Source organism: Euleptes europaea, chromosome 20, assembly GCF_029931775.1.
Source record: "Euleptes europaea isolate rEulEur1 chromosome 20, rEulEur1.hap1, whole genome shotgun sequence".
Lineage (NCBI taxonomy): Eukaryota > Metazoa > Chordata > Lepidosauria > Squamata > Sphaerodactylidae > Euleptes > Euleptes europaea.
The window spans coordinates 12,304,562-12,448,740 of record NC_079331.1 but is presented as its reverse complement, the minus strand read 5'-3'; the positions used below and the strand labels follow the sequence as shown (position 1 = coordinate 12,448,740).

The 144,179-nt window shown below is 47.2% G+C and overlaps 3 protein-coding genes across 3 annotated transcripts; 1 reads left to right on the top strand and 2 right to left on the bottom strand.

Annotated features, from left to right (window-relative positions):
- Positions 1-23,220: 23,220 nt before the first annotated feature.
- Positions 23,221-26,290, bottom strand: MEX3B (mex-3 RNA binding family member B). The gene is made up of 2 exons (XM_056866080.1): positions 26,032-26,290; positions 23,221-24,626 (listed from the first exon to the last, which is right to left on the bottom strand). Exons 1-2 carry the CDS (start codon positions 26,288-26,290, stop codon positions 23,221-23,223), a joined length of 1,665 nt encoding a protein of 554 aa, XP_056722058.1.
- Positions 26,291-65,646: 39,356 nt separating this feature from the next.
- On the bottom strand, positions 65,647-113,092 carry EFL1 (elongation factor like GTPase 1). Its single transcript, XM_056865728.1, has 19 exons — positions 112,992-113,092; positions 111,604-111,671; positions 111,432-111,516; positions 110,727-110,860; positions 110,070-110,207; positions 108,448-108,662; positions 106,719-106,842; positions 105,188-105,264; positions 103,925-104,061; positions 102,588-102,710; positions 102,129-102,228; positions 96,061-96,212; positions 93,891-94,069; positions 93,366-93,501; positions 77,754-77,885; positions 76,395-76,542; positions 71,944-72,944; positions 70,512-70,696; positions 65,647-65,898 (listed from the first exon to the last, which is right to left on the bottom strand). Exons 1-19 carry the CDS (start codon positions 113,080-113,082, stop codon positions 65,710-65,712), a joined length of 3,414 nt encoding a protein of 1,137 aa, XP_056721706.1. The 5' UTR covers positions 113,083-113,092; the 3' UTR covers positions 65,647-65,709.
- Positions 113,093-114,965: 1,873 nt separating this feature from the next.
- Positions 114,966-127,559, top strand: SAXO2 (stabilizer of axonemal microtubules 2). Its single transcript, XM_056865932.1, has 4 exons — positions 114,966-115,024; positions 122,964-123,143; positions 124,786-124,988; positions 126,568-127,559. Exons 1-4 carry the CDS (start codon positions 114,984-114,986, stop codon positions 127,557-127,559), a joined length of 1,416 nt encoding a protein of 471 aa, XP_056721910.1. The 5' UTR covers positions 114,966-114,983.
- The last annotated feature ends 16,620 nt before the right edge of the window (positions 127,560-144,179 follow it).

Below are 144,179 nucleotides of genomic sequence, written 5' to 3'. Positions count from 1 at the left end.
AAAATGTATGTAATAAATAAAATTAAAATTTGCCCCACATCTACTGTACCTTGCTTCTGGTTCTGTTCTTTACATACAAACCTCGTGAGCTTGCCATGTGCTACTGAACCTTATGACAGGTAAATATGCTTTATAGACGAACTTTATCTTTTATATTTTTATAGATTTGAGCAATTACTTTTAAACTCTGCTAGGAAGAATTTATAGGTCACTTCACAAAAACCAGCGGTAAATTTCCCATTAGGTCTTCGGAGGAAACCCTGCCTTAAGGCATTCTCAAGATTAATGATATGTTACGCCAAGAAGAAGGAAAGAAACATTTTTTTCTTTTTTCTTTTAAAGTAAGACTATAGAGGGAAGTAAGGACACTGCAAATTGGATACTGCATCGCTGAAAACTCATTTTAAAGGAAGAAAGCTCTAGGTGTATAGCTTTAAAAAGAGCCTGAGAATTTGTCCACCCCAATCAATAGCGAGATGGGGGGAAAATAGAGTGAAACAAAATTAAATATGATGTCTAATAAGAAATATTCTCAACCATATGAGATCACTGGGTTCAGAGAGACAAACAGAGAAGCAAGTTAACAGGTGCTATTGTCAAAGGAGAAGCCCAGCTATAGAATGATGATAATGATTATGAATCTCCGAAACGGAGGCAAAATAACAGTGAAGGAAGTCTTCCTTTTGAAGGATCGACCATGACAACTTTTTCTATCTACAGTGAAAGAATGTCGATACATTGCAGGAAGACTAATTCTGTGCTAGTTTAATACCATTCGGCTACTTCGTCTTTCAACCAAAAATGGAAGTTTTCCATCTCAGTTGTATCATATCGTTTATATATTTACATACACTTTAAAAAACTTTGCAATCATGTCCTGAGACCGGGGCATCTGAAGAACTCATAATACTAGAACGCGGGATCATATACGGAAGCTGGAGGGTGAAAGATTCAAAACAGATAAAAGGGGAGTATATCTTCGCACAACGCACAGTTCAATTGTGGAAGTCCCTGCCCCAGGATGTGGTGATGGCTGCCAACTTGGAAGGCTTGAAGAAGGGGGTGGACATGTTCATGGAGGAGAGGGCTATCCATGGCTACTAGTGAAAATGGATACTGGTCATGGCACATACCTATTCTCTCCAGGATCAGAAGAGCAGGCATATTATATTAGGTGCTGCAGTTGTCTTGTTTGTGGGCTTCCTAGAGGCACCTGGTTGGCCACTGTGTGAACAGACTGCTGGACTTGATGGGCCTTGGTCTGATCCAGCAGGGCCTTTCTTATGTTCTTATGAGCATACCTATTATATTAGGTACTGTGGAACACAAGCAGGATAAATGCTGCTGCAGTCGTCTTGTTTGGGGGCTTCCTAGAGGCACCTGGCTGGCCACTGTGTGAAAAGACTGCTGGACTTGGTGGGCCTGAGTCTGATCCAGCAGGGCCTTTCTTATGTTCTTATGTTAACTTTTAGCAGCAGCAGCTATCGTAGAGAGAACCCTTGCCAAGAGGCGGTGGTGCAACCCGGTGGCTGTGGGCCATGCAAGCAGCTACTGCAAAATGGCATTCTGCCGTGGCGCAGTGCAATTTGTGGGGGGAAAGCAGCACACATCCCACATGCAACACAAAATGTGTTGAAGATGTTGTGACTCTGCAACACACTCCAGCAAACTAAGATTCTGACAGTTCTAAAATTACCCCCATGAAGCTTATGAATGGTGATGTCTCCCAAGTTCCCACCCACCCTTTTTCGTTTTGTCATTTCATGCTCCTAACCTTCCCCACTCTTCATTCACCCTGCAAGTGGATCACATCAGTTCAGTGTATCAGTACAGGCCTCTGAGTAACAGCAGCATACTCCAGGTTTCCTAAAGAGCATTTTATCCATCTGGCTTATTTCTATAACAAACCGAAGAGGTTGAGCTGCAAAATGCTAAAATTACAAATATATAAATTTTTAATAAGGTGCACAGTCGAGTTAAAAACACAAGGCCTCTAGCACAGGCAAAACTTTCACATTCAATATATACAAACATAAACACCTGCAATGTACAATCTTACATCGACCAAAGTAGGATCCAAAAAGGACCAAACGCGTTTCGGCCTGAGAAGGCCTTCCTCAGTGGTCAGTCATAGGGTTATAATTTAGCACACATCCTAATAATATAATTGGGTCATACTAAACAGTAAAAAATGTATAAAAGCCCTTTTAGTATAGTGAAGCTCCCTGTAAGTTTATTTATTCCTAGTATACTAGAACGTGGCTTCCATGTCTCACCTTCTTTTACATGCCGGGCTCTTGAGGATGTGTATACATCAAGCAGTGTATTAGGTATATTTTTAATACCTGAGGAGGGCATGGTTTAGGAAGGAGGAGGAACGTCGATGGGGTATAATGCAATAGAGTCCACCTTTCAAAGTGGCCATTTTCTCCAGGTGAACTGATCTCTGTCCCCAAGAGATCAGCTGCAATAGCGGGAGATCTCCAGCCACTACCTGAAGATTGACAACCCTGAAACACCCCTTCAGATCTGGGAACCGAGGCACCTCCTCGCTTTTTAACCCCAGTATGAAGATATTTAGGGGTGCCAACCTCCAGGTACTAGCTGGGGATCTCCTGCTATTACAACTGATCTCCAGCCGATACAGATCAGTTCACCTAGAGAAAATATCTGCTTTGGCAATTGGACTCTTTGGCATTGAAGTCCCTCCCCTCCCCAAACCCCACCCTCCTCATGCTCCGCCCCCAAAACTTCCCGCCGGTGGCGAAGAGGGACCTGGCAACCCTAAAGATATTATATAATGCGAAAACCCATTCAAAAGGGATTTGGTTCAAATTCCCCCATCCCGCCCCTTATTTACAATGCACATTAAATTTAGCTTCCCCAATGAAAGGACATTCATTGTCATGGGGTTGAGGCTTCCGAAAACCCACTTTCTGATTAGAATAAAGGCGGCCTGCTTTTCGAGGCTTTGTATGCTCTTCCCCTGCTGACAGCTTTCCAGTGGCAGCGTATTATTTGGTCTGCGCGCTGTACAAAGCGTCTTAATTAAAGGTTGTCTAAAAATACAGAACTTTCCTCCCCCCCCCCCTCTCGGCAGCCACATCTGCCATTAACTCTTCTGACATTGTGGGGAAGCATTAAACGCTAGCAAAAAAGGGGGAAAAAAAGAAAAATTCTTCGCCATACAACAAAGAAGAATTCTGCTCTGCTCTCTCTTCAGGAGAAGTGGTTCAGAAACAAAATGACTGACGGGCTCCGCTCCGGGTGAGATAAGGGGAAAGGCAAACCGGCGCACGGAGGAGCCGTCTCCCAGGTGCTCAGATCAGTGAGCAACCCTGATCCAGGTGCTTGGATGGTTTTATTTGGTGAAACACCTGACTTGCCGTGGCCTAGGTGTGGCAGGTCCCCCCGGCCACCGGTGGGGGATGGGGGGCAGGGTTGCCAGATTTGGGTTGGGAAACTCCTGGAAATTTGGAAACGGGAAGGACAGGGACCTCAGTGGGGTACAATACCTCAGAGTTAGGATTGCTAGGTCTCCCCCTGGCCACTGGTGGGGGATGGAGGATAGGGTTGCCAGATCCAGGTTGGGAAACTCCTGGAGATTTGAGGATGGAACCTAGGAAGGGCACGGACCTCAGTGGGGTACAATGCCACAGAGTCATTGAGTTAGAAGGGACCACCAGGGTCATCAACCCCCTGCACAATGCAGGAAATTCACAATTACTTCCCCCACATACCCCCAGTGACCCCCCTACCCCATGCCCAGAAGATGGCCAAGATGCCCTCCCTCTCATCATCTGCTTAAGGTCATAGAACCACTGCTCTTAACCGCTACACCATGCTGGCTCTCCGAACTACAAGGATGGAGAAAAGTGGCCTTAGTGATACACATGCCATAGTGAGATGGGCATTGAGCGAAACAATGGGCGACAAGTTGATTTGTAAGTCTCCGGGAGGCACACTTAATGGCTTACTACTTCTCCTTAGCCGCAGACTGAATTTGCAAAAAGCAGATTTCCAGGAGCTGAGCAGTACAGCCGCAGAATTGTATTAGGGGAAACACTAATCACTGCGGGATTACTTTGCAGAAGTCAATAATGTGTGCCGTAGACCCACGTCTGACATGCAAGGAAGCCACTTATTTTTCTTCTGTTCCTTATAAGGTACAAAATAAGGCAAGGTGACCTGGAACAAAAATCCCTCTCTCCTCCTTCCTGGCATTGTAGGATCCTCAGCATGGGTTTAGCAGGTGCACAGGAAGGCAGAACGTGTTGGTTTTAATGGGGGGGTGTAGAATTTTGCTGAAGAGCCCCATGGCGCAGAGTGGTAAAGCTGCAATACTGCAGTCCAAACTCTGCTCCCGACCTGAGTTCGATCCCGACGGAAGTCGGTTTCAGGTCGCCGGCTCAAGGTCGACTCCGCCTTCCATCCTTCCGAGGCTGGTCAAATGAGGACCCAGCTTGCTGGGGGTAAAGGGAAAATGACTGGGGAAGGCACTGGCAAACCACCCCGTAAACAAAGTCTGCCTAGAAAACGTCGAGATGTGACATCACCCCATGGTGAATTTTACATGCTGAACCGTCATTCCGGAAGTGACTGTGAAGCCAGCGCAAACCTGCTTCCCATTACTAAAGAGCTCACTTAACACGATCTTTGGCGTTTGCAGCGAAGAATCCTCCTCAAAGAACCATGCAAAACAACAGCGGCGTGTTAGCTATGCACATGCTAATGACTATGCTAACAGGAACAAAGGACCAGGCGAGTGGTGGAATTTCTCCTTTTGCATCGGGACCGTGAATAGGCCTTTTTAAAGTTGCATTTTTTTTAAAAGTGCTTTGAGCGAGCATCAAAATTGACCATGAATAAATGGCCTAGGTCTCTGAGTCTGGCTAAATTAACCCCCTCCAACTACAGTTTTCCCTTTTAGGTAAAAACTTCACAAGCAAAAAAAAATTAATCAGTGCAAGATATGAAAAGTAATTTGCGTTCCCCCCGCCCGCTTTTTTTTTAAAGGAGTGCTTTTAGAACTAAAACAGGTTTACAACACAATAGGGAAAACAAATTTGCCTAATAGCTTTTTATGATAAAAGGAGAGGAGAGACCAGGTCTAAGAAGTTGAGAGATAGTTTTTCCCCCCCACTGAGAGAGAAAGCAGGAGCCACATAGACAGAACTTGATGGTGTCCATAAATCTTGCAAAGGGTAATAGTGAGGTAATAGTGACTGGTTTACGTACCCAAATGAGATTAAAGGGCTACATTTGGTTCTAATGCCGAGGTTCAGATTCAAACAGACCGCCAGCTTCCTGTTTAAATCCACTTATATCGAACGGAGGGGAGTTCAAATGCAATACCATTGTCTCTATCTGACATTTATCTTAATTGAAAACAACTGAGAAAATAGTAAGGAGTAAATGTTGCGGTTTGGCTAGCTTGCTTTTTTTTGTTTGTATATGAGGAAGGTTGAACACATGAAGCTGCCTTGTACTGAATCAGACCCTTGGCCCATCAAAGTCAGTCTTGTCTACTCAGACCGGCAGCGGCTCTCCGGGGTCTCAGGCAGAGGTCTTTCACATCATCTACTTGCCTAGTCCCTTTAACTGGAGATGCCGGGGATCGAACCTGGGGCCTCGTTGTTGCGAGGGAGTGATCCCCAAGAGGATTCACGGGTGTTGGTAAGGCTCTGTGCCTACTACCAAGAACATTGGTTGTTTGCTAGGGTTGCCAGGTCCTTTGCCACTAGCGGGAGGTTTTGGGGGCGGAGCCTGAGGAGGGCGGGGTTTGGGGAGGGGAGGGACTTCAATGCCATGGAGTCCAATTGCCAAAGTGGCCATTTTCTCCAGGTGATCTTATCTCTGTCGGCTGGAGATCAGTTGTAATAGCAGGAGATCTCCAGCTAGTACCTGGAGGTTGGCAACCCAGGAGGGCTGCCAGCTCCCCCAACACGCCCTTCGGTTCCAGCATATGTTGCTTGCTGCTGATCCTTTGAGAAAAGGAGCTGGGTGTGATTGTGGAGCCAGTAGCACACAGAGGGATAGGATGAGAGACAAGGATCTTAGCAAACACACTAAAAACCAATGTAGCTTGAAAAGACGCCCCTTATAACAGCTGCTACTACAAGAAGAGTTAATTAAAATGTAATTAGCTATTGAATTTTACTGGGGAAAATCAAACCAGCTTATTACAATCACTCTGGAATTCTTCGGGAGGAGGGGGTTACGTTCATACCTTGCTTGTGCCAATAAAAAGTGATTTTCCAGGAAAGGTTACAAAAATATTTTAATGCCACTTAGCATTTCCACTGCCGATGCATAAAATCCATGCCATTTTTGGCCATTTTTGGCCTTTCATGCAAAGACATTTCCCCACGGTCACCCCCGCCGACTGCTTCAGGGCTTCCTTTTGATGATGATGATGATGATGATGAAGAGTTGTTTTTCTAAATGCCAGCTTTCTCTACCACTTAAGGAAGAATCAAACCGGCTTACAGTCACCTCCCTTCCCCTCCCCACAACAGACACCCTGGGAGGTAGGAGGGTGTGAGAGAGCTCTAAGAGAGCTCAAGGTCCAAGGTCATGTGGAGCAGTGGGGAAACAAATCCAGTTCACCAGATTAGCATCTCCCGCTCATGTGGAGGACAAAGGAATCAAACCCGGTTTTCTAGTTCAGAGTCCACTGCTCCAAACCACCGCTTTTAACCACTACATCACGCTGATGCATGCCTTTTCCACCTGACAGAGGTCGCCTCGCTCTCCCTGCATGTTTCGCCCCCATTTTCCACATTCTGGCTAAAACAGCATCTGGAAAATATGGGCAAAACACATGGGGAGTGCGAGGCGACCTCCGACGGGTGGGGAAAGCATGCATAATCAAAAAGAAGCCCCGAAGCAGTCGTGGGGGGGGGGGTGGAGACCTCAGGGAAACGCCCCTGCATAAAAGGCCTTTAACTCTCATTTGCAAGTAATGTATTCCAATAAAGAGGTACTGAAATCCAGATTGAGCTGGTTTACAGCACACGTCTCCAGATTTTGTCACTAGGCCTCCCAACAATGGACAGTTCTCAGTTGAGACATATTGGGGGACAGACGGATGTTGTCCATATTTATCTGAAAGATTCTTATTTAGATATTTGTGCCCCGTTTTTCTGCCCATTGGGGAACCTAACGTGGCTTATGACATCATTATCCCTCTCTGTCATGAATCCTCCTGGGATGGACCTGGGAGCACAGTCCCCAGATGACAACCGGGAGGAGCCAGAGGCCGTTCTGAGGGGTGACCAGGAGGTTCAGGGGACACCTGACCCCTCCAGACTTCAACCCTCCTCAAGACCTAGTTATTACTCCCAAGAAAGTGCCCTTAGGACTGCAGACTCAGTGTGGCAAGATACACCAGGACTGGGCTCATAAGAACATAAGGAAAGCCCTGCTGGATCAGACCAAGGCCCATCAAGTCCAGCAGTCTGTTCCCACAGTGGCCAACCAGGTGCCTCTAGGAAGACCACAAACAAGACGTCTGCAGTAGCATTGCCCTGCCTGCGTTCCACAGCACCTAATAGAATAGACATGCTCCTCTGATCCTGGAGAGAATAGGTATGCATCATGTCTAACATCCATTTTGACTAGTAGCCATTGCTAGCCCCATCGTTCATAAGAACATAAGGAATGCCCTGTTGGATCAGACCAAAGCCTATCAAGTCCAGCCATCTGTTCCCACAGGGGCCAACCATGTGCCTCTAGGAAGCCCACAAACAAGATGACTGCAGCAGCACCATCCTGCCTGTGTCCCACAGCACCTAATAGAACAGGCATACTCCTCTGACACTGAATAGATATGCATCATGACTAGTATTCATTTTGACTAGTAGCCATGGATATCTCTCTCCTCCATGAACATGTCCACTCCCCTCTTAAAGCCTTCCAAGTTGGCAGCCGATTCACCACATCCTGGGGCAGGGAGTTCCACAACTGAACTATGCGTTGTGTGAAGAAATACTTCCTTTTAACTGTTTTGAATCTCTCGCCCTCCAGCTCAAACAGCAGCATTCTCTGCCTCACACCCATCCCAGACTTCTGCGATTCAGACCAAATATGCGTCTTCCGCAGGAGAAGTGCGGTTGCTTTGAGCGCATGAAAGCAGAAAGTCAAGGGGAAACCCGTCCAGCTATGCGCAAATGATGGCAGGGAAACTGTCCTATGCCCACATTTGTGCTTGACCCGTGGCTTCCAGCCTTGTTAAGCATGACAGTTGCGGCCCTTTCCCCTCGCTCAAGGCTTGCTGGTTACCATGCATGCGAGTCTGAAATGAGGGAGGGTTTCTGGTCGACTGGCTGCCGCTGTCACAAAAGGATGGCTGCTTTTGTTAAAAAAAAAAACCCAAGAAACACAGGGAAAGCAGTGCCGTTTCTCGACCCCGTTTGTAGGGGGCGGGGTAGGTTTTACGTTCCCCAAACACAGTCTGCCTTTTCACTTCTTTTCCCACCCACCCCCAGCTTTCAAACAATAGTTCTTGAACCAGGAAAGTGATTTAGGGCTGCTTCCACACAACAGTGATTCTCCATCTAGCACCCATACGGCATTCTTCTTTGCGCTGTCCTTGCTGCAACCCTATGCAGCTGATACTTCCTCCCCCCACCACCACCTCTGGAGGACTTTGGGGGGGGGAGAAATAATTGGCAATTGCAAGATCACTACAGCCTGTAATGATTCATCGCCGCGATCTGGTAGTCCCTCTAAATTCTCAGCTTCCGTTTTTAAAATGTCTCTCGCCCCTTTCTTGGGTGAAATAATGGTTCCCCCCCCCCTTTATGACCTGGATGTCCCAGGCTAGCCTGATATCGTCAGATCTCAGAAGCTAAGCAGGGTCGGCCCTGGTTAGCATTTGGATGGGAGACCACCAAGGAATACCAGGGTTGCTGTGCAGAGGAAGGCACTGGCAAACCACCTCTGTTAGTCTCATGCCATGAAAACCCCAAAAGGGGTTGCCATAAGTCGGTTGCGACTTGACGGCACTTTACACACACACACACCCCTTATGACAAAAGTAGAACCTGCAGAAAATGACAAGATGACAGAAAAGCAGCATGTTTGCGGCATGATTCCGGACCCCCTGGGGCTAGTCACAGCTCTCTCAAATACTGTAACAGAATAAATTGTGGAACTCCCTGCCCCAGGATGTGGTGATGGCTGCCAAGCTTGGAAGGCTTGAAGAGGGGAGTGGACACATTCATGGAGAGGAATATTCATGGCTACTAGTAAAAATGGATACTAGTCGTGATGCATATCTGTTCTCTCCAGGATCAGAGGAGCAGGCCCGTTATATTAGGTGCTGTGGAACACAGGCAGGATGCTGCTGCTGCAGTCATCTTGTTTGTAGGCTTCCCAGAGGCCCCTGGTTGGCCACTGTGTGAACAGACTGCTGGACTTGGTGGGCTTGGTCTGATCCAGCATGGCCTTTCTTATATTCTTATCACAAGTAGCTTTAAAGCAAAGAATCAAAGCCTTGGCCTATCTATTCATTTTATCCATCTTTTTCTCAAAGGAGCTCACAGAAGCATGCAATTGCCTGGATCTCTTCCTGTGAAGAAACAACTACCATGCTATGTGGGACGGATTGATATTTCTGTATAAAAATGGTAAATGTTCCCTATTTAGAAACTAGAATTACAAGGTTAAAATAATGAGGTTAAAAAGCTACAAAGTACTTGTGCCTCTTTTCACTTCTTTTCCCACCCACCCCCATGGTATACACCTCTGTCAAGGGGAGACATGATCGAGGTCTATAAAATTATGCATGATTTGGAGAGAGTGGACACGGAGAAGTTTCTCTCCCTCTCCCATAATACTAGAACACAGGGTTATCCGCTAAAGCTGGAGGGTGAGAAATTCAAAACAGATAAAAGGAAGTATTTTTTCACACAACGCATAGTTAAATTGTGGAACTCCCTGCCCCAGGATGTGGTGATGGCTGCCAACTTGGAAGGCTTGAAGAGGGGAGTGGACATGTTCATGGAGGAGAGGGCTATTCATGGCTATTAGTTAGAATGGATACTAGTCATGCTGCATGCCTATTCTCTCCAGGATCAGAGGAGCATGCCTATTATTTTGGATGCGGTGGAACACAGGCAGGATGGTGCTGCTGCAGTCGTCTTGTTTGTGGCTTCCTAGAGGCACCTGGTTGGCCACTGTGTGAACAGACTGCTGGACTTGGATGGGCCTTGGTCTGATCCAGCAGGGCCTTTCTTATGTTCTCTGAACTGCCAGAAAAGTTAGTTACCATAGCTGTAGTTTCCTTTCTCAGATTTTCAGCGACGTCTCTCTTGTTTACATGGGATGGAAAGATTCAAAGTTCATCACTACTGATCAGTCCACTCTATGACTGGTCAGTTAGTGGCTGATATAGCCATTTTCATGGGCCTTTTGCTTAGAAGTGATGAGGGCCTGAGGCACGGAGAATTTTAACTGGTTGAAGGGTCTAATGGGGGAGAATACAAAGCCAGTCAGAGGTGTGTATTTGGGGAGATTCACAGTTGCTCACAAAGGCAACAGAGAGCGCTAACGTAGATGACAGTGTAGAAAGAGCCGTCTGAATGATTTGGAGGCCTCTGATCTGGTGGAGAATGTGGAATAAGATGGAGGCTAGAGGAAGTCACATACACATGAAGCTGCCTTATTAATAAGACCCTGGGTCCATCAAAGTCAGTATTGTCTACTCAGACTGGCAGCGACTCTCCATGGCCTCAGGCAGGGGTCTTTCACATCACTTACTTGCCTCTAGTCCCTTTAACTGAAGATGCCGGGGATTGAACCTGGGACCTTCTGCATGCCAAGCAGATGCTCTACCACTGAGCCACGGCCCCTCCCCTTCAGCTCAGGAAGATGTGGGTTCTTCTGGCTACAGTACCTGGGTGACCTTATCCCAACATCTTCACTGAGCAGTGAGTTGCTAACTTCATACATTTGCCGGCATCTTTAAGATTCAACACAAGCTAAAGGAAGAGCCCAATCAGAAGGAAGGCATCAGAACTACAGAAGCAACACTCTATGCATTCTGGCTTAGGAGGAGGAGGAGGAGGAGAAGAAGAAGAAGCAGAGTTGGTTTTTATATGCCAACTTTCTCTACCACTTAAGGGAGAATCAAACCGGCTTACAATCCCCTCCCCCTCCCCACAACAGTCACCCTGTGAGGTAGGTGAGGCTGAGAGCGCTCTAAGAGAGCTGTGACTAGCCCAAAGTCACCCAGCTGGCTTCATGTGGAGGAGCGGGTTGGTTGAAACCAACCCAGTTCACCAGATTAGCCTCCGCCGCTCATGTGGAGGAGTGGGGAATCAAACCCGGTTCTCCAGATCAGAATCCACCAAACCACCACTCTTAACCACTACACCACATTGGCACCATGCCCCACAGAGACAACGTGTGGGTGATGGAATTCTAGTTGCCACCTGTCTTTGTGACAGTAACCCTGGAGAAGACAAGAAGGTGCATCTGCATAACAAGTCAAATGTTCACACGATCCAGCTCATTCACAAACATTTTAAAAATATATATATTTGGTTCTTGTTGACCCTTGGCTTCAATGTCTATCCTATACCTAATATTAACCAGTTGACCAGGGGCATAAATTAAACAGTGGGTTTAAGGGCATAAATGAAAGCAGTGGGAAACCAGGCAATTTCTAGAAATACTTAAGACACCAGTCTCTTCATAGTGGCTGCGTGGCGGGGAAAATAATCTCACCGCCTCTCCTCCAGCGGCCCTAACCTGTTTTATCGTAATAACCTGTAAAGAGGGTTAAAAATAAAAGATTTGTGAACCAACCCCCCCGCCCCATCTCCGAGTCCAACCAACTGCTAGAGCACACACACTCCCCGCTTGAAACAATACTCTTGGTTTTCCTTTCCAGTTCAGATCCACGGTTTAAAGTGTTTACCTTCCCCACTTTCTCCCACCGCCGAAATTTGGGTCATCGGCTCCTCAGGGCAATGACCTGGCTTTTGTTTGTTCTGTCAAGCGCCATGTACATGGATGTCACCGTCGCAGTAACGCCACAAAGATGTCGGGGAACGGAGGCGGAAAATCCCTGCCAAACGTTCATCAATAGCCTTCCATATTCCGGGCCTCCGGGAGCCCCGCACTCATCCCAAACATTTTTAGGTAGCCAATCCACACGGCACTGCAAAACCCCAGCTGCATTTTGAGAAGTCTGCAGCTCTAAATGTAGAATACAAAATATTTTTCCCCCCAGTGTTGTTCAAAGCGGTCACCTGCGTACTTGACAGCAGCGTCTAAAAATTAGCTTCAGGCTGCCAGGAGCTGGAAACACGGTCCATCTCTGCATGCACGGGCATACTCTTATCTAATAAGAAAGAAGTAAAGTGAAAGAAGTTGCAATAGTGGGGGCCAGCCAGCAGACTCAAAGCCAACATGGTGTAGTGGTTAAGGTCGGTGGTTAGGAGCGGTGGACTCCGATCTGGAGAAACGGGTTCGATTCCCCACTCCTCCACATGAGCGGCGGACTCTAACCTGGTGAACCGGGTTGGTTTCCCTGCTCCTGCACATGAAGCCAGCTGTGCTAGTCACAGTTTTCGTAGAGCTCTCTCAGCCCCACCTGCCTCGCAGGGTGTCTGTTTTGGAGAGGGGAAGGTGATTGTAAGCCGGTTTGATTCTTCCTTAAGTGGTAGAGAAAGTCGGCATATAAAAACCAACTTTTCTTCTTCATCATCTAGCCCTCAAAGCTGTTTAATTGTGCCCTCTTTGCAGCCCTACCCAGTTCTGGTCAAGATCCAACATGGAGTTTGTATCAGGCCCAGCTCCTAAGGAAAAACTGGTTTCAGCAGTTGTGTGGGGAGAAATTCGACGGAGTTACATCCGTTACTTCATTTATCCCCCTGCCTTTCTCCCCACTGGGAACCCAAAGTTGTTTACAACAACATTCTCCCCTACCCTGTGAGGTAGGCTAGGCTGAGTGTGTGAGACGGGCGTCATATGGGGCTCAGATAGCCATGAGGGAGGCTGGGTTGTGAAGCAAGATATGCTCCTAGCCCCAAGAACGGTGTCTGGAGGCCCCCCAGAGAACAAGGAAGTTGGCCATCCCCGGTGGCATATTAAGCCTTCCACACTCATTTTCAATACATAGCTCCTGATATCCATGGGAACAGATACATGTCACTGCTGGGGTAGCCAACAGGCCTGGCAAAGACACGTGGTAGAAGAAAAAAGAGGAGAATAAAACCCAACCTAGAAAACAGAAGCTGGGTACCCAAGGTTGGATAGAATGAATGAATGAATGAATGAATGAGTGTGTGTGTGTGTGTGTGTGTGTAAAGTGCCGTCAAGTCACAGCCAACTTACGGCGACCCCTTTTGGGGGTTTTCAAAGATAGGACATTTTGGAGGACTTTCATTCATAGGGTCACCATGAGTCAGAAGCGACTTGACGGCACTTAACACACACACACATATGGTTAGAGACATCAACCTCAGGAAACGCCATTGTGCCATTTTAATGTTTTTTAATAATTTTAATCTAGACATAGCGCTTTTAATAAATTATATTTTCATTAATTTTATAAAATTCTACCCAACCTTGGGTACCCAGCTTCTGGCAAAGACATGTCCTGGCCCTTTAATTTAATATAAATTTTGACGTCAAGTGAGCCTGTGTTCATGCCCCGTTCTGTTCTCCTGGGCTTCAGCAGATGGAAATCCGCACCATGGGACATGGGGCTGCCCAGGTAGGGCTGCTGACAGGAGAAACGCCCAAGCCTTTTATTTAGCAGCATCTTGTCATCAAGATAAAACGGGACACACAGCTTTTCACCAGCGGTAGAAAAGAGCAAGAGTCCAGTAGCGCCTTAAAGGCTAACACATTTTCTGGCAGGGTGTGAGCTTCCGTGAGCCACAGGTCACTTCTTCAGATACAGCTAGAATGTGAGTCCATCTATGCTTAAGTAGAGAAGAGTATAGATGGACTCACATTCTAGCTGTATCTGAAGAAGTGACCTGTGGCTCACGAAAGCTCATTACTCTGCCAGAAATATTGTTAGTCTTTAAGGTGCTACTGGATTCTTGCTCTTTTCTACTGCTAGTGACAAACACAGCTACCCATCGTGATCACTTTTCACCAGTCTGCTTGTTTGTTCAGATATTTATACCCTGTTTGTTTGTTCCAATATTTACTCCCTGGCTTGCCCTCCCAGTGGGGGATCCAAAGCTGCTTAAAACATCCTTCTCCCCGCTTCTATTTTAGCCTTATGACAATCCTGTGAGGAAGGTCAGGCTGAGAGAGACACATACTAGCGCAAGGCCACACATGAACGCATGAAGCTGCCTTCTACTGAATCAGACCCTTGGTCCATCAGAGTCAATATTGTCTACTCAGACCGGCAGCGGCTCTCCAGGGTCTCAGGCAGAGGTCTTTCACATCACCTCCTTGCTTAGTCCCTTTAACTGGAGATGCCAGGGATTCAACCTGGGACCTTCTGCACGCCAAGCAGATGCTCTACCACTGAGCCACAGCCCCTCCTCAGTGAGCTTCCATGGCAGGCTGTGGGTTCATATCTGGGTCTCCCAGATGCTAGTCCAATGCTCTAACCATTAGACCACACTGGCTCTAATGGAAATGAAATCACCGCTGTTACCAATTATCCTAGCTTTATTTAACGGGGCTTTTAAAATTTTGCCCTCATGCCACAGCCGACTTAAGGCTGGCTACCTTATAGGGTTTTCTGGGCAAGAGACGGTTAGAGGCAGCTTGCCTTTGCCTGCCTCCGTGTCACGCCCCCGGTGTTCCTTGGAGGTCTCCCATCCAAATACTGACCAAGGCTGACCCTGCTCAGCTTCCAGGATCTGAGATTGGGCTAACTTCAGTTCAGGGCACCCCTTTAATAAAGGCGTAATCTATGGAAATAGGCAGGGGGAACTATTCATGGAATATTGGTAAACGACGCCACCTCATGTCTATAAAGCAACATGAACAATATAACAACATGAACAATATATCGACTAGCACCCAACCTCTGATTTGTATCAAACGCTCACAGTAGTGTATTAGTGCTTTAATGGTTATATTGTTATACTGGCAGATAAAAACAGTATAAAAGGATCTGAGGAAGCTCAATGCATGTCGAAACATGTCCCTTTTAAGATCTGTTGCAGGCACAACACGGTAATAAATGATTGAGGATTACACGTGGCTTTGTAAAACTGAAAGATAAAAATATTTGATTTATTGTTTGTAATTTTGCTGGAAAGGATGTTCTGAGGAAGTCAGCCCGCACGGAAAAAGCGCAACCTAGGAGCTTGTTAACCGAAACGAGAAACTGAAACCTGCTACACGAAGGAGATAAATTTGCTATTTGTTATATGACAAGAAGCGTCACATAAAGGCGATTCAAACAAGAGAGTCTCCTTTTATTATGTGTTAGAAGGTGTTTATTTGTAAGAACGGCGTCACAAATGTAAAATAGATATTGATTTGCAACCATATCGTTGAATGTAAATTTATGTTTACACCAGTACATGTATAAATACACTACTGTGAGTGATTAATACAACTTTGTATCAGAGGTTGGGTACTAGTTGATCTATTGTTAGTACTACCAAAAGTACTAACAATATATTGACGAGTACCCAACCTCTGATATAAAGTTATATCAGGCGGTTACCGCACTTTGTATTCCTAGCGATGTATGAAGAGTTTGAAAATGTTATGAAAAACATCGCTTTAAAAGGGTTTTTGGATACCACGGCTTATAAATGGCTGGAAGACGTCTTCACAGCTAAAGGGGCCAAACAAAGCGCGAACAGTATTTTTTATAACGTTTTCAAACTCTTAATACACCAGTGGGAACTGGGAATACAAGTGCGGTAACAGCCTCAGTCACTCACAGTTTTAGTAATAGCCCTTTTTAAGTTCAGATAATGCAGAGGTTTGGATGATGAAATATGTTTCCCCTTTGTTCAAATCTGGGTCTCCCAGATGCTAGTCCAATGCTCTAACCACTTTTTCCTTTTTCTGCATCCCTTTCTACAAAAATTAAATAAATAAATAAATAAATGATATATTCTTAGTTCTACACATTGACTGCCTGACTCCTCCCGGAAACCATTATTTGGAATGCAACGCATTCATAACACGAACAACGTCCACTAATCTCATATCAACTGTTGAAAATACACACATGCACCCTGTTTTATTATTATTAAAAGGAAGAAAAAGAGAGAGGAGAAAGAGAGAAGAAAATGCAGGCCCTAAGGTGCAGGCTTTGGGTTAAAAGCCCATTTCAAGGCCCCAGTTAGTTAACGGCAGCTGTATAGCTCAGCATAACCTGGCCAAAGCCCCACATTGCATGAAAAACATATAAGCCACAGCAATACATTTTAGGACCCAACCCGACTTACCTCTGGCAAGCAGGCGACCAAAAGGAAAGGTGGGCAAAGCTCCTCCATAGCCCAAAGCTCTAGGGGGAAACTGAAAGCCCAGGTACCTGTTTCTCCTCTGCCTTGATTGAACGGCCACCACCTGCCGCCATTGTTCCATCTCCCTCAAACCCATTAAAGGCACCAGGGCCCTTTGGCTCTAGCGAGCCTGTGTACATGGCCCGGTTCTGTTCTCCTGGGCTTCAGCAGGGGGAAACCCGCACCCGGGACAAGCGGCTGCCTCGCTAGGGTTGCCAACAGACCAGGAGAAACGCCCGAGCCTTTTATTAGTAATAGTAAACATTTATTACGGCCCTAAACCAGAATGCTGTTATATACACAGAATTAAAAGTGTAACATCGGTTATAAATATCGTATCTTCAGTCAGACTCCATAGGATTGATAATCATTGGTCACCATTAAAATGTAGAATAAAATAATACTAGAACAAAGGAAAATGAGTAAAAGAAGATATATAATAATAACTGCTTATGGTCCTTCCTGAATCACTGTAGGCCAAGATTTCCTGATCTTTTAAGACCAGCCAGCTAAATTTTGCCACTTTAAAAGTCATCTCCTGATTCTTATCTGATAACATAGTATAAAGGTAAAAAACATTCTATTCTTCCCTGGAGAGCCCTTCATAGAATAGAGTTGGAAGGGACCACCAGGGTCATCTAGTCCAACCCCCTGCACAATGCAGGAAATTCGCAACTACCTCCCCCCCTGACACCCCCAGCGACCCCCTACTCCATGCCCAGAAGATGGCCAAGGTGCCCTCCCTCTCATAATCTGCTTAAGGACATAGAATCAATATTGCTGACAGATGGCCATCTAACCTCTTCTTAAAAACTCATTATAGGGACATTCAAAGCCTCCCGAATGTTTGTAGATTTTACAAACATTATTAGCATTTACTAGCAGCATCTTGTCAACCTGGACACACCACTTTTCACCAATCCGTTTAATTGTTTAGATATTTATACCCTTTGCAGTTATACTCACTCTCAATTGGGCTGGCCAGGCATGGGCCCGACCCGACCAAGTGACATTTATGTCATATTCGGCCCCATAACAATTGAGTTCGACACCCCTGCTCTAACCACTATACTATGCTGGCTCTCATTAAAATGAAATCACCACTACTACCAATTATTCTAGCTTTATTCAATGGGGCTTTTCGTTTGTCATCAAGTCACAGCCGACTTATGGCTACCCCATAGGGATTTCAAGGCAAGAGACATTCAGAAGTGGTTTGCCATTGCCTGCCTTGGAATTCCTTGGTGGTCTCCCATCCAAATGCTAACCAGGGCCAACCATGCTTAGCTTCTGAGATCAGATAAGATCAGGCTAGCATGGGCTATCCAGGTCAAAGGGGCTTACTCCCAGGAAAGTGTTCTTTGGATCGCAGCCTCAAGTTGCTGAACGCAGAGCTATTTATGGCATTCCTGTAAAGGAAAAAAAGCAAGAAAATAAATCATTTAAACAGTGTGACCACAACTCTTGAGGCAGACATGTCACGGAGGGAAACGTAACCCACCTTTTCTGGGGACACGGCTCACTCTCCTGGTTGTAGATACAGAAGAGTAAAGCTAACTTTAGTCTTTGCCATCCTTTAGTCGGCTGTGGCTAGCCAAGTCTGAAGGCAGCCAAACCCAGGAAACACTTAACAATCTCATCTGCTTTTTGTGTGAATCCTGAGAAGTCCACTGAAGTCAGTGCGCTTAGAATGATGTAACTGCCTACAGTCACACTGTTTTAAGATACAGAAGAAACCTGGCAGTACAGTCCTATGAGTGACTCTAGTTTAAGTCCATTGGAAATCAATGAGCGTATAGAGGGGAGTAACTCTGCATGCAAAGTTACTCCAGTCTCAGCCCATTCATTCCAATGGGCTGAGACTGGAATAACTCGGCACAGGATTGCACTCTTAGTGCAATCCTATGCAGAGTTACTTCAGCGTAAGTCCATTGAAATGAATGGACTGCAACTAAAGAAAAAGGGGGACAAAGAAACTCAACCTAAAAGTCAGGGAAAACCAAAGGGGTTGAGCTAAACACGAATATAAAAAGGTAAAGGTCCCCTGTGCAAGCACCGGATCACTCCTGACCCATGGGGTGACATTGCATCCCGACGTTTCCAAGGCAGACTTTGTTTACGGGGTGGTTTGCCAGTGCCTTCCCCAGTCATCTTCCCTTTACCCCCAGCAAGCTGGGTACTCATTTGACCGAGCTCGGAAGGATGGAAGGCTGAGTCAACCTCGAGCCGGCTACCTGAAACCGACTTCCGTCGGGATCGAACTCAGGTCGTGAGCAGAGCTTGGACTGCAGTACTGCAGCTTACCACTCTGCGCCACGGGGCTCTAAAAACACTAATATAGCAACCAATAAATCTATTTTAATTATATATTGGGCACAATTGCAGTTAAAAACACAGGGTCTTATATACAGGCTTCCTAAAAAGCACACTTACAAATATATATCTTTATTACATATCTTTATATAATAAAAATAAATTTATTGGTTGCTATGCTAGATAGTGTTTAGCTCAACCCCTTTGGTTTCCAATGAATGGATTGCACCTTAGGTGGTCTAACTTAGGTGATCTAACTCCTTAGGACTGCACCATAAGTGATCTAACTCTGAAATACAATTTATATTGAAGGCTGGATTGCAGTACATACCTGTCTCGACTGCACACACCTCCATACTGATCCAAAGGCTACCATTTGTGATCATCTGCTTGAGGGAGAAGTCCCAAACAAAGACACTGACCTCTTTTATAAGGTGTGAGTTTACAGGTCTCCAGTCTAGTGATGGCCCCCATGTAGACATCACGGTAAACCAGAAGCAGCCCAGAATCACAAAGGGAGCGTCCATCCAAGCACACAGATCCCCATCCAATTGGGGACGTGCACCCGTAAACCAGCAGTATCCTAGTTGCACCAGGGTGGAAAAGTATACATGAAACTGAATTGCAATACAATTACATTTCTATTCAGACAGACGACAGCTACTTGAGAGTCTAAGACCAAAAGATCTAGAATTTGAAAATGTCATCAGGCATCATCTGGGACATTTTAACTATTTCTTGCAAGGGGGTGTGTGTGTGTTAATATTTATTCTTTACAATGAATGGCAGCAGGCCATTTGGGGAGGGGCTGCAGCTCAGTGGTAGAGCATCTGCTTGGCATGCAGAAGGTCCTAGGTTCAGTCCCTGGCCTCTCCAGTTAAAGGGACCAGGCAAGTAGGTGATGTGAAAGACCCTCTGCCTGAGACCCTGGAGAGCCGCTGCCGGTCTGAGTAGACAATACTGACTTTGATGGACCGAGGGTCTGATTCAGTATAAGGCAGCTTCATGTGTTCACACTGGCGCAAACTGTGACCCGGCAAATGGAACGCAGTCTGTTCTGGCCTGCTTGGACGCTCAACACCCCACTGGTTCTGGAAGTCTAGGACAGGCAACAGAAGCAGATGCTCTAAGGAATTCCTGATGGATTGAACTTCATGGCTGACATGGAATGTCTGGCCTGGAAGGTCATATGCACAGCAGACCTATGGAAGACCTGCCCTGGAAGAATGTTTGGGAAACACACATTACATGTCATTGGGTGTACACAATAAGTTTTAAGTGTACATCTACAGTATATAGCAAGAATGCAACATAGGAATGTATTTGCAGACACGTGTCTTGTAAAAGAGCCTTGCCAGAGAGCTAGGATTGGTTGTGACTCCCTGGCAAGTTACCACCTCAGTTTGCCACTAGGGAATGTGTGAAACAGCTCTTACGCCTTTCAGAAAACAGCAACATCACAGTAAACTTGGCTTGCTGAATGCAAAAGAAGAGAGAGAAAAATAAAATGAACAATGAAATCTAATCACACCAGATACATTCTGTAATATTTTATTTTATTTATATAGAAATACTTAAAAAAACATGAAGTAGCACCATTACTTAAGTTTTACCTTTATTATGTAGAACTTTAAATGTCAGAAAAATAAAACTCTTGATACAATTTCAAATCTTGTCTCAGCAAATATAATATTAGTATTTGACCATGAGGTTAAAGGCCCTTTATCATAAAATAAAATATACTTTGTTTTTAAACTTTGCTCAGTAAAGTACATTTAAGATCAAGTAACATCACCTACATATACATAAACGTGGTAAACAAATGTATTAAAATAGAAATACTAAACTATAGTGGTGCAACAGAATTTTTTTTTGTAATTTCCACCGAATTCTATTTATACAAATGTTAGAAAGCATCAACAATTCCTTTTGACCGTATGCTTAAAACATTTCAATTTTTTGTAATAATATAGAATAAAATATGCTTTATATCACTGAATAGAAAATATGCTGGGTGAAGCAGATTTAAAAGATTTTTTTTCTTGAACCTATAAAAATCTCCATCCCAACAGAATACTGTTCAAAGTATTACACATTTTATGGTTTTGCAATTCCATTCACAATTTGTGTGATATTAAAATAATACAGTGTTCTTTGCCCATAAGGCCATACTAAAAAATAAAAAAGATTTAACCCAGCTACAAAAAAGTTCACTGAACTTAAATTAAAATACTTGTAAACATCTTTGCAATATGAAATATAATTTTTCAAGTCAAAAAAGAATAAAATACTTCAATCTGTATTAATGCAATTTATCTTTAAAACCTTTAAACGCTTTTTTAATATATATAAGAGATATGTTACAGTTTCCTTTTTTTCTTCTTTTTTTTCTTTGATAAAGCTGCAGTATCATAGTTTCTCATTATTATTATTATTATTTTTTCACAGGAGAAAAAACAAACAAAATTTTGCCCTTTCCAGAACATTCAAGAAAAGTTATCCATCCATAGATTTCCCGATAAGCAATCTAGCAACTACCAGCACTTTATACTAACGGTTCACACGGCATCATAATCCATATGCATGTCCTACCTTAATTTAGAAAAGAGAGAAGAGGAAGAGAGAGGAAGAGAGAGAGAGAGAGAGAGATTGTTTTTTTTGGAAGCTTGGCCTTAAAAGTGTAAAAACTAGTATAGTACTAGAATGACGTTCCTTAATATTTATAGCATGCATTTGATGTTACAAATATTCCCCCTTTAACCCACTCTATACTACAGTACACTCAATGCAAAAATAATATATTTTTATATATATATATTTATATATATACTTCTTTAAATTAAAAGGTAACCATCCTGCAAAGTCAGGTTCACCCCCCTTCCCCTTTTGTTATTTTATGTTTGTTTTTCTGGGGGGATGTGCGGATACTGCAGCTTTAATACTTATTGATCCCGAGAGAGAGATGCAAGTAGAAGACCTTCAGAGGAGGAGGAGGAAGGGTGTGTGCGTGTGTGAGGAAGAGGAGGCCGGTCTCTGTGGGTGTGTGAGGAAGAGGAGGCCGGTCTTCTCTGGGGGTGAGATGCAAGCAGAAGACCTACCAGGAAGAGGAGGGGTGTGCATGAGGAAGAAGAGGCCCAACTTCTCTGGGGGTGGGATGCAAGCAGACCTTCCCAGAAGAGGAGGAAGGGTGAGGAAGGGGAGGCCGGTCTTCTCTGGGGGTGGAATGCAAGCAGACCTTCCCAGAAGAGGAGGAAGGGCGAGGAAGAGGAGGCTGGTCTTCTCTGGGGGTGGGATGCAAGTAGACCTTCCAAGAAGAGGGTGAGGAAGAGGAGGCCAGCCTTCTCTGGGGGTGGGATGCCAGCAGACCTTGCAAGGAGGAAGAGGAGGCCGGTCTTCTCTGGGGGTGGGATGCAAGCAGACCTTCCAAGAAGAGGGTGAGGAAGAAGAGGCCGGTCTTCTCTGGGGGTGGGATGCAAGCAGACCTTCCAAGAAGAGGGTGAGGAAGAGGAGGCTGGTCTTCTCTGGGGGTGGGATGCTAGCAGATCTTGCAAGGAGGAAGAGGAGGCTGGCCTCCTCTGGGGGTGAGATGCAAGCAGAAGACCTACCAGGAAGAGGAGGGGTGTGCATGAGGAAGAGGAGGCCCGTCTTCTCTGGGGGTGGGATGCCAGCAGACCTTTCCAGAAGAGGAGGAAGAGGAAGAGTGAGGAAGAGGAGGCCGGTCTTCTCTGGGGGGTGGGATGCCAGCAGACCTTCCAAGAAGAGGGTGAGGAAGAGGAGGCCGGCCTTCTCTGGGGGTGGGATGCCAGCAGACCTTCCAAGAAGAGGGTGAGGAAGAGGAGGCCAGCCTTCTCTGGAGGTGGGATGCCAACAGACCTTCCAAGAAGAGGAAGAGTGAGGAAGAGGAGGCCGGTCTTCTCTGGGGGTGGGATGCCAGCAGACCTTGCAAGGAGGAAGAGGAGGCAGGCCTTCTCTGGGGGCGGGATGCCAGCAGACCTTTCCAGAAGAGGAAGAGTGAGGAAGAGGAGGCCGGTCTTCTCTGGGGGCGGGATGCCAGCAGACCTTCCAAGAAGAGGGCGAGGAAGAGGAGGCTGGCCATCTCTGGGGGCGGGGTGCCAGCAGACCTTGCAAGGAGGAAGAGGAGGCCGGCCTTCTCTGGGGGTGGGGTGCCAGCAGATCTTGCAAGGAGGAAGAGGGGGCAGGCCTTCTCTGGGGGCGGGATGCCAGCAGACCTTCCAAGAAGAGGGTGAGGAAGAGGAGGCCGGCCTTCTCTGGGGGCGGGATGCCAGCAGACCTTCCAAGAAGAGGGTGAGGAAGAGGAGGCCGGCCTTCTCTGCGGGCGGGATGCCAGCAGACCTTGCAAGGAGGAAGAGGAGGCCGGCCTTCTCTGGGGGCAGGGTGCCAGCAGACCTCCCCGGGCGGCCGGGGGCCTGCCCTCCCTCCCTGCCTCCCTCGCTCAGGAGAAGATGCGGATGGCCTGGGTGACGGCGCTGTGGCACACGGGGCACTGGGGCTGGCTCCGCTCGCAGATGCGGTTGGCGCACTCCATGCAGAAGAGGTTGTGGCCGCAGGGCACGAGGGCGGCGATCACCTCGCTCTCGAAGCACACCGAGCAGTCGCGCCCGCCGCCGCCGCCGCCGCCGCCCCTCCGCCGCGCCGACGACGAGCACGACGAGCTGGACGACGAGCTGGACGAGCTGGACGACGAGGCGGAGGAGGGCGAGGGCAGCAGGCCGGGCAGGGCGCCGCCGCCGCCGGCGTACAGCGGGAAGGAGGCGGCGGCGGCCACGGCGGCGGCGATCAGGCGGCCCCCGGGGTCGCTGCGCACGCGGCGCGCCAGCGGGTGGGGCTCGCCGGGCGGCGCCCCGCCCCCTCCCCCTCCCCCGCGCGGGGGCGGGGAGAGGCGCGCGCCTCGCCGCAGCAGGGCGCCGGGGGCCGCCGCCGGGAAGGCCCCGCCGCCGGGGGAGGGCGGGCCGCGCTCGAACTGGGGCCAGAGCAGCGGCGGCGGCTGCTGCGGCGGCGGCGGGGCCGGGGCCAGCTCGAAGCCCGGCGGGGAGTCGAAGGGGGGCAGCTCCGGGGAGGAGAGGCCCTCGTAGGCGGGGGGCGGGAAGGGCAGGGCCGGGCTGGGCGGGCTGTAGTCGCCCAGGCGGCCCTGGCCCCCTCCGAAGTAGGAGTCGGTGGAGGCGCTGCCCAGCGAGCTGGAGCTGTCGTGGCGGTAGCTGCTGCAGAAGGGCTTGCGGCCGGGCGTCGGGGGGACGCTGGGGGCGGGGGGCGGGGGCGGGGGCGGCGGGGGAGGGGGCGGCGGCGGGGGGGTGGGCTTGCTCCAGAGGCCGCCGGCGCCCCCGCCGCCGCCGCCGTGCAGCTCGAAGCCCACGTCGGTGCCGTTGGCGTGGAAGTCGTTGTCGTCGGTGAGCTCCACCACGCCGCCGCCGGTGCGCAGGGCGATGTGGGCCTCGATCTCGTCGCGGGCGCGGTCCACGTTCTCCGGCATGCCGGTCACCTCGAAGACGGGCTCCTTGTCGCGGCTGGGCGTGACGATGTAGGTGTGGGTCTGCTGCTGGATGCGCTTGATGGTGGCCCCCTTGGGCCCCACCACCAGCCCCACCACCCGGTAGGGCACCCGCACCTGGATGGTCGTCTGGCCCGGCAGGTGGGGCGGGCTGGGCGGGGCGCCGTTGAGCGCCGCGCTCTTGTGCCGCGAGGCGCGGATCAGCGAGAAGTGCTCGGCCGCCGAGATGATCTCCCGCCGGGCCATGGCCACGTCCTCCTTGCGCCCCGTCACCACGAACAGCGGCTCCTCCCCGCGCACCGGCGTCTTGATGTACGTGTTGGTCTTCGCCCGCAGCGCTTTGATTTTACAACCTGGAGGCGGGGGGGGGGGGAGAGGGAGATGGGGAGGAAAGGGGGGCAGCCGGTTACACCTCCGGATCGGGGGTCCCCCCCCCAACCGAGCGCTTAAGCCGTCGCCTCGCCTTCCCCCACCCCACTTAACGGTGGAGACCTGAAACGCGCGCGATCCAGGGCTGCGCTTTGCCAGGCGCTCCCATCCCGTGTGCCCCCTGGCCGGTACGCACGCCCTCCCCCCAAAAAACGTTATGTCCGCTGGCCAATACACGCCCTCCCCCCGAAATGGTATGCCCCCTGGCCGGTACGCACGCCCTCCTCCAAAAAAACGTTAGGCCCCCTGGCCGATACACGCCCTCCCCCCAAAATGTTATGCCCCCTGGCCAGTACGCACACCCTTCCCCCAAAAAACGTTATGTCCGCTGGCCAATACACACCCTCCCCCCAAAACGTTATGCCCCCTGGGCAGTACGCACACCCCCCCCAAAACGTTATGCCCCCTGGGCAGTACGCACACCCCCCCAAAACGTTATGCCCCCTGGCCAATACACACCCTCCCCCAAAAGCGTTATGCCCCCTGGCCAGTACGCACACCATTCCCCCCCCCAAAAAAACGTTACCATCCCCCCAAAAAGCGTTATGCCTACTGGCCAGTACGCACGCCCTCCCCCAAAACGTTATGCCTACTGGCCAATGCACGCATTCTCCCCCCCCCCCCCCAAAAAACCCCGTTATCTGCTGGGCAGAGACAAAGGAAAGCCCACCCCGGGCCGAGCCAACTTGCCACCGCTCAAGCCGTCTGCATCCCTCGCCGAGTGGGCGACCCGGCTGTGCAACGCCCCCTTTTCTGGGAGAGGGGGGGGGGACATAAATAAATAATAAATCAGTGCACACTCCCGCTCCACGCATTGTGGAGGGGGGGGGTGCGCGTGGGGCGGAGAGAAGGGCGAAAGAAGCCAACCGGAGGGGCATCTCCGGGAACAAAGGCAGCCGCAGAGCTCTGCCGAAAAGCCCCCCCTGCAAATGCGGATGCCGCGAAGCCCATTGTTCCCACCGTCCTCCCCAGGAAACACCCCTCGACGGTGAACCATCGATGGGTGGGTGGGGGGGAGAGGGAGGGTCGTGGGGTAAGCGATGACAACAAACTCACACTCCCGGTGTGTGTGTGTGTGTGTGTGTGTTTTGTTCTTGCAAGCGCCTTGTGTGCCTCCCACCCCCCCCCCCGCACCCCCGCCCCGGTTTCGTTGCACAGCCCAAAGCGGGGCGCAAAGGTCGGTGCGCAGAGGCAGGGCGCCGCCACATCTGGCCGGGCGGGGAGGGATGCAGAGGCCGAGAGGAGCCGCCCCCCCCCCACCCCTTTGTCTTAAGGCAGCCCGATTCCGACAAGCGCGCCCCGGAGACCCGCGAGGAGGCGTCCGCCCACCTTGCCTTCCCACGATCTCGGCGACGTGCTCGGAGCTGGGCACGGGGACGCACTCGGTCATGTTGACGCTCTTCTTGCGCGGCTCGCCGTCGTACAGCGAGCCCGGCTCGTCGCCGTCCAAGCCCAGCAGGGAGAGCTGGTCCAGGGCGATCTGCAGGGCGCGCTGGTCGTCCAGGGTCTCGCCCCCCCCGCCGCCGCCGCCGCCCCCCCCGCCGCCGCCCCCGTTCCTCTCCATGTCCGCGAAAAGCGAGCTGGGCATCGTCGGCGATGCGCGGGATCGCGCCCTCCTCCTCGCTCTCGGATCGGTGGCGGAGGGGAGGGGGCCCTGGGGGGTGCTGGTGGTGGGGGGGGAAGCCGAGCAGACACAAAGGAAGAAGCCGGCCGAGGGAGGAAACGGGAGACCAGCGCCGGTTCGGGACCCCCCCGCCCCGCCCCGGCAAGCAATCCCTGGATGCCGGTCGCAAAAACAAAGCCCCCCCCCCAAATAATCTTTTTGTAGTTTCCTTGCGCCTCGGGGGAGGGAAGAAGACGAAGAAGAAAAAATCCTCGCTTCGCGGTGCAATCCGGTTTGTAATGCGATTTCCGAGACGGCCCCCCCCTTTGCACGGCTGCCCCCCCCCAAGTTTTTCCCCCCCTCTCCGGGCCGGTGCTTGGGGGGGGAGGGCTGGCGGACCCGAGCGAGGCGCTGCCGCTGCCTGGCTTTCCTCTCCCCCCCTCGCGTTGCCTTTTTTTGGGGGGCTGGCCACAATGCCAGGCGTCGGCGGCGCGGCTTTAAGGAGCCCCTCCCAGCCTCCGCGGTGGGCGCGCCCCCCCTCCTCCTTCCCCCCTCCCCCCCTCTCCCCTCCTTTCTGTCTGCTGCAGCCAGACAGCGCCGGGGCAGGGGGCGGGCCCGGGGGGAGGGACCCCGGGGCCCGCCGCGCGAGCCCATTGGACGCAGCTCCGACCGGGTCGGGGGAGGGAGCTGCGCGGCCCCGCCCCCTCCCCTCCCCCCCCTCCCGAGCTCCTTTTTTCTTTGTTGTCCAATGCAGGACAATAAACCCGGATCCCGAGGAGCGGGAGGTTTCCCATTGGGTTCGCCCCTCTACCGATGCACATTTCCCCCCATCCGAATTCCCAGAACTCTACAATAAGGGGGCCTTATTGTAGGGTTTGGATGGGATCTCGAGAGCCGCAGATCCAGGGCAAAACCTCCCGTGCATAAAGGGCCCCAGAGGCAGAGGGGGCGAAAACGCGTGGGGAGGCTTTGCCTTGGGTTGGCCGCTCTCCAGGTGCACATTTCCCCCATCTGGATTGTCAGAAATAAGCCCCCCCCCCCGTGGGGACATGTGCATCTAGAGAGCGGCCAACCCAAGGCAAAACCTCCCATGCGTTTTCGCCCCAGGTAGAGAGACCCCCCACGAGCATCGAGGGCCGGGCAGCGATGCAAAGCAGCCCCCTCCCTTTAAAATCTCTTCCCTGTGTTTTTTTTAAAAAAAACCACAAACCTCCTCCCAAAAGCATCTTTCCACGCCCACCTCCAAGCCCAGCCTAGCTGGGGGTGGGGGGAGGATGCCAAGCGCCCCCCCCCAGGTGGGTTTTTACGCCTTGCCGAGAGGCGCGCAGGGACCCGCCGCCGCGGAAGCCGCCCAAAGGACCACAACAGAGGGAAAGGGGCGTGTCTGCGCGCGTGTCTGGGAGCTGGATCGGGGCCCCGGACGCATTCGGCGCCAAGCGGCCAACGCCAGCAGGGCGAGCCTTCCCCGGGAGAAAGCCCTGCCGAAAAGCCTGGAGAGCCGGACTGAGCGAACCGGCTTGGGGTTCCTCTCCGAGATTCTTTTGCCGATCTCCCCCCCGCCTAACTCCTGAGCATGTGCAGAGGGACGACGAGGCTTTCCTCGGCTGGGCAGCGCCGCTCGCCCTCCGCGCTCACGTTCGGGCACGGGCTGCCAGGTCAAAGAGCCGCGGCTTCCCCGGGCAGCTTGTTTGGGTGGGCGGGCATGACACGTTGGCTCTGCGAACCAAGCTGCAACGCATCTTTTTTTATTATTATTATTATTATTATTATTATTTTTAAATGCGCGTTCGTTCATGCCCACCGACCCACTCCCCCCAAACCCACGAGCTGGGCAAAACACGCCCCGAGCTAACGCGCGCCCTATGGAGTCTTTCCAAACGCGCATCGCGTCCTTGTTTCTTTGCAGCTCAAAGGCGGGGTGGAGATCTATTGCAAACCCGAGAAGCCCATCGATCCTCTCCCCGGCCGGCGACTCTTTGTTGTGAGCTAAGAAAGATCCCCAGATCTGCGGCGCCTGGAATCCAACCATTGCCGGCAAGGGGAGGGCTTGCGGGACTCTCCGTGCCTGGTTGGCCGAGCCGGCTTCTGCGCCTCGCCTTCCGCTGGGGAGGGGGGCTTTTCCGGGCATGCGCGTTGCACCCGCCCCTTCCACATAAATCGGGGACGGGCTGCGCGCCTCTCCCCATTGAGCAGCTTCGCCGGTTGCAGGAGCCCGGGGAAGAGGAGCAGGAGCGGCGCCGCCTTCGCGAGCCACGAGGATGGTGGATCATGGAGAGGAGCCCGTCTGAACGGGGCAAGGGGGAGGCGGGTTTGCAACCTCCGCAACCAAACGCGCACAAGCCTGGGAATGGGAGGAGAGACTAAGCGGAGTGGTTTTCCGAATGGATGAACACATGCGGCTGCCTTGTACTGAATCAGACCCTTGTCTACTCAGCCTTGTCTACTCAGACCGGCACGCTTTCTCGTCTGAATCCTGAACAGATTTGGAGCAACCCACCCGACGCGTGCTGCCGACAGCAGGGACTCGTGCAGGGATGCAACAGGCAGTCCCCCCTGCTAAGGCGGCAGGGACTCATGCAGGGATGCAACAGGCAGCTTCCGCTAAAGAGAATACAACACAGCAGCCTTGGAATCACATGAACACGTGGAGCTGCCTCCTGCTGAATCAGACCCTTGGTCCATCAAAGTCAGTATTGCCCACTCAGACCGGCAGCGGCTCTCCAGGGTCTCAGGCAGAGATCTTTCACATTGGCTACTTGCCTGGTCCCTTTAACTGGAGATGCCGGGGATTGAACCTGGGACCTTCTGCATGCCAAGCAGATGCTCTGCCACTGAGCCATGACCTATCCCCATGAAGCTGCCTCATACTGAATCAGACCCTTGATCCATCAAAGTCAGTATTGCCTACTGAGACCGGAAGCGGTTCTCCAGGATCTCAGACAGAGATTCTACTTGCCTAGTCCCTTTAATGGGAGATGCTGGGGATTGAACCTGGGACCTTCTGCACGCCAAGCAGTTGCTGAACACATGAAGGTGCCTTAGACTGAATCAGTCCCTTGGTCCATCGAAGTCAGTATTGTCTACTCAGACCAGCAGCGGCTCTCCAGGGTCTCAGGCTGAGGTCTTTCACCTCACCTACTTGCCTGGTCCCTTGAACTGGAGATGCCGGGGGTTGAACCTGGGACCTTCTGCATGCCAAGCAGATGCTCTACCACTGAGCCACGCTCCTTCCCATGGCTCTCCAGGGTATCAGGCAGGAGTCTTCCACATCACCTACTTGCCTTGTCCCTTTAACTGGAGATGCGGGGATTGAACCTGGGACCTTCTGCATGCCAAGCAGATGCTCTACCACTGAGCTACAGCCCTTCCCTCAACTAGATCATCCAAGTTCTCTGAAGTTAGAGATGCAGTGGAAATTAGTCTCTGACTGGAATGAGGCAAACCTAGTGACTCATGCAGAGATGCACCATAACTGCTTTCTCCAAGTGAAGGTTTTTCCTGCATCACTTTGCATTGGGGCTGACTCAGCCAGTTGTACCCGATGCAGAGATGTATTAGAATTACCCACCCATCCACCTCTAGCAGGGACTGACTTGAAAAAAGACATGGGCAGCGTAGTGACTCATACAGAGAAGCAGCAGGTAGATCCCTTCCGGGGCAGGTCATTCTGCTGACTGTATAATGAGAACAGACCTAACATGCTTAGAGGCGAATAAACTGGATTGAGGCATGGATAGAGCTGTGAAATGTGCAGCTTTCTTGGTGGGTGGGTACCTTTGGGGGTCTCACAGGAGCCAGTAATTGCTTAATTTAATTCTCTTTGCACACAAAGAGTTCTCACACAGCACACTACTGGGCCCTAGCTCAGTTTCAAAATTATTGGCCTTAGTCAACTACTTTTTAAAAAGTAGGTTTTTGTTTACTGTGTTCTGAACTAGAGGTCTCCAAAGTTGATAACACATATGAATGAAGCAATACAATTTTGTTTAAAATGCAACCAAAAGCCGCTCTTAAAATATGGTACGGCGCTCTCTCAAGCCAGCAGTCCAAAGCCTCATGGCAATGAAATGGTTCACTCCCCTGTCTTAAAATGTCAACAGACTGGATCCGCTCCCCCCACACACACAAGCAAGGGGCTACTACCCAAAGTAGCCCAGGGCTAGTGGATGCCCGTTTCTGATACATTATGCAGCGAGCCCCAGAGACCCCAATTCAAACTTCCTTGGTTGCTATAAAAAGCCCCTATTAGGAACACATCTGTAATGTGTGTGTGTGAAGTGCCTCCAAGTCGCTTCCGACTCATGGCAACCCTATGAATGAAAGTCCTCCAAAATGTCCTAACTTTGACAGCCTTGCTCAGATCTTGCAAATTGAGGGCCATGGCTTCCTTTATTGAGTCAACCCATCTCTTGTTGGGTCCTCCTCTTTTCCTGCTACCCTCAACGTTTCCTAGCACGACTGTCTTTTCCAGTGACTCTTGTCTTCTCATAATGCGACCAAAATATGACAGCCTCAGTTTAGTAATTTGAGCTTCTTGGGTCAGTTCAGGCTTGATTTGATCTAAACCCACTGATTTGGTTTTTTTTTTTTTTGGCTGTCCACGGTATCCATAACACTCTCCTCCAACACCACATTTCAAAAGAATCTACATCTGTAATACCAGGACAGTAATACAGGCCAACTTTGCAGGGGTGTTATGTTTATAAAGATCACTGTTTTCGCTTACTGTAGTAGCTCTCAATACTTTTTTTTTTTTTTTTTTTTAAGGTACAAGCTTGGAAAGATCTGAGCTCACACTTTCCAGAGCACAAACCTATCAAAAGCACAACACCTAAACCACTGAGCCACCTTGTCTCATAAAGGCCCCTACCAGTCATCTGGCATTCCAAAAGCAGTGCTAACTTATCCTACACATTTTGAAGACGGGTTGTTTTTTGAAGACAGCTTTTTAAAAAATTCTACACATTTTGAATACAGGGTTTTTTTGGTGTTTGTGGGGGTTGATTTTCACTAATCCCCTCCCACTGCAGAACCCCCCCCCCTTTGGTCCCTATGCTGATCTTAAGGTAAAGGTCCCCTGTGCAAGCACCGGGTCATTCCTGACCCATGGGGTGACGTCACATCCCGACGTTTCCTAGGCAGACTTTGTTTTACGGGGTGGTTTGCCAGTGCCTTCCCCAGTCATCTCTCCCTTTACCCCCAGCAAGCTGGGTACCCGTTTTACTGACCTCGGAAGGATGGAAGGCTGAAATGGGAATGCAAATTCCATTTCGCAGGTGCTTTATCACATTGCCAAGTGGAAATTCACAATTCGTACAAACGGACGGCTAGTAGCCAATCTTTGCACCGGGTTCCCATCTCAGGGATTTACCACTCTGATCACGGAGCCCCGCTGCATCATCTATGTTGGGCGTCTTCACTCTTATCTTCGATTTTCCCTCCAAGACTTGGGTAGATTGCCCTGTGAGCAGAGGATTCCACACCACAGTGTGGGTTACGATCCCAGGACTTTGTATGCACTTTCCAGGACTATTTGCATGTAACTGTATACCTTGTATATATTGTAGCCTTATTGTTTATTCCTTGTTTATTGCCTTTTGGCACCTTGTTCTCTTTTGATGTGATTATATTTCCAATTAGTCATCAGTGCTGTTTTCATCTTATTTTTCCACTACTTCCTCAGCACGAGGTATTTTTTTGATTACTTAATCACCTGGAGGTTGGAAACCCTGTTGCCAAAGGAGGCAGGGCCAGCCACAAAACGGTTGCCACAGTTTAAACTTCATGTAACATGCTGCAGATCCTTGTGCTGCGGTGGCAGCTGCCAAAGCAATATTTTTTAAAAAGCCGCACAGCCCATCAAATCTTCAATAGTCAATCAGAAGCCTTGCTGGGCAAAAGCCCCACCTGGCCCCACCCGCTTCCTAAAAACAATTGGCAGGTGCCAGGAAAAGTGCTGGTGGGTGCCCACAGACACCACACTGGGTGCTCCTGGCGTATACTGTTACAGCAGCACGCAGGCTTTAAAGTTACACTGTACTCTTCACCAGATCTCTCAGAACGGATGAAGATTATGATGTGACTCAAAAGATGGAATGCTTCTAAAACGACAACAAAAAGGTCGCGGGTAAAATATACTGCAGTCTGTTCATACACTCCCACCCCACCGAGTGTCAGTTCCTTTCGTCTGGCCCCTGCAGCCGAACCTTTTAAAGCAGTGGTTGTGCCATCGAAGGCACAAAAGTACGAAGTCCTGTTGTTCCCCCCACCCCACCCGACCAGTCAGTGACCTGATTTATATAGTGTAGATTTCCCCCAAATGTTCAACATTTGCTCCTCAGGAGATAAAGAAAAGTGAGACAGTCTAAAGTAATAGTATAATGGATGGATGGATGGATGGATGGATGGATGGATGGATGATAGACAGACAGACAGACAGATCCAGGTTTGATCCCCCGCTCCTCCACATGAGCGGCAGGGGCTAATCTAGTGAACTGGATTTGTTTCCCTGCTCCTACACACGAAGCCAGCTGGGTAACCTTGGGCTAGTCACAGCTCTCTTAGAGCTCTCTCAGCCCCACCTACCTCACAGGGTGTCTGTTGTGGGGCGGGGAAGGTGATTGTAAGCCGGTTTGAGTCTCCCTTAAGTGGTAGAAAAAGTCAGCATATAAAAACTCTTCTTCTGATAGACAGAAAGAATCCTCTGAACTTTATATTCACATTTGCCACAAATGTACAAACTACCCTTCCAAAAGCATATTCAGCCTTGCTCAGGGCTAGTAAAGAATGGCTTCCTTTCTTGGGTTTGAATCTCCATAACAAAACCTTTGTCTCTCTGCCTCTTCCTGCCATAGATATGGTGATCTTCGAGCAAAACCGGGTGGAACTTGTTAGCAGCCACAGAGATCAAAGCCAGAGTTGGCTGTGTCTTTTAAAAAGTTGCTGAACTTTTTTTAATATATTTCCATGTGGGTTTCCCTCCCAGTGCCTGAAGGAGGAATAGGGCAATGGAGTGTGTTGCTTCTGGTAGATTACCCTCGTCAAGTTCCAAGCTTGTTTTAATGCAATTTCCTGAAATTGACTTCTAAAGAAAACTAGCACATCCTTGCTATGCATTAAAAAACAGTTAGGTGATTTAAGGGGGTTAGTTAGCTCTTAAAAAAAATTACCTAGTTCAAGCCCACAGTCTTTCCCCCCCTAGCCCCACTGCAAGCACAATCCAGCCAAAATGAAGCATTTTAAAAACCTCATTGACTTCAGTGGAAGACTTTAACCTCATGCTATAGAAGCTAATGGAAGTCAGTGGGCCATCAAAGCCCTTAGTTTTGAATTAGGGAAAACATGAGAGAATCTTGTGGCACCTTAAGGCTAGCAGATTTCTTGGGGAAGGGCTGTGGGCCAGCGGTACTTTACATGCGGAAGGTGTATGGTTCAATCCCTGATATCTCCAAGTAGTGAACTTATACACACAAACACATAATGCTAGGAAAACTGGAAGGCAGTAGGAAAGGAGGAAGACCCAACAAGAGGTGGATTGACTCTATAAAGAAAGCCACGGCCTTCAATTTGCAAGACCTGAGCAAGGCAGTTAAGGATAGGATGTTTTGAAGGACATTGATTCATAGGGTCGCCATGAGTCGGAAGTGACTTAACAGTACTTAATACACTGGAAGAGTCACTAGAAAAGACAATAATGCGAGGAAAAGTGGAAGGCAGCAGGGAAAGAGGAAGACCCAACAAGAGATAGATCAACTCTACAAAGGAAGCCACGGCCCACAGTTTGCAAGACCTGAGCAAGGCTGTTAAGGATAGGATGTTCTGGAGGACATTGATTCATAGGGTCACCATGAGTCGGAAGTGACTTGACAGTACGTAACACACTGGAAGAGTCACTAGAAAAGACAATAATGCAAGGGAAAGTGGAAGGCAGCAGGGAAAGAGGAAGACCCAACAAGAGATGGATTGACTCTATAAAGGAAGCCATGGCCCTCAATTTGCAAGACCTGAACAAGGCTACGGATAGGACGTTTTGGAGGACACTGATTCAGAGGGTCACCATGAGTCAGAAGCAACTCGGCGACACTTGATACACACACACATCCAATCAAGCCTGAACTCTCCCTAGAAGCTGAAATGACTAAAGTGAGGCTATCGTAATTTGGCCACATCATGAGAAGACAAAGAATCACTGGGAAAGACAACAATGCTAGGAAAAGTTAAAGGCAGCAGGAAAAAAGGAAGAGCCAAGATGAGATGGATTGACTCAATAAAGCAAGCCAGGGCCCACAATTTGCAAGATCTGAACAAGGCTGTTAAGGATAGGACATTTTGGAGGACACTGATTCACAGGGTCACCATGAGTCGGAAGCACCTTGATGGCACTTAACACACACACACACACACTTAACACACACACATATATATATGGAACCTGCCTTTCTTATTGAGACTCAAGGCGGGTTACAACAGTGTAAGTCGACCCTACCAAGAGGATGAGACATCTAATAAAACTTAAGAGCAGGAGTCCCCTTGTTGAACCTGTGGCAGCTTTTGGAATTTCAAGAAATTGGTAGTGGGTGCCACCGCAAAATGGCTCCCGTCAACAGTGGGGTTGAATTGATCACAAAATGGGGCAATCCCCAAAATTTTGTGATGCTCCAACTCAAGTTGCCTAAATAGTTTGGGGCTGCTTTTCTTTGTACACATTCAGTGTGATCCTAAGCACGTCCCTCCCCAAACCCTGTTGCGTTCCAGGGAGATTCACTCCACAGGAAATGTGTTTAGGATGGTAGTCTTACTTTCTCCTTACATTTCTTAATCCTTTCCTAATTTAGATATCCTGTCTTCCACTTCGTACCCGAGACGTAGCTTGTTCAGATTTTATTTATAGCTCTTGGTTTTTTAAAATGTTTATAGTGTAAAGACTTAAACATTTGTAAATGCTTTAAGAAAAAGAACAATCATCTGAGAGCTGCTATCATTAAAAACACACAACATTAAAACAAATAATTAAAAACACACAACAAAAACAAATCCCAATAACCAAGCCTTGCTTTTGTGCCTTTTCAGCCACTCAAGGAGGAGGTGAAGCTTTTCCCGGCAGGGAGATTTCCGCGATGGAGAGGAAAAGTTTCATCCCACATCTTGGGCTGCTGCTCAAAGTACATGAATGGAGCCTTAAAGAAAAAGTAGCCACCTTCCTCTAGCAAGACGTTTTAAAGAGCGACTGCAGATGGGAAAGCCTTCGGATTCTGTTTATTTTGCAGAAGCAAACACAGCCGAATGCCAAAGCTATTGTGTCATTTCTCACGGCTTGGGCTATCATCTTCAGAGGCTGTGCCCACACCGTTTACAGCGAGAGGGGTTGTGATTCATGCCACAAAGCTGGAAACCGCTTGGTCACAAGTTACTCGGATGCAGAGCATACCATTCAGGCACTCCTGAGCAGTCTTTCGCTTCCCCTTGGTTGTTTACATGCAGCTCCGGCTGGGCCTGGGAAGCGTTCTTCGCTTACAAAGCTTCTGCGGTGTAATCTACTTGCAAACCCATTTGGTATAATCTACTTGGGTGTTTGGTGTAATCTACTTGCAAACCCGACGGGGGTGAAGGCGCGAAGGAGGAATGAAATCAAAAGCAGAGAGCACGTAGACACAGGAGAACAGAGGGGGGCTGCCAGTTTCTTCCCTCCCAATCGCAGACACAAAAAGGGGCGATAGGGGCAATGTGGAAGATGATAAATGTAGGCTCTAGTCTTTGAAAGCTCTGTTGTTCTTAGCTGCTGAGTGCTCCTTTCCCATTGGCTCAGCTGCTGGGAGGTTATGGAATATTTATGAACATCCCAACTACTCCGAAATGTTAAAAGGGTTGTCTGCCTCAGGATAGATGGAGCAGCAGCATGCTGCCAGTAGGAAAGGGTGCAGCCAAGAACGTTGCAGGTAGTATGATCATAATGTTGGTTGGCTATGCATGCGGATGGAATGCGTGGGAAAGGCGAATGGGTGTGTGCGAGAGAAAGAAGTAAAGGAAACAGACAAGGCCATTACATGAGAGAACCTCATTTGGGAACATGGTGTAGTGGTTAGTGTTGGATTGGGATCTAGGAAACCCAGGTTTGAATCCCCCCCTCTGCCATGGAAGCTCACTGGGTGATCTTAGGCCAGGCACACTCCCTTTCTGCCTAACCTACCTTACCAGGTGGTTGTTACAAGGATAAAATGGAGGCGGGGAGAACAGTATTGTGAGCTGCTTTGGCCCCTAATTAGAAGAAGATGAGGAAGAGTTGTTTTTAATATGCTGACTTTCTCTACCACTTAAGGAAGAATCAAACCGGCTTACCATCCCCTTCCCCTCCCCACAACAGACCCCCTGTGAGGTAGGTGGGACTGAGAGAGCTGTGACGAGCCCAAGGTCACCCAGCTGGCTTCATGTGTAGGAGTGGGGAAACAAATCCAGTTCACCAGATTAGCCTCGGCCGCTCATGTGTCAGAGTGGGGGAATCGAACCCAGTTCTCCAGATCAGACTCCACTGCTCTTAACCACAACACCATGCTGGCTCCCCAATTAGGAAGAAAAGCAGGGTATAAATGTCTAAATAAATGTAAACAAGAGGCTGTCAAGGGTCTAGCTTGTCTGCACAGCCAAACTGCCCACCTGCCTCAGGTGCAGAGCTAAGCTGGTGAGGGAGGCGGGGGAGGCTTTATTTATTTAATATGTTTATTGGCTGCTTCTCTGTTAAAAGTGGGCGCTCCATTTTCAGTTGCTGTTTTTCCCCTTTTCTTTCATGCTCTGTTTATATTCTATAAAAATAAATATAAAATGTTTTTAAAAAAGGCAGAAGTCATTCAATCTTACTAGGTTATGGCAAAAAGGAACTGAAAGAAGGAGGCTGGAATTCTACTATGCCCACCAAGGCTTGAAGGCTAAGGTTCCTTCGCCCAAAGAAAGTGGTTTTTCCTCCCAGCAGAAGAGCCAGAAATTGAAGGAAGGCCCTTCGCATTGGAGGAAGAGGAGGAAGAAGAGTTGGTTTTTATATGCCGACGTTCTCTACCACTTAAGGCAGAATCAAACCGGCTTACAATCACCTTCCCTTCCTCTCCCCACAACAAACATCTTGTGAGGCAGGTGGGGCTGAGAGAGTTTGGAGAGAACTGTGACTGGCCCAAGGTCATCCAGCTGGCTCCATGTGAAGGAGTAGGGAAACAAATCCAGTCCACCAGATTAGTCTCCGCTGCTCATGTGGGGGAGTGGGAATCAAACCCGGTTCTCCAGATCAGACTCCACCGGTCCAAACCACCGCTCTTTACTAAGCCATTTATTTATGCATGAGAGGGTTTGCCTTGGATTTGCTCTAGATGCACATGTTCCTCATCCGAATTCTCAAAACTCACAAACAAGCCCCCATGCAGAGTTCTGAGAATTCGGAAGGGGAAAATGTGCATCTAGAGCAATTCCAAGGCAAAACCTCTCATGCATAAATAAATGGCTTAGGAGTTTTGAAGCCTTCCTCCCGGCGTGGTGTAGTGGTTAAGAGCGGTGCAAACCCAAGGCAAAACCTCCCCTGTATAAATGGGGCTGAGCACCGAGGTCGGATCCATGCTGGGTAATGATGGGAAGGCTTGGAAAGTGGGGGGGGGGAGAGAGGATGGGGGGAGAGAGTGGCTGCTAAGTATGGATTCTCTAAACATTTACTTAATCTTTGTATAGTCAAAGGGTCAAGGGATAGGTAGCTTTTGCTCAGCCTGGGAGGGGGAAGGGTGCTTTGTTTGCCGTACTTACTCAGGAGGAGAACGGGGCACTCTTGCAAAACGTGGACTTGCCCTTTCGGAGGCAAGATCGCTCAGCTATGCTGGCGCTTAATGAGTAAGATTTATGATAGCCAATGAGGCTCAAGAGGGGTAGCTTAAAAAAAATACTAATAGAGATGTCATTTCTCAGCATTTGTTGTGTCAGTTGAAGCAGTCTGAATCATTAAAAAAAACCTTGAACAAACGCAAAAAGTCAGGAGTTACTCATTTTTTTTTTTAGCTACCTTGCCGTACATTGCAATTCAGAACTAGGAAAATTTCCAGGTTTCGTCCTCTGCAGAAAACAATGGAGGTATTCCTAGGAATCGGGTGGGTGGGCGTGATCACCGAGGGTAAGTCAACAGTGGTATCTGGAGCCCTGTTCACATGATCCGCGTTGGTATACTGTGGAGAAGCACGATGCTACCTACGAGCGTATATTCCCACTGGCTTGATGCCAAAGAGTGGGTGGACCCGTGGTGGTCAGGGCGGGGCCTGTTTTTGTGCCCCCCCACATTCACACTGGTCAGGACTTTTTACTCGCTTCTAGAATCCTGTGGACAGGGTGAAGCTTTTCTCCTCTTATAATACTAGAACGGCAGGGTCATCTGCTGAAGCTGGAGGGTGAGCGATACAAAGCAGATAAAAGGAAGTATTTCTTCACACAACGCATAGTTAAATTGTGGAATTCCCTGCCGCAGGATGTGGTGAAGGCTGCCAATTTGGAAGGCTCTAAGAGGGGAGTGGACATGTTCATGGAGGAGAGGGCTATCAATGGCTACTAGTAAAAATGGATACTAGTCATGATGCATACCTATTATCTCCAGGATCAGAGGAGCATGTCTATTACATTAGGTGCTGTGGAACACAGGCAGGATGGTGCTGCTGCAGTCGTCTTGTTTGGGAGCTTCCTAGAGGCACCTGGTTGGCCACTGTGTGAACAGACTCCTGGACTTCATGGACCTTGGTCTGATCCAGCATGACCTTTCTTATGATCTTATGACCTTTTACTATTATCATCATAATGATAATGTGTTTTTTTTAAGTGAGTGTTTGTGCTTTACTTTTTAAATGCTGGAAGCCTGCCAGCTTGGCTTTTTTATTTATTCAAAACCTTGCGTACCCCCTCCCACCTTTTTCACCGCCCAAAATTGACTCAAGGTGGCTTAGGAGCCAGCCCACCGGTCAACAAGAACACTGAATTTCTTTTGAACATTTTTGCCCCGCCAACTCCGCCTTGCCCAAGGTGGCTTACGAGGCAAACCATAAATACTACAAGTGGTTGAACACATGAAGCTGCCTTCTACTGAATCAGACCCTCGGTCCATCAAAGTTAGTACTGTCTAGTCAGACCGGCAGCGGCTCTCCAGGGTCTCAGGTGGAGGTCTTTCACATCTCCTACTTGCCTGGGACCTTTAACTGGAGAGGCCGGGGATTGAACCTGGGACCTTCTGCGTGCCAAGCAGAGGCTCTACCACTGAGCCACGGCCCTTCCCAACTGATTAAACCAATCAGTTGGTTAAGCCAACCAATGTGATTCCAAAATGCAACCAAAAATACAACTGAAAATGGAACAGCGGGATTTCTTCTCTCACTACAGAAGGGGGTTCCTGCACTGAAGCGTTCCACTTGTCCCCCTCAGCCCCCACCCCAAACCTGTTGCTAGTTTTGGGGCCTGTCACTTGAGATTGACCCTAACACGGCTCCGTTTTGGCCTCTGGCTGTCGCAGAAGCCTCCCTCGCCTTATCTAAACCCGCTTCCCCGCTTTAAGAGGCCTCTGGTTAATGAGCAGATTGCGGCCCATAACAGAACTGGTTTTTCTGGCAGTAGGTAAACCCACCTCCTTCTCCTTGTGGTTTGGAGCTTGCATAAAAATGATGCCCCATTTGCTGGGTGTGTGTGTGTGTGTGTGTGTGTGTGTGTGTGTGTGTGTGTGTGTGTTGGAGTCACAGAGCAGCAGAAAGATTTCTGGCGCAACAGCTACTTAAGATGAGATTCACTGGAAAAGACAATGCTAGGAAAAAGCGGAAAGAGCCCCGTGGCGCAGAGTGGTAAGCTGCAGTACTGCAGTGAAAACCTCTGAGTTCGATCCCCATGGAAGTCGGTTTCAGGTAGCCGGCTCAAGGTTGACTCAGCCTTCCATCCTTCCGAGGTCGGGGAAATTAGTACCCAGCTTGCTGGGGGTAAGGTGTAGACGACGGGGGGAAGGCACTGGCAAACCACCCCGTAAAACATACTCTGTTTTAGTAAACGTCGGGATGGCGGTTGTCAAATTTCTTTCCCAGACAATTAAGATTTAAAAAAAAAATAATTTTTTGATGGGCTAGTTAGATAGTTACTTTTTTCTTTTTTTCTTATTTTGATCTCAGCGTGACCTTGTTCAGGGCCGAATTGGCCATGTGAACAGCATCATTAAAGTAAGTAAACGTCGGGATGCAACGTCACCCCATAGGTCAGGAATGACCCGGTGCTTGCACAGGAGACTACCTTTACCTAGGAAAAGTGGAAGGCAAAAGCAAAAGAGGGAGATCCAACATGAGATGGATTGACTCAACCAAGGAAGCCACGGCTCTCTGTTTACAAGACTTGAGCAAGGCTGTTAATGTTAGGGCATTGGGGGCGGGGGTTGTTCATTCATGTGTGCATGTGCCGTCAAGTCACAGCTGCCTTATGGCAACCCACTAGGGGCTTCGAGGCAAGAGACGTTCGGAGGTGGATTCCCATTTCCTGCCTCCACCTGGGCAGAGAGAGTTCTCAGAGAACTGCGACTGGTCCAAGATCCCCCAGCAGGCTTTGTGCGGAGGTGTGGGGAATCAAACCCGGTTCTGCACTTTACAGACCACCGCTCTTAACCGCTACACCTCGCTGGATCTCGCATTAATTCACAGGGTCGCTGTAAGTTGGAAGCAACTTCGTGGTACATACACACACACGCCTCCTTCAAATTTCAGTATACGTTCTGCCGAATCCATCCCATCAGGGGAGTTAATGGGTCATTTAAATAGGGTACCGTACTGTGAGAGAAGGAGCCCCGTGGCGCAGAGTGGTAAAGCTGCAGCCCAAGCTCTGCTCACGACCTGAACTCGATCCCGACGGAAGTGGGGTTCAGGTAGCCGGCTCAAGGTTGACTCAGCCTTCCGTCCTTCCGAGGTTGGTAAAATGAGTCCCCAGCTTGCTGGGTGTGAAAGCTGGACAGTGAAGAAAGCTTATAGGAAGAAAATAGATTCCTTTGAAATGTGGTGTTGGAGGACAGTGTTATGGACTGCCCAAAAACAAATCAGTGCGTTATAGATCAAATCAAGCATGAACTGACCCTAGAAGCGAAAATGACTAAACTGAGGCTATCGTATTTTGGTCACGTCATGAGACGACAAGAGTCACTGGAAAAGACAGTCATGCTAGGAAAAGTTGAAGGCAGCAGGAAAAGAGGAAGACCCAACAAGAGATGGATTGACTCAATAAAGGAAGCCACAGCCTTCAATTTGCAAGATCTGAGCAGGGCTGTCAAAGGACATTTTGGAGGACTTTCATTCATAGGGTCGTCATAAGTCGGAAGCGACTTGACGGCACTTAACACACACACAGCTTGCTGGGGGTAAAGGGAAGATGCCTGGGGAAGGCACTGGCAAACCACCCCGTAAGAAAAAGTCTGCCTAGTAAACGTCGGGATGTGACATCACCCCATGGGTCAGGAATGACCCGGTGCTTGCACAGGGGACCTTTACCTTTACTGTGACAATGTCAATGTGGTTCTGACCAAATGGACACTCTTTAGCATTCCTTGTTTAGCTGTGACTTGCTCAACGGGGCTAGAGACAGATGGAGAAAGCGTTTTATTCAGGAATCCGTCTCTGAACTGGATATTCTGAGGGTTCTTTTAGCAGGGGTGGATTTTAATACTACATTGGCAGTTGCCAGATCTCTTTCCTGGTCAATTAAGATTAAAAAATACTAATTTCCTTATGGGTCGTTTTTTCTTTTTTTGGTCTCAGTGTGACACTGTTCAGGGCCGAATTGGCCACATGAACAGTATCATTAAAGTATTTTCTGCCGAAGCTGGAAATACCACTGGACATTAACACTAGAGAAGGCCAGTACAACAGCTAATACTATCTCCAGATATGGCGATCAGAAACGAGGACGCTATGTCCCCTCAGCACGGCCGTATTTTAGGCTAGAGTAACTCCCCAAGTAACTTATGGGGCGGAGGTATGGATTGAGGAAGTGAATGAAAAAACTGGCCGACCTCCAACTTGCTTTGTGAAAAGGATCACCAGGATCCTGTGTTTCCAGCACTGCTTCGAGGGAAGAAGAAGAAGAGTTGATTTTTATATGCCAAATTGCTCTACCACTTAAGGAAGAATGAAAGTGGCTTACAATCCTTCCCCTCTCCACAACAGACACCCTGTGAGGTAGGTGGGGCTGAGAGTGTGTGACTAGCCCAGGGTCACCCAGCGGGCTTCATGCGGAAGAGTGGGGAAACAGATCCAGTTCACCAGATTAGCGTCCGCTGCTTGTGTGGAGGATTGGGGAATCAAACCCGGTTCTCCAGCTCAGAGCCCACCACCGCTCTTAACCACTACACCACACTGGCTCTCCGGTTCATGTGGCCGAACAAAGGTATGGAAGCTTTACAAAAGCCACATTTTCTTTCTCATTAGCATGACTCTGGGGACTGGACCGGGGCGGGGGGCACACAAACATGAGAGAAATTGTCAAGAGAACAGCCTCGGTCTCCCAGTCGGTTTCTATTTGGCAAGCAAGAGCCTGCGTAATGCATGGGATCGTGCAAGAGATTCCCTTGCGTAATTTCTCTCCCCAGCCTACAGCTCTCGATTACCAAAACAGCTTCCTTTGCATATTCACGTCCCTTGAAGCCAGCTTTTGACTCCACCTCCCCTCTCCACTTCTGCCCCCCGTTTCCCACAGATCGGCGCAGGTCCAGACCCCAGCAGGAATTAACTCACTTGGGAGACGGGGGGGGGGGGGATTCTGATCAGCAGAGCCGAGAGAGGAAGCACAAGGCGAGTAAGGAGAATATGGCAACTGCTTCATCCAGCCTTAATCACCGCCTGAACTGAGTAAGCAGGACTATGAAAGATAACCACTGTCTTCGTTATGCCCAAGGCAATTCCTTGTATGGCCTTCGACGTTCCACTTCCTGTCCCTAGACGAACTGATAGCATTCCCCAGGCAACTCTCTTTTTCTCTGCATATACAATCTTTCCATAATTACACTTTTTAGAAAAACCCTCAATGTTATAATCATAGAATCATAGAGTTGGAAGGGACCACCAGGGTCATCTAGTCCAACCCCCTGCACAATGCAGGAAATTCACAACTACCTCCCCCACACACCCCCAGAGACCCCTACTCCATGCCCAGAAGATGGCCAAGATGCCCTCTCTCTCATGTTGTGCCTAAGGTCATGGAATCAGCATTGCTGACAGATGGCCATCGAGCCTCTGCTTAAAAACCTCCAGGGAAGGAGAGCTTACCACCTCCCGAGGTGTAGTGTAGTGGTTAGGAGCGGCAGACTCTAGTCTGGAGAACCGGGTTTGATTCTCCACGCCTCCTCGTGAATGGCGGACTCTAATCTGGAGAACCAGGTTGATTTCCCCACGCCTCTATATGCAGCCTGCTGGGTGACCTTGGGCTAGTCACACTCTCTCAGCCCCACCTACCTTACAAGGTGTCTGTTGCCAGCTTGGTGTAGTGGTTAAGAGCGGTGGTTGGAGCGGTGGTGTCTGATCTGGAGAACCAGGTTTGATTCCCCTCTCCTCCACATGAGCGGCGGATGCTAATCTGGTGAACTGGATTTGTTTCCCTGCTCCTACACACGAAGCCAGCTGGGTGTCCTTGGGCAAGTTTCAGCTCTCTTAGAGCTGTCTCAGTCCCACCTACCTCACAGGGTGTCTGTTGTGGGGAGGGGGAGGGAAGGTGATTGTAAGCCAGTTTGAGTCTCTCTTAAGTGGTAGAGGAAGTAGCATTAAAAACCGACTCTTCTTCTTCTTGTGGGGAGGGGAAGGGAAGGTGATGGTAAGCCGGTTTGATTCTTCCTTAAGAGATAGAGAAAGTCAGCATCACCTGGTGGAGTACGTCTCTCCTTACATTTGCTAACTTAATATACACTGCACAAGCCCTTTTAAACAAGATGTTATCATTTACACTGCACAAGCCCTTTTAAACAAGATGTTATCATTTACACTATATGAAAGAATAGTCACCTGCACCCCTGGCTAATTTATTAATTTGAATGTTCCTTTGGTTAATGAGGAATGTATGCCCTCTGCTGGCACATATCTGCACTATATCTTTATCATAAGCCTATCAAATAAAACCCTCTTACTGCTGCTGAAGTAAATCCTGAATCTTTTGAAGTAAACCCTCTTACTGCTACCATGAGATTCCAAGGGGTTCTTGCCATGGTAATCCTACAAAGATAGATATACCTTTCTTTAGATTTATCTGCCTTTTTTTTTTTTAAAGCACACATGCTACCTCTTGGCACTCGATTCCCAAGACAGCTCATGACAACATCATGAAGGGGAAAAAAAGACAGTGAAAACAACTACCATGAATGACAAAAATAACTCAGGCAACAGTGAAGATTCTCTATTTGAAAAACAACAACATGAAAACATGCTGGATAATAAAGTGGACGGGTGCGAGCAGACTTTACCTCTTGCCAAACGTTTGGGAGATATACATTTTTACCTGGCACCTAAAAAGTGAAGGTATTTGTGCAAGGAAATTGGTTTTAAAGGAAATGGGTGTGCCTCTACATCTGATCGTTTTGATGCGCAACCTGTACTCTGGATAAGAGGCCACAGTTAGAGCAGAATATGGAGAAACGGAATGGTTTCCAATGGGCAAAGGTGTCAGACAAGGATGTATTTTATCTCCCTATCTCTTCAATCTATATGCAGAACATATAATTAGGAAAGCTGGATTAGATTTAGATGAAGGTGGAGTGAAAATTGGAGGGAGGAACATTAATAATTTGAGATATGCCGATGACACTACATTATTGGCAGAAAATAGTGAAGATTTGAAACGACTACTGCTGAAACTTAAAAGAGAAAGTGCCAAAGCAGGACTACAGCTGAACATCAAGAAAACAAAAGTAATGACTACAGGAGAATTACACAACTTTAAAGTTGACAATGAGGAAATTGAAATTGTTCAAGACTTTCTATTCCTTGGCTCCACCATCAACCAAAAGGGAGACTACAGCCAAGAAATCAGAAGGAGATTGAGACTAGGAAGGGCAGCCATGAAGGAGCTAGAAAAGATTTTGAAGTGTAAAGATGTGTCACTGGCCACCAAGACTAGATTAATTCATGCCATCGTATTTCCTATTACTATGTATGGGTGTGAAAGCTGGACAGTGAAGAAAGCTAATAGGAAGAAAATAGATTCCTTTGAAATGTGGTGTTGGAGGTGTTACAGATACCGTGGACTGCCAAAAAAACAAATCAGTGCGTTATAGATCAAATCAAGCCTGAACTGACCCTAGAAGCTAAAATGACTAAACTGCGGCTATCGTATTTTGGTCATGTCATGAGACGACAAGAGTCACTGGAAAAGACAGTCATGCTAGGAAAAGGTGAGGGCAGCAGGAAAAGAGGAAGACCCAACAAGAGATGGATGGACTCAATAAAGGAAGCCACAGCCTTCAGTTTGCAAGATCTGAGCAAGGCTGTCAAAGACAGGCCATTTTGGAGGACTTTCATTCATAGGGTCGCCATGAGTCGGAAGCGACTTGACGGCACTTAACACACACACACATTTGAGAAAACTTACCTGTTCATTACAAGGTTTTCCTGGCTCTTGGAAACGGTTTGCAATTTAGCCCTTAATTCCCTTTCTCATTTAGCTTCGTGACATGCGTTTATGGAACGTAACAGTAGGAAGAACTTCCTAACAGTTAGAGCGGTTAGGGTTAGAACAGGCTTCCTCGGGGGTGGGGGTGAGCTCTCCTTCCCTTGAGGTTTTTAAGCAGAGGCTGGATGGTCATTTGTCAGCGATGCCGATTCTATGACCTTAGGCAGACCATGAGAGGGAGGGCATCGTGGCCATCTTCTGGGCATGGAGTAGGGGTCACTGGGGGGGAGGTAGTCGCGAATTTCCTGCATTGTGCAGGGGGTTGGACTAGATGACCCTGGTGGTCCCATCCAACTCTATGATTCTATGAATGTTCACAAACATTTAATGTTTTCTCAAGAATCCTTAAAATACACTTCTATATTCTCTCAGGGCCTCCTCATGTTTGAGTCTTAAATAAAATGGACTTGCAAGGAAAAGCGTACCCAGGCATAACTCTTATAACTGTAGTTCACAAACAGTAAAAAAAAAAAAAAAATAGAGAGGGAAACGGGGAAACAAACGAACAACAAAGAGTTTTCGGTTTCATCCCTTAATAAACAGCTGGGGAAATGCTAAAGCGGCAAAGCCCAGCATCCAACTGGAATTCCTGGATGGGCTTTTGCCGTGGGTGTCAGCAATTCAACACAGCCGAGCCGCCGCAGCCCGAGAGAAGACTGCCAAGGAGGGTTTAACCACAGCTTGCTGTAAAGGGCATTTGCCAAGAGAAAAAAAGCCCAATTTAGGATTCAGGGTTGGCTTTGGAAGGGTCCAGCTAGATGGGGCGATGCACGCAACTGGAGAGTCCTGGTCAGACCTTCCTCTGCCAGTCGGATCAGGGTAAAACGGGGACAGGGGAAAAAAAAACAAGACGAATTCTTCACACACATAAAATTACCGGGATTATCAGCAGTAAGAGGCAAACAGCAAGGGCAGCTGCAGCTACTGGCTGCAAATGCCTTGCAGTCAGTTTGGGTTTCCAAAATTTTCCGTTGATCTGTTCTCGCTCCTGCCACCCCCACCCCAGTTATTTGTGCCCCTCCTGGTTAGACTGAGCCAGAAGGCAATATTACAACTCTTGCACTGCGTCTTTGTTCTCACAGTGTGGTGTAGCGGTTAAGCGCGGCGGTTAGGAGCGGTGGACTCTAATCTGGAGAGCCAGGTTTGATTCCCCCTCTCCTCCACATGAGCGGTGGACTCTAATCTGGTGAACTGGGTTGGTTTCCCCACTCCAGCACATGAAGCCAGCTGGGTGACCTTGGCCTAGTCACAGCTCTCTTAGAGCTCTCTTAGCCCCACCTACCTTCACAAGGTGTCTGTTGTGGGGAGAGGAAGGGAAGGTGATTGTAAGCCGGTTTGATTCTCCCTTAAGCGGTAGAGAAAGTCAGCATGTTCTTATGAGCAGGCCTATTATTTTGGGTGCTGTGGAACACAGGCAGGATGGTGCTGCTGCAGTTGTCTTGCTTGTGGGCTTCCTAGAGGCACTATAGTTGGCCACTGTGTGAAACAGACCTCTGGACTTGATGGGCCTTGGTCTGATCCAGCATGGCCTTTCTTACGTTCTTATGGTTTTATTTGTGGACTGCCTGTGGGGGGCACATCCGATTGGCCAGTGGTAAGAGACAGAATGGGACCCTCGGTCAGAGCCAGGCTACGTTCCCAACTGGCGGTGCTGACGTACAGTCATATTAACCCCAACGCCTGCCCGACAGACGAGAGATCCTTATCACTTCAACTGTGATAAAAAGGCAGCTGGGCCACGCGTTCAAGTCTGGTTATTAGACGCCAGCGGCATTTCTCCGAGGGACCGACATGCCAGCTCTTCGCTGCAGGTGCGCTTGTGATGTGGCCCCAGGAGGAAAGTGGTAACCGACATCCTTTTGCTAGCTGGTTCGCGCTCAAGGAAGAGCGTTTGTGATTTCAAGAAGGGCAAGCCGATGAACGCCACGGCGGAGAGCTGCTTAGGTAAAAAGGATGTGTGGATAGGGAGAAAGCTCAAGGCACAGTTAAACCAGAAAGATTTATACATATTTTTTTTAAGAAACAGAAGCTTCTGAGCTTCCATCTTACATGTGCAGGGACTTGCTGTGAACTTGGGCAGATCTTGAGAGGGAGGGCATGAAGGGATCAGAGAAACATGCCCATTATCTTAGGTGCTGTGGAACACAGGCAGGATGGTGTTGCTGTAGTTGTCTTGTCTGTGGGCTTCCTAGAGGGACCTGGTTGGCCACTTTCTGAACAGACTGCTGGACTTGATGGGCCTTGGTCTGATCCAGCAGGGCCTTTCTTATGCTCTTAGGCAGGATAATGCTGCTGCAGTCGTCTTGTTTGTGGGCCGCCTAGAGGCACCTGGTTGGCCACTGTGTGGACAGACTGCTGGACTTGATGGGCCTCGGTCTGATCCAACAGGGTTTTTCTTATGTTTACAGATACTAGTCATGATGTATACCTATTCTCTCCAGGATCAGAGGAGCAGACCTATTATAGCAGGTGCTGTGGAACACAGGCAGTATAATGCTGCTGCAGTCGTCTTGCTTGTGGGATTCCTAGAGGCACCTGGTTGGCCCCTGTGTGAACAGACTGCTGAACTTGATGGGCCTTGGCCTGATCCAGCAGGGCTTTTCTTATGTTCTAAGGCTTTAATAGGGGAGTAGACATGTTCATGGAGGAGAGGGGTATTCCTGGCTACTAGTTAAAATGGATACTAGTCATGATGCATATCTATTATCTCGAGGATCAGAGGAGCATGCTGAATATATTAGGTGCTGTGGAACAAGTTGTCTTGTTTGGTGGCTTCCTAGAGGCCCGTTTGGCCACTGCGTGAACAGACTGCTGGACTTGATGGGCCTTGGTCTGATCCAGCAGGGCCTTTCTTATGTTCTTAACACAGGCAGGATAATGCTGCTGCAGTCGTCTTGTTTGTGGGTCACCTAGAGGCACCTGGTCGGCCACTGTGTGAACAGACTGCTGGACTTGATGGGCCTTGGTCTGATCCAGCAGGGCTTTCCTTATGTTCTTATGAGTCAGTGCTCGGCTCTTGTGGGCCCTTTCTTATATGTCCAAGGTAATGCCAATCACCACTGCACCATGCTGGCTCTCTTGCGGGGTATTAAAAAAACAACCACTCTTTTTCTTCAGCCCCTACCTGCAACCAGAGAGGGACTCTGCCCTACCCTGGGATATTAGAGTCCATCTCTCATTACAGGCTGGGGAGACAATAAGAAAAGCCAAAAACAGGCTGGAGCCAGAAGCTGTTTAAAGTCCAAAGCCAGCATGGTGTAGTGGTCTGGAGCGGTGGAGTCTGATCTGGAGAACCATGTTTGATTCCCCACTCCTCCACATGAGCGGCGGAGGCTAATCAGGTGAACTGGATTTGTTTCCCCACTCCTCCACATGAAGCCAGCTGGGTGACCTTGGGCTAGTCACAGCTCTATCAGCCCCACCTACCTCACAGGGTGTCTGTTGTGGGGAGGGGAAGAGAAGGTGATTGTAAGCCGGTTTGAGTCTCCCTTTAGTGGTAGAGAAAGTCGGCATATAAAAACCAACTCTTCTTCTTCTTCAGAGGCTGTTTAAAGTCCAAAGCCTTGGGTCCAGTCCAGCATCCCATTTCCTACAGCGGCCAGCCAGATGATTCCCACCCAGTAGCCTATATGATAGGTGAATCTTTACTTACTCACCTTACTGAACTCAACAGACTTCCCACGTTTTTACGTTAATGCCTTTTTACACCAACATTTTTTTACTTTCCAGTCACCTCCCTCCGCTTGTGCCACATGTAAGCAGCCAGCCCAAGCAAGGAAGAGGCCAGGAAACCCAGAGGAAATGGCCAAGCTGACCGACGTGTGCTGCGCTGTCAAGCATCCAGCCAGTGGGAAGCGGAAAGAGGTCCATTTCCTCTAACCCTGGTGGTTATAATAGTCTCGGCTGTTGTAACAATGGTAGGAAAAGCACGGCCAGAGGGTAGCAAGCGGCGGAGGATGACGGCAGGTCAGGTGCCGGGAGAGAAGAGAGACACACACATAAACCAGCTTGGCTTTTGTGCCTCAACCAATGCAATTCTAGCATTGGCAAATGGAGCTGGAATATAAAAACCAACTCTTCTTCATGTTGCACTCTTCAGAGCTCTTGAACGCAGAACTCGAGAAGAAGTTCTAGCATTTGCAGTTCTAGCATTGGCAAATGGAGCTGATTCTCTACCACTTAAGGAAGAATCAAACCGGCTTACAATCACCTTCCCTTCCCCTCCCCACAACAGGCACCTTGTGAGATAGGCGGGGCCGAGAGAGTTCGGAGAGAACTGTGACTAGCCCAAGGTCACCCAGCTGGCTGCATGTGGAGGAGTGGGGAAACCCACCCGGTTCACCAGATTAGTGTCCGCCGCTCATGTGAAGGAGTGGGGAATCAAACCCGGTTCTCCAAATTAGAGTCCACCGCTCCAAACCACCTCTCTTAACCACTACTCCACACTGTATAATATAAGCCATCTAGACTATCATGCTGATTTACAAGCACCGAAATGTCGAAATAGGCGTGCACTTTACGGGGGAAGATTTTGCTTGATTTACACCTGGAAGAAGAAAAATTGGGAAAACCTGAGGGGGGGGGGAAGGGAAAGCAAATATTCATTTAAAATATGTAAGGAATACATTAAACCACTCTCACCAAACATTCCCTATTCTCCCCCACTCCTGTTATATTATTAATGGCAACTGAGGGGTAACCTGCTGCGAATATTCGGCAACATGAGTAGTGTTTAGGCGCCATCGGTAGTTTTGTAGTTTTTAAGTTTTAAATGAGCCCCGTGGCGTAGAATGGTAAGCTGCAGTACTGCAGTCCAAGTTCTGCTCACAACCTGAGTTCGTTCCCGACGGAAGTCGGTTTCAGGTAGCCGGCTCAAGGTCGACTCGGCCTTCCATCCTTCCGAGGTCGGTCAAATGAGTACCTGGCTTGCTGGGGGTAAAGGGAAGATGACTAGAGAAGGCACTGGCAAACCACCCCATAAACAAAGTCTGCCTAGGAAACGTCGGGATGTGATGTCACTCCATGGGTCTTGCACAGGGGACCTTTACCTTTTTAAAGTTTTAAATTGGGATTTTATTAGATTTTATTTTAGATTCTGTGGTTAATTTTATTATTGATGTATTAATGTTTTTGTATGATGTTACCCACCCTGAGCCAGAGGGCGGGGTATAATATATAATATAATATAATATAATATAATATAATATAATATAATATAATATAATATAATATAATATAATATAATATAATATAGCCCGGGGCGGGCGGGCTATAAATCACTAAATAAATAAATAAATAAACAAATAAACAAAATAAAAGGGCAAAGGACACATTATCTCTCACATGCTTGGTTGTGCGGTCTCTACACAGCCAAAAAAAAAAAAATATTACAACGCTAAAAACAGGCGGGCAGTCGGGTATCACCTGGTTTGACAAGAGGCTGCCCCAGGTCTTGCGGACACAAAGCCAAGACTCACCGCCTGCAGTTTACAGTCAGCAGAAGAGATGATGTCATCTTAATGGGAGCAAGGTTAAAATCCCCGAAGACACATTACTGTGACAATAGGATGAGATCATACCCGTATATTTATCTGCACTGGGGAGTGGGGGGGGGCGGTTACAAGAGAGTAATCAAAGAAGCCTGAAATGCAAAAAGAAACAAAAAAACAACAACCCCCAAGCTGAGCATTAGAGGAAACCATAGAGGCAGTATTTCACTTAACGCAATTTGCAGAATGACTGGGCGATATCTGTTTCTCAGCTCTGTCATCTGAAATGCTTAGCACTTTCTTTAAAAAAAAAAAAAGGAAAAGGAAGATTAGAAAATTCTGGAGCAGCCTTTAAGTTGAGACTGAGCTGGCTCTCAAAAAGTCTTCTCTGCAAGATTTTATCAATTCCTTCTTCCGTTTTAACTCTGCTTTTCAGGCCAGCTTGTACCCCCAAATGGCCCACAAATTAAAAATCCAATAGAATCATAGAGTTGGAAAGAGCCATAGAGGCCATCTAGTCAAACCCCCCTGCTCAATGCAGGATCAGCCTAGAGCCGTGTTGGCGAACCTATGGCACGCGTGCCACTTCCGGCACGCGTAGCCCTCTCTGCCGGCACGCGCAGTTCCTCCAAGCCGCTGGCCTTTTCGGCTCTGCCCCGCCCCGGATGGGGGAGGCTGTAGCCCAGGGGTGGGGAACCTCCGACATCATTGGAGGTGGCCCCCGGACTCTCCCACAGAAGCCGCCGCTGGAGCGTGCGTGGCCAGCCAGGAGGGTGGGAGAACGGGGAACAGAAGGCAAGCGCCTGCACTCGGCATGGCCGGCAGCTTCTCCGGCGCCCTCTGGGCCTGAGCGGGCGGAGGGGCGTGGCTGGCCAGTGAGTGCGAAGGAGGCGCCCTCTGCCCCACCCCGCTCGCCTCTCACAAGCCTGCCGCTGCCGCCGCGCCCCACTGCCACATCCCCCCCTTGGGGCAGGCAGGCAGGCCGGGTGGGAGAACCCCTCCAGGTGGGGGGCTTAGGGGCCTGGGCAAGCCAGGCAGGCAGAGAGGGGCACTGAGCTAGGCTGGGCTCCCTCCCTCCTTGCCAGACGGGCCTCTTTTCCGCCGGAGCTCCACTCTGAAAGGGGTGGGTGGAGGCGGTGGCGGCGAGGCCCAGCCGGGCGGGGGATCCTCCTCCTCCTGCTGCTCGCCCCTGGCACGTGGGAGGCGGCGGGACCCAGCCCCGTCCATAGGCAAAGGGCGCAGCGGCAGGGCTGGTGAGCCACAGGGCGGCAAGTCAGGCGGAGGCTCTGGGGCGCCTCCCTCCCCTCCCTCCCTCGCTGGCGGCCGGCCCGGCTGGGTGGGGGCAGCTGTCAGCGGGGCAGGATTTTTTTTCTTTTTCCCTTCTTGTCCCCCTTCGCAGCTGGTGCCTGATTAGGGAAGGCTTCTGGGCCCTTGTCCATTCCCCCCTTTCCCCCCTTCTCCCCTTGCATGCCTTCCTGCGCTCCGCCCAGCTGGCTGGTGGGCCTGAACCACACCGCCGCATTGTTGGCCTTCCTTGGGCTGCTCTGCCTCTCCTGCCCCTTCACCCTTCCTCTCCCAGCTCCTTCTCCCTCACCCAGGACCTGCCTCAACCCTCCATGGGTGTGTAGGAGCGGGGCAGGACACCGAGCCTCCGCGGGTAGGGAAGCGTCTCCCGGCGCCCCGTGCGCAGCGGGCTGTTCTGCGTGAGCACCCCCCACTTCTCTGCTGAGGGAGGAGGTGGGGGCCGTGTGTGTGTGTGTGTGTGTGAGAGAGAGAGAGAGAGAGAGAGAGAAAGCAGGAAGGCTTTTCTGTCTCTGGCCACTCAAGCATGGGAGGTTTTGCCTTGGATTTGCTGCTCTGTAGATGCACATTTTCCCCATCCAAATTCTCAAAACTTATCAGTAAGTCCCCATGCAGAGTTTTGAGAATCCGGATGGGGAAAATGTGCATCTGGAAAGTGGCAAATCCAAGGCAAAACCTCCCATGCATAAATGGCCTCTTTCTTTCTCTGTCTCCCTCCGTCCTTTTCTTTCCCTAATTTTCTTTCTCTCCCTAGCTCCATTTCTTTCTTTCTTTCCCTCCCTCCCCTTTCTTTCCCTCCCTTCCCTTTCTTTCCCTCCCTTCCCTTTCTCTCCCTCCCTTCCCTTTCTCCCTCTCTTCCCTTCTTTCCTTCCTTCCCTCCAGCGGCTTCTCCGGCGCCCTCTGGGTCTGTGCAGGCAGAGGGGCATGCAGTCCTGTTCCACCTTTGAAGGGCCCACAAGCCATCCTCCAAACACCTTTCCATTTGTCTTGGTATGTAGAGAGAAAACACTAAGGAACTAGTTGCCAATCTCCAGGTACTAGCTGGAGATCTCCTGCTATTACAAGCGATCTCCAACCAATAGAGATCAGTTCCCCTGGAAAAAAATGCCACTTTGGCAATTGGACTCTATGGCACTGAAGTCCTTCCCCAAACCCCGCCCTCCTCAGGCGCCACCCCAAAAACCTCCCACTCATGGCAAAGAGGAACTTGGCAACCCTAGCCTCCCCCTCTGGGCCCCCTCTGGGGGTGGTATTCAGGTTAAATTGCCGCATTGGCACTCGGCAATAAATAAGTGGGTTTTGGGTTGCAGTTTGGGCACTCGGTCTCTAAAAGGTTCGCCATCACTGGCCTAGAGCATCCCTGACAAGTGCTTGTCCAACCCCTGCTTAAAGACTGCCAGAGAGGGGAAGCTCACCACCTCCCTAGGTAGCTGATTCCACTGTCGAACAACTCTTACTGTAAAAAATTTTCCTATTGTCCAGATGGTACCATTCCTCCTTCAATTTAAACCCATTATTGCGAGTCCCATCCTCTAAGAACATAAGAAAGGCCCTGCTGGATCAGACCAAGGCCGATCAAGTCCAGCAGTCTGTTCACACAGTGGCCAACCAGGTGCCTTTAGGAAGCCACAAACAAGACGAGTGCAGCAGCACCATCCTGCCTGTGTTCCACTGCAACCAAAATATAGGCATGCTCCTCTGATACTAGAGAGAATAGGTATGCAGCATGACCAGTATCCATTCTAACTAATAACCATGAATACCCCTCTCCTCCATGAATATGTCCACTCCCCTCTTAAAGCCCTCCAAGCTGGCAGCCATCACCACATCCTGGGGCAGGGAGTTCCACAATTTAACTATGCGTTGTGTGAAAAAATATTTCCTTTTATCGGTTTTGAATCTCTCGCTCTCCAGCTTTAGCAGATGACCCCGTGTTCTAGTATTATGGGAGAGGGAGAAAAACTTCTCCCTGTCCACTCTCTCCAAACCATGCATTTTATAGACCTCTATCATGTCTCCCCTTAGCTGCCTTCTTTCCAAGCTAAACAGCCCTAAACGTCCTAACCGCTCCTCATAGGACAGTTGCTCTAGTCCGTTAATCATTTTAGTTGCTCTTTTCTGCACCTTCTCAAGCTCTGTAATATCCTTTTTTAGGTGTGGTGACCAGAACTGTACACAGTATTCCAAGTGTGGTCTCACCAGATTTGTACAAGGGCAGTATGATATCAGCAGTTTTATTCTCTATTCCTCGTCTAATTATGGCCAGCATGGAATTTGCCTTTTTTACAGCAGCCGCACACTGGGTTGACATCTTCATTGAGCTATCCACTACCACCCCAAGATCCCTTTCTTGGTCTGTCGCTGCCAGCACAGATCCCATCAGTGTATGTGAAGTTGGGATTTTTTGCCCCAATATGCATCACTTTACACTTGCTCACATTGAATCTCATTTGCCATTTTAATGCCCATTCTTCCAGTATGCAGAGATCCTTCTGGAGCTCTTCACAGTCCGATTTTGTTTTAACTACCCTAAATAATTTGGTGTCATCTGCAAACTTGGCTACTTCACTGTTTAACCCCAACTCCAGGTCACTGATGAACAACAGGAACAGCTCCCTGTGCTCTGCTGCCAACAGGAACAGCTCCCTGCGCTCCTCGAAGTGACAGCCCTTCAAATACTTAAAGAGAGCCATCATGTCCCCCCTCAACCTCCTCTTCTCCAGACTGAACGTTCCCAACTCCCTCAAAGCCTTTCTTCACAGGGCTCGGTCTCCAGGCCCCTGACCATCCTCGTCGCTCTCCTCTGTGCCCGCTCGGTTCTGTCCACGATAACACAATTTTTAAAAAAACGGAACGAACACCAGCGAAGGACAACGCTGCCAAACTAGGCAATGAATGAAAAAGAACTGTACCTTGCATAAACATCGATTAAGGGTTTAAAAACAAAACTCTCACTAGGCAGGTCTTTACCCCTTTTCTTAGAAATCTCCATGAAGCGGTTCACAAAAAAGCACTTTGTTTCCAAGGGAGATCCCAATGGTGGGTGCCGCTCGGGAGAAAGCTGAGGCATGGATTGGCCGCCCTCTCACTAAATCCTTGACGGCTGGGGCACGGCACCGTTCCCTGAATTTTTGATAGCGGTGACTGCTGATCATATTGATTTTTTAAAAAAAATATATATTTACTCTGCTTTTCAGCCCACAGTCTCATAAAAAGGGCCCGGAATAAAAGCACGAGTTACATCGGCAGCGTTTATGCTTACGCATGCAAAAATTGAAGAGCGGCTCTCACGAAACCGCCGGAGAAGAATCACGTTATTTTGCTGCTATGTATTATCTGTTTAGAGCTGTCCGGTAAATAGAGCTGTATAAAACTGCTTTGGGTGCCAAATCCAGGAGAGAAGACGGGATGTAAATATTTAAAATAAAAATGAAAAATGAAGTACATCTTTGTTCTAATGCACCTCTCATCCACAAATCCGCCTAACACCACACCCCTTTAAAGCCATTTAGGGTAGTAACCATCATTGTACCAATCAAGAGCATATCTCACAATTTATTTATTCATTGAGTAAAGAAGAACCGGTGTGGTGCAGCGGTTAAGAGTGGCAGACTAATCTGGAGAACGGGGTTCGATTCCCTGCTCCTCCACATGAAGCCTGCTGGGTGACCTTGGGCCAGTCACAGTTCTCTCCAAACTCTCCCAGCCCGCGGGGAGGCAGGCAATGGCAAACTACGTCTGAACGTCTCTTGCCTTGAAAACCCTATGGGGTCGGCATAAATCAGCCATGACCTGATGGCACTTTCCATCACCAAAGAAGAACTTCCCTTTTTTCATCTCGAACCCACTATCCAGTGTGGTTTAGTGGTTAAGAGCGGTGATTTGGAGTAGTGGGGCCTGATCTGGGGAACTGGATTTGTTTCCCCGCTCCTACACACGAAGCCAGCTGGGTGACCTTGGGCAAGTCACAGCTCTGTTAGAGCTCTCTCAGCCCCACCTACCTCACAAGATGTCTGTTGTGGGGAGGGGAAGGAAAGGTGATCGTAAGTTGGTTTGAATCTCCCTTAAGTGGTAGAGAAAGTCAGCATATGAAAACCAACTCTTCTTCTTCTACCCATCAACTTCATTGGATATGTTGAATTCTAGTATTTTGGGCCAGGGGGAAAAAGTTTCTGTTATTGACTTTCTCTACCAAATGCATAAACCTAGATTATCCCCCGCTATCTTTTTTCCTAAACTGAAAAGCCCTCGTACCCTTTCCTCTGGGACTACTGTAGGACTACTGTAGGACTACTGTACAGCTAAGAACCAAGGAGTTTAATAAAAGGCTTTGTAACTTTCTAAAATTGGAGTTCCCGCAGAAGACCTTTGCCCCCACTGGAAAAATGGAGAAAGTAGAAACATATGGGCCCGTGACGGCGCCTCTGAAGCAAAACCAAAAGACCTGCATTGTTGTCTGTTTCCTAAAACTTACAGTTGTGTTTCTGCTTAACCTAACCCTGCTTCCTGAACATGGGTGTTTCACTGGAACAGTGAAGGGGGGCATCAAAACACATTCACACGGGCATCTCGCGACGCTTCCGCTGGGAGATTTCAATGCATCCTACAGCTGCAAGGAAAGGTTTTCTTACTTTTCGCAAACATCCTTCCGTAAGAAAACAGGTTGTCATTTGAGATTATGGCTTAAATTTACATTAAAAAAAAACAACCAACCACCATTCCTGCCTGTGGTTTTCGGTCTTTCGTAAACACACAAATTGCCACATTTGTTCAAGGAGGACATTTTGTTTTTCACCAATACAAAAACAGGCTGCGACAAGTTAAATTATCTCGATTTGAATGCATTTTTCTACTGTGCACCAGTTTCTATACTTCTCACTCAAAGCTACTAATTTGGACCAACTGAAAACAGTTTATCTCACAACTTGACCCAAAGAACCTCGCCTAGAATTATCGAAACGATGGAAATATTAAAGAGGGGGGGGGGAAGCTCCTCTCCAATTTCTCCTCATGAAGAATCAGGGGGATGTGTGTTGAGTGGGGTTATTAATATTCAAGTTGGAACTACCCACTATAAGGAACCTGGGGCTGCCGCTGAAAACGGAAACCCTGCGCTGCGTTCTACTTTCACTCTTTGTAACATGCAGTCAAGATGTCCAGAGTTCTGATATCATTATGCTGAACTTTCCTCCTTCCTCATCCCTGGCAACAAAAGATGTGTAGTGGACGCAGGTAAGCACACAGCACAATCCCGTAAAGACATGAGAGAACTTGAACTTCATGTTACAAAAGGCGAACAGGAGGATGCCATTTGCACCAGTAGCCCTGCGTTTCTTATAACCTCAAGCTCCAGCCAAGACACAAGAGAATCCAACGGCCAACTGAAGTGAAGTTCTGATGCCCTGGTGTATTAGATTATAATGCAGCAGCATCTAAATTCTCCCTTGAAATGTTTTTTTCCAAGGATGCTACGGTCATAAGAACCATTGTCACCCTTCTACACATGGAAAGAGAAGTATTTTGAGTTTAGAAGGCGGTTAAGGGGAGACATGATAGAGGTCTATAAAATTATGCAAGGTGTGGGGAGAGCGGACAGGGAGAAGCTTTCCTCCCTCTCTGGTAATGCCAAAACCTGAAGCTCATCTGCTGAAGCTGGAGGGTGAGAGATACAAAGCAGATAAAAGGAAGTATTTCTTCACACATCGCAGAGTAAAATTGTGGAACTCCCTGCCTCAGGATGTGGTGATGGCTGCCAACTTGGAAGGCTTGAAGAGGAGAGTGCACATATTCAGGGAGGAGAGGGGTATTCATGGCTACTAGTAAAAATGGATACTAGTCATGATGCATACCTATTCTCTCCAGGATCAGAGGAGCATGCCTAATATATTAGGTGCTGTGGAACTCAGGCAGGATAATGCTGCTGCAGTTGTTTGTGGGTTTCCTAGGGGGATCTGGTTGGCCACTGTGTGAACAGACTGCTGGACTTGATGGACCTTGTTCTGATCCAGCACGGCTTTTCTTATGTCCTTACGAGTGGAGGCATCCTTTAGGGCAATTTCATGCAGAAATAGACTCCATAAATAGGCATCATGCCACCCTCTGCCAAATCAGCAAATACTGGCAGGTGATTAATATGAGGCCTATTGGATCGAATTCACGTGAAAGTCATTCCCGCGTTAACTACACAGTCCTCACTTGAACATGTGGCACTGCTGTATCAGCCATTAAAAAAAAATCCCCATGGGGGCTGGCAAGCAATTAAAAAATTGGACGATCCCTGCCTTCATTAAAAACCCATTTTATATCCATAAACAGGAGAGACTGCAGACGGAGCAATTTGTAAGGAATGGTGAGACAGATTACATCACTTTTGGCAGAGAAAGGAGAGGCTGGGGTATTCCTCTCTTTTCACTCTAAAAAAAAAAAAAAATGGACTGTTCCAGAGGCCAAGAAGCATGCTTCTCAGAAGAATAATGGAACAAAACTCGAAGGGGTAGTTCAACAGAGCATGAGGGAGAATGATCTACAGACAAAGCTGAGGAATTACTTCTAGCGCCCGTGTCTTTTTAGAACCTCTAAGGATTCAGACAGAACTCCTGATAGCACAGACGTTTTTTCTTCTAAAGTAACACTGGAGAGAGATTTCATTCTTACACTGCAAAATATTGATCTGGGGCCGGATCTATTTATCCATTCAAAATATCCTGCTTATGGAGTCTGCAAATGGACTCTTGCAGTATCTTACAACTAGTAAACGTACAAATCATCAGTAAAAAAACAATTCCGGCCACTGCCATGAAAGTTTGTCTCTTCTCATAGAACAGTACCCATAGAATCAAAGAGTTGGAAGGGACCACCAGGGTCATCTAGTCCAACCCCCTGCACAATGCAGGAAATTCACAACTACCTCCCCCCTCCACACACACAGTGACCCCTACTCCATGCCCAGAAGATGGCCAAGATGCCCTCCCTCTCATTATCTGCTTAAGGTCATAGAATCAGCATTGCTAACAGATGGCCATCTAGCCTCTGCTTAAAAACCTCCAGGGAAGGAGAGCTCACCACCTCCCGAGGAAGCCTGTTCCACTGAGGAAGTGCTCTAACTGTTGGAAAATTTTTCCTAGTGTCTAGACGGAAACTCTTTTGATTCAATTTCAACCCATTGGTTCTGGTCTGACCTTCTGGGGCAACAGATCTCGGTACCCTCCTCTGTATGACAGACCTTCAGGTACTTGAAGATGGTTATTATATCCCCTCTCAGTCTTCTCTTCTGAAAGAAACCAGAACACCAAACTTCACTCACTCCAGGCCCACGCCCATGACCTCCGGTCACATGTACGTTCACTCGCTGACATTTGAACTCAAGATCCCACACACTGGTCTTGAGTTAATGGTGTCTTGACTCTAGAGATCCCTTTACTTTGTTCTTGCAGGTAGAGGGATCTTCTGGCTTGAGGGGGAAGCACCTCTCTACACGTCCAATTTCCTAAGGTACCTACATCCCAATCTGGGTGCACGCGGGTGAAGGAAGAGATCTGTCTAGTACATTTTCATTCCACCCTTCCGTACACGATTCTTGTTCATTCTAACCCTCAGAAAACCCTTTCACTGAAAGCGTAAGCCATCCAAGGTTATGGCAGAGTGGGGACTTCACCTCAGGTTTTCCTCGTCCAAGTCCAACTACCTATACCACACCAGCTTGCTTCTCTCACCAACGAACTGGATCAGGCTCCAGGCAACCCCCAACACTCCTTGGAACACTGTTTGAAAACCATCCCGCTTCAACTTACTTCCTTGCTTGCTCACGTCGGAATGATGCAACACCTGTGCCGCGGTCCTTTGCGAAACAGCACCAAAGGTACACCAGCGGAGACGACTCGATCAGATGAATGGACGGCCAGTCTTGTCAAGGAAGAACAAAGCTGGTCAAGACACCAGCCGTGCTTTCCACCTCCAGAACCACAAGAGGCCACGATTGACACAAGCCACACTCTTTTAGCGGACTGTCAACGAATGCCTTCTCTGGCTCTTGAAAACACCAATTTGCTCCATCAGTCAATCACTGGCTTTTGATTCTCCATCATAGTCTGCCTTCCCTTGCTAAAAGTAAGAGCTGCTAGGATGAAAAGGCAATAAACTAAGCAGATTTATCCACTCAGTGTTATAAATCCTGTTCTTGTTCATTAATGGGTTTGGGATTACCTAGCTCTCGTCCATATATTACTGACCTAGCTATGCCTAGGAGCCCGGTGGCGCAGAGTGTTAAGCTGCAGTACTGCAGTCAAAAGCTCTGCTCTCGACCTGAGTTCGATCCCGACGGAAGTCGGCTTCAGGTAGCCGGCTCAAGGTTGACTCAGCCTTCCATCCTTCCGAGGTCAGTCAAATAAGTACCCAGCTTGCTGGGGGTAAAGGGAAGATGACTGGGGAAGGCCCTGACAAACCACCCCGCAAACAAAGTCTGCCTTGGAAACGTCGGGATGTGACGTCACCCCATGGGTCAGGAATGACCTGGTGCTTGCACAGGGGACGTTTACCTTTAGCTATGCCTACTGCTACATTTAAACATTCTATAGTGAAAACGGGGCACATTTGGATGATAGGGAGATGGGAAGGAGACAGGAAGTGCAGTTGTTCTATATTTAGCTCACAGAGGATAAACAACCCTGAAAACAACCTTAGAATCATAGAATTATTTAGTTGGAAGTGACCACCAGGATCATCTAGTCCAACCCCCTGCACAATGCAGGAAATTCACAAGTACTCCCCCACCCCCACCCCCAGGGACCCCTACTCCATGCCCAGAAGAAGGCCAAGATGCCCTCCCTCTCATTATCTGCCTAAGGTCATAAAGTCAGCATTGCTGACAGATGGCCATCTAGCCTCTGCTTCAAAACCTCCAGGGAAGGAGAGCTCACCACCTCCCAAGGAAGCCTGTTCCGTTGAGGAACCGCTCTGTTAGAAAGTTCTTCCTAATGTCTAGACGGAAACTCTTTTGATATAATTTCAACCTGTTGGTTCTGGTCCTTCTGGAGCAACAGAAAACTCGGTACCATCCTCCATGTGACAGCCCTTCAAGTACTTGAGGATTATTATCATATCCCCTCAGTCTTCTCCTCTTCAGACTAAACATACCCAGCTCCTTCAACCTTTCCTCATAGGACTTGGTCTCCAGACCCTTCACCATCTTTGTTGCCCTCCTCTGGAGACATTCCAGCTTGTCTACATCTTTCTTAAATTGGTAACCTTGGTAACTAACTAATGTCTTCTTCTATAGGCAGTAAGATCACAGAACCATAGCACTCTCTCCAGACATAGGTCCCAATTACAACCCCAATCTGTGAATACTTGTTTTATTCCATGGGCCCAGATCCACCTCCTGTTTTTCGTTTTCTCTCTCCTTCCCTCTATTTCTCTTCAATGTGATATTCATGGGGGGAGGGGACCCAAACCCCATTTACACTGAAGGGAGGTGAACGATCGGGAAAGAGACCTTGGGGTCACTATGGAAGATACAGCAAAAACGATGACTGATTGCATGGAAAGGCAATGTAAAACAGCCAGTTTCATCAGATCCATGACACAGTTGCGTTCAGAAGAACACATGCAGTTCTGATCACACCCATCTCAAAAAGGATACTGTAGAATTGGAACAAGTGCAGGCAACCATGATAACCAAAGAGTTGAAGATCCTCCCTACAAGGAAAGACGACAGGTTCTAGGGATATTCAGTTAAGGGTGGGGGAGATGACTAATAAGGAATATGCTAGAAGTTTATAAAATTATGAACGACGTGGAGATGCCTTTTTCTCCCTCCATAACACTGGAACTCAACACCCAATGAAGTTGATAGGTGGCATATTTAGGTCAGATAAAAGCCATACTTTTTCACACAACAGTTCCAGTGCAAGCCTATCCAGTCTAAAATCCACTGAAGTAAATGGGCTTACACTGGAGTAACTGTGCAGAGAATTAATTAACTTGTTGTCACAGGATATGGTAACGCCCATTAGCGTTATGGCTTTAAAACGGGATTAGTCACATACATTGAAGAATGTATTCAAAACAGATAAAAGTATTTTTTCACACAATGCATAGTTAAATTGTGGAACTCCCTGCCCCAGTATGTGGTGATGGCTGCCAACTTGGAAGGCTTTAAGAGGGGAGTGGACATGTTCATGGAGGAAAGGGGTATTCATGATTACTAGTAAAAATGGCTGCTAGTCATGATGCATACCTATTCTCTCTAGTATCAGAGGAGCATGGCTATTATATTAGGTGCTGTGGAAAACAGGCAGGATAATGCTGCTGCAGCCATCTTGTTTGTGGCTTCCTAGAGGCACCTGGCTGGCCACTGTATGAGCAGACCGCTGGACTTGATGGGCCTTGGTCTGATCCAGTAGGATCCAGTATGTTCTTACGACTCATTTTACTGACCTCAGAAGGATGGAAGGCTGAGTCAACCTCGAGCCGGCTACCTGAAACCGACTTCCGTGGGGATCGAACTCAGGTCGTGAGCAGAGCTTTTGACTGCAGTTCTGCAGCTTACCACTCCGCGCCACGGGCCTCACTCAGAAGCCAAAAGAGCTTTCCATAAATGCGAAAAATAGAGAGTGCTGATCGCCAATCTGTCTTCCCTTTGTCAAACCACTTTAAGAGCCGTGTGCCTCAGCAGACGGCTGTTTTTTCAAGGCATAGCGTAGGGTTAACAGCATACACAATGCTCAAAGTGGGGGAGGCGTTCTTTGCTCTAAGACAGGAAAGCGGTTTTGGTGCAAGCTGAGAACAGGTCTAGAGAGTTCACTTTTGTACAAAAACAATTATTCCCGGGGGGTGGGGGGAGAAGCATTTCACCTTTTTCCTGAGAAAGAGACAACATCATTTCCCTAGATTTCAAGGACGCAGCTCCTGCGTGCCTATCAAGGCCAGCTAGCACACAATAATAGCCTGCAGTTTTTCTGATTCTTTTGTTTAAAAAACATTTCCCTACTCGCTTTCTACACAAAAACGTGCAAGAAATACAAGGTTAGTGAGCAGAACCGGTAAATTACCCTCCTGACTGCCAAAGCACAAAGTGACACGTGCAGAAACTGGGGGCAGATGAATCGGTCTCCGAAACATAGTTCTTACTCTTGATATACTCTGGGAGCAAATATTGTATGGTAAAGAGTGAAAGGCACTTCCAGTTTTAATTGTGAAAAAAAAGCGCGGGCGATCCTCAGATGCTTGGATGTTTCAGAGAGCAGCCAAGTTAGTCTGTCGTAGAGCGGTGAGATTCGCGTTCAGTAGCCAACCAGCAAGAATTTCATGGTATGGATTTTAGTCAAATGTCACTCAAAGCTAGGGCATGGTTGGCTACCTTTAAGCTACAACTCAAGCTGTGCTTTAGCACGGAGGGGCTCCTAGCTTCTCTGAAGCACGACCCTTTTAAATCCTCATGGCAAAAAATCTTAGATGAGAAATTGTCATTGTTGGGCTTCTCGCAGGATATGTCGTTAGATCTTGGGGAAACTGAAGCTTTCACCAAAATTAAAAAGCTCATTAAAGAGCTCGATTATGGCTGTTAACGCACTAGGTATTCCCAGCGATGTATTAAGAGTTTGAAACTGTTATAAAAAATTACTGTTCGCACTCTGTTTGGCCCCTTTAGCTGTGAAGACGTCTTCCAACCATTTTTTAGCCGTGGCATCTAAAAACCCTTTTAAAACGTTGTTTTTTATAACATTTCCAAACTCTTGATACATCGCTGGGAACACCTAGTGTGGTAAAAGCCTAAAACAGCACTACTTTTTGTGCTCGCCACGTTTGCTCATCCCAGTTCTTTGGAGTACCACCACCACTTGGTTTGCCTGCTTATACTTATTATTTGACAACAACTTGTCTTTCTAAAGCCTTCTGTTTCGCTAGACAGAATGCTAACCCCTCAATGGTTATGGCAGGGCAGGATTTTGAATATACCACACCCAGACAGGACCTGCCCTTGCTCTTCTGGTTCTATCGATTTATTAGCTCATGCCCTCTTGGAATGCTGCTTTTTTGAGGAACTCCGATCACATTATATCTCTCCCCTTTTAACAAATCTAATGCCTCTGTGTCTGACATAATGCCTTTTTTACTAAGTGACAGGGATCCAAAGGCTACATCGTCAGTGGCAAGTTTTGTTTCAGTCCTTATATCCCTCAAACATTAGATATATGCTGCTCAAGATCAATGGATCAAGGTGCTTCTAAGGGATAAAGGAAAGGTATGGACTTTAGAGAGTCAAAGCTCCCCTTGTCAGATAAGGGTAAGACTTTTTTAGATAGAACAAGAGGTAAAGAACCTCTGTCCCCACAGGAAGGGGGGGACTCATGAAAAATAAGAGAGAAGTCACTCGGCGAGATACCAGACTTTGGGGAAGTTAATTAGGTTTAACCACCAAAATGGTTAACGCTTACACTAGGACGTTACTGAAAGTCTTAACTATGCTGCATCCAGAAATGAATATAACGGTCATTCTCCAGGGTCTCAGGCAGAGGTCTTTCACATCACTGACTTGCCTAGTCCCTTTAACTGGAGATGCTGGGGATTGAACCTGGGACCTTCTGCATGCCAAGCGGATGCTCTACCGCTGAGCCGCAGCCCCTCCGCGGACTCCTTAGTAAGATCTGCAGTTTTTCGGCAGAGCAGTACACAGGGGACAGAGCTGCACGAAGGCAGAAAGATTTCAAAAAAGAACACAGACCAAAAAAAAGAAGGAAGCTTTAGGACATAATAATAATAATTTTAAAAGTCGGAAAGGCTTAGGTTTATTAAAACGCAAGCCACAGACAACTCACGGTAAGAAAAACCCACGCAGAACCAGTAACATCCAAGGTGACATTTTTGTGTGTGTTGAAATCTCCGGCATGGAAAATAATTCACCTGCACTTAACCGAGAAAGCCGGGACGCAGAAGTGGAGGCAGTTATTTGTTTCTGCTGAGAGTTCTTTGCTTCTCAGCATGCTCCACAATTTTCTCGTCTACGTAAAGTCCCTTCCGCTTTCGAACGGCGTTCATGTACTTGCGAGCCTGGTTCTCGGAGTCTGCCTTTTCCCCAAAATGCAAATACTCCTCCTCTGTGGTGGGCACCCAAAACGGATCGTCCGAAATGATCTAGGAAAAGAGAGATTGTTGAAAGAGCAGCGTTAATGGAAGGAGGCAGGAGGAAACAGACGGGAGAATTACGGGTAATTTTCTACGTTTCAAGATGGTCGGGTAAAAGCAGACTGCAAATCAAGCAAGAAAGCTTTGTTTTCCAAACAAGGTACCATTCAGAAAATTAGCTAGTTGAGTAAAAATGAATGTGCAAGCCATTTCTGTCTGAAGAAATGAACAATTACTGAAGAGCATTACCTCCCTACCCTTTTCCAAGAACAGCACAAATCAGGCTTCTACATGTAGCCACTTTTCCAAGATGCACAGAAGATTGGCAGCTCAGATTGTGTGGACCAAACCACACAGACCCTGTGCGCCTTTAGTTGTTGTCTTCTTACAAAAGAGGTATGGTGTCCAGATCAGGCGAAGTGATGGTATCGCTTTACTCTGCTCTGGTTAGACCTTACCTAGAGCACCGTGTTGTTTCGGGCACCGAAATTTAAGAAGGATGTAGACAAGCTGAAATGTGTCCAGAGGAGGGCAACAAAGATGGTGAGGGTTCTGGAGACCAAGTCCTATAAGGAAAGGCTGAAGGAGCTGGGTATGTTTAGCTTGGAGAGGAGATAACTGAGAGGTGATATGATAACCATCTTCAAGTACTTGAAGGGCTGACATATAGAGGATGGTGCTGAGTTGTTTTCTGTTGCCCTAGAAGGTTGGACCAGAAACAATGGGTTGAAACCAAATCAAAAGAATTTCCTTCTAAACATCAGGAAGATAACGGTTAGAGCGGTTCCTCAGTGGAACAGGCTTCCTCGGGAGGTGGTGAGCTCTCTTTCCCTGGAGGTTTTTAAGCAGAGGCTAGATGGCCATCTGTCAGCAATGCTGATTCTATGATCTTAGGCAGATCATGAGAGGGAGGGCACCTTGGCCATCTTCTGGGCATGGAGTAGGGGTCATAGGGGTGTGGGGTGGAGGTAGTTGTGAATTTCCTGCATTGTGCAGGGGGTTGGACTAGATGACCCTGGTGGTCCCTTCCAACTCGATTATTCTAGGACTCTTAGGCTGCAAAAGGAGAAAAATCTGCTGGATCTAACCCCGTATCATATGACGGGGTTGTCTTTTGGTGAGAGAAAGAACAGAATTGGACTACAGATATTAGGCAGGGCTCAGGAAGCAGCTGTAGGGGGGGCTGCCTCCTGCCAGTATTTACCTCCATCTGAGCACCCCCCCAGATCACCTAACGGCACTGGGGGGGGGGAGCCAGTCAAGAAAGGGCTCCATGGAGCCCAATGCAGCTAAAGGGAATCTTACTTTTTTTAAAAAAACCATTTTGCCCAGATCTCTACATCATTGACTATGGGGGGGGGGGGGGAAAGGGATTGGCTCTTTTAAGTCTTAGCTGCTGATTTTGGAAGGGGGGGAACAAGGCATGCCGCAGCCTTGGGCCGTGTGTCATTTTTCACTTAAAAATTCCTTTTACTAGCTTCCAATATTTACTGCAGTGAAACCTGACGACTAAAAGCAAAATACTGTGCGGCTTACAGCTACCAAGCTTGCACGCTCAGGTTAAAAGGCTACGGTTCTGACGTGGCTTGTTTGGAAGCGCATACTGCTGCAAGAGAGGTCTTTCTTGAAAGGAAGTGGCGGGCTCAGAGGGCAACCCGCTTCCGCACCGATATTCCCAATGCTAAATCAATCGCAGCACTGTGCCCTCGGCGTGGCAGATCTCCACCCAAGAAGCTTGCCCCAGCTGAGACCGAAAGCAACTTATCGGTTCAAACTTATCGGTCAGCCACTTCAAAGGCCTCAAGGGCAGAACGGTGGGTTTTATCAAGTTGCAAGATAAATAAAAAAACGTTGTGTGCTGCCCTTCTTCCAAAGACTTCAGGGCACTTATTCCATTTATGAATTTTTAAAAAATTATAAATTATTCCTTCCGCCGCACAGTGGCTCAACTGCAAATTTGTTAAATGAAAACCCACATCAGCTTTAAGACAGCAAGACAATCAAACCTGTTCAGTCCTAACAACTCTGACATGTGGGATGTGATTGGCGGGTGGGCGTTGGGGGTCACACTGTGTGTGTGTTAAGTGCTGTCAAGTCGCTTCCGACTCATGGTGACCCTATGAATCAAAGTCCTCCAAAACGTCCTATCTTTGACAGCCTTGCTCAGATCTTGCAAATTGAGGGATGTGGCTTTCTTTATTGAGTCTGTCCATCTCTTGTTGGGTCTTCCTCTTTTCCTGCAGCCCTGTAAGTTTTTTTTTGGGATTCTTGCAGAAACCACACAGAAGGGAACAAAAACTGTGCAGCATTCTCACTTGGGTTTCAAACCTGATACCAAATTCAGAGCTGGAAGATGCCTTGGATGAAGAGAGTTACAAAGAACATTTTGAAGCCAAGTCCATATTTTTCTCAGAGAGAGGTCTTTGAAGAGAGGAACTGCCTAAATAGATGTTAACCGACTTAGAAAAGAGGCATGTAATTTTATTCTCCTTCCTGTCCCTTAAAACATCTTCCCCTCAAAAGGGCTTGATTGTAAATTACATGGTTTGAGAAAAACACAATTGGAAAAGAAAATGGACAGGGGCGAGAAAACTGGAGGAAAGCAATTCAATTTATTGCTGTTCTCGACCCACAAACAACGCCTGACGATCAAAACAATACTTGATCCGTGGTACCTATTGTAGTATTTCAGAAGGATTCCCAACTTTCAAAAGTAATACCTTAAAGAAAGGACATTTGGGGCAAACAGAAAAGTCCCCAAGCTTTTTTTGCCCTGGGACCGACTAACTAGTTGGTTATCTGAAGAACAGAGGATCTACCAAATCTGAATCTAAGGGTACTGCATGCATAAAGGGTTAAAAAAAACCCTGCAAATTTGGGGCAACCAAAAGATTCCACATTTTAACATTTCAGGTAAATGGACGTTTTGGCCTGCAGTCAAAGACCAAGATTCGAGTCCAGTAGCACCTTTAAACCAACAAGATTTACAGGGCATAAGCTTTCAAGAGGAAAAGCTCCCTTCGTCAGATACCAGCTACTGGACTCGAATCTTGCTCTTCCCATTTTAATGCGGTATCTCTCTTTGCGTCTACATGTAATCCCGTCTAGGCCCAGCATGTGTATTCCACACCCAAGACTATTGCTGCGTTAACAGGGAGCCTTTAAAAAAAAGGGGGATACAGAAGGGAAAAGGGGGATCCGTCTGCAGATAGGGTTAAAGGTAATGGTCCCCTGTGTAAGCACTGGGTCATTCCTGACCCATGGGGTGACGTCACATCTCAACATTTTATAGGCAGGCTTTATTTACTGGGTGGTTTGCCAGTGCCTTCCCCAGACATCTTCCCTTTACCCCCAGCAAGCTGGGGACTCATTTTATCGACCTCAGAAGGATGGAAGGCTGAGTCAACCTTCAGCCGGCTACCTGAAACCAAGTTCTGTTGGGATCGAACTCAGGTCGTGAGCAGAGCTTGGACTGCAGTACTGCAGCTTACCACTCCGTGCCACGGGGCTCCTTATAGGGTGTGTGTGTGTGTGTGTATATATATATATAAAAGAAGTTACAACACAGTTACAACATCAAATTTTCCAATTAATCAAGCAGACTGTCTTCTGACATTTTCTTTTCGACTTTTCTACTAGACGTTAACTTCACTATTAATTAACCTATGTTTATAACATTTAATCTACTACTATCGTTACAGAGTTTCAACCGTCAGTTTCTATATATCTATAAAACAATTTCCCTTTTTCATTAAACTGATGGAGGGTCTCCTCATCAGTTGTATTCATCATGTGGGTCATTTTAGCCATTGTAGCCAAATCAAATCATTCATTATTACAGCCAAAGGCCAGCATAAAATGTAAAAAGCCATTGTAGCATATTCCATCAAAGTTGGTTGCCTTTGTCGGACAGTGCAAAGGGATTTTTGCAGTCCATTTGCAAGACAAAAAAAATAAGTAGCACTCGACTTCCCTGCGGAGACTGATCCTATCTCAAAGTTTAATAGAAGAAGAGTTGGTTTTTATACGTTGACTTTCTCTACCATTTAAGGGAGAATCAAACCGGCTTACAATCGCCCTCCCCACAACAGACACCCTGTGAAGTAGGTGGGGCTGAGAGAGAGCACCCAAGGTCACCCAGCTGGCTTCGTGTGCAGGAGCAGGAAAACATATCCAGTTCACCAGATTAGCCTCCGCTGCTCATCTGCAGGAGTGGGGAATCGAACCCGGTTCTCCAGATCAGAGTCCATGGGTCCCAAACTTAGGCCGCTGCTGGAGAATTAGAGGGGTCTTCCAAAAGCATACGACTCGGCTGTCTTACTTCTACTCCGTCGCTTCCCGAGAGAAGGCTGCTGCCTGCTTGCCCTGCTTAACCAGACGCGTCCCGCTAGCTTCTGTTGTAAGGGTCTCATCTGCCAAGCTCAAAAAACCTATCAAAATGGGATGGAAACAAGCAAACGCATTGCAAAGATATGACCTCCCTTCATTTAGATGGGAATAAAAGCAAAAGCTCGCTGTGGCCATAATTCAATCTCTTTCTCCATCCTTTTATTATTCCTTGTTTTGCCGCTTTGATGGGAAATAAATACTCCAAGACAGATGGGAACAAACAGAAGCCTTACCTCCCAGTGGCTGAACACCAGCTGTGGACTGGCCAGGCCGCTAGTTCGCTTCCTGATCTCGTCAGCGAAACCGAAGCTCTCCGCCACGGGCAGCACCGCCTTGATGATAAACATGTCCGTCCCTTCTTTCATCTCTTCCTGCAACACACGGCCTTCCCGCTTGGACAGGACGGCATAGACGCGGCCTGCGGAGGCACAGGGCTAGTGAGGTCTCTGCACCCTTTCCACCAACTCATACGCACGACTACCGAACTAGAGCTACAAGGCACCACCGAAACTTAGCAGAAGGAAGGCTGTGTCCTGATCCACATTTTAACTGTTGTTCTTATGTCTTTGTAGGTATTTTATCTCTGTTCTTAATTGTTTTAATGATGTAGGGTTGTTTTTGAGGGGGTTAATGGTTTTAAATAAGAACCTTGTGGCGCAAGGTGGTAAGCTGCAGTACTGCAGTCAAAAGCTCTGCTCACGACCTGAGGCCGCTCACGACGGAAGTCAGGTTCAGGTAGCCGGCTCGAGGTCGACTCAGCCTTCCATCCTTCCAAGGTCGGTAAAACGAGCACCCAGCTTGCTGGGGTTAAAGGGAAGATAACTGGGGAAGGCAATGGCAAACCACCCCATAAACAAAGTCTGCCTAGTAAATATCGGGATTGTGACGTCACCCCATGGGTCAGGAGTTGGTGCTTGCACAGGGGACTACCTTTACCTAATGGTTTAAAAATGTGATCCTATTTTGTACGTTTTAATTCATTAGCCACCTTGATGGCCCCTGTGAGGGCAGAAAAGCGGAATATAGATTTTGTAAAAAAATAAATAAAATAAATATCGTTCCCCCCCCCCAAATGTTGGAGAACCACTAAAAGGTAAACCATTTATCTAAGCCAGTGGTTCCCAAAGTGGGCGATACCACCCCCTGGGGGGCAGTAGGATTACCTGGGGGGGGGGCACTAAGAGGCAAAAGGACAGCAGGGGGCGCTGGAGGTGGGCTCCTTCAACTGTGTTGTTCACTAATTTACAACAGAACAAGCTATGGCACCATGCTGGCAAATTTGGTGGAAACTATCAGAATATCCCCTCCCCCCAGTCCTTGAAGAGCTGGTAATACTGGATCAAGTTCATCAGTTTTGTTGAATGAATTTCAACTACAAAGTTTTAATTTGATTTTGAATAGATGTGCAATTAATTGTTACTGTTTTGAAATTTTATTGTTATTATCTTCTTTACCGTATCATGCTTTTTATAGGATAGGGTAGGGGGGTGCTGGGGTTGAGTTTGAGGAACCAAGGGGGCGGTGGCCTGAAAGGTTTGGGAACCACTGATCTAAGCAAATAAAATCAGCGACGTTCGGTTTTCCAGCTGTACCCAACACACATTGAAACACTCTACCCATCAGCTAGGTAGCCCTTCATGCACCCGGACAGTTTTTTTTTCTTACCTAATACTTCCGCTGTGGCCATAATCTCACAGGTGTACATAGCAGCCATCAGCCTCTGCGGCTTCGCTTGCATAGCGTAACGGCACACATCCTTCATGGTGGCAATGAGCTGTCCAGAGAAAGGGCCATAGCAATCGGCAGGCAGGGTCTCCCCTTTACGTTTACTCGGCAGTTTGAAAGGTTGCTGGCTGCTCTCTTGGATTTCTTTACTTCCTGAAGTCGATTTGGAATCCTCGCCTGTCGACATGGGGGCGGCTCCCTCTGCCACCAACATCTCTCCCGCGGTCTTTCCCTCCAGATCCTGCCTGTTTGTGGACATCTGCTCCACAAATTTGCTCATGTCCCATTTCTCCACCGAAAAGCAGACGCCCATCAGCGGCTCCTCGCACATCGGCCCGGAAAGCGTCGCCAGCTGAAACCCACTCACTACGCTGTTGTCGAAGTCCCGGTACAGGCTCGCCTCTTTCGCCCCCTTATCCAAGCACTGCCACACGGACCTCTCGTAGCCTTCGAATCTGTTCAATAAAATGTTCGGCCCGCATTTTCGGGGGCCGAAGGACCAGATGCAGTCGACGGCGTTCCTCCATTTCCAACCCTGCAGTTTTTGCTCCAGTTTTTGCTTCAGCTCTCGGATCTGGTCGAGGGTCTTCTGATTCATCTCCTGGTTTTTTTTACCCTCGATTAAAGAAGTGGTGAACTGCTCCAGGGTCCGGATTAAGTCACAGTTTTCCTCCAGAAGCCGAGTCGCCTCCTCGGGAAGCGGCGTTGCTCTGACGCTCAGAGTGGCGTATTTGTTTGCCGTTGACATCGTCACGAGCCCGTCGGAGTCGACCTGCACACCCTCGGGGATTTTATTCTGCTCCTCTTTGCTCTGGTGTATGACCGCGACTTTCTGCTGCCTTCCTATCTCTTCGTTCACCATGTCGACTTTGGGGGGCCTCGTGATTGTTTCTCTGAACGGGATGATGGGCTCTGACACACTGATCTGTACCCGGGCAAACCTACCAAGAGCAAAAAGGCGCAATTAAGTGCAGCTGAGAGAAAAACCGTGGGGCTCCTAGGACAGAGTTAATGCCACTGATCACTTGCTTGTCTGCATTCGCTTCTGATAAACCAACCCAGGCCTTAGCTTCCTATAATATTAGGCAGTGGTTTCATAATGGGTGTCAAGAATGGAGGCAGAAGAAGAAGAGTTGGTTTTTATATGCTGACTTTCTCTACCACTTAAGGAAGAATCAAACGGGCTTATAATCGCCTTCCCTTCCCCTCCCCACAGCAGACACCCTGTGAGGAAGGTGGGGCTGAGAGAGCTCAGTCAGAGCTGCGACTAGCCCAAGATCACCCAGCTGGCTCCATGTGGATGAGTGGGGAAACCAACCCAGTTCACCCAATTAGCCTCCGCCGCTCATGTGGAGGAGTGGGGAATCAAACCCGGTTCTCCAGATTGGAGTCCATGGCTCCAAACCACCAATCTTAAGAGCTTTGTGCTCTGCTAACAACAACCTGCTGGTGGTCCCCGACTTGAAGAGTGTCCGTCTGTCCTCAACCAGGGCCTTTTTCGCCCCAGCTTGGTGGAACTCTCTCTCTCTCTCTCTCTCTCTAGTGAGACCAGGGCCCTGCGAGACTTGATGCAGTTCCGCAACGCCTGTCAGATTGAGATGTTTTGCCAGATGTGATTGAGGGCAGCTCATGTTATGGCTGGCCTCCCTTCTCCCACCTCCTTTTTTTGTCTGTTCCATCTTATTTATTATTCATTTATTTAATCTATATCCCGCCCTTTCCCAACCAAGTCGGGCTCAGGGTGGCTTCCAACAATTAAAACATATGAAGTACGGTATATAACAAAAGTTAAAGCATAGAATAAAAATACAATCTCTAATTCAAGTTAAAACACAGCATTCTAATTTCATTCCTACTATATATAAGACAGATTATGACCAGGGGTGGTGGTCCTGATTCCCCCCACCCCCGGACTCTCTATGGCCTTGTGTTTTATCACCAGCGCTGATTAGTATTATCAGATGTAATGGCTTTTTTTAAATGATTGTTTTAAATGTTTACAATTTTTAATTAGTTTTGGAATTTATGACAGTTATGTAAAGTTGTTAGCCGCTCTGAGCTCGGCCCTGGCAAGGACATAGAGCGGGGTATAAACTGAATTTAAAAAAATTAATAACCCAATTCCCACCCCACAGCCATACTTTTCTCCAAGTATACAGTACCAGAAGGGGAGTGGGTACCTGAAACACACACAAACATAAAGTACCACTGATGCACTAAATATAATGGATAATGGATATAAAGGGTAAGATTTGTGAAACCTTGTAATTTGCATAGATTGTTGCAACTTGTACAAATTGATTTGTTGCATAACTTGAGTCATTGGTTGGAAATCACATTTTTAATTTTTTTAAAAAAATATTATTTATTAAACCACAACAAAAAAGGAATGCAAGTGGTTAACTGGGAAAGTATTTGGGGCAAGTAAATGCATAATCTAAATAAAGGGGTCTATATGCCAATAAATACAGCAAGAAATGAGCTCCCTGATTATACCCAACCGTCTAAAAAAGTCTAATGGCAATATTGAACTACAAAGCAAAACAAGAACCAATACAACAACAAGCCACATAGAAACTAATCGCAACAACCTAAGAAATAAATGATGGTACACAAATCAAAACCATGAGTACAAAATGTGAAAATCAACAGCTAAAGCAACAAGGGATCCAATGATTTCTACATTCAAAATGTAGAAGTTAGGAGAATCTCAACAATTGAGGTTCTCTAGCGAAAAAGATGGCCTTGAAATCACGCCCCCACCTCACAAATCCATGAGAGCCACGTGGATAAATGCCTTCCCCCTTTGTAAACAAGAGGTCAGTCCTTGGGGAAAACTGTGAACCTGCCCCCCCCAAGTATTCAAATTGGATGAAATCACATTTTTGAAACCACATAAACCATTATATTTAGTGCATCAGTGGTACTTTATGTATATACACTTTTCTCCAAGGTGTACATGGCGATATCCCATTTTTTTGTGTGGCCAACGCTGCTTAGGTTGATTAGCTGATGTATCACTTTGCGGCTCTTCCTTCCCATTGACATATGTACCTTGCCTGCCAGGGACGACTGCTGTACAGAGAATGCCAAGAGCCCAATATTTTGCAGAAGACAAATTTGATTTATCGGGTTGTGTAAAACTGCAACGCTGTACAAGAGTAATATTTTTGAGGGCTAAAAATGCGCTCTGAAGGAGGTGGGTTTTTTTTGTTTTTTTTACAAAGAGGACTCTAAAACAGGTACTGGCTGTTAAACAAATCACTCGGGAACATGCACAAAAGCAGCTTATAATTAGTTGTGGGAGACTGAATGCATTTGCAGTGTCTTCTGGGAAAGCTGCCCAGAACAAAGGCAAGCCCTGAGCGATGCACAGAACACATCCGTTCACACCAGTGAATCCCCCCGTTCTTTGATCTAGGACACGTCAAGATCGAGCAAACAAGACAGGAGTTGCCCAGCTTGGGGTTCTACACAGGGCAGGGAAGCTGCAGCCAATCACACAGCAGAAGAAGGGCACGTGGGGAGAGGCTGTGGCTCAGTGGTAGAGCCTCTGCTTGGCATGCAGAAGGTCCCAGGTTCAATCCCCAGCATCTGAGCCACAGCGTGGTGTAGCAGTTAAGAGCTGTGGTTTGGAGCGGTGGAGACCAATCTAGAGAACCAGGTTTGATTCCCCACTCCCCCACATGAGCGGTGGACGCTAATCTGGTGAACTAGGTTGGCTTCCCTACTCCTACACATGAAGACAGCTGGGTGACCTTGGGCAAGTTACAGCTCTGTTACAGCTAGTTACAGCAAGTTACTGCTTTGTTACAGCAAGTTACAGCTATCTCAGCCCCACCTACCTCACAGGGTGTCTGTTGTGGGGAGGGGAAGGTAAGGTGATTGTAAGCGGGTTTGAGTCTCCCTTAAGCGGTAGTGAAAGTCGGCATATAAAAACCAACTCTTTCTTCTTCATCTCCAGTTAAAGGGACACGGCAAGTAGGTGATGTGAAAGACCTCCGCCTGAGACCCTGGAGAGCCGCTGCCGGTCTGAGTAGACAATACTGACTTTGATGGACCAAGGGTCCGATTTAGTAGAAGGCAGCTTTGTGTGTTCATGCGACCTTTTCCCCCCACTGTCATGATACACAAGACGCAAATCACTGTGGGTGAAGCAGAACCCCTTGCCTGAAGGGTTCTTGAATCTTGCATGAATGTGGCGCTCCACAAGTATATATTACTCCACATACTTTGCGGATGTGACGCCCACAGTGTGGAAGAGCGGAGGGATTGGTGGCTCGGACCTTTTCCAGAAGTTAAACCGCCGTTATGAGCTTCGCCAAGTGAGAGACGCCGGATAAAACCATTGAACCTCGAGTGTTTCTTCCCCCCCCCTTGCCAAAACACACCTCTCTTTCAAGTCGTCCAAACAACGCTGAAGATGAACTTCTCCTGCCGTTATCAGCACGTGCTCCCCGGTCTCCTGGATTAAAACTTGTACGCAGGGATCAGCCTGGTTTAGAAGCTTCATACCTTTGACCAGCTGAGGCATTTCGCCTGGGAAAACAAAACAAAAAAAAAGCATTTCTAACACAGGCCGTTTATGCTTGGTAATTAGCAGCGTGTTCCAGGCAGAAGTGCCCTGCTTCTGAATGAAGGCGAGTGTGGGGTGTATGTGGAATTTATTTGACTTTTCTCCTCTTGCATCGGGACTATGAACAGTCATTTTAAAGGGCGGATTTTAAAAAGCAGCTTTGAGCGAGCATCAAAATCGACCCTGCCTAGATGGCCACAGTGTTGCCAAAGTACTTGAGTTTGAAGCAATATATAAAATCCTGGGAAGACAAAAGGAAATTAAATATTCCAACCTGAGCGTGAAAAATGGCATTTAGGTGGTGAGAGTTTGGAAGATCAATTTAAACACGTAAAAAGACAGCACAACTTTTCTGATAAGGGGGCTTTTACCCTCTCCCTGAACTGCTTCAGAAAGATGAAGTGTGGTGGATTTTAAGCTCACTTTCCACTTGCGGTAGAGATTATTTTTTGCTGATTCTTCCCTATTGCTTCATCCCCCATGACAGGAACCTGCAGTGCTGAGGAAGGCAGGGAAGTGACCATTTATGCAGGCCAGCTCTGCTCACACTGCATAAGATCCAAGCACAAGGAGTGGAAATACCCATTATTTGGAATGCGGGGCTGCTGCCAAAAATGGTGGTCCGGAGTACAGCATCTTCTTTTCCCCCTCCGGAATGCATATCTCAAGTCTTGATCTAATTATGCTGAGCCGGTTATGTAACAGCCAACGATGGGAAGGGGCGTAGGGAAAGTATACAGTGCAATGACGTCAGGATGCCAGGCCAGACGCAATGCGTGTTGTGCGACACAGGGCTGCCATTTTCAGTGGCAACCCCTTGCTGTGTTGCAACATATTGCTTTGCTCTAACACAATAGTACTGTATACTTGTTCCAGATTGCAGAACCACAGAATCAAAGAGTTGGAAGGGACCTCTGGGGCCATCTAGTCCAACCTCTGGTACAATGCAGGAAATTCACAACTACACACCCCAGACCCCCAGTGACCCCTGACCCATGCCCAGAAGATGGCAAAACCCCTCCAGGATCCCTGGCCTGGAGGGAAATTGCTTCCTGACCCCAAAGATAATTTATTTATCGCCGTCTCATTCCAGCCTTAAGAATTGTCAAAAGTATACTTGCCTTCAACAAATGGAGAGTGAGTTTATTTAAAGGAACACTGGGGAGACTCTTACTTGGGTGTTTCGGCTCCACGGCAACTCGCACGATCGGCGTCGCCTCGAAGTTGAGAGGTGTAAACGGTGGACAAGCTGGTGATGAGGACAGCGTCGCCGACTTCAGTACAAACTCTTGCAATCCCCCTATCCCTAAAAGGCACAGAGGCATGGTCAAGGCAGTCCCCCCAGAGAAGATGCGAGCAGGAATACAACACTTTACATCTTCGAACCCAGGCCCATCAAGTCCAGCAGTCTCTTCACACAGTGACCAACCAGGTGCCTCTAGGAAGCCCCCAAACAAGATGACTGCAGCAGCATTATCCTGCCTGTGTTCCACAGCGCCTCATATAATAGGCATGCTCTTTTGATACTGGAGAGAACAGGTATGCATCATGACTAGTATCCATTTTGACTAGTAGCTATGGATAGCCCCATCCTCCATAAGAACTTAAGGAAAGCCCTGCTGGATCAGACCAAGGCCCATCAAGTCCAGCTGTCTGTTCACACAGAGGCTAACCAGGTGCCTCTAGGAAGCCCACAAACAAGATGACTGCAGCAGCATTACGCTGCCTGTGTTCCACGGCACCTAATACATTAGGCATGCTCATAAGAACATAAGGAAAGCCCTGCTGGATCAGACCAAGGCCCATCAAGTGCAGCAGTCTGTTCCCACAGTGGCCAACCAGATGCCTCTAGGAAGCCCACAAACAAGATGCCTGCAGCAGCATTACGCTGCCTGTGTTCCACAGCACCTAATACATTAGGCATGCTCATAAGAACATAAGGAAAGCTCTGCTGGATCAGACCAAGGCCCATCAAGTGCAGCAGTCTGTTCCCACAGTGGCCAACCAGATGCCTCTAGGAAGCCCACAAACAAGACGACTGCAGCAGCATTATCTGGCCTGTGTTCCCCGGCGCCTCATATAATAGGCATGCTCCTTTGATATAGGAGAGAATAAATAGGTATGCATCATGACTAGTATCCATTTTGACTAGTAGCCATTGATAGCCCTCTCCTCCATGAACATGTCCACTCCCCTCTTAAAGGGATTGTGATTGTAAGCTGCTTTGACACTCCTTAAGGTAGAGAAAAGCGAGATTATATGCCATTAAAGGTTTATGAATGAGAAAAGCGAGGTATAATAACCAACTCTTCTTCTTCTACTGCTACTACAGTGTATGTGAGGGGGCAGGTCCCCCATCCCCATTTTATTCTCACAGCCATCTTGAGATTGGGCTGAAAGAAAATCACTGGCCCAAAAACCTCATGTCAGGGTGGTGGTTTTGACCCTGGGTCAAACACCCTAAGATTCACACAACATTGACACTCAGCTGATGGGCTGAGTGATGGAGCAGATTTAAAAGAGAAAGCGGGAGAAAAGGCAGGAAGGAGATCCAGGATCCGACCTATTATGTTAGGTGCTGTGGAATACAGGCAGGACAATGCTGCCGCAGTTGTCTTGTTAGTGGCCTTCCTAGAGGCACCTGGTTGGCCACTGTGAGAACAGACTGCTGGACTTGATGGGTCTTGGTCTGATCCAGCATGGCCTTTCTTATGTTCTTATGAGCATGCCTATTATATCAGGTGCTTTGGAACACAGGCAGGATGGTGCTGCTGCAGTGGTCTTGTTTGTGGGCTTGCTAGAGGCACCTGGTTGGCCACCGTGTGAACTGACTGCTGGAATTGATGGGCCTTGGTCTGATCCAGCAGGGCTTTCCTTATGTTCTTATGGAGGAGAGGGCTATCCATGGCTACTAGTCAAAATGAACACTAGTCATGATGCACACCTATTCTCTCCAGGATCAGAGGAGCATGCCTATTATCTTAGGTGCTGTGGAACACAAGCAGGATGCTGCTGCAGTCTTCTTGTTTGTGGGCTTCCTAGAGGCACCGGGTTGGCCTCTGTGTGAACAGACTGCTGGACTTGATGGGCCTTGGTCTGATCCAGCAGGGCCTTTCTTACGTTCTTATACCCTTAACGCATAAGGAATATCAAGGCATTGCTTCTTCAAAAACCTGCCCAGGCATTCAGTGAGGTTTAGTTTTTCAATTAATTCTTATATATGGTCAAACCCCACAATCAGGTTTTAATTCTGGCCTCAAACTGCTGGTGGAAACCACAAGTAGAAACAAAGGTGATGCAAGCCCAGAGACATTTCCTCAAAGCAGTGATTAAAACTGGCCTCGGCACAAGATAACATAAAAAAAAGCTGTTTTTCGTTTGGAGATCTGGCAGCGATTCATCCCCTTCAGCTCCAAATCAAAAACTTGAAGTTTGCGGCTCAAAACATGTGCTTATTATTTGAAGAGATCAGGTTTTTAACTCGTTGCATCTTGGTTATTACCAACACATACATAATTTAAGACTTTTGTTCTGTAGCGAAACGTTTATGCTTCAAGTAAAGAGACCGGTCCCAGACTCCCGTATGGGTACGCCCAAGTTTGCAAAAACGCATCTGCTTGGCTATGGTGAGTGAGAAATGCTTTTGGATAACCAGATAGAAATGGTTTACAGAACTGTTCTCACATTATTATTATTTTTTGGGGGGGGGCATTCTCAGACGTGCTCATAGTACAGGGAAACCGAATTTGAGTGCCATTTTCTCAATCTGCAGCGGAGCACCTACCATTTACCAGCGTGGTGTAGTGGTTAAGAGTGGGGGTTTGGAGCGGTAGGCTCTGATCTGGAGAACCGGGTTTGATTCCCCGCCTCCTCTGATTGAGCGGCGGAGGCTAATCTGGTGAACTGGGTTTGTTTCCCCACTCCTCCACATGACCTTGGGCAAGTTACAGCTGTTAGAGCTCTTTGAGACCCACCTACCTCATGGGGTGGGGAAGGGAAGGGAAGGTGATTGTAAGCCGGTTTGAGTCTCCCTTAAGTGGTAGAGGAAGTCGGCATGTAAAAACCAACTCTTCTTCTTCTGATCTGGTGAACTGGGTTGGTTTCCCCACTCCTACCCATGAAGCCATCTGGGTGACCTTGGGCTAGTCACAGCTCTGTTAGAGCTCTCTCAGCCCCACCTACCTCACAGGGTGTCTGTTGTGGGGAGGGGAAGGGAAGGCCGATTGTAAGCCGGTTGGATTCTTCCTTAAGTGGTAGAGAAGGTCGGCGTATAAAAACCAACTCTTCTTCTTCTACCTGTTATCAGTTTAATTGTTTGTATGTTTTTTACAAATGTCTTCATGCAGAAGATTCGTGCACTGCTCATTCCCGCCCCCCCCCCCCCAGGATTCTTCCAGCGCAATGCAAACCATCGTCATACCTCTTTACTTGACTTAGGTTCATTGGTTTAAAAGGGATCAGCTTTGCTTAGGATCAAGATATTGGAGACAGCACTGAAACATAACATATTGGGGCAGGATCCAGTCCAGCCCACTGATCTCCACCAAATGGGTGGGGAATAGGAGGCATGACAGTCAGGTGGAAATGGCCAATTCAGTCTGGATCCAACCCAAATGATAATGGCTGCTTTAACAAGGTAATTGGGATATTAAAGGAGCAGGGGCACATTAAGCCAGTGTGGCGGGGTGGTTAAGAGCGGTGGCTTGGAGCGGTGGACTCTGATCTGGAGAACCGGGTTCGATTCCCCACTCCTCCCCTTGAGCGGCGGAGGCTAATCTGGTGAACTGGAGTTGTTTCCCCACTCCTACACACGAAGCCAGCTGGGTGACCTTGGGCTAGTCACAGTTCTCTCAGAGCTCTCTCAGCCCCACCTACCTCACAGGGTGTCTGTTGTGGGGAGGGGAAGGGAAGGTAAGCCGCTTTGATTCTGAGAAAGTTGGCGTATAAAAACCAACTCTTCTTCTTAAACTATTCTAGAATGAAGAATAGTTCTTCACCTCCCACCCTACCTCCCAACCTGGACTCACCCAATCCCAGCGATGAATCCCGAGCACTTCTTTACTCTCGCCCATATACATGAATCACCGCCATTCGGGTCAAGCTCTGCAGTTGGAGACGCTGTCATTCTGGTGATGGGGAAACGGCCACATAGAGGGATCCCCAGGGGTCTTTGTAATACACAGACCCTCCCTACGGCCCATCCATCATGCTGACGGGCATTCCACCTCAGCAAACTACACAGCCAAACATCGCAAGCTAGATCTCAAATCAACGGTACAACTAAATTACATTCTCTCCTTTTCCTTTACAGCTCCAATCTGTTTAATATTTGACATATATTCTGGGGTGGGGGTGGGGGAACTGGGATCAGTATGCAGCCATCTGCTATTTGAATGGAATACATTGTAGAAACAGAATTTGGAAACTAGAAACAGTGAAAATGCTAAGCTTGGATTCTTCAGCCAGTCATCCTGTTAACCTGCAGTCAACCAATGAAAACTAATTTTGCTAAGACCTGGACTTGTTATTCCCAAAGCCTAGGGGCTCTCTCTTTTATAAACTGTTTCTCCCAGTGTACATTTTCTTCCAAATGAGTTTATAACAGTTATTGTCTTGGATTGGCACCTTTACAGAGTCTAAAATTTCCAGAATAATTGGACGGTTCTGAGTATTTCCTTTTGACTTTTTAAAAAAATAACTTGAAACCGGGCTATTTTAAAATGCTGTGAAAATTATCGAAGTGAGGAAACACAAACACACACACACAAAACCTCCCGTGCTCCCAGGCCATCAGCAAGAAGATTAACAGATACAAACCACCTTTTTCGTTTTTTAGATTAAAAAAAGATGCTGCCACCGTGGGCGGGTGTGAACAGATGGTATGAAACAGAACAATACGAACGGCTTAAATAGGCTCGCCTTCCCGAAATGTTATTAATAAAAAGACTTGCGTGTCACGCTTTCTAATTTTAGCTTCCACAGTCACTTCCAAAACCAAAAGTTTATTAACGCAAATACTTTCAAGCAAAATCACTTGTGGTATCCAAACCGGCATGAAACAGAGATCTGTTTCCTTGCCCCTGGGATTCTATCTATGGCGGTGACCCTCCCTCAGTAGCACGGGAGACACGTGTGGCTCTCCTGAGATCAACGTTGTACCCGCCCCACCTCTCAAGAAAGGGGGCACAGCTATTGCCCGGTGGGGTTTGTGGTTGTCAAGCCGTTCCCATTATGAAATAGATGCTGGTGAGATGCAGGCCCCATGCTAGGGATGGACGTTAAAGACTCGGAAAACCATGTTGATGCAACCAAGGTTACACGCTCAATAGTTTTAAATTATTGTAGAGAGCCAGCGTGGTGTAATGGTTAAGAGCGGTGGACTCTCATCTGGAGAACTGGGTTTGATTCCCCACTCCTCCACATGAAGCCTGCTGGGTGACCTTGGGCTAGTCGCAGTTCTCTCCGAACTCTCTTCAGCCCCACCTACCTCATAAGGTACATTCTGACTGGCTCTTGGGGAAGAAACCACGTGACCAGCCACCCTTCCCCAGACACCCCTTGCAGAGAAGGCCTACAGATTCAGGGAACCAACGTGCTTGAAGACGGTCCCCCCCCAACAAGAACCCCAGCGTGCCCTCTTTTAGCAACCCCTCTCCTTCCAGCAGCACGTGGCAAATGCCCCACCCTCGCGATGCTCCCCTCCCCAGCAAGCGAAAGCGGTTCAGTCTCTCTCTCTCTCAGCCACCAGGCTTCTCAAAAGCTCGACCCAGCTGGCTAATCTTTCTGCTGACTAAACAAAGCTCCTTGCGAGAGCCGTGTCATGTATCACCCGCAAGCAACGGAGGCCAGGCAGAATCTCCTCCAAGACAAAGCAAAACACAGGAAGCCAATGTCAGCTGCTTTTCCAAGGGGGGGGGGGGGAAGCACAGACCATTTTGCTCCTCCATCTTACTAAGGCTGCTAACGCCCAGTTCGCTCTCCCCCCCCCCTTTCTTAACAACAATCAGTAGGGCAGAGTGATGTGAAAAAAATCCGAGGCTGTAAACGCCGGCAGTGCTGCCTTGAAACAAAAGAACATCGTTAACACAGTTAAATTGAGGTCTATAAAATTATGCATGGTATGGAGAAAGTGGACAGGAAGAAGCTTTTCTCCCTCTCCCATAATACTAGAACGCCGGGTCATCTGCTGAAGCTGGAGGGTGAGAGATTCAGAACAGATAAAAGGAAGTATTTCTTCACACTATGCATAGTTAAATGGTGGAACTCCCTGCCCCAGGATATGGTGACGGCTGCCAACTTGGAAGGCTTTAAGAGGGGAGTGGACATCTTCATGGAGGCTGGGGCTATCCATGGCTACTATTCAAAATGGATACTAGTCGTGATGCACACCTATTCTCTCCAGGATCAGAGGAGCATGCCTATTATGCCACCGCTCCAAACCACAGCTCTTAACCACTACACCACGCTGGTGTAGACTATATGATGCAAGCTTTTCTGACCACTACACCACGCTGGTGTAGACTATATGATGCAAGCTTTTCTGGGCTCGACTGCAACAAAGAGGAGCATGGAATATTTCATTTGCACGGCCCCTCGGAACATCAGACAGAAATAGGCAAAGGTTAAAGGGGAAATCCAGTTAGGAAACAGGTCCGTATTTCGGTTATCTGCATTGAGTAAAACACGGAAAAGGATATTAAAGGGAGGATGGGAAGCTCTGATAAGGACAGTTTTGTTTAACAGTTATATTCTACTTCACTCTCCATGTCCCTAGTGGTATAACAATACACAACTATGAAAACAATACACAACTATGATAACAGCTATATTCTACTCCCCTTTCCGTATCCCTAGTGGTAAAACAATACACAACAATGAAAACACAATGATGAAAACGATACACAAATATGTCGAGAGCGCATGCAGTATCTATATATAAACAGCCCTGATTTTTTTAGAGCAAAAATTAATTCCATGAAGGATCAAGGTGTCTACATTTCAGATGACTGATGTTAGTATTTTAACTTTTAGGTATTTTGCGCCAGTTTTCGGATTGTTAAATGCAAAAACTTGGCCAATAAAAATATTGGCCATATACACATACAAAGGATGAGGGGGAAAAAGCCTAAATTGAGAACAGCTAGATTTGAGTCCAGCAGCACCTTACAGACCAACAAGATTTTTGAGGTGTAAACTTTTGAGGGTCGAAATGTGATAAGAACATAAGAAAAGCCCTGCTGGATCAGAACGAGGCCAATCAAGTCCAGCAGTCTGTTCACACAGTGGCCAACCAGGGGCCTCTAGAAAGCCTCCAAACAAGAAGACTGCAGCAGCCCCATCCTGCCTGTGTTCCACAGCGCCTAAGATAATAGGCATGCTCATAAGAACAAAAGAAAAGCCCTGCTGGATCAGACCAAGGCCCATCAAGTCCCGCAGTCTGTTCACACAGTGGCCAACTAGGCGCCTCTAGGAAGCCCACAAACAAGACGGCTGCAGCAGCATTGTCCTGCCTGTGTTAAGAATATAAGAAATGCCACGCTGGATCAGACTAAGGTCCATCAAGTCCAGCAGTCTGTTCACACAGTGGCCGACCAGGTGCCTCTCGGAAGCCCACAAACAACTGCAGCAGCACTATTCTGCCTATGTTCCAAAGCACCTAATATAATGGGCATGCTCCTCTGATCATGGAGAGAATAGGTGTGCATCATGACTAGTATCCATTTTTACTAGTAGACATGGATAGCCCTCGCCTCCATGAACATCTCCGCTCCCCTCTTAAAGCCTTAGAAAATAAGACAGGCCCTGCTGGATCAGACTGAGGCCCATCAAGTCCAGCAGTCTGGTCACACAGCGGCCAACGAGGTGCCTCTAGGAAGCCCACAAACAAGACGACTGCAGCATTGTCCTGCCTGTGTTCCATGGTACCTAATATAATTGGCATGCTCCTCTGATCCTGGAGAGAATCAGACGCAGTCGAAGTCTCGAAAGCTAACACCCCCCCCCAAAAAAAATGTCAAGGCACTACTGCTCGAATCTAGCTGTTTTACTGCGGACCGACACAGCTCCCCCTCTGAGACTAAACAGAGCAGCGGCTGCAGCCCGCTTTCTGTAATCTGTCGCCCGCTCCTTTTGATGTATCTGCTTCGGTCGCTCTCCAGCTCCACCGATCAAAGTCAGGCCATGCCCTCGGGAGGACAGATCCAGCTGCATCACGCCATTGAAATGCTTGTGGCAACTTTGCCCGAGCCAGAGGAGAATGACAGCTTTTGCAAAGCACTGCCGGTGCCAACCGCTTCCTTTCGACGGTGGGAGCCGGCCAAAAACCACACCATCTCTGAGGTCATGATTCAGCCCTTGGGGCTTGAGTTAACAAGGATAACCAAGTGCCACACCATCTGCAGGATTTCTTTTTTTTAAAAAAAGACTTGATGCTTCTGCTTATTTTAAAGTTGGCAGGAGTTTTTTTTAAAAAAGAATCATGGACACAAGAAGTAGAAGATGACTTGGTTTTTATATGCCAACTTTCTCTACCACTTAAGGGAGAATCCAACCGGCTTACAATCACCTTCCCTTCCCCTCCCCACAAGATACCCTGTGAGGTAGGTGAGGCTGAGAGCTGTGACCAGCCCAAGGTCACCCAGCAGGCTCCATGTGGAGGAGTGGGGAAACCAACCCAGTTCACCAGATGAGCGCCCACTGTTCATGTGGAGAAGTGGGGAATCAAAGCCGGCTCTCCAGATCAGAGTCCACCGCTCCAAACCACCGCTCTTAACCACTACACCTGCCCACAGGTTTCTATGTCCACGTCCGAAGACAGAGAACAGTTAATAGAAAAATCCCCAACAAGAGTTAAGCCCAGTTCTGATGTAACGTTTCCAGTGGTGGCTCAGTGGTAGAGCATCTGTTTGGCATGCAGAAGGTCCCAGGTTCAATCCTCAGCATCTCCAGTTAAAGTGATGTGAAAGACCCCTGCCTGAGGCCCTGGAGAGCCGCTGCCGGTCTGAGTAGGCAACACTGACTTTGATGGACCAAGGGTCCGATTCAGTATAAGGCAGCTTCCCGACTGACAGATCATTTAAAGATAGTTAAGAGGTTGACTGGGCAAGCCACAGCAGCTACGCTCTTCTAAGCCCACTGACTTCCAGGTACTTGGAGCTACTTCCATGGCTCAGGCTAGCCCGATCTGGTCAGACCTTGGAAGCTAGGGAGATCAGCCCTGGTTAGTATTTGGATGGGAGACCACCAAGGAATACCAGGGTCGCTATGTAGAGGCAGGCAAAAGCAAACCACCTCTGTTCATTTCTTGTCTTGAAAACCCTACAGGGTCGCCAGAGGTCAGCTGTTTTTTTTTTAATGTTAAGTGCAAAGCATTTGGATTGAGTATACATGATCTTCAATATAACACAATTCATTTTTGGAATTCGCTGCTATGAAGAAGTAGAGTTGGTTTTTATATGCCAACTTTCTCCACCACTTAAGGAAGATTCAAACTGGCTTACAATCCCCTTCCCCTCCTCACAACAGACACCCTGTGAGTAGGTGGGGCTGAGAGAGCTGTGACTAGCCCAAGGTCACCCAGCTGGCTTCATGTGTAGGAGTGGGGAAACCAGTTCACCAGATTAGCGTCCATCGCTCATGTGTAGGAGTGGGGAATCAAACCTGGTTCTCCAGATCAGACTCCACCACTCCAAATCATCGCTCTTACCCACTATACAATGCTGGCTCTCATGACAATTAACTCAGACTTGTGCAATCATGACCATTAGCTTAGATTTAAAAGCTCACTCGAGGATTTTGAGAACAATTCATGTAAAGAGACCTAATCAATGGCAAGTTAACTAGGAGATCTAAATCGACCACCCATGCTTACGGACTGTTGTACACCTCCAAACCCCAAACAATAATCACCAATTGGCTATGGAGGGCTACAGCCTTCCTATTAGGAGAAGACCCTCAGCTTTCGCTCCAAATTGCCAAGTTCTCCGCTGTTGCTATTCAAATACACAAAGCTTCATTAGAGAATGATTGTTGGAATATTTTACAATTTTAATGTGATAATTTTAACTAGGGGTTGCTTTTATTGACCTTACACCTGTACGGGCAGTCTGTGATTCTGTGGTGCAAAGCTATTGTGTCTGGAAATTTTGATGTGTTGGCACGTGATTGGTCATTCGAATGTATGAATAAACTTGACTTGACTTACAGCCTTCCTGTTCTGCCATTTGAGCTTCCCGAATAATCTGGCCAAGCCATGGTGGGAAACAAGGCGTGGGCTTTGATGGACCTGCATCCTGATCAGCAAAGGTCCTTATGCTATTGCAATGCTTACAGGGAAAGAGACACAGCCTGAATGCATCTCCAGCAGTAGCAGCAGCTCTTGCTACGCTGCAATAATGAGAAAGCGACGCAACCCACTGCGAAGCCTACCCCACCGGCGCTGCAAGCAAACAAAGAGCCATAAATCCAACTGCATGAAATGCAGCAGCCCAAATACGCAGGAGGCGAGGAAGGGGGTTCACGCTTCAGCTGCTGCAGAGGGTGAAATTTGGATCCTTGCGCAAATTCAGCATTGTGCTTTTGCAGATTACTCCAGAGCAGAGACTGCAAACCAGAAGGCTAAGTGTGAAAGGAGACAACGAGCAGATAAGGCCGACAGACACGTTCGAGCACAAAACAGTAACGCAACCAAGAACTTTTTAGGTTAGCGTTGCTGACAACACAACAGTGCCGTTTCATTCGTTTCCGTGCCCGTCCCGCAACCATACGACCAACAAAAAATAAGCTCCTGTTATTCAACAACGGACAACACATCTGAGCTCCTTTTGTTTCCTGGAGAGCATATTTCATGCAGCAAATCGTTGAGAAAGGCCGCCCTCCTGCGTTCGTGGGCACCGGCCGTGCCGGGATGTTTCGCAGTGCTTAGAACGGTTTCAAGCAGGCTGGCGTTGGCTAGCAAACGACCCGCCTGAGCCCGTGACATTAACCCACCCATTGTCTGTGCAGAAACAGAAGGGACGGCATAGAGAGCACCGCCGTTCCTCCGCGTTTCATACAAAAGCGAAAATGGGTGGGCGGCAACCTGGAAAAGCCACTCGGGTGGTTTATAAAATGCCATTCCTGCTTCTGGATGCTCCCTGCATCGAGTGGAGGCGACTTATGAAAAAGCTCTCCCATGGACAGAAGGAAACTCAGAGAATCTCTCTGGTTGCCTGTGATGAATTTAAGCCACGCTAGGGCTCGCTCGTTGCAAACTGGTCCCCGGCAAGAATAAAAGGAACCATCTCAGTTGTAGAAAAGAGCAAGAGTCCAGTAGCACCTTAAAGTCTTAACAAAATTTCTGGCAGGGTGTGCGCTTTCGTGAGCCGCAGCTCACCACTCATGAAAGCTCATTACCCTGCCAGAAATTTTGTTAGTCTTTAAGGTGCTACTGGACTCTTGCTCTTTTCTTACTGCTACAGACAGACTAACATGGCTGAATCCATCGCGGTCCATCTTAATTGAGACAGAACAAGGACAAATCCAGAATGAACACCGTTGCTTTTGACAGCCATTTGTTCCTGGAAAGTTTTATCAACAAATTAGGAAACAATTGATCGGGCATGTCTCCCCAAGACACATTTTTAGTATCTCTGCAACCTCCCAACTCCCCCCCTCCAAAAAAAATCATTGGATTAGTACAGTAACTGCTATGTCCACTCTTAATCACTGCCAAGAAAAGGTTAGGGAAAACTCTGACACAGACTTTCATCCCATTCCTGTGGGGGGCTGAAAGTGCTCTGGAGGTGGCGTGACGCCACTGCCAGGGTTAAGTGGCCTCTTATCACGGAATAAGAGGCACTTACGCCGGCAGCGGAGGCAGTTCCGTTGGCGCCTGGGCAACGGGGAGCTGCATGCTGCTCCTCCGATGCCACAGTCTCTCCGGGACGTAAATCTCAGAAGAGAAATGTGGCGCCGGCGAGAAGGGGGGGGGGCGTTCCCAGGGACAGAGCTGATGGTAGTCAGCTTCCAAAGCCCCGGTTCTCCAAATTAGAGTCCGCCGCTCTTAACCACTACGCCACACTGGCAAATAAACCAGAGTTTGGGGGCGTAGTTTGTAGGGGAATGTGCAATCCATACTTTGGGAGTTTGGACAGGGCAAAGGATGGTTTTCCACAGGAGCGGATGTCTTTCCATTAGCTGGTTGAGTATAAAGGAGGGGAAAGTATGATAATCTGAGGATTCCCCAGAATTGTTCACTTATTGCCACACCATCGAGCTGGTTGTTGAGTAGATGCGTCTTAACGATGCTGACTGGTCTTGAGGAGTTTGTTGCCTCCGCCCCGGAAAAATATTGAGAATTAAATAAGCTCTTAACTACTCTCCAGCACTCACATTAATGTTGGCCATTAAAGGTGTCAACAAAGTAGCAGCAAATTAATGGCTTTTAAAAAAAAGTTTCAACTCAATTTTTAGGAAGGAGAAAAAAAAGTAAGTCCTAGGCCAAAATGCTTTCAATGAGTAGATGCAAAGAACGGCTTCCTGTTATTCCAACCTGCAGGCACAGTCTTGCTCAATCTAACAGTTTTTGAGTCAAATTTTACTTTCTCCTCAAGTTATCTTCCCCCCTCCTTTTGTCACATAAAGGATAAATTACTGGATTATTTGATTATTCACCTTGAAATATCAAAACAGTAGTTGCGAAATGATGTCCTTTCCTGTCTTCTGATGCTTTTCCTGGCCTTGCAAGGAAAACATCTGACACCCAGTCCTCTCTGCTCTCCTCACCTTCCCTGCCCCCTGAGAACAGCCAGTATTTTGGAACCCCGGTCCTCCTAAATCATCGCGACAGGGCCCCTGTGACGCAATCTTCACATTTTGCAATCAAAATGGAAAACTTGAATCTGTGTTGGCACAGTCCTGAGAGCAATCACAACCACCCACTCTGAGCCCGGCTTGCTGGGAATGAGGGTGGGCTATAAATGCAAGAAATAAATAGAAATAAATAAAATACATCTCTTTTTGTGCACCGGCACAAGCAAACGTAATAGAAGAGTTGGTTTTTATATGCCGACTTTCTCCACCACTTAAGGGAGAATCAAACCGTCTTACAATCACCTTCCCTTCGCCTCCCCACAACAAGACACCCTGTGAGGTAGGTGGGGCTGAGAGAACTGTGACTAGCCCAAGGTCACCCAGCTGGCTCCATGTGCAGGAGTGGGGAAAGCAGCCCGGTTCACTAGATTAGAGTCCCCCACTCATGTGGAGGAGCGGGGAAGCAAACCTGGTTCTCCAGATTAGAGTTCACCGCTCCAAACCACCGCTCTTAACCACTACACAACGCTGGCTCTCTAGTACTAAAACAGCACATGGGAGCCAAACGTTGCTCAGTTCTCCAAGCTCGGCTCACTTCCAGGTTTGAATACTGCAATACCCTCCACGTATTCTGTAAAATCTGTGGATAGTTGGATACATACCCCAGTTTAATTTTTCCTATACTTTTATCCAGGGCTGACCTCAATGTGTAAAACGCTCGCATTAAGAGATGAAAAGTGAGAGAGCAGCACACCCAATAGAAGAATGAACCACTTTACTCTAAGACAGTACACGGGGCATCCAGTGGTATATGTTATGGTAACAGTGGACATTCTATATCTGAGTGAGATTTGACACCAAACATATTGGACTTGTAAAGCAACTAAGAAGAGTCCCGTAGCACAGAGTGGTAAACTGCAGTACTGCAGTCCAAGCTCTGCTCACGACCTGAGTTCGATCCCGACAGAAGTCGGTTTCAGGTAGCCAGCTCAAGGTTGACTCATCCTTCCATCCTTCCGAGGTTGGTCAAATGAGTACCCAGCTTGCTGGGGGTAAAGGGAAGATGACTGGGGAAGGCACTGGCAAACCACCCCGCAAACAAAGTCTGCCTAGTAAACGTCGGGATGTGATGGGATGTGACTGGTCAGGAATGACCCGGTGGTTGCACAGGGGACCTTTATCTTTTTAAAGCAACTAAGAGCACATAACACTCTAAAATCGTACTGGAAAGTCAACTAGGAAGGTCATTTTATTAGGTATTACAACACTAAATTCAACTCCTATTTAAATAGAAAATAAGCTTATTAACTCTCCATGTTACTGGGGAAGGGGCAAACATTAAAAAAAGGATCAGCCAGCTCTGCTTGATCATTCATAAATGCAACCCACAGTTCTATGAATAAGATGCTTATATTAGAGATGGAAAGCAAAATCAACTTTTTGAAATGAATTATGCTTTTAAAAACCTACTGACAACATTCAAGAAACATGACTACTAGACATAAAAAAAAATCAGGACACAGCAATTATAAAAATCCCACATTGTCTAATCAAAACCAGTATGGATGAAACAGAATTAGGGTGATAATTGTCTCCCCCACTCCCCAACCTTGATAAAAAATTAATGTGTATCACATGGCTTCTGAGGCAGCATTTTAAAGTCATGTGATTTAGAAGACATCTGGAGTGGATTTTAACTTTCCATGGCAAACAAAGATTTGGAAGCTGAATTTAATTTCCCACATATTTTAGAAGATCAACGTCTACTCCAAGGGATATCTATTACCAGCATCTGTCACAAAAACCACAGCACACTAAAAACAAATGAATTGTTAAGACACTTGGATGTCACTTTTTTTTCCAGTGGGCATACTAAAAATCTAACACAAAGAAGTTAGCAAATCAATTTCTCTATGCCGAATGATGGACTAGATGGGAGCCCCACATATCCCAGGCTCTGGGTTTAAAAAAAAAAAATTGTTATGTGTGGGTGCACTTCTTGCAGACATGAATTTCTGATTGAATGAATCACACATGATGCAAAATAAACATACCCCTTACAGATGTCTCCTTCTACAAAGTCAGGCCAGCCCTCTGTCTGTCTCCGTCGGCGTGGAGTAGCGGTTAAGAGAGGTGGACTCTGATCTGGAGAACCGGGTTTGATCCCCCACTCCTCCAAGAGCGGCGGACACTAATCTGGTGAACTGGATTGGTTTCCCCGCTCCTATGCACGAAGCCAGCTGGGTGGCCTTGGGCTAGTCACACTCTCTCAGCCTCACCTACCTCCCAGGGTGCCTGTTGCGGGGAGGGGAAGGCGATTGTAAGCCAGTTTGATTCTTCCTTAAGTGAGAGAGAAAGTTGGCATATAAAAACCAACTCTTCTTCTTCTGTTTTTACGCTCCCTGGCAGTGGCTCTGCATAGCCCCAGACAGTAGAAGGACCTGCTCAAACCTTATTGCCAGAGCAAGATGCTTAAACTGCAGATACCAGAGGCTTTGAGCAGCCAGGAAAGGCTTGATCAATTTCTTCTTGGCTGCTGAAAAGCCTCGGTCAATTTCATTTTCAAGACACAGGGAGAGCGTGCAGCAGTACTAGTTTGGATGGAAACACTGAGACGAAGAACGTGAATCTTAGGAAGGGTGCGCCTTTGGGCAAACACAGAACAAAAGAATAGAGTTTTTTCCCCACCTGAGAAGAAACTAGAGAAGATGCTCTGCTCAAAGTTTAGGGATTTTAAGGAAAGAAAAAGAAAGAGTTGGTTTTTATATGCCAACTATCTCTTACCACTTAAGGAAGAATCAAACCAATATACAGCAGCTTTGCATGTTCATGAGAACCGACCCACCTCAGGAGTCTCCTCCGACTCCACACAGGACAGAACAATGTGAGAACCAACTCACAACACTGCCGACGCAACCAGTAGCGGTGAGGACACCTCCAGCCCCAGAGCCATTTCCTGCACACTCCTAGAAGGGAGTCGATAGAGCATCCTTACCTAACACGTTTCCCGAAGGCACCTCCTCCAGCTGCTGCAGTTCTCTTCCCATTAGCAAGTAAAGATCTTCTAAAGTGCAGCTAGCCAAATGAGGCACCGGTGGCAGGTCGTCGGCAGCAGAACACCCTAAAGGCAGCTAGAGCCAAAGAGAAGGGAGGGAAAGATTGCTGAGTAACAGAGACCACTGCTAGACAAATTCTTCATGCACACCCCAATGAAATGGTCACAGAGAACAACATTCTTGCTTTTCATGGGGCTGCAGGTTAAAGAAAATGGAATACAGAATTATCAGCGGTAAAAAAAGAAATGGAATACTAAATCAGCATATGGCACTGAACATGAGATGTCAAGCTACACTCTAGCACGAAGGGAGGGGGGTCCCAAATGTGTCACCATCCCACCCATTCCTCACAGCCCCCTAAGCTTGTAACCTCAAAAACAGCACAAGCTGCTCTGGAGAAAAGGTTACGTTACCAAAGCCTGTGCAAACCCAGAGGTACCTCTACTTTTCCCAGAGCATCTCACCTTGTGCAGCGATTCAGTGGGATCGTATTTTGGCCCAAGAACGAAGAGTTTTTGCCCCTTCTTCACAACTCCACTGAACACTCTTGCAAAAGCCACAAAGGCCTCCTTGTTTTCGGCTTCCTGCTTCACAGTCGCCACAGGCATGGCCTCCGTCTGAGTAGCAGGCGGCTGATCATCCTCTAAGGAAAGAGTTGAAAAATATCTTCACCTACTTCCATGTCGCTTCATCCTGCGTTCTAAGGTAGTGCCCGTTCATCACACACAATATCCCATTAGTACCAGCTTCAGCGCAAAAAGGGCACCTGTATGCAAATGAGTGCCCTGACCTGGATAGTGCAGGCTAGCCTGATCTCATCAGATCTCAGAAGCTAAGCAGGGTCAGCCCTGGTTAGTATTTGGATGGGAGACCACCAAGGAATACCAGGGTTGCTGTGCAGAGGAAGGCACTGGCAAATCACCTCTGTTAGTCTCCTGCCATGAAAACCCCAAAAGGGGTCGCCATAAGCCGGCTGCAACTTGAAGGCACTTTACACACACACACGCAAATGAACATTTAGGCGTAACTTGATTATAACTTTTGGTGTATCTTCAAAGTGGCCGTTAAGCAGTAAAGTACGGATAGAGCTAACAGCCTTATCATTACCAGACAGCAGATAGATTAAGTGGCAGTCGTGAGAACATATAGGAAAGTGTGAAATCAATGGAGCAATCGAAGATCTTATAGACGATCAATTGCAATTCTGAGAGACCTTCAGGCCCCATTGAAGCTGAGAGCCCTAGATGGAGTTCAGGGGTTGGCGAAGATACTCCGCATGCAGTGGGCTATGTTGCCATGACCTAGGACTACAGTCAGCACTGAATTTCAACTGCCATTAGTACCTATATTGATAATTACATACGGGAATAAAAAAACGTAGATGGGATCAGCTGGTGAAAGGAGCATGTAGACCTGACCGTCAGCTCACATCTCCCATCCTGTGGCCTAGCCTAGCTTTATTTTCAACTTGACTTTGGTCTTCAAAGGGCAGATGCCCTTTGCCATCCCTTTGAATCTGCTGCTAGAAGACAACCTGCTGGTACGAAGCATCCAAAAGGTTCGACGCAGGAGTGGGGGATGAGCTGATCCCAACATGTATTAATACAACTGAAGCCAGAGCCCCCTGCGGCTCCCAATCCTTGGTTCCCAGAAGAGCTGAATATGCCCTCTTTGGAGCTCCTTAGCAAGACCTGCAAAACCTTGCTTGTCTACCAGAGCTTCCGGTGGGCTGTGAACAGCAGGCATCTTGGAGGGGGTGGGCGTATGGGGTTTGTTTTTTGTTTGTTTTAACTTGTAATGTTTTAAATACTACTGTAAGTTACCTTGAGCCAAGAGGAAAAGGCAGGGTAATAAATATTTTAATCAGATTCTCCCCCCAACAACTCTGGAATTATCGCCAGTCTTAATTCAACTTACTGCTTCTTGGAAATGTGTCCAACAGCCAATTCACATGCTCTAATGATTAAGTAATGATTACAAAGGGCATCCTTTTTTTCTTTTTGCTGTCAAGCCGTCTTATGGCGACCCTGTAAGGTTTTAGAGGCGAGATGTTCAAAGGTGGTTTGCTATTGCCTGCCTTCGTGTCTCAACCCTGGTATTCCTTGGGGGTCTCCCATCCAAATACTAGCCAGGGTCAGGGCTAAGCGTGTGTGACTGGCCCAAGGTCACCCAGCAAGCTTCCACGGTGCGAGTGGTATTTGAACCTTACTCCAGAAGAATCCAGTACATTTGTTCGCTAAGACTTTGACTCAATACAATAAAACCATTTGAAGAAGAAAAAGAAGAGTTCGTTTTTATATGCTGACTTTCTCTACCACTTAAGGAAGAATCAAACCGGCTCTACAATCCACCTTCCCTTCCCCCTCCCCACAACAGATACCGTGTGAGGTAGGTGGGGCTGAGAGAGCCCTAAGAGAGCTGTGACTAGCCCAAGGTCACCCAGCTGGCTTCATGTGGAGGAGTGGGGAAACCAACCCAGTTCCCCTGATTAGCCTCCGCAGCTCAAACGGAGGAGTGGGGGAATCAAACCCGGTTCTCCAGATCAGAGTCCACCGCTCCAAACCACCGCTCTTAACCACTACGCCATGCTGGCTCTTTGATTGATTGATTCTACTGCCTGTTTTCTTCCCATACCTTTAGTCTTTCCTGCCTTCATAGTTTGGTCCGTCGGGTTTTCTCCAGCACCTGGCTGCGCCACCCCTTGCCCATGAGTAGCGGCCAACTTTTCAGCATGCCGCTGCCTTACGAGTTCACGTCTCTGGGCAATTTCTTCTTGCGACAGAGGCCTACGTACCGTTCAAAACAAGAGTTATTTAAACAATTTAATTTGAACCATTCCAAACAGAGTTATTTATTTAAGCCACATTTCCACCCAAACAGGGTCCCCCGAGGTGCAAACATCACAATATTTCCACATTAAAACAGCATTTAAAATCAAGCATACCTAACATAATTCAATAAAAACATACCAACGCACATAACACCGAAACCAGGGAGGAGGGCAAATAAGCCTTCACCTTTTGGCTGAAGACAATGACAACAGCAGACAGACCCCAGAAGGTCGGACCAGAACCAGCAGGTTGAAATTAAATCAAAAGAGTTTCCGTCTAGACATTAGGAAGAATTTTCTAGCAGTTAGAGCGGTTCCTCAGTGGAACAGGCTTCCTCGAGAGGTAGTAAGCTCTCCTTCCCTGGAGGTTTTTAAGCAGAGGCTAGATGGCCATCTGTCAGCAATGCTGATTCTATGACCGTAGGCAGATGATGAGAGGGAGGGCATCTTGGCCATCTTCCGGGCATGAAGTATGGGTCACTGGGGGTGTGGGGGGAGGTAGTTGTGAATTTCCTGCATTGTGCAGGGCGGTTGGACTAGACGACCCTGGTGGTCCCTTCTAACTCTATGATTCTATAAATCTCTTTGGGAGGGAAGTTCCAAAGTTCTCGGGTTGTGATGAGAAAGCCTTTTCTTGGGCTGCTACTTGTCCACAGCAGATGCTAATGGCACCCAAAGCAGGACCTCTGAAGGTGACTACAGCGAATGGGAGAGTTCGTATGGGAGAAAGCTGTCCATTCTGGCAATCACATGGCACATCTTGGGGGTTTTTTTGGTTAAACGTTCTGGCAAACATACGGTGTTATTTAAGCCATCAAGGGATGTTCTGCTTATATGAGCACTTCAGAATAACCACTGGATCAGTGACTGCACGATCAGCGGATCACTAAATACAGTGGAACCCTGGCAAGGTATCCTTAGCACATGAACACATGAAGCTTCCTTATACTGAATCGGACCCTTGGTCAATCAAAGTCAGTATTGTCTACTCAGACTGGCAGCATCTCTCCAGGGTCTCAGGCTGAGGGTCCTTCACATCACCTACTTGCCCAGTCCCTTTAACTGGAGATGCCAGGGATTGAACTTGGGACCTTCTGCATGCAAAGCAGAGGCTCTACCACTGAGCCACAGCCCTTCCCCAAAGCGTAGCCACATGTTCCTACACATTTCTTTGGTGCAATGTTATTGCAAAACTGTATTGATTAGGGACCTTCACATTTGCCACAAATGTAAAAAAAGGTAATAACAAAACTTTTTTTTTTGCAAGCCAAGCAGTCTGGCCAGCTACAGGCAAGGAAGAAAAAAATATGGAATGATAACAATCAAGCACTGGAGAGTCATACCAATAATGAGCTACTCTCACCATACAGTAGCAGACACTAGTTTCTAATTGCTTTGCAACTATTATGGGAATTCTGAATTACAAGCTCAGGAAACTTACAGCAGGCTTCAATTTTAACTAGCATGAAAGCAAAAAAGAAACCATACACACGTTATTATAGTAGTATGCACGACGCTCCAGTAATTCTGCAGTTATCTAATTAGTGGAAGGATGACCCAAAGACTCCCCCCCCCTCATTTAAAATCGGTTCCATGTGTTTTAGTTGAAGCCATGTGTAGATTCTCCCCTCCACAAACAAAGACTGCACTTCAAAGCAGCCACAATAAACAGATTCTGTCCTCCCTTTAGAGACTGTGTTCTAATTCGCTGATTTCATAAGTAGGTGCCATCCACAAAACTCGGTCCCGCAATTCCGGTAGAACCTACAATTCATAGAATCATAGAGTTGGAAGGGACCACTAGGGTCATCTAGTCCAACCCCCTGCACAATGGAGGAAATTCACAACTATCTCCCCCACCCACATCCCCATACACACCCCCAGTGACCCCTACTCCATGCCCAGAAGATGGCCAAGATGCCCTCCCTCTTATGAGCTGCCTAAAGTCATAGAATCAGCATTGCTGACAGATGGCCATCTAGCCTCTGCTTAAAAACCTCCTGGAGCTCACCACCTCCCGAGGAAGCCTGTTCCACTGAGGAACAGCTCTAACTGCTAGAAAGTTCTTCCTAATGTCTAAACGGAAACTCATTTGATTTAATTTCAGCCCATTGGTTCTGGTCCGACCTTCTGGGGCAACAGAAAACAACTCGGCACCCTCCTCTATGTGACAGCCCTTCAAGTATTTGAAGATGGTTGTCCTATCCCCTCTCAGCCTTCCCCTCTTCAGGCTAAACATACCCAGCTCCTTCAACCTTTCCTCATAGGACTTGGTCGCCAGACCCCTCCCCATCTTCGTTGCCCTCCTCTGGACCCGTTCCAGAACATTGGAATGTTGCCCTTGCATACTCCCAACAGACGAAGCTGACCAGATTCAAGTCAAACCATTAAAACAGGGTGTCGTGCAGCCACGGGATGGCGGCTGCACCACAGTGTACAAAGCAGATGTCTGCTGATGCTTATTCAGAAATAGCACTCGCAAAAAAAAAAAAAAAAAGAACCACTCTCCTTTGGTAATATGCATTTGTGATGCTGTTACTTGACATGGAGGCTAATGGCATTGCTTGCACATTTAAAAGCACGTCCTTCAAGGAATAGTGAGAATGGTAAAAGCAAGTGCGTTAGCAGATGAAATGCACACACCAGGCTTTTGGACTTACGGCGTGTGAATGAACTTCTAGCAGGAAGCAGGAATCATATCAAGCAGGATTGAAAGGGAAAGGAACAGTTTCATGGCAGTCTTGAGGAAGAGCTTTTGTGCAGATGGAGGAACAAACACCCTCCCCCTTACTTTCGCATCATGCAGTTTATTCATTTCTGGGATTTGTCAGTTTCCCAGGTGAGCCCAACCAATGTACAACCCAAGAATCTGAACCTATGTAAAACACAAGAACCTCAATGTAAAACAGGGAAAAGATACAAACCATCTCCAGCAAAGAAGGAACTTTTAAACAATAATAAAAACACACACACTTGAAACAGACACTTACCTAAAGGGCCCTGCCAAGCTGATAACCAAGCTCTGGGAAATAAAGAAGCACAAGGGGGGGGAAGGGGGGAGGAAAAATATATCCTGGGAGCCTGTAAATGCCAAATATTTCTGGGATTTTTCAGGACCCATTTTTCAGTATCCCGAAAAATCTCCAATATATTTGGTAGACCTGACTATATCCAGAAAATACCAATAAGTTGCTTTTTGGATATATATTCAGGCTCAGTATATCCAAGCGCACAACCCTAGCTGTGACTCGTACAAGACAATAACATCCAAGGGCACAAAGACCGATGCTTATTGAGGGGCCTACGGAGACCTCGACCACATTCATCACCCTGGTGGGCTGGGAGACGCAAGAGATGGACGCGCACGATGCTCTGGTTCCCCATACCTGGCGACTACTACTCATGCCAAATAGAGATGGGCTTCCTCCAGAGCTCGCTTTGACGATATACCTTCTGCCATTTTAGATGGAAGGTTTCCACATTTGCCTGTGGAGCAAAGGTGCTGCCCAGATTCGCCCTACGCAGCTGAATCAATTTCGCATACAGTACTGCATGATGAATCGTACTCTGATGTTAGAACAAGTACTATTTCCCCTCTGCTAACTCAGCTTAAGCATCTGAACTATTTTTCGGGGTTTAAGGAGTCAGACCTGATCACATATTTACTTGAAGATAAGGAGGTTTCGGTATCTTGTGTAATGGCGAAATTTTGTTATCTGGCTATGAAGAAGAGAATCGCTCTAACAAGAAAGGTTAACACAATTTATTCATAGGAGATACATACTTATCCTTAGGTGTTTCAACTAATCACAGTATGGATTTAATTTGTGATTGCATACAATTCTTTTATTGTGGAAGATTGAACTATTTTATTATGATGATGATGCTAGAGTTTGGGTCCAAGGCAGAATAATTACACAGTTCCTAGAGGCCATGAAAAATGCATGCTTGGTACAATCTTCCCAGTTCAACTTTGCATTAAAAATAAGGAAAAGACACAGAGAGAAGATGTGCAAAGTTAAAACGACTGACCCACCCAAGCACTTTGATGCAGGAAAGATCTACATCAAAAGCGATTTTCAGAGCCTAGTCCTAAACTGACTTCTTGTTCCACTCCCTTTTCCCACTACCTGTAGCCGAGAAGCACCTGCTACATAACAACTCCATCCTTAGTTTATAGGGACCCCCCCTGCTGATTTAAGTAGAGATGAAGACATACAGTGGTAGCTACAAAAACACAGCAAATTCAACATACAAACAGCTGAATTGCACCATCTAGCGGTCTATTCAAACCAGAAACAACCTTTTAAATGGGAAAAAACACACACCCAATATCCAGGGGCTGAGATCTTAAAACATCCCACAGCACCTCTTCTATACAGTTCAATCATTTTCAGGACCCAAAATATTAAACAGGCATGTTTACTCACAAGCAGAACCACTGTTACAACAATCTTAACCTTGGCATTTAAGATCAATGTGAGAACACAAGCCAAAACGGTATTATTCAGCTTGGGAGAAGAACAGGCAACCAGCTATAAGTAAGCAGACTTCAGCAGAGGATTATATGAAAGGTGCCCTATATTGAATCAGACCACTGGTCCATCGCAGTATTGTCTACTCAGACTGGCAGTGGATCTCCAAGGTCTCAGGCAGATGCCTTTCACATCACCTACTAATCAGATCCTTTAACTGGAGATGGTATTGGGGATTGATTGAACTTGGGACCATCTGCATGCTAAGCAGATGCTCTACCATTGAGCCACGGCCCCTCCCCTCCTCAGTCAAAGACTTCCTTCTCCTTTGCAAATCTTCCCCTTAGTGAGATACATGCCCAGCAGTGGAGTAATTGCCTGTGTGTAAACCTAGTGCCTGCCCCTGGACCCAATGGGTGTGGGGAGGGAGGAGGAGAGGAGACAACCTATACAGGTCCTACAGCACACTCAAAAGCAACCAGCATGATATCACCTTGAAAAACAAAAGCGTTTCTGCCAAAGGCTTGGAGAAGCACCTGAAAGAATCAGGACTAGCTCTGTATAAATTAAGGTGCATCACATGAAAAAAGAAGCCCTCTTAAATTTAACAAGCTTTGATGTCACCTTTATGTTACCTACAAAGAAGAAGAGTTGGTTTTTATATGCCGACTTTCTCTACCACTTAAGGAAGAATCAAACCGGCTGACAATCTCCTTCCCTTCCCCTCCCCACAACAGACACCCTGTGAGGGAGGTGGGGCTGAGAGAGTTCTAAAAGAGCTGTGATTAGCCCAAGGTCAGCCAAGGAGTGGGGAAACCAACCTAGTTCACCAGATTAGCCTCCGCCACTCATGTGGAGGAGTAAGGAATCCAACCCCGGTTCTGCAGACCTGAGTCCACTGCTCCAAACCACTGCTCTTAACCACTACACCATGCTGGCTCTTTTGCTCTTAAAGCACACAAATGTAACAGCTTTAAATCCTGCCTAGATTTCCAAAGGCGCAAGGGGAAGGGATGATTTTCACCAACGGGAGATCTTTGGTTACCTCCCTAAATGATTCCTTGGGATTCTCTATCCCCCTAGAGCAGCATTTCAGGAGGGCATTTTGGGTGCAGTGGGTGGGAGGAATCTGTAAAAATCACACACACACCCCAACACTCACACAAACGCACCAGCAGAAATCTAGGTGGGATTCAACCCAACACTTTGATGAGCTGGTATGAAATGGGGTCAGCCTCCACGGTTTACCATGTTGCTCTTGCCAGAAGTAGCAAACCGTGAAAGTAAGAGGCAAACCCTTTTCTCAGTTCCAAACCCCCCCAAAAAAGGAATCTTAGACCAGATCACTATGACTTAAGCGTCTAATGCCATCAGAGTGGTAGGCATCGTTTTCTCACCTTGGCTTGTTCTGTGGCAATGTCTTAGCGTCAACTGCAAACATTTTGGACACAAAGACAATGACGGGGGCAGTTTCTTCACTGCTGCATTTCATAAACGCTAAGCAAACATAAAACGAAAGAGTTACACGTCTTTCTGAGGTCTGGTCACAGAATCTCTGGTTTCCTATGCATTTGTCAAACAGCAAGCTACTAAGGGGACCCGAGGGCGCAACTTGTGCGAGACATTCCGTACGTGTGGCTCTAAGACACCCAAGATTGAATTCTGGCCAGATTTCAAAACAGAACATATTTTAGGACACTCTACATGCTACTACAAGACAGTTTACGACATCCAGTGTGTCTCCCCCCCCCTCCCACCAACAATTGTGGAAGGAGCCCTGCTTGAATGGGACTTCCAGTTACACGGAACCTTTTCTTGAAGTACACCCTTCAATTGCCTTGCCGATATTTACTCACCGTCTTTCAGATCTTGAGTTTCTTGTGGCAAAGAATCAAACGCTTTCGCCCCGACAGACATCAGTTTTTCCACTCTCTCGACGGTGATATCGAGAGGGCTCGGAAGTTTATTACAGACCATCGCTAAATTGCGGTGTTAAGGATACACAGTAATGGAAGCTGGCCCCATTCATTAATCATTTCAGCTATCTCCATTTTTTAAAGAATGGTGTAAAAATCATAGACAAGTATCCAGTAATCTGTGGTACAGCAAGACAAAAAGGTATCCCTAAAACAAGGGCTTCCCATTAGAGAGTCCTGAGATGGAATCCAGGGATCTAGCAGAATGTTAGAACATACAAAAAGCCCTGCTGGATCAGACCAAGGCCCATCAAGTCCCACAGTCTGTTCACACAGTGACCAACCAGGCGCCTCTAGGAAGCCCACAAACAAGACAATTGCAGCAGCATTGTCCTGCCTGTGTTAAGAACATAAGAAAGCCCATGCTGGATCAGACTACGGTCCATCAAGTCCAGCAGTCTGTTCACATAGTGGCTGACCAGGGGCCTCTAGGAAGCCCACAAACAACTGCAGCAGCAGCATCCTGCCTGAGTTCCAAAGCACCTAATATAATGGGCATGCTCCTCTGATCATGGAGAGAATAGGTGTGCATCATGACTAGTATCCATCTTTACTAGTAGACATGAATAGTCCTCGCCTCCATGAACATCTCCACTCCCCTCTTAAAGCCTTAGAATATAAGAACATAAGAAAAGCCCTGATGGATCAGACTGAGGCCCATCAAGTCCAGCAGTCTGTTCACACAGTGACCAACCAGGTGCCTGTAGGAAGCCCACAAACAAGACGACTGCAGCAGCACCATCCTGCCTGTGTTCCACAGAACCTACTATAATAGGCATGCTCCTCTGATCCTGGAGAGAATAGGCGTGCATCATGACTAGTATCTATTTTGACTAGTAGACATGGATAGCCCTCTCCTCCATGGATATGTCCACTCTCCTCTTCAAGCCTTCCAAGTTGGCAGCCATCCTGGGGCAGGGAGTTCCACAATTTGAAAATGCCTTGTGTGAAGAATGTTTCTGGAGGTACTAAGAAACTCATAAGGGGGTGGGGAAGAGATCAGGAATTCATTGCTGATAAAAGCATGAGGGTTCCACACTCTGTGGCTCCAGCTTTCCCCCTGACTTGGTGATTGCAATAATGCAAATAGGCAGGAGGTTGTTGGGCCCGATAAAACTCTGATACTCCCTCGTCCCCAACTTCATTCCTTTGCCGGGCTCCAAGGAAACAGCACAACCTTTCAATAAACTGTAAACAGCATTTTCCTTCAAGGATACAGAGAACAGCCTGGGATATCGGCAGCCATTGACTACAAATGGCACTAAGCTGAACTTTCGGATCTGAGTGGCGTGATTCACGAGCGCCGATCGTCAGTCCCAGAGAGGAGACTATTTTATCAATTTTTTCCTTATCTCTAAAAAAAAACAAACCACAGAAAGAGAGAGATGCAGATACAGCGGTCCTACGAATGACCTATTTTAGCACACAAACAAAAGGGGGCGAGGATCCGCGAGCTCACTGGTTAAAGAGGAGAGTTCAGCTATGCTGTTAACAGGAAACACGCACAATCTTCCTGATTCCACATCACGACAATCCACAAACAGACGTGACTTGTGGGCCATCCCACCCGACCCCCGCACTTTCAAATGGAAAAACCTCCACTATGCGTTGATCTTTGAAATATATTTGGCATAAATAATGAATACCCAGTAACGGATCCCAGTACGAGTTGATACCCAAAGTATATTTGGCTTAAATAACAAATACACAGCCGTGGATAAGTATGGAAGAAGCGGCATGAACGGGTTAGAGTGTAGGACTAAGATCTAGGAGAACCCAGGTTTGAATCTCTGTTTTGCCAAGGAAGCTCATTGGATGGCCCTAGGCCAGTCATGTGGTCTCAACCTAACTTAATCTCACAGAGTTGCTGTGAGGATGTAACAGAGAAAGAGGAGCTGGTTTTTATATGCCAACTTTCTCTACCACTTAAGAATCAAACCACCTTACAACCACCTTCCCTTCCCCTCCCCACAACAGACACCCTGTGAGGTAGGTGAGGCTGAGAGAGCTCTAACACAGCTGTGACTTGCCCAAGGTCACCCAGCTGGCTTCGTGTGTACGAGTGGGGAATTCCACCCGGTTCACCAGATTAGCATCTGCTGCTCATGTGGAGGAGTGGGGAATCAAACCCGGTTCTCCGATCAGAGCCCACCACTCCAAACCACCGCTCTTAACTACTACACCATGAACACATGAAGCTGCCATATACTAAATCAGACACTTGGTCCATCAAAGTCAGTATTGTCTACTCAGACTGGCAGCGGCTCTCCAGGGTCTCAGGTAGAGGTCTTTCCCATCACTGATTTGCCTGGTTCCTTTATCTGGAGATGCCGGGGATTGAACCTGGGACCTTCTGCATATCGAGCAGATGCTCTATCACTGAGCCACAGCCCCTCCCATGCTGGAGAATGATGCTAGCAGCTTTGGTTCCCCTCTGGGCAGTAGGGAAGTAAGAGTCAGATTTAGGGGCAATTGCTTACCTTTTCATAACAGCTTCGTAGAGGCTCCATATGTTGTCCAGAACCAGCTGCACAAACAAAGGCTTCTTCCCTTTCGACTAGAAGAAAATAAAATACATTATTCCAGGGAGGATCTGGTGATGGCCATTGGTCTAGATAACATTTTAAAGGGGGCTGGGCCAATTTATGGAGGAGAGGCGGCCGGTGGCTGGCTATGAGCCACGAAAGTTGAGTGACACCTCCAGATTCAGAGTCAGCATGCCCCCCCAAGTGTTCAAAGCTGGGGAGCAGCCAGAACCTAAAAACTGAGGCCACGGGTCCCTGCTTGTGGGCTTCCCTGTACCATCTGACCAGCTACTGTTGGAAAGAGGATGCTGGACTGGGCGGACCACTGGCCCAACCAGCAGGGCTTATCCCATGGATATGTTTGGCAAGTGCGGGGGGGGGGGGCTACCTTCTGACACAAAAGCGCATTCTGATCTGCAGAACCCACCTCAATATTTTTTTTCAAAAGAAACTGGACATTAAACCCAGCCCACTGTGAACAGAAAGCTCACGGAGGAATATCCTGAAGGTACGGCAGAGCACTGACCTCCCCCCGTCCAAGCATGCTATGGTACAAGGCTACAACAGGGAACGGGAAGCCTATTATGTGCTGCTCATAGCTTCCTCCTGCCCTGACCTGGATGGCCCAGGCTAGCCTGATCTCGTCAGATCTCAGAAGCTAAGCAGGGTCAGCCCTGGTTAGTACTTGGATGGGAGACCACCAAGGAATACCAGGGTTGCTGTGAAGAGGAAGGCACTGGCAAACCACCTCTGTTAGTCTCTTGCCATGAAAACCCCAAAAAGGGGTCACCATAAGTCGGCTGCGACTTGACGGCACTTTACACACAAACACATAGCTTCCTCCAATCTGTCCCCCGCACAGTGCTGGGTATACACCTACTCAGCAATCAGCCAGCAGAGGCTGTTGACTTTGACAGCATCAAATCACCTGTTGTCATGGGGGGGGGGAGGACTAAGAAGGACGGAAAACACATTCGTTTGGCCCATACCAAAATCGGTTGGGAGGTGCAGAAACTCAGTGCAAGAGCCTCTGCTTTGCATGCAGAAGGTCCCAGGTTCAATCCCCGGCATCTCCAGTTAAAAAGACCAGGCAGTAGGTGAGGTGAAAGACCTCCGCCTGAGACCCTGGAGAGCCGCCGATCTTGAGTAGACAGCACTGATCTTGATGGACCGAGGATCTGATCCAGTATAAGGCAGCTTCATGTGTGGATGGCTGTCACAGGGGACAAAGAGCCTAACTGTGCCCTGCTTCTAGTCCAGTGTATATCATTACAAATGGGGCCACATCAAGAGAATCTGTGGATGGGCAGCATTCACTGAACCAGGGTTCCTGTTGTTTAAAAGCCCACTCTTCAAATATAAAACAGCACTGTCGCCTATTTTAATCAACCGCTTGCCAGTTAATTTGCAAACCTTGGCAGACAGGAACACAAAGAGAATAGCAATGAGTTTTAGGGTTAGCCAAAGAGGAGCTCAGCAACACTACCTGGTCACTTTTCATAATCTTCTTGGCTTTCACGTTCAGGTAATAGTCTCCCCACAACGTCTTCAGCAGTACTGATGGCTTGATTCCAATCTTCTGGCTATACAGCTTTGCAAAATGTTCGATGCTGGAAACAAAGGAAGCAAGTTCTTGATAATGAGCGCGTCTAAATAAAGACTAGGATTTTCACAGCAAGGCATCTGTGTCAACCGACATAAGCCACCGGGCAGAACACATTTGACAAGCGGAGCTACATTCTGCCTGGGAAACAGACGCATGCATAAAGTGGCGGCAGCAGGAATAAGCCGATGTATGGCGTCTCCAGACACACTTGGTCGTTTTACTAAGCGTCCACAGGCCACAAACACCTGATCCGGTTTATGGTGACTGGGGTTCGCTCACATACTCTACATGAAAACTCGCATGTGTGAATGAGCAGCTACAGATCTAAAACCCCAGAAATGGCAGGTTATAACAAATCAATGTGACGCTCGATTTAAGAAGTTAAACGGTCTTACGTTCATTTAATTTCCTTTATGCCCCACCTTTCTCCACAACTCGGGAGCCACGGTTGTGTACATAGTTTTCCCCTTCTCCTTTTCATCTCGACAACCCCTTTGCAAAACAGATTAGGCTGACAGCATCAAGATGACTCTCCAAGCTTTCGTGGCAGAGGGGAGATCTATATATATAAAGATCTCCCCTCTGCCACGAAAGCTTGGTGAGTGAGGCTATCATATTTTGGTCACATTATGAAAAGACAAGAGTCACAGGAAAAGACAATCATGCTAGGAAAAATTGAGGGCAGCAGGAAAAGAGGAAGACCCAACAAGAGATGGATTGACTCAATAAAGGAAGCCCTCAATGTGCAAGATCTGAGCAAGGCTGTCAAAGATAGGACATTTTGGAGGACATTGATTCATAGGGTCGCCATGAGTTGGAGGCAACTTGACGGCACTTAACACACACACACACACACACACACACACACAAACTTTGCATCCTAAAATGAAAGTATACTACAGGACCCTGTAACAGAACAGCAAAATGGCTTCCCCATCAAAAGAAGAAGAGTTGGTTTTTATATGCCAACTATCTCTGCCACTTAAGGAAGAATCAAACCGGCTTACAATCACCTTCCCTTCCCCCTCCCCACAACAGATACTGTGTGAGGTCAGTGGGGCTGAGAGAGCTCTAAGAGAGCTGTGACTAGCCCAAAGTCACCCAGCTGGCTTCATGTGGAGGAGTGGGGAAACCAACCCAGTTCCCCTGATTAGCCTCCGCCGCTCATACGGAGGAGTGGGGGAATCAAACCCGGTTCTCCAGATCAGAGTCCACCGCTCCAAACCACCGCTCTTAACCACTACGCCATGCTGGCTCTTTGATTGATTGATTCAACTGCCTGTTTTCTTCCCATACCTTTAGTCTCTCCTGACTTCACCCACCCTGTGAGGTAGGTGGGGCTGAGAGAGCGTGACTGGCCCAAGGAAACACGGGAAACAAATCCCATTCACCAGATTAGCCTCCGCCGCTGATGTGGAGGAGTGGGGGATCAAACCTGATTCTCCAGATTGGGCTCCACCGCTTTTAACCACTACACCATAAGAAATTATGGCAACAACTTAGCTTTTTGCACACACAATAATTATGTGTACAAAATGACCACTCTGAGGGTCCAATGGGCTCAGTAGAAAAATCAGAACAAACCACCGATTGGTAGTCAGTAACTCACCCAAAGCCCCAGCCGTCAATCGCACTGGCAAATACCACGTTTCCCTGATCTGGCGAAAAGTAAAGGTGCGAATCGTCGGTGCATTCCAAACCCGCACTCCAGTCGTACACTTGGTCTCTGTGAGCAGAATCAGACGTCAGCTGAGTTTCCGTGTCTTTCTCAGCCCTTTCTTCAAGCACTTTTGAAGTGAAGAGAGTCGCAGTGATGGCATTCACCTAAAGATATTCCTCTGATTTATTTCTAGCTTTATGGTGCCACCTATTGGACCCTAAATAGGCTCTCACTGTGGTTGACGTCAAAGCCCATCCCCTAAATTTTATGCTGACGCACAAAGAAATACAGCACCAACCATGGAAATACAGCACCTACTATAGCAGCAGTGCTATCAAAACTGAAACAGTAAGCGACACCCCAGAAGTGGCTTATAAAAACATAAGAAAAGCCCTGCTGGATCAGACCAAGGCCCATCAAGTCCAGCACTCTGTCCACACAGTGGCCAACCAGGTGCCTCCAGGAAGCCCACAAGCAAGACGACTGCAGCAGCATTGTCCTGCCTGTGTCCCACAGCACCCAAGATAATAGGCATGCTCCTCTGATCCTGGAGAGAACAGGTATGAATCATGACTACTATCCATTTTACTACTATCCATTTTAACTAGTAGCCATGAATACCCCTCTCCGCCATGAACATGTCCACTCCCCTCTTAAAGCCTTCCAAGTTGGCAGCCATCACCACATTTTGGGGCAGGGAGTTCCACAATTTAACTATGCGTTGTGTGAAAAAAATACTTCCTTTTAGCTGTTTTGAATCTCTCTCTCCTGCTTCAGCAAATGACCCCGCGTTCTAGTATTATGGGAGTATTATGGTTGAGGCCAGCTACGGTTCCTATATATAAAGGCTGGCCTCCCTAACCTCCCCACTTCGAGTAACACCTTTTATTCCATCTGGCGCCTTCCGTCTGCTCACCTAGCTAGTTTGTTGTATTGTGATTTGTATGTTTAGAGGCGCCTAGGTAATTTAGTATAGTGATTATACGATTTTATAGGGCCATTTTAAAATGTTTTAATACTTTTATTGATTAATAAGATTTTTATATTCTATAAGCTGCTCTGAGCCTGGCTTTGGCCAGGGAGAGCGGGGTAACAAATGGAAATAATAAATAATAAATAAGTCAGACTAAGACCGCCAGAATTAAAACTGCTTCCACTAGTGTAGAAACATACTCTGTATTTATATCAGTTTAAACAATGTTATACATAGTTGCTAAAATTAACAACTATTTGTTATTTGTAACATACATATATATATAATGTATATATAGAAATTGTATTAAAAATTGGAATTAGTATACAGTATGATGGATACATTTTGTTGCTTATCTTTGATATTTCTGGCACTCATATTCCCCATTCTTTATGCTTGTGATAGCAACTGAAGGGTAGCTGTGGTTTTGACCGGCAGAAGCTCCTGAAAACTTTTCCCAGATAGCCCCATGAAGGCTACATTACACTTGTCCAAATGGGACAGCAAGTGGGGCCTTGGTTTACTTGCTGTTCTTTCTACTATGCAAGCCTCAACCTTTCAGCTGATTATAAAACAGACGTTCAGCCTTTTAGCATACCTGTTCCAGGATGTTCTTCAGATGAGAATAGGCTTCCTGGGGCGTGAACTTGAGCTCCATTATGAGCCGATCTATTTTATTAATCACTAAGACCGGACGAATGTTTTCTAGCCAGGCCTGTCGCAAAACTGCATGTGTCTAGCAAAAAAAAAGGGAGAATATTACGTGAAAGGACATAATGTCATGGAACTGGCAAACGCAAGCACCTTGCTAAACAGAGGTGGCCTGATGCAAATGAATCAGGGTGCATTAGAACTACTTTTCAGAACTATGCACCACCACTATGCACAGTAGTGAGGAACAAGGGTTAGAAACAGGTATGCCCCTCAACAAAGTGAGAATCAGAACCCTGATGCAGGTTGAGTTCTGAACATTTCGCTCTTGTAGCTACACTAATGAAGATATCCCTCTTACTGCTGGTAAACCAAAACTTACTGAGGCTGATACACATCTGGATCTCCGTTCTGTCTTATGCAGATTCCAGACTGCTGACTACATACCCCTAGACCTCACACACCACCTTCATAACATTTTCAGTGATCAAGACACCCTAGCCACTGCACAAGGTTTATCAGAGTCTCCCCTAGCTGAAGATGTTGTTGCCTTTAAGAACATTTTAACTTATTTTCCCCCCAAATATGCTCCCCCCACCATCACCTGTGGACAGACTCCTTCCACAGCATCAACCACAACAATGCAACCATCGCAAAGTCTGACAGCCGTAGACACTTCAGAGGAAAAATCCACGTGGCCAGGGGAATCTATTAGGTTGATAAGATACTCCTGATCATCTAGAAGAAGAAAAAAGTTATTTTAAAAGTGAGCATTTCACAAGCATACTTGCCCCCTTGGAAGGCAGTTATAGCACATGGTTTCATATACAACAGGTCAGATCAAGCCAATTATTCCCTTCTCTCTCAACCTATTCCTACTTCATTACAACCCTTCACTCTACTCTGCTTTTGCCCACGCAGGTCCTGTGATTCCCCAGAACAGCCCTTTTCGGTGGTCACAGGGAGACCCATCCTGTGCACCAGCCAGCATGGTGTAGTGGTTAAGAGCACCAGACCCTAATCTGGAGAATCAGGCTTGATTCCCCACTCCTCCACATGAAGCCTGCTGGGTGACCGTGGGCTGGTCACAGCTCTCTCAGAATTCTTTCAGCCCCACCTACCTCACAAGGTGTCTGTTGTGGGGAAGGGAAGGCAACTGTAAGCTGCTTTGAGATGCCATAAAGGTAGACGGAAAAGCAGGGTGTAAAAACCTACTCTTCTTGTTCTTCAGCAGTATTTGTACTGGAAATTTCTTGATCTTAATAAACACAACCCAAATGCTATACACAGAATACACTAGCTACATTACCTTTCCCAAACAGCAAGGTAATTGCACTGGATTTCATTGTAATTCCTCGAATCTGCTCGTCTTCTCTGCTGTCCAAATATCTCAGCTGTGCGAATTAGAACAAAATGAATGATTTGCATGTGAGAAAGTGTGGCTGGAGAAAACGTAAGTCTGGAAACTGAAAATCGTGTACCTTTCCTGCCAGTCTACTGGAGATTATTCCATTGCTAGAAATCAGACAATCAGCTAAAGTTGTCTTGCCTAGGGAACAAAAAACAAAACACAAGACGTTAGGACAAAAAGCACAAACCGGCATGAAACAACACTTCTGCCGGACATATCCCCTACCTAGCATTTACAATTTTTCTCCTCAATCCATGTCCAAAGCACACATGGAATAATATTGTAGAGTTCATGCAACCCCCAGACTTGATCAATGTGTCCGAGTAGGATCTGGAAGTCCCCAGTTTCTAATCCCTCCTTTTGATGTGGAAGCTCACTGGGTGACTTTGCTCCAGTCACATACTCTCTGCCTAACTACCTCACAGGGGTAGTTGTTATGAGGATAAAAGGGAGGGAAGGTGAATGACATAATCTACTCTGGGTCCCCATCAGAGAGAATGGTGAGGTATAAATGACATAAATAATCAAGGGTTAAAAAGTTATGGGCATTACAGACTGGTCTGTTTGCCCTACCTGCAACCTACTTATTAATTACACAGTTACCTTTTCTCTTTGCTGGAGCGACAGGTTAGTCCTGCCACAGTTGGAAAACCTTCATCCACACCTGCCCCTTCATGTTCGAACACTGTTGCTCACACAAAGATTAGCAAGTCAGGAAGACTATTTCTCAGCCCTGCTCCCAACACATGCTCATGGAGGATGGTTTAGGATGCAGACTTGCACATAACACGCAGTCTTGCAGGGGAAAACCACAGCAATCTGAGCGCTTGCCCTACTGAACTTCTGCATCTTTTTTCTTTCCCGCACCATTGGACACAAGTTACATTATTTTAAAAATTTTAATGAAGAGGGATTTACAATATCAGAAACTGTTAAACCAAATTTGAAAACCATTTATTAGCTACTAGTTTATTAAGACGTATCTGCTTTGCTCATTTGAGCAGGGTCTTCTGCAGGTGCCAACCTGCAAGTGGGCAAAATCAACACCTGCCGGTACACATGTTTATTCAGCCATGTATCTAGTTGCCGGCCCTGACCTGGATGGCCCAGGCTAGCCTGATCTCGTCAGATCTCAGAAGCTAAGCAGGGTCAGCCCTGGTTAGAATTTGGATGGGAGACCACCAAGGAATACCAGGGTTGCTGTGCAGAGGAAGGCACTGGCAAACCACAGTCTCTTGCCATGAAAACCCCAAAAGGGGTCGCCATAAGTCGGCTGTGACTTGAAGGCACTTTACACACACACATCTAGTTGCCACCTACAAGAGAGGTGCTACAAGGCAGTAACCAACCAACTTCACGGCACAAAGCCTGTTTAGGACCAGGCATCTTCATCAAAAAGATTCAAGATGCTGTGCGATCAATGAGAGTTATTGTTCAATGCACGGAAGTTCCTCTTACCGTGGTCTACGTGAGCTAGTATACATATATTCCTGATGCAGGCCGTCTTTTTCTGAAGTCCAGTCATCTTGCTCAAATTAGTGAGAACCATGGCTGGATAGTCTGCGGCAAATGAAAGCATTTTAATAGAAGTTCAAGCAGAGAACTTTTCAGAAAGCTGCGAGGTTATAGGAAAAGTTCAATGCTGTAATAATAGGCAGAGTTAATTTGCTGTAAACCAACTGCTTTAAATGGGCACAAAACTGGAATATCTTGCTTTAATGATACTGTTCGTATGGCCAGTCCTAAACAATGTCACACTGAGATAAAAAAAAATTAAAGAAAAAGAAAAATTAAAAAGAACTATCTAGACAAAACTGGAATATCTATGCCTAGCAATATAATAAATAAATAATAAATAAGTAGTAAAGTAGCATACAAGTATCAGGCAAAAAAGAATTGAAAAAAAACAAATATGAAATGAAACAAATTAAATAGCACACACATAACAAAAGGTAAAACAGCATACAGACATCAGCCAAAAAAGAATAAAAAAAAACAAATATGAAATGAAACAACAAATTAAATAGCCCACACACACATAATAAAAAGTAATTCACAGTGGGCAGCCGTGTTAGTCTGTCTGCAGTAGTAGAAAAGAGCAAGAGTCTAGTAGCACCTTAAAGACTAACAAAAATGTTTTCTGGCAGGGTATGAGCCTTCGTGAGCCACAGCTCCCTTCTTCAGATACAGCTGGAATGTGAACCCATCTGTCTTTAATTCCCAGTGAGTAGCCGTGTTAGTCTGTCTGCACTAGGAGAAAAGGGCAAGAGTCCAGTAGCACCCTAAAGACTAACAAAAATGTTTTCTGGCAGGGTATGAGCTTTCGTGAGCCACAGCTCACTTCTTCAGATACAGCTAGCTGTATCTGAAGAAGTGAGCTGTGGCTCACGAAAGCTAGCTGTATCTGAAGTGAGCTGTGGCTCACGAAAGCTAGCTGTACCTGAAGAAGTGAGCTGTGGCTCATGAAAGCTAGCTGTACCTGAAGAAGTGAGCTGTGGCTCATGAAAGCTAGCTGTACCTGAAGAAGGGAGCTGTGGCTCATGAAAGCTCATACCCTGCCAGGAAATATTTTTGTTAGTCTTTAAGGCGCTACTGGACTCTTGCTCTTTTCTACCATAATAACAAGTAAAACAGCATACAAATATCAGCCAAAAAAGAATTAAAAAAAACAAACATGAAACAAAATGACAAATAACAAACATAAAATTACATACAATAAGCTTAAAATGCAAACACGATACGGAAAAAAAAACAATTAAACAATACACATAGGATTAAGCGCATTAAAATAAATACACAACGCAAGACTGAACAGACACAGACCTTATATAAGCCCAAATACGAAAATAAAGTGAATTAAAACCTGCGTGGAGCTGCAGGGGCGACCAAACGGCTCCCGGTGCAATCCTAACCACAGTTACTCCAGTCTAAGCACGCTGCAACCAACGCGTTGAGATTAGCTTAACTCTGTCCAGGATTGCACGGTTAGGCCCGGGCACGCCCGCCTCGTCCCTCGCCAACCGGCCCCGCTTCCCAACGCCTCGCCCGCCAAGACGGCCTCACCTCCCTGCCAGCACTTCCCCCAACTTGACTGCCCGAACCAGCGAGCGAAAGAAAGACCCAACCGCCGCTATACTCTCTCTCGCCGGGACTTCCGCCGGAAGCCCCTGTCACCGGCCCGTGCCCACGCGCGCAAGCGCAGAAAGGGAAGGGGGGCGGCGGCGCCGCGCCAGAGAGGCTCCCCCCCCGTCGCTAACGCGAGCGCGCTACGGCAGCCGGGAGGGGCCCGTCGCGGGGACTTCGCGCGGGCGCCCTAGGAGACGCCGGCCGGGGTTGCTAGGCGATGCCGGCCGGGGTTGCTAGGCGACGCGGCGCTTCCCTGGTTACGGAGCAGAGGCGAAGAGGGAGGCGAGGCGGGCAGGAGAAGCAGCAGCTGCAGCAGCCGGGAGGATGAAGCAGCCTCAGTGCCTGTGCCAGATTTGCACCTGCGGGTAAGGAAGGCCGGCCTCCCAGACCTCCAGCGGGTGGGGAACACCCCGTTCGCACGTGACGCGTGCCCGACACGCGTCTTTCCGGGGAGGGCGGCCCTCCTCCTTTGCACCCTGCGTGCGCGCTCCTAAGCACGTCCGCTCAGCTCCGTGGGCGACTGACGGAGCAAATAAACGTTTCGCTGCTTTATACTCCGCTTTGCTCTGCCCGATGGGCAGCCAAAGCGGCTTACAACATCGGCCAATTATGCAGGGGAGGTTTTGCCCTTGGATTTGCCACTGATGCAGTAAACCAGAGGTGCGTGGGGGAGAAGGAGACCCGAGACCGTTGTTTGCAAGAAGACAGTTATTTATTCGGAGCATAACCAGAGCGCTCTACCAAGTAAAAATATCATACTGGATATTTATTTATTTATTTATCCAAATTCAAGATATGACAACCCATCAACATTCAGGGTAAAGCTGATAGCACTACAGACATGGAGGCAGTATAGTAACAGTTTCACCCAGTTCTTGTTATGGTTCATTGTAACCCTCCGTGACTCTTGCCCCAATTCCTTAGCACACAGACACACGGAGATATCCCGCCCAGCAACAAGCTATTCCCTGGCTGTCCTAATACATTTCAATACATTTTACAGAAAGGAAAAGAGATTATTGCAAATCGCTACGTCAGTGGATCTTCCATAGTCAGGGGAAGTCTACCCTGCTGTGTCGCCACTCTTTAGAAGCACGTTTTCCCCATTCAAATTCTCAAAACTCAACAATAAGCCCCCATGCAGAGTTTTGAGAATTCGGATGGGGGGAAATGTGCACCGAGAGAGCGGCGAACCCAAGGCAAAACCTCCCGTGCATAAATAGCCATCGTTTCCCCCCCTTTCCCAATTTTTATCCTGACAACAATTCTTTGCAGCCTGTATGTGCGCTCCTAAGAATGTCAACTCATCTCCGTGGTTGACTGATGGATCAAATAAGTGTTTGACTATTTTATACTCTGCTTTTCTCTGCCCGATGGGGAGCCAAAGCGGCTTACAACACCGCTCTCCCCCTTTTCCAATTTTTACCCTGACAACAGTTCTCGCACACAGCAACCCTGTGAGGTAGGTCAGGCTGAGGGAGTGGGACTGGCCCACGCCAGTGGCTTCCCAGACAGAGTGGGGATTCGAACCCAGATCTCCTAGACCCTTCTTCAACTGCTTCAACATGCAGGCTAAATGCTTATGGGATGGCAGTGTTCATTTGCACAGAAATCACAGGTGAATATGTGGCACAGGGTGTTGGTCTCGCATTTATGAGACCGTGGTTCAAACCCCCAGTTGTCGTGATACTTCCTGCGTGTGTTTGGAACGGTGGTTTTCTCTCTCTCCATACCCTACTTCACAGCGTTGTGAGGATAAAATGGAGTACAGCTGCATATATTGCCCTGATCCCCTCGGAAGAAGAGTGGGATTTTTTTTAAAAATGCATTATATAAAAATATTTGTTCACAACTTATGCTAACAACGAGGGACTGGAAGATGCAATATTCCACACACACACACACACACACACACACACACACACACATATTCGCTCATCCAGTATTTGTAAACAGTCCTTGTAGTGGACAGAGGGCTTTATACAGGGAGAACTGGGCTCCAATTCCTGCTCAGCCTTACAACTGTTTCTCCAGCTAGCCTTCCCTGACCTGGATGGCCCAGGCTAGACTAATCTTGTCAGATCTCAGAAGCTAAGCAGGGTCAGCCCTGGTTAGTACTTAGATGGGAGACCACCTAGGAATACCAGGGTCGCTACGCAGAAGAAGGCAACAGCAAACCACCTCTATCAGTCTCTTGCCTTGAAAACCCTCCTGGGTTGCCCTAAGTCGACTGTGACTTGGTGGCACTTTAGAAGAAGAAGAGTTGGTTTTTATATGCCGACTTTCTCTGCCACTTAAGGCAGAATCAACTGCCTTCCCTTCCCCTCCCCACAACAGACACCCTGTGAGGTGGGTGAGGCTGAGAGCGCGTGACTGGCTCAAGGTCACCCAGCTGGCTTCATGTGGAGGAGCGGGGAAACAAATCCAGTTCACCAGATTAGCCTCCGCCGCTCATGTGGAGGGATGGGGAATCAAACCCGGTTCTCCAGATCAGACTCCACCGCTCCAAATCACTGCTCTTATCCACTACACCACACTGGCTTTTTACACACACATCTAGCCTACCTCACCCAGTTGCTGAGTGTATGGCCACGTAAGGCACTCTAAGTTCCTTGGAGGAAAGTCAGGGAAAAAATGTGGTAATGAATAAAAAACTTACTGATGCAGAAAAGGAAACCCCCAGTTTAAGTAAGGGTAGCCCAACAATGCTGGTGTTATAGAAAATGCTGTTATTTCCTCCTCACCAGCAATACATAATGTGTTGATGCTCCCCATGAGTGTACATGTATCTTTCAACACTGGCATGCGTGTGCATTTGGGGAAATGTTGGTGATGGTGCCTGGAACTACACATGAAGCTGCCTTCTACTGGATCAGACCCTTGGTCCATCAAAGTCAGTATTGTCTACTCAGACCGGCAGTGGCTTTCCAGGGTCTCAGTCAGGGGTCTTTCACATCACCTATTTGCCTGGTTCCTTTAACTGGATATGCTGGGAATTGAACCTGGGGCCTTCTGCATGCCAAGCAGCTTGTCTGCCACTGAGCCACAGCCCCTTCCCTTTGGGCAGCTGTAGCAACAGGATGCCCAGACGTGTCGTGCTGTCGTTTCCTACAACAGACGGAAAAGACCTTCAGCACTCCCCAGTTGAGACTTTAGGCACGTGCCCAGTGGTGTTTAAGGACAGCACGACTAGTTCATAATGGGCAATAGTTGCTGAGGGAAACCACAATGTGATGGGGCAGGTAGGGAGTGTTTCAATTTAAATTAAAAGATAGTCGAATAAGCACTCTGGCTTTCTTCATATGGCTCTGCATGCAGGTTCTTTTATTTATTATTTAAAACATGTGTATTTTGCCTTCCCACCAAATTAGGGCTCCCAAGGCGGAAAACAACAATTTAAAGGAGAGATGTAGATAAAGGTCCCTGGGGAGGGAATTCCAAAATGTTGGTTCCCTTTCATATAGAGGATGGTGCCGAGTTGTTTTCTGTTGCTCCAGAAGGTCGGACCAGAACCAACGGGTTGAAATTAAATCAAAAGAGTTTCCGTCTAGACATTAGGAAGAATTTTCTAATAGTTAGAGCGGTTCCTCAGTGGAACAGGCTTCCTCGGAAGGTGGTGAGCTCTCCTTCCCTGGAGGTTTTTAAGCAGAGGCTAGATGGCCACCTGTCAGCAATGCTGATTCTATGACCTTAGACAGATCATGAGAGGGAGGGCATCTTGGCCATCTTCTGGGCATGGAGTAGGGGTCACTGGGGGTGTGTGGGGGAGGTAGTTGTGAATTTCCTGTCTTGTGCAGGGGGTTGGACTAGATGACCCTGGTGATCCCTTCCAGTTCTATGATTCTATGATTCATGGCGTAAAAGGACTTAGTAGTCAACTTGGCCGCATCTCTGCTTTGGCTGTAACTGGACCAACTGCTCTGGATGCAGAGATACAGCTGAGTTCCCCCTGCTTACAGGAGCCTGTTCTATCTCCGGAAGAGTCAATTCTGTAGGCTACTACCTTCCATTCCAGTGGCAGAAACAAAGCTCCTCTAGAAGCAAGCTGTTAACACAGCCTAAAAGGGATTTTCTTGCCTGTGAAAGTAACGTGTGCCTTGAATTTTAATTCACATATGTATGTTTTAATGAACGATCTTATGTTTTCATTTGGAGGTAAGTGAGACCTTGCCTCAGAACCAGCAGCCAGAATCCAAGTGCCATGACACTAATTTCATATGCCTAGAAAGGCCTCACACAAGTCACTTCTGGTCAGAGTTACCTTTCCTTTCTCCCTTAGAAGCTCCTTGATCCATTGATCCTGAGCAGCGTAAATCTAATGTTTGAGGGATATAAGGACTGAAACAGATCTTGCCACTGACAATGTAGCCTTGGGATCCCTGTCACTTAATAAAAAAGGCATTATGTCAGAGACAGAGGCATTAGATTTATATGTTAGAAGGGGAGAGATATAATGTGATCGAAGTTCCTCATAAAAGCGGCATTCCAAGAGGGCAGGAGCTAATGAATCAGTAGAGCCAGAAGAGCAAGGACAGGTCCTGCCTGGGTGTGGTATATTCAAAATCCTGCCCTGCATAACCATAGAGGGGTTAGCATTCAGGTGGTATTCTAGGCAGAGTTACATCCTTTGAAGCACATGGAGTTCAGTGGATTAAGAAAGGTATGACTGTTTCAGATTGTACCACCGCTCTTCTTTTTCTTTTAACACGGAGTTTCAAAGGCAGCTTAGGACATGGGATGATTTTCACCTGTACAATGAGGTTGGGTGGTGGTTTTTTAAAATGCATTGCGTGAAGCCAAGCAGCCTTTTGATTCCTAGCCAATGTAAACTTTGGGCGATGGGACACTGGAAGAGGACTGAGGAACTTCAAGCCGAACGAATATGTTTCCAAGCTGTTCTACCCTGACACACTCCTACAAACAAATGGGTTTTAAAAAAAATAAACATCACCAACGATTTTGCAGTCAAGAAACTCTCAAGTAGTTATTGATTTAGGCAGCGTGTTGAATTTGCTTTGCTTTTGCTACAGCGCTGCACAGTTCCTGTTTCGGTGTGGGGGGGTGCTGGTTACCTGGGGAGCCGAGCCTCTCCCACAATGGGGTTTCCAAGGGGAAAGGAACAACGGAAAAACACCCAGTGGGAACACTTTCTTTGCTTTTAAGGACAGGGATGACCACACTTCTCCAAACATTTCAGCTTTTTTATTTAGCGTGTGCCTTACGGATATCCGTGGCACAACGTTTGTGGTCAATTGTTTATTTACGGCCCTTTGTCAATGGTTTATTTATGGCCCTTTGTGTTTAAAAGACTGTACTGTTTCATTTAATGTTAGCATTTACTTGGCAACTGTTAAGTGTGTCATGCACACACATTTTTTTTTTCTGCACGGCGCATTCCTTCATAATCTACTCAGGTTGTGTTCTTATGGCTCTGATATTCAGAGTACAGCAGTTTACCACAATCCAATGCACGCATGTGCACACCCCACATGCAATCATACTGTGTAGATGTTCCCAGCAGGAGCTAGGCAATAACTGCTGGACGGAGCATCTACTGAGTTTACTGGTCTGGCCACAACAGTCCAGTCATCGAACAGTGGGCTGGAGGTGAGTGGTAGTGGACGGGACAAAGAAAACTGACAGCAATATTACACAGGAGGAAAAAGCCGACTCAAAATCGGCTTCCAGAAAAAAATTGGGGTAAAAGTAGTCTGAAAAGAACCAGAAAAAAAGTGGGGGACAAAAAACCCAACGTGAAAGCTAAAGGCACAGAAATGCATGTGGAAATCAGGGGATAAACTAAAGCAGTACGGGGCCAGAACCCCCCACGTGGAAAAGCCCTGTGTCTTGTCTGATTCCAAACACTGACCGACTACCTGGAGGCCATTCTTCCTGGCCGCAAATTATTGTGGGGGAGTGTGTTTCCCCCCCTCTGAAACCTGATAGTAAATAGAGTGATTCATGTCAAGATTCAAATACCATGCAGTGAAGAAGAAGAGTTGGTTTTTATATGCCGATTTTCTCTATCACTTGAGACTCAAACCGGCTTATAATCGCCTTCCCCTCCCCACAACAGACACACTGTGAGGTAGGTGGGGCTGAGAGAGCTGTGACTAGCCCAAGGTCACCCAGCCGGCTTCGTGTGTAGGAGTGGGGGAAGCAAATCCAGTTCACCAGATTAGCCTCCGCCGCTCATGTGGAGGAGTGGGGAACCAAACCCGGTTCTCCAAATCAGAGTCCACCGTTCCAAACCACCGCTCTTAACCACGCTGGTGTGCATTTCTGGGAAATCCTGGTTAGTCAGGCTGGTGTCAGACATGACTAACCTGGTGAATGAAACTATCACATTCAAATAATGGCAGAACTGTAGTGCAGTGGAAAGGAAGAGCTAAAGATGAGAATTAAAAACCTGTTTTCAGAGAAAAGCTTTCCAGAAGGTATAGAAGTGAAAAAGGAGAAGAGAGAGAGAGAGAGAAAGAGAGAAAGAAAAAGCCAGGGAGAATAATGACTGGTGGCCGTCCTGATGTCACAATCCATCAGGTTCCAAGCAATAAACCTCATCTCCTGACAACCGCCGCAGACGGAAAAGGAGGTGAGACAGTCTGACAGATTTCTGTTTTAACATTTTGGTATTCAGTGAACTTTTAAGATGCTTCCCTTTTAAGAGGTTCCAGAAAGATGTTGGAGACAAGTGATCCCAAGGGGCCTTAAGCTCTAGTTGGCCAGTTGTGGCCTGAACCAACCTTCAAGCAGCAGCTGGATTTTATCCAGGGTACGCGGGAGGGCTACCGATCTCCGGTCCCACCAAGGCTTCAGTGAGGGGGAATGCAGTCGCTTTGTCCTGCACCCTTGATCTACAGGAGCTTTGAACTGGGCTCTTCTGTTGACGGCTCTGCAGACCGCCTTTATATGCCGTTCCTCAGCCCCACCTTCCTCTCAAGAGGTTTGGAAATGGCTCAGGTGACCCTAGGTCCTAAGTTCTTTCCTATTGCAACTGGGGTTGAGTCAAGCTCCTCTGCCAAGAACCGCCGCGGGTCCTCCCTGCCCCCCTTAAGAGGAGCACCCGCGAGATGCCGGTTTAGAACAGGTACGCCGTTACTGTTCCACAGGGACTAACTTGCATGGTCCCCTAATCCACCCCCCCTGGCAGGGGTAAAAAGAAATAAAAGGGCCGCGCCAGTAACAGGAAATAAAAACAAGGCCAAGGCCAGTGGTGCAAAACACATAAAAAGGTTTTATACAGAATTTATGCTCATAACTACTGCAATAATAACAGATTCCCCTGAAGAAGCCCCCCCTGGGTGAAACGCATAGGCAATTTTTTATTCTGAATAATGTAAAATATTTTTATGCGTATTTTGCACCATCGGCCTTGGCCTTATTTTTATTTCCCGTTGACAGGGGTGACATCCTTAATTTCCATCCAAGTAAACCTACCATGTTCCAGTTAAAACATTAATAATTCTTGGTTTTATGGAGAAGCGTATGGTTGGCAATACAGGCCGTGTTTTCAACAGAAGGGATGCTAGAGGGTCAACCTACTCCAGGGAATCTGCTTCTCCCGCCTTTTGGTTCCTTTATATATAGGAGTATGAAAATAATTAATTTTGGATTGTTTATACAGCTCTCTCGCTCTCCATCCATCCATCCATAACTATCTATCCATCTATCCATCCATCCATCCATCCTTCTTTTAGTCTAAGTGTGTCACTATTCAGAGCCGAATTGGCTGTGTGAGCAGTATGATTGATAGATAGATAGATAGATAGATAGATAGATAGATAGATAGCAGTATCCATCCATCCATCCATCCTTCTTTTAGTCTAAGTGTGTCACTATTCAGAGCTGAATTGGCTGTGTGAGCAATATCATTGATATGCTATCTATCCATCTATCCCTCTATCCCTCTATCTATCCATCCTTTTAGTCTAAGTGTGACTATTCAGAGCCGAATTGGCTGTGCGAGCAGTATCATTGAAGTATATACAGGAGTAAATACTTGCTGACAGGTTAATCTTGTTGATGTCATTTATCTTTTTAGTAGCTACACTGAATTTCCGTGAGAGAGGTCTCAGTAGCCATAAATCCTACTGAATCCTCCAAGGAGTTTTTCTGCTTGTCAGCATTGGGGAACAGAGGTCATTTGAGAAGCAGCGGGCCTCCAGAAAGACAGGGGCAATAGAGACACTGTTTTTGCTCTAGCAGAAACGTTTACTAAGGCAATCAAAAGCTTTACCGAGGAATTCACTTTGCTTATAAGCAGTTTGTGATCTTTTGTGTACGCATGTGCTTGTTCCACCTCAGGCGACATCGTTGCCCTCACAATCCCACTCGGATTTATGACCATGGAGGAGATTCTTGCGTCATGACGGAATACGTAGACAAATACCCTCAGTATGGAAACGTTCCTCCCCGCCAGAGCCTCAAGCCCAAACAGGAGTTCCAAAAACATGGAGGGAAAATGGAAGGAATCACAACTTTCAGGTAAATACTGCCCTGATAGATAGAAGTTTGGTACCCCCCCTCGAAATAATAATTTGGCATCATCTAAGAGCCCCATAGTGCAGAGTGGTAAGCTGCAATATTGCAGTCCAAGCTCTGCTCACGACCTGAGTTCGATCCCAACGGAAGCTGGCTTCAAGTAGCAGGCTCAAGATTGACTCAGCCTTCCATCCTTCTGAGGTCAGTAAAATGAGTACCCAGCTTGCTAGGGGTAAAAGGAAGATGACTGGGGAAGGCACTGGCAAACCACCCCGTAGAAACAAAGTCTGCCTAGGAAACGTCAGGATGTGACATCACCCCATGGGTCAGGAATGACCCGGTGCTTGCACAGGGGGACCTTTACCTTTTAAGAGCCAACAGGCCTGACCTGGATGGCCCAGGCTAGCTCAATCCTGTCAGATGCTGGAAGTTAAGCAGGGTTGGCTCTGGTTAGTACTTAGATGGGAGAATACCAAGGAAGTCCAAAATTGCTACTCAGAGACAGGCAATGGCAACCCACCTCTGCTCGGCTCGTGCTTTGAAATCTCGATGAGATCACCATAGTTGGCTGCAACTTGATGCCACTTGCCACTACTGAGAGCCAACAGAACTATTACATGGCTAATGAATAAAGTAAAGGTGCAAGCACCGGGTCATTACTGACCCACGGGGTGATGTCACATCTCGACGTTTACTAGGCAGACTGTGTTTATGGGGTGGTTTGCCATTGCCTTCCGCAGTTGTCTACACTTTACCCCCATCAAGCGGGGTACTCATTTTACCAACCTCGGAAGGATGGAAGGCTGAGTCAACCTTGAGCCATCTGTGTGTGTGTTAAGTGCCGTCAAGTCGCTTCTGACTCACGGCGACCCTATGAATGAAAGTCCTCCAAAATGTCCTGTCTTTGACAGCTTTGCTCAGATCTTGCAGATTGAGGGCTGTGGCCTCCTTTATTCAGTCCATCTCTTGTTGGGTCTTCCTCTTTTCCTGCTGCCCTCAACTTTTCCTAGCATGACGGTCTTTTCCAGTGACTCTTGTCTTCTCATAATGTGACCAAAATACGACAGCCTCAGTTTAGTCATTTTAGCTTCTAAGGTCAGTTCAGGCTTGATTTGATCTATAACCCACTGATTTGTGTGTTTTTTTGGCAGTCCACGGTATCCGTAACACTCTCCTCCAACACCACATTTCTAAGGAATCTACTTTCTTCCTATCAGCTTTCTTCAATGTCCAGCTTTCACACCCATACATAGTAATAGGGAATACGATGGCATGAATTAACTTGATCTTGGTGGCCAGTGACACATCCTTACACTTCAGAATCTTTTCTAGCTCCTTCATGGCTGCCCTTCCCAGTCTCAATCTCCTTCTGATTTCTTGGCTGCAGTCTCCCTTTTGGTTGATGATGGAGCCAAGGAATAGAAAGTCCTCAACAATTTCAGTTTCCTCATTGCCAACCTTAAAGTTGTGTAAGTCTCCTGTAGCCATTACTACAGCCATCTACCTGAACCCAAATTCCGCCAGGATCAAACTCAGACCTTTCAAATAATTGAACTTTTTTTTAAAATACTTTGACTTACTTGTGTTAACTACTGTTGCAGGTTTTGGTTCTTTAAATTCTGTTCTTTGTCCTCTCCCACTCTAGGTCTGACTACCTTCCATACGATGTGGCGAATCGGCCCGTTCGGGCGCAAGAGGAATACATGCCAGCCACCGGAGATATGGACCTGGGAACGACTTACAGGAGAGATTATAACGCTCACAAAATACAACCGGTGATCTTAGTAAAACCTTTAGACAGGAAACATGTCGAAGGAGGGAAGCTAGATACGATACCCACGTACCAAGGTAATAGCAGGTGCTGCTTTTGCAGAGAGAAGCGGTTGCTGGCTTGACTGTTGTCTCTGGGTCGGCATGATTTGCCCAGATCTGCCTCTTGGTCGTGGTTAAGTATGGTGCAACTCTCGTCCAACATCGTCTTTAGGCTCCAAGGCAAAAGCAAAATGTCCTGTTGCGTCGTCGGGCAGATCTACACTATAGACTTTAAAAGGTAAAAGGAGTCCCCCTGTGCAAGCACCGGGTCATTCCTGACCCATGGGGTGATGGAATGGTTTTTAAAACCAGTTAAGTCTATAGGGTAAGGAGCCCCGTGGCGCAGAGTGGTAAGCTGCAATACTGCAGTCAAAAGCTCCGCTTACGACCTGAGTTCGATCCCAACGGAAGTCAGTTTCAGGTAGCCGGCTCAAGGTTGACTCAGCCTTCCGTCCTTCCGAGGTCGGTAAAATGAGTACCCAGCTTGCTAGGAGTAAAGGGAAGATGACTGGGGAAGGCACTGGCAAACCACCCCATAAAAACAAAATCTGCCTAGTAAACTCACATCCTGACGTTTACTAGGCAGATTTTGTTTTTATGGGGTGGTTTGCCAGTGCCTTCCCCAGTCATCTTCCCTTTACTCCTAGCAAGCTGGGTACTCATTTTACCGACCTCGGAAGGACGGAAGGCTGAGTCAACCTTGAGCCAGCTACCTGAAACCGACTTCCGTTGGGATCGAACTCAGGTCGTAAGCGGAGCTTTTGACTGCAGTATTGCAGCTTACCACTCTGCGCCACGGGGCTCCTTACCCTATAGACTTAACTGGTTTTAAAAACCATTCCTTCTTTTCAGTGAACCATGAGAATTTGCAGTTGTGTTTATGTGTATATGGGGAGGGGGCATAGGCATTGGGGGGATGCTAGGAAACTCTCCGCTCCCTCCAACTACAGTTCCTGGGATTCATTGGGGAGGGGGAATCATTCCAGTGAAACTGGTGTAAAACAGCAGCTTTGTTTGTCATGTAAACGTGTCCTCTCTTTCTGGCTCGCAGTGTTTGGAAGAAGAAGAAGAGATGGTTTTTAAATGCTGACTTTCTCTACCACTTCAGGCAGAATTAAACCGGCTTACACTCACCTTCCCTTCCCCTCCCACAACAGACACCCTGTGGGATAGGTGGGGCTGAGAGAGCTCTTAATAGAACTGTGACTAGCCCAAGGTCACCCAGCTGGCTTCATGTGGAGGAGTGGGGAAACCAACCCGGTTCACCAGATTAGTGTCCGCCGCTCATGTGGAGGAGTGGGGAATTGATCCCGGTTCTCCAGATTAGAGTCCACTGCTCCAAACCACCGCTCTTAACCACTACACCACGCTGGCTCTCAAATAGTCATCAAATAGATGTCTATCGAGGCTATCCATAGCTACTACATGAGCAGGCTTGTTCAGTATGGCTCGAGGGGTGTAATAAAGATTGACCGACAGACATTAGCAGGTTGGATATAGTTTGTGTAGAGTGTCACGACCTTGATAGAGGCTATTAACATGATCTATGACCTTGATAGAGGGTATTAACAGCCCGGTCAAAATTCAGTTATTAAATATTGTTTTTATCTTAAAGCTGACTATAGAGCCTGGGGGATTCAAAGAAGGGAGCCTCATAAAACGGACAACATCTACCATCCCCCCATTGAGAAATTTGGGAACAGCACTACATTTCAAGATGATTTTTTCCCTAAGGAGCTCACTCCCCGAAAAAGTTTTAAGCCTATTGCAAGGACCAGGCTTTCTGACCAACCTTTTACTAGCATCACGAGCCACCGCGACGATTATGTCGCTCATCAGCTCGGGCCAAAGTGGGTGAGATCGAAAGAAGAGTACAGGCCGAACAGCCAGCCCTTTGAAGACGTCACAACCCACCGGTGTGATTTTAGAGGGCTTGTGGGGGAACTTCCGCACAGCTTCAAGCCTGAATACACCAAAATAGAATCAAAGGCTCGTTTTAACGGAGTGACGGAATTCCATGATAGCTTTCCACCGTGGGCCGTTTCCTTACCTGAAGTCCACAAAGCGAAAGAATACGTCCCACCTGCAGGCAACATGGACTTGAACACTACATCCCACCTGGATTACGTTGAACATGAAGTCCACCCACTTGTCCTCATGAGACCGTTAGAAACAAGCAGGAAGAATAATGCCCCCTTCCAAGGGAACACAACCATGAAGGATGACTTTCAAGCTTGGGATACCAGTCGGCGAGATATGATCAGGAGACCCCAGGAAATGCAAAAGCCTTCTGGGAAATTTGACAATATGACCACTTTCAGAGCTCACTACATACCACACAGTATCGTCCCGACTCAAAGCTGTAAACCTTTAAAGATGGCTGTTTCTAGTTCAGCACCTTTTGAAGCAGGAACCATGTACCGTACAGCATATACTCCAAAGATGCAGGCCATCTGCCCGGCTACTTATCCATCTCCTCCAGGATACGTTTTTGTCAGCACTGATTCTCGTGGCCACAAGTTCTTCCGCAGAGCTACGCCAGAGATCAATAAGATTGACCATGCAAATGGTAATCATGTTCCAAAGGAAATAGCAGTTGAATCATAACTCATAATTACAGTAGTTTGCATATTCTTGTACATGTATGCGGAAAACTATCATTGAACAGGAAAACTGTTAAAGCAACTAAACAGTCTAAAATCAGTTCACTAAGATTTTTTTTAAAATTGGAAATCTACATTTTTACAAGACTGGTGAAGATTTAATTATTAGTAAAATGTGTGTCAATGTTTCTCTGGAATCTCTTTTCTTAAACTGCATCTTCTGACACCTTTCAATAGGATGCTTCCTTTGATGATTTGAATTAAATTGCACACTTACCTTAATCTACAGCAAACACAATTCTCTCAGCCTGCTTCCTCAGAAACGCACAGGAGCTGAAGTAACACACTTGGCATGTATGCGCTCCTGGTTTTAAATCCTTGGCATTTCCAATTACAGGATGTCATGTAGTAGCACTGGGAAAGACCTCTACCCATAAGCATGGAGAGTCACTTCTAGCAGTAGGCAGAGATGTCTTGGGTCCTTGTCACCCGGGGGGGGGGGGAGAAATGATTTGATATCAAGTTGTATACTATTATTCACAATACGATTTTTTAAAACTTTGGCTTTGTTTAATTAAGTCTTGGGCTTAGTTAGTGCCTGTGGAACGGAGCAAGCACTAGCTGCAGTTGGTTCTCGTCGTTTTCCGTACAATCTGACCTGACCACTGTGTTATCTTGTATTCTCTACTTTAGGGAAAGCCACTGTGTAACCGAAGTATTATGTAATCTCATTTACTGTATTGCAAATCACCAGATTCAGAGACTCAGATCAGGCACTAAATGTTATTAAAGAAAGCACAAAGCAAATCAGGAGGGGCAAGAAAGACGACAAAGAAAGGCTTCTGCCTATGGTGTCCCTAGGACTCTCACAGGACAAACCGACACCAAAGCCTGCTTGCTCTCTTCTTTGTCCTATGTAAATTTAGTGTTCTGGAAGTGGGGGGGAATCAATTAAAATGTATGATATTATTTATGTTTCCTGTTTGGTTTTCTAAGTGTTAAACTGGAGTTCGGCCGCTGTGCCCTAGGAACACTGCTTTCTGCAGGCGCATTTTCAGCGTACAGACACAGTGTGTGCTTAAGGGTTTCTTTCATAGCCACAAGAGGGGTCCTCCGTCCAATCTGAGAACATGGTCTCAGGATTGTTTTCTTTGCCTTCTATCAGTAAATGACTCTCCAAGAATTTATTTGCTTGGTCCCCGTTAGCGCAAGTCTGGTTCACATGTACACATCGACCACGTGACGACCGGCAACATTCGCTTGGATAAATGCCTCACGGAGTGAAATCTACCCATGGAAATTCCACATTGCCTCACATCATCACAGAGCCGATGCTTTTCATGCATTCGCTTGCTGCTCATCGAATGTACACCTGCTTGGGTGGAAGCTGGAAAGAAATAGAGCATCTGCTTTGTATTGCAGGTCAGGGGCCTGGAGACCAAGCCTTGTGAGGAAAGGCTGAGGGAGTTGGGAATGTTTAGTCTGGACTAGAGGAGGTTGAGGGGGGACATGATTGCTCTCTTTCCATATTTGAAGGGCTGTCACTTCGAAGAGGACAGGGAGCTGTCCCTGTTGGCAGCAGAGGAGAGGACTCGCAATAATGGGTTTAAATTGTGGGCGGAAAGGTACCAGCTGGATATAGGGAAAAATTTTTTACAGTAGGAGTTGTTCGACAGCGGAATCAGCTACTTAGGGGGGTGGTGAGCTCCTCCTCACTGGCAGTCTTTAAGCAGAGGCTGAACAAACACTTGTCGGGGATGCTCTAGGCTGATCATGCATTGAGCAGGGGGGTTGGACTAGACAACCTGTATGGCCCCTTCCAACTCGATGATTCTAAGTTAAATCCGAAGCTGGTCCAAGGAGCAAGTGCCGGGAAGGACTGCTCCCCAAATCCATGGAGGGCCCCTGCCAGTCACTGGCCTTGACAGATTAATGTTCTGACTCTGCATAAGGCAGTTTCTATGCACATCTGCATATTTCTGGGATGGGGGCATGTCTCCACGGTAGAGCACCTGCATTCTAGGCAGAAGGTCCCAGATTCAATCCTTGGCATCTCCACCCAAAAGGATCAAGCAGTAGGCAATGGGAAAGACCTCTGCTTGAGACCCTGGAGAGACACTGATAGAGTATTAGCATGGATAAACTAGCCATAGCACAAAGAAGAAGAAGAGTTGGTTTTTATATGCCGACTTTCTCTACCACTTAAGGGAGACTCAAACTGGCTTACAATCACCTTCCCTTCCCCTCCCCACAACAGGCACCCTGTGAGGTAGGTGGGGCTGAGAGAGCTCTAAGAGAACCGTGACTTGCCCAAAGTCACCCAGCTGGCTTTGTGCGTAGGAGTGGGGAAACAAATCCAGTTCATCAGATTAGCCTCTGCCGCTCATGTGGAGGAGCTGGGAATCAAACACGGTTCTCCAGATCAGACTCCACCGCTCCAAACCACCACTCTTAACCAAAGCAGCTTCATCTATTCACCTACTGGTTGGGGAAGTGGGGAGCACAAAAACCACCCCCTTGACAAATCGTGCCACATGCTGAACCATTTCCATTTCCTAATGAATCTTTGCCAAAGAACAAACCAGTTCCATTTAGTAACGCAGCTGAGATGACCAAAGTATTTATTTTGTGAATATCAAAATTACCTTTATGAATGAATAATATCAAACATCTTTGCTTACTGTGGTTGCACGAGAATAAAATCTAGGGAGGCCCATAACAAGCTGCTTTAACATTCACAACTCTGTGTACTCTAGATCATGTGTTCCTAAGCAAAGTACTAGCAAAACAGGAGGGCTAGCAGTTCATTGCTTTCAAACATTAAATACATTGATCAGTTTCAACAATAAAAATATATATATGTTCCAAAATCTTTATTACACACTGTACAAAAAATATTGCACTTTTAGAACACATAATAAATATATACAAAAGTATATTACATGTTTTTTTAATTTAAAAATGGTATAAACAGAGAAGAGCCATGACTGATTTGAAAGCTAGGGTAATGATCCAGTCAAAGGTAATCACTTCTAAGCCCGTTGAGTTCAATGGCACATATTTAACTCTTCCCCCATTGGCGTTAGAGTGTCTTAAAATGGTTGGCTAGTATGCTCAATTAGCAGTACCGAGTAGTAAAGCTGTTCATAAAACAGCCATTTCAGTCTATAGATGAGACTGCATGTTTTTATTTTATATGTCCTTCCACTGGAAGCTAAGCAGGGTTGGCCACGCTTAGTACTTGGATGGGAGACCACCAATGAAGACTAGGGTTCCTATAAGAACATAACATAAGAAAAGCCCTGCTGGATCAGACCAATGTCCATCTAGTACAGCTGTCTGTTCGCACAGTGGCCAACTTGGTGCCTTTAGGAAGCCCACAAACAAGATAACTGCAGCAGCATTATCCTGCCTGTGTTCCACAGCACCTAATATAATAGGCATGCTCCTCTGATACTGTGGAGAATAGGTATGCATCATGACTACTATCCATCTAGTAGCCATGGATAGCCCTCTCCTCCATGAACATGTCCACTCCCCTCTTCAAGCCTTCCAAGTTGGCAGCCATCACCACATCCTGGGGCAGGGAGTTCCACCATTTAACTATGTGTCGTGTGAAGAAATACTTCCTTTTATCTGTTCTGAATCTCTCACCCTCCACCTTCAGCAGATGACCCCAGTTCTAGTATTATGAGAGAGGGAGGAAGGCAATGGCAAACCACCTATGTGGAGGAAAGCAATGGCAAACCACCTCTGCTTGTCTTTTGCCTGGAATGCCCTGTACCATGAGTCAGTTGTGACTCCAAGGCAAGTTCTTCTTCCATGTTATAAAACCCCTACATTCACCATGTCAAGAAACAGGCTTTGGCCTAGCTTTGTCCCTGGCACCTGGTCTTTCTGTTTGTTGGTTAATTATGGAAGGCTTTAAGAGGGGAGTGGACATGTTCATGGAGGTGAGGAGCATTCATAGCTACTAGTTAAAATGGATACTAGTCATGATGCATACCTATTCTCTCCAGGATCAGAGGGGCATGCCGAATATATTAGGTGCTGTGGAACACAGGCAGGATGGTGCTGCTGCAGTCGTCTTGTTTGGGGTTTTCCTAGAGGCACCTGGTTGGCCACTGTGTGAACAGACTGCTGGACTTGATGGGCCTTGGTCTGATCCAGCATGGATTTTCTTATGTTCTCATGATAAAGTATATCCCTTCTGTACAAGTCAATGGAGGGCACAGTTAACCACAATACATGCTTACTATCCAGTAGCACTAGTTTTAACAGTCAGTGAGGCAAAACTGTGGGGTGTCAATCTAATACAGAGAGTACAGAAAACAAAACCTCAGATGTTACTATGCCGAACAATTACTGTAAGGTCCAGCTGAACAGACTATGTATACTTCTGGCATTTGCACAAGAGCTCACGCATGCAAATGAAAATGATCAGAACTTCCTTGGCTACATACAGCTCGAGCATCAGGAGAGTCCACTATCCCAAATGCCTTCCGAAATCCCAGAAGTAAGGCAACTGTACTCCCTGTCTCCTGCGTCTGGTAATTGGGGGTAATACCACCTCTGGGTATGGAGTTTCCACTGATCTATCATGGCTTTTACAGCTTACAGCGGCCGATAGCTTTGCCCTCTGTGCGTTTGTCTAATCCCCCTTTTAAAGCTATCTAAGCCAATTGCCATCGCTGTAACATCTGGCAGTGAATTCCGTAAGTTAATTATGTGTTGTGCTATGGTTCTTTTGTTTGTCCTGAACCAACTGCTAGTATCACTGGATTACCCCCATCCTACCCCAGTTCTAGCATTACAAACAAAACATTTCTCACCGTCCACAGTTTTATAGACTTCCTGTCCTCTTGCTACTTCATAATCCTTCAGACCCCTTGGTAAATTTTGGTTGCTGTTTTTCGTAACTTTTGGCGATGGAGTGTCCAGAATCGCATGCCATTATCCCAAATCTTGGCACATTTATTTCCTATTTCACGTGGTTCTCATTTCTCAAAAGCCAACTGCCTTTCCCCCCCTCCAGAGTACAGAAAACACATAATTTGTAAGAGGGAAAAAGAGCTACTTCAAGTCTGTCATTCTGAGGATTTACTGGCATGCAATAACTCTAAATGCATACTAGTCGAGAGGAATGAAACCCGATTGAAACTGATGCTTAACACATGTCTGTCTCAATGTATAACAACTCTTTCTGTTTTGTTTTTTAAACTTTCCAGTGACTGGAAAAGTATAGGCCGTTTCTTCAAGGGCAATCCAGCCTGACAGACGCATTTGGCCAGAGATCGACTCTCATTTCCCATCTGACTGAGTAGAAGAGAACAGTTCTCAAAACATAAAACCTTCATTCCAGGCTCCCATGTAGATTCATATTAGACTAATCGTACCCTAGCTTTGATCAGATTCCAGAGAGAGTGAAGCAGACGCCATGAGAACCACTCCCCAAAATGACACCTCGTTGATTGAAAAACAGTCCTGCGGCAGGTCTGAAAATCATAAAAAGGCACAAATGTTGGCTTTTACGGCAGAGGCACGTAAGTGAAGGAAGGAAAACGAAGTGGTAATCTATCTGACAGCTAATCTTCATAAAACGTGGCCTGCGATAATATTGTGTTTGTCAGACGTTAAGGAAATGCTGCCATCGGCAAGCCTTCATAAATCACAGGTGGCAATTTGTATTCGTTTTCGGTATTGTCTACGAGTGGATCAAAACCAGGAAGGTAACAAGCAACGCAGATTGGTCACTGCGTTCCAATATTCCTCAAAAAGTTGTGTAAACTAAAATATGACTGGCTTGATACAATCAGGAGTATTACCCTAGAGCTTCATAGCTAATGAGTTTTCCTTGTGATGTTGTTAAAATTGTAATGTTCCATAGATAAGGGGTAATGATATTCTCTTCTCAACATCCATTAGAGCTTCAGTTTGAAGAAAGAGGGAGAAACCAGATGAAAAATACACATCCAGTCTGGAATAATTCTATGTCTTCTTTTTAGTCAATTTAGATTACTCATCTGTCTTTATGATCCAAAGCACTCTGGATTGAAAGATGAAGAACTCTCTTCTTGTGATATCTTCATCATAGTATCATGAACTTCCAATAGAAGAAAAACCTTCTCTGCATGATTGGCAACACCTTCGTTTGTAGACTTCTATCAAGCACAGTTTTAGGTGCTTTACAAACGTACAGTAGTGAGTAGTATCCTTGCATTCACCTTCTGGAAAATACATTGAAACATTACAAGAATTGAAAAAGGATTGATAGGAAGCATCACAGACACTTTGATGATAATGGTCCACACCAGCATCCCATCTCAGGTTTAAGATTTATGTAAAACATTAGCTACTTACTTCTCTACTCACTTCTGGAGTCTTTCACAAAATGATTGCAGATTAACCCATAGGAGACTCAATTGTGAGCGAGCTGCATTAAAATGAGCCTGGGTCCAGTCAGTGAATCTGTCTAAATCTAACCCAGGAGTTCCTTTCCTTTCTTTTTCTTCAGTATCAAATGAATGGGGCAACATTGCTCAGTAATTCTTGGGGAGGGCAAGTTTCACTCAAGACCCGGCTCGTCAAGCTCATTCTAGAGTTCTAGAGAGCATGCTAATCAAATTTGCAGATGACACCAAGTTAGGAGGGGTAGTTAATACCATGGAGGATAGGGTCAGAGTTCAGAATGACCTCGATAGACTGGAGAGCTGGGCCATAAGTAATAAAATGGATTTCAATAGGGAGAAGTGTAAAGTACTTCACCTAGGCAGAAACAACATAAGCACAGGTACAGGATGGGAGATAGTTGGCTTGACAACAGTACATGTGAAAGAGATCTGGGAGCCTTAGTGGACCACAAACTGAACATGAGTAAACAGTGTGATATGGCGGCTAAGAAGGCCAATGAAATTCTGGGCTGCATCAATAGTATTGTGTCTAGATCAAGGGAAGTAATACTACCACTGTATTCTGCATTGGTCAGAACTCACTTGGAATACTGTGTCCAGTTTTGGGTTCCAAAATTTAAGACGGATGTTGACAAGTTGGAGCGTATCCAGAGGAGGGCGACCAGAATGGTCAAAGGTCTGGAATCCATGCCCTATGAGGAGAGACTTAGGGGGTTGGGTTTGTTTAATCTGTAGAAGAGAAGGTTGAGGGGAGACATGATAGCCATGAGGGAACTAGCTTGTTCTCTGTTGCTCCAGAGACTAGGACACGGAGTAATGGATTTAAACTAATAGAAAAGCGATTCCACCTAAACATTAGGAAGAACCTTCTGATGGTGAGGGCTGTTCGATGGTGGAATGCCTTGCCTCAGAGGGTGGTGGAGTCCCTGTCTTTGGAGGACTTTAAGAAGAGGATGGATGTCCATCTGTCGGGAGTGCTTTGATTGTGGCATCCTGCATGGCAGGGGGAGGGTTGGGGTCACTGGGGATGTGGGGGGGGGGAGGTAGTTGTTAATTTCCTGCATTGTGCAGGGGGTTGGACTAGATGACCCTGGTGGTCCCTTCCAACTCTATTATTCTATGATTCTATAGCGTTCAAGGTGACTCTCTAAATGCAATTGCTGCAGAGCGAGCAGTGGTTTCTAAACTAAATAAATAAAACAATTACATACTGTCACAGGAAGTGACATTGCAGTGTTGCCAGGTCACCGGTCTCTTCCTCCAGGCGCAGTACTGATCTGCTACGGGTCTCTTGCTTCTCCTGTGGATGCAGTCGACGTGTCGCGACTGGAATCCGCTTCCACACTCCACGCTGCAAGGCCGCCAGGGACCCGTCCGCCAAAAGACGTCGCATTTCTCGGTGGAGCAGTTCCTTCTAACAGATGGTCTTGTGTGGGGTTGGGGGAGAAGAAGAGAAACCAAAGCATGGTTTGAGAGTTAGTGTTTAGCAGTGTCTGAGGTCTATGGAGACTCTAATGGGGGGGATGGGAGGGGTAGTCTGTGTTGGAGTGAGTGACTCAGCATGCCTGGACCTTGGGGGGGTGCTAAATCACTCTAATTGTGTATGTTATCTCCTTAAGTGGGATGTCCCTCTCTTTGTCTTAACCTGGGAGCTGCCCTCTGACCTCCTCTCTCTCTGTGTTCATTGTTCTTCCCACTCGCCACATGGCTTTTCATGGAGTCACAAGTATCTACAGTTCTCTCATGTAGAAACAATGCCTCATACACCCATACACATGATGCCGGATCAGCTGGCCACTTGAGATGGGAAAGTAGTCTTTAGATTAGGTTTCTCTTCCTTCCTTTCGACTGCAACCTGAATGCGAACAGAATCTACTTGAATAAATGTAAGTTTTACTTTTTGCAATATACTTCTTGGGAGATTTTATTTACTGCACTCAACATCACACTTCTATGACAGGGCGGACTCTTCCATACTAACCAAATATTCCAATAGTCTGTTCCCTCTCTGTTCCTGGGGTTCTGCTCTGTTGATAGGAGGTCCTCAGATCAGATCCTTAGGAGAGGGATTGAAGCCTGAATGGGATTGATTTCCAGGAACTCACTCATCCCTAGTATAACCCCCCCCCCCCGGCTCTTCTAGGGATACCCCACCCTGGGCACTGATTTAGGGGAGGGAGAGGCAGGAAGCAGCCCTGCCTGAAGGCCTATCCAGATGTCTGCCACGCTATCTGCACACAACTGTCCGAAAAGGTTAAGTACAAAACACACAAGGCATGATATTTACTAAAAGAAAGAAAATGTCCTGAACACGATTCCTGCCTGATAGCAGTGATACCTTTTCCCTTCGTCACAGTGCGAGGATGATGCCGCCGATCCATTCCGATGCTGACACCGGACGAGACGGTGCTGCGAGCCCACAGCATGGCCAACGCAGCGTCCAGCGCACTGCCAAGAAAGGGGAGAGGGCATGAGAAAGGCGGAGGAGCTGAATCTCCCGCAGCAAGACCCAAATCGATGAAATGTGCACATATATTCATCTATAAGTCACTTCAAAGAAGTAGAAGAAGAATTGGTTTTTAGATGCCAGCTTTCTCTACCACGTATGGAAGAATCCAACCGGCTTACAACCACCTTCCCTTCCCCTCCCCACAACAGAGACCCTATGAGGTAGGTGGGGCTGAGAGAGCTGTGACTAGCCCAAGGTCACCCAGCGGGCTTCATGTGTAGGAGTGGGGAAACAAATCCAGTTCACCAGATTAGCCTCCGCCGCTCATGTGGAGGAGTGGGGAATCAAAAACAGTTCTCCAGATCAGACTCCACCGCTCCAAACCACCGCTCTTAACCACTACACCACACTGGCTCTCATATATACACATGTCAGCTCTCCAGCATGGTGTATGAGCACTCAAATATCCAGAAACAGAATCCAAGACAAGGCTATGCAGACGGAAACAACAGAACATATGTTCTTGAGATGTCCTTATTATAAGGAGGTTAGATTAAAAATTTTAAAGCCTCAGATAAGATTTCTGATAAAACCGGTTAAATTAAACTGGATTTTCTGTTCTCGGACAAAAACCATCAGACATCATGCCAAGTTGCCAAATTCTGCTTTTTGATAAGCAGGATTCGGGGGTGGATGGGAAATAAAATAAAACCATTTCAGGTTAAAACGGCCTTAAAGGGTTGAAGGTTGTATTTTTAAAAGTTTTAAGAGTCAAATTACGTTGTCATTGGATTGAGCTGCTGTTTTCCTTTTTTTCTGTAATACTGGTGAATGACCGTAATAAAGTTATGACTATTCATACAGGAGCTCACTGACATGTTAGTAGCACTCATCCATTGGACAAAATAAAAGGGCTGCAGCACAAAACAGCATCTCTGTGGGTGACTTATATGGTCAAACAGGATGCTCTTGAAACCACCGAACACGTGCTATTGGAGTATAAACTATACGATCGTATCCGCACAGGTTCATTGATTCCATTATTAGTGGACTGCCCCAAGATCACTGAGAAAACAACGTCTAGCGCTCCTCCTACCAGACACAATAGCTAACTTCTCTGCTAGCACGGCCAGATTTGCTTGGTTAGCAATGAAAACACAGCAAAGATCACTTAAGTCTATACAATAGTCAAGGGAATTGAGAATGAGTAGACTTATTTCTGATAGACTTATTTTACCAAGCTTTTGCTATTATCAAGCATTCCAATTTTAATAATATACAGTTTTCGTTATCTTTGATATTAATTGGCTATGTACCGTTGTACTTTCTTTATATTTTAAGCATTTAAATTTTAATTGGATTTTGTACTTGTTTTACTCTACATTATTCAGTAACGTAAACTCAATTTGTTTGATGGTCTATGACTGCAAATAAAATGACTGATTGACTGACTGATTGGTTGATTGACTTATATGGTCAGTCGTACAAAATCAGCAATGCTGATTCTATGACCTTAGGCAGATCACGAGAGGGAGGGCACCTTGGCCATCTTCTAGGCATGTAGTAGGGGTCACTGGGTGTGTGTGGGGGGGGTAGTTCGGAATTTCCTGCATTGTGCAGGGGGTTGGACTAGATGACCCTGGTAGTCCCTTCCAACTCTATGATTCTATGAAAAATTACAGCGTTTCAGAATAGCTCTACTGTTTCCCCAAAGCAAACCACCACTACCCATCCCAAATGGTAAGTTCCCTGTGGCTCAGTGGTAGAGCATCTGCCTTGCCCAATATGCAGGCCCTCTCTTCACGGGCACCCTACTCAGAATAACGACAGGCATTTGCTACTGTTTTAACAGCAGCCAAAAGAGAGATCATTCTTTTTTTCTTTCTTTCTTTCTTTCTTTCCACGCTTGGTGTCATGATTCATTTGACAGTGATGTTAAAATTCAAAACATTTGGCTGTGGTTTCCATGGCGAGGAATAAGTTATGATTGAAGCTGAATAAATATTTCAGCAGGATCTCTCAGCTCAGAAAGGGGGGGAGATTAATAACCTCAGCACGCCCAATGGTTTTACTGCACAAAAGGGAGTTCGTGAGAGCTGGATGAGGCCCAGGTCAGCACCCACTTTGTCCCTTTGGACAAAGAAAGTTCCCTCCTCTTGCTGTCCTCCCACAAATGACCAGCTTCAAGATCATATTGCCACAGAGGTTGTTCAACAGCACTTTTTTTTTTGAGGGGGGGTGTGGCCCTGCAATTGGAAACTGGTGCCAGTCAAAACCACACAAGGGACTGAATTTGGGCCCAAGGACCGTATTTTGCAGAACACCTGGCTCTGCTTTACAGCCCACCTCCCAGCTTTCAGATGCCTGTAATACTGATCTTGACGAAAATGTTTCTGTTTATCCCGAATTTTCATTTCAGAATTTTGCAACTGTGCAATGATTTTTGGATGCTTTTGTTCCGTTATTATTTTACTGGCTGCTTGCTCATCTTTTTTATTTGTTATCATTAATGAGTTCAGTTCGATTGTAAATCATCTAGGGGGACAGTAATGGCAGAAAGGCAGGGTAGAAACGTAAATGAAATATTTGTTTATTTATCTCTTCCTAGTTACATGTGTGGCCCTGACCTGGATGGCCCAGGCTAGCCTGATCTCGTCAGATCTCAGAAGCTAAGCAGGGTCAGCCCTGGTTAGTATTTGGATGGGAGACCACCAAGGAATACCAGGGTTGCTGTGCAGAGGAAGGCACTGGCAAACCACCTCTGTTAGTCTCTTGCCATGAAAACCCCAGAAGGGGTCGCCATAAGTCGGCTGTGACTTGATGGCACTTTACACACACACACACAGTTACATATGTGAGAGCCAGTGTGGTGTAGTGGTTAAAGTGTCAGAATAGGACCTGTGAAACTCAGGTTCAAATCCCCACTCGCGCCATGGAAGCTTGCTGGGTGACCTTGGGCCAGTCACACATTCTCAGCTCTAACCCTGGCAAATATTTGGATGAGAGACCTCCAATAAATACCAGGGGCGTTATGTGGAGGCAGGAAATGGCAAACCATCTCCCAACTCTCTTGCCTTGAAAACCCTACGGAGGTCATCATAAGTCAGCTGTGACTTGATGGCAAAAAAAAAAAAAAAGCTTAAGTGGGCATCCCTACATCACCATGAAGGAGCTGGGTATGTTTAGCCTGAAGAGGAGGAGACTGAGAGGGGATATGATAACCATCTTCAAGTACTTGAAGGGCTGTCATAGAGAGGAGGGTGCCGAGTTGTTTTCTGTTGCTCCAGAAGGTTGGACCAGAACCAACAGGTTGAAATTAAATCAAAAGAGTTTCCGTCTAGACATTAGGAAGAACTTTCTAACAGTTAGAGCGGTTCCTCAGTGGAACAGGCTTCCTCAGGAGGTGGTGAGCTCTCCTTCCCTGGAGTTTTTGAAGCAGAGGCTAGATGGCCATCTGTCAGCAATGCTGATTGTAGGACCTTAGGCAGTTCATGAGAGGGAGGGCATCTTGAGCATCTTCTGGGCATGGATTAGGGGTCGCTGGGTGTGTGTGTGTGGGAGGTATTTGTGAAGTTCCTGCATTGTGCAGGAGGTCCCTTCCAACTCTTATGATTCTATGAAGCGCGTTATTAAGCAATGCTGCAGGGCAATCATGATTCAAGTCAACACAGTTGATCTGAAAAGCTCTATCAGACCATGCTTAGTGTCAGCCCCACCAGTACAAATATGAGTGTTAGTTACCTGACCCCACGAATGAATTATCCATCCTGCACATGAATGTCCCACACAAGGTTTCCTTTCCATAGGACGGTCTCTGTGTGCGCATGCACCTGGAGGCACCATCACGACGACACCATTGGCTTTGACCTGCTTGCAAATTCTTTGCTGCTGGCGGAATCCATGGCCACATGAAGCGGAGCAGTCAGACCAGGTGCTCGTTGCCCACCTGAGAGGGGAAATTAAAAAGGCAACCACAAAAGCAAACTAAAATCATCATCACGTGCTAAATTTCATACAAAAAATAAGTAAGGTGTGTACTCCCATTGAGCGTGTGCAATCCAAATTCCTTAGAGCTTCCCTACAATTGCCAAGATGTGTTCCAAATGCTTTGATCCGTTTAGAAACTGGCATGGTGAAGGTGGAGGCAAGGATTGTCCTGCCCTCGATTTATCTCTGGCTAAAAATTAACTTCAACCCTAATGGTCTTCTCCCACTGATCCTTTGTCACACATTTAGGTCAAAATGGGTGATAGCCATAGAAGACAAGTTAAATAACTTGGGTTTTACACCCCTAGCACTACTTCAGTTAGGGTGGGAACAAGCTAAGTTAATTATATCCCAAAGGATTAAAGGTATTGAGAGACAAGCAGATTTAGCAAGGGCGCCTCTATTCATGGCACCCCTCCATCCTAAATACATCCTAGCACCAGCAGCCTATCTCCACTATTTAGAGATAAATAATTATAGAAGGGCCTTTACCCTGGCCAGATGTGCAGCCTTGCCTTCTGCTTTGCTAGAGGGAAAATATAAGAAGACACCCTGGGAGGAGAGATTCTGCCCTTGCAAATAAGGGGACTTAGAAACTGTTGAGCATGCCCTCCTGAACTGCAATTTTTATACATTACCCCGTTCGAAATTTATTGAGCCCCTCTTATTGAGAATGGGACCTGACAGGGCAGGAGAAAGGATTGAGATGCTCCTAAAAGGGGATAATCCTTCAGTCACTCTTCTGGTTGCGAAATTTTGCATGGCAGCAATGAAAATTCAACGCCATAGAACAGCCTCTTAGCGCAATTGACAGATGTGTCCCAGCTGTAATTTTCTTTTTAAGTGTTATAAGACTCGGACTGTAATTTTTTGTTTGTAAGAATTTATTAGCCCATGTTTTCTGTTTTATCTTGTTTTATCTGGTTAAGGGCCGTAAATAAATTATCTAAGTAAGGTGTGTTAGCTGTTTTGACTTTGGATGGGCTATGGTGGCTTTGTGACATTCCAGATACTGGCCAGTACATGCCCTCGTAATGTAGATCTTCCCCGTTCAATGGAAACCTGCACTGTTTACCAAGCAATGAAACTGGCTCTGCCATTCTCAGAAGAACATCTCCATGCATCCCACTGACATTATTAAGCCAATAGTCCGTCACCCCCGTTTTCTCCCTCACTTTTCTGTAGGCTCAAACTCAGACGTTATATACTGATCAGAAATTAAAATAACTGGAAGGACTTAATGGCATTTCATTTGAAAAAATGAAGCATAAACCCCAGAAGAGAGTATTGATGGAAGGTGTGTACCTAGCGGGACAGTCACGGATGTTGCAAGACAGGTAACTCATGGCTGGTTTCTGGCTCTCCTTACACAGTGACTTGTTCACTCTTTGCTCCTTCAGGTTCACACACAGCAGTCTTCGGACCTGGGTCCCCGAGTTCCCACAAGACGAAGAACAAGGGCTCCACTCACCCAGCTCCCACCTATGTTCTGCTGGGAGGAAAGCCACAGGTGAGGGAGTGAGGGGCAGCGACTGTGCCTCTATCCATGTACAGTTTTATACGTATAATACAGTTCCTTACACGAGTCCCACACTACTGGCTCATCAAGGGCTTCTTAAGGTCTCAGGAAAAAGCCCTGCAAACTGGGATCTTCATCATACAGAGTATGTGCTCTGCCACTGAGCAACGGCCTTTCTAGTTCTTAAATGCACCCTAAAGAGCAGGAAGGAGCCCCGTGGCGCAGAGTGGTAAACTGCAGTACTGCAGTCAAAAGCTCTGCTCACGACCTGAGATCGATCCCGATGGAAGTCGGTTTCAGGTAGCCGGCTCGAGGTTGACTCAGCCTTCCATCCTCCTGAGGTTGGTAAAATGAGGACCCAGCTTGCTGGGGGTAAAGGGAAGACGACTGGGGAAGGCAATGGCTAACCACCCTGTAAACATAGTCCGCCTAGTAAACATCGGAATGTGACATCACCCCATGGGTCAGGAATGACCCGGTGCTTGCACAGGGGACTACCTTTCCCTTTAAAGAGCAGGCAGTGCCAGGTCAAGCTTCAACTATGCAGAATTCAGAGGAGAATACGGGTGCATCTTGCTTTATTGCGCCTCACTTTATTGCTCGTCCACAGATATTGCATTTTCGAGCAAGTCCATTGGCTCCATTTTCCCAACAGCATGTGCTCACTTCGTGTCTCTATGTTGCATTTTGGCAATTCCAGCAACATTTTAAACTTTTTCATTATTATCACAGTACCTTTCCAAAGACATAATCCTACAGCAGTGTGGTGTAGTGGTTAAGAGCAGTGGTTTGGAGCGGTGGTTTGGAGCGGTGGACTCTAATCTGGAAAACTGGGTTTGATTCCCCATTCCTCAATACTCTCAGAGTAACCTACCACACAGGGTTGTTGTGAGGATAAAACGGAGGAGAATGACGGAAGCTGCTTTGGGTCCCCCATTTTAGAGAGTGGTCAGGTGCGGATGAAGCAAATAGTAAAAACAGCTGAAGATGGGGGGCAGATAAAAGGTTGGTGGGTAGGTGGGGAAGAGAGAAGGAAGCAGGAAAAGGTAAGGCTATGGGAGATACCAGGAGAAGGAAAAGAGGGGGAAGCAGATACAGGGGAACATGAGGTGCCCCCTTGCAGGCTCCCCACTGTGCAACGGGGCATGGCCCAGCATGGTGGCTGGAACCATGCACATTCCCAGGGACAGACTGCCAGAGGGAGGGAAGGAGGGAAAGCTGAAGACAGAGGGGCACATAAAGGTAGGCTGGCTGGTGGTAGGAAGGTCAGAAAGAAGCAAGAAAAGAGGAAAGACTGTGGTGGCTTTCAGGAAAGGGAAAGAGAAAAATGAACCCCCCCCCCCCCGGCAAGTCCTTGCGGGTCCTCCGCTTGTCAGGTCTGCTCTGCGCAGAAGCTTGCAACCTGCGCCCAACATCAAACCCTCCCAAACTCAACAGGAATCTGGGATGCCTGAACAATTTGCCAAGATAGGAAAAAAAATACATTTTTGTAATCCCGGATCAGAGGACCATGCCTATTATATTAGGAGCTGTGGAACACAGGCAGGATAATGCTGCTGCTGTCGTCTTGCTTGTGGGCTTCCTAGAGGCACCTGGTTGGCCCCGGTGAGAACAGACTGCTGGACTTGATGGGCCTTGATCTGATCCAGCATGGCCTTTCTTATGAGCATGCCTATTATATTAGGTGCCGTGGAACACAAGCAGGATGGTGCTGCTGCAGGCGTCTTGCTTGTGGGCTTCCTAGAGGCTCCCGGTTTGCAGTGCTAGAGGGCCAATGAAACAACTCCTCTAAGGAGAACTCCCTGCCCCAGGATGTGGTGATGGCTGCCAACTTGGAAGGCTTGAAGAGGGGAGTGGACATGTTCATGGAGGATAGGGCTATTCATGGTTACTAGTCAAAATGGATACTAGTCATGATGCATACCTATTCTCTCCAGGATCAGAGGAGCATGTCTATTATGTTAGGTGCTGTGGAACGCAGGCAGGATGGTGCTGCTGCAGTCGTCTTGTTTGGGGGCTTCCTATAGGCACCTGGTTGGCCCCTGTGTGAACAGACTGCTGGACTTGATGGGCCTAGGTCTGATCCAACAGGGCCTTTCTTACGTTCTTGTTTTAAATCAAATGGACAGACTATACTAGAGAGTAGTACTCTGTAGAAGTAAGGACCTTTTCGCTTGGGGGCTGCATTTCAAAAAGATCCTCGCCCTGCTCAGACATTGCTTAAAAGATGAAGTACTAGAAAAGGTTGACAGATTTGTA

Coding starts and splice junctions, on each gene's coding strand:
- MEX3B (XM_056866080.1), bottom strand. CDS start 26,290: ATGCCCAGCTCGCTTTTCGCGGACATGGAGAGGAACGGGGGCGGCGGC. Junction 24,627..26,031: donor CGAGATCGTGGGAAGGCAAG/GTGGGCGGACGC, acceptor CCCCGCCTCCAG/GTTGTAAAATCAAAGCGCTG.
- EFL1 (XM_056865728.1), bottom strand. CDS start 113,082: ATGGTTCTCACTAATTTGAGCAAGATGACTGGACTTCAGAAAAAGACG. Junction 96,213..102,128: donor TTGCCACAGAACAAGCCAAG/GTGAGAAAACGA, acceptor AACGGTACGTAG/GCCTCTGTCGCAAGAAGAAA. Junction 76,543..77,753: donor CGTGGAGCCGAAACACCCAA/GTAAGAGTCTCC, acceptor TTGTTTTCCCAG/GCGAAATGCCTCAGCTGGTC.
- SAXO2 (XM_056865932.1), top strand. CDS start 114,984: ATGAAGCAGCCTCAGTGCCTGTGCCAGATTTGCACCTGCGG. Junction 115,025..122,963: donor TGCCAGATTTGCACCTGCGG/GTAAGGAAGGCC, acceptor GTTCCACCTCAG/GCGACATCGTTGCCCTCACA. Junction 124,989..126,567: donor TACGATACCCACGTACCAAG/GTAATAGCAGGT, acceptor TTTATCTTAAAG/CTGACTATAGAGCCTGGGGG.